The sequence below is a fragment of the Salvelinus fontinalis genome, chromosome 6 (assembly GCF_029448725.1).
Source record: "Salvelinus fontinalis isolate EN_2023a chromosome 6, ASM2944872v1, whole genome shotgun sequence".
Lineage (NCBI taxonomy): Eukaryota > Metazoa > Chordata > Actinopteri > Salmoniformes > Salmonidae > Salvelinus > Salvelinus fontinalis.
The window spans coordinates 46,932,841-47,054,736 of NC_074670.1; the positions used below are offsets into that span (position 1 = coordinate 46,932,841).

The 121,896-nt window shown below is 43.9% G+C and overlaps 9 protein-coding genes and 1 pseudogene across 19 annotated transcripts; 9 read left to right on the top strand and 1 right to left on the bottom strand.

Annotated features, from left to right (window-relative positions):
• Positions 1–2,680: 2,680 nt before the first annotated feature.
• On the top strand, positions 2,681–12,643 carry tmco6 (transmembrane and coiled-coil domains 6). The gene is made up of 13 exons (XM_055926635.1): positions 2,681–3,219; positions 3,632–3,738; positions 3,879–3,994; positions 6,543–6,729; positions 6,850–6,954; positions 7,042–7,133; positions 7,275–7,391; positions 7,671–7,785; positions 7,979–8,159; positions 10,987–11,087; positions 11,300–11,467; positions 11,690–11,815; positions 12,425–12,643. The coding sequence occupies exons 1-13, from the start codon at positions 3,129–3,131 to the stop codon at positions 12,446–12,448; spliced, it is 1,530 nt and encodes a 509-aa protein (XP_055782610.1). The 5' UTR covers positions 2,681–3,128; the 3' UTR covers positions 12,449–12,643.
• Positions 12,644–16,429: 3,786 nt separating this feature from the next.
• On the top strand, positions 16,430–31,040 carry LOC129857930 (carnosine synthase 1-like). Of its 2 annotated transcripts, XM_055926633.1 has the most exons (9): positions 16,430–19,810; positions 21,522–21,696; positions 22,316–22,405; positions 23,258–23,706; positions 23,794–24,004; positions 24,192–24,277; positions 24,675–24,906; positions 26,072–26,349; positions 26,537–31,040. In XM_055926633.1, the coding sequence occupies exons 1-9, from the start codon at positions 19,622–19,624 to the stop codon at positions 28,100–28,102; spliced, it is 3,276 nt and encodes a 1,091-aa protein (XP_055782608.1). In that variant the 5' UTR covers positions 16,430–19,621; the 3' UTR covers positions 28,103–31,040. The 2 variants fall into 2 exon arrangements, with proteins under 2 accessions (XP_055782608.1, XP_055782609.1); XM_055926634.1 differs by lacking the exon at positions 16,430–19,810 and having other exon boundaries at positions 21,604–21,942.
• A 19,103-nt stretch (positions 31,041–50,143) lies between these two features.
• LOC129857932 (fructose-bisphosphate aldolase B-like) lies at positions 50,144–57,766 on the bottom strand. The gene is made up of 9 exons (XM_055926636.1): positions 57,658–57,766; positions 55,244–55,356; positions 54,805–55,010; positions 52,246–52,300; positions 51,925–52,085; positions 51,632–51,715; positions 51,235–51,409; positions 50,833–51,032; positions 50,144–50,629 (listed from the first exon to the last, which is right to left on the bottom strand). The coding sequence occupies exons 2-9, from the start codon at positions 55,353–55,355 to the stop codon at positions 50,534–50,536; spliced, it is 1,089 nt and encodes a 362-aa protein (XP_055782611.1). The 5' UTR covers position 55,356; positions 57,658–57,766; the 3' UTR covers positions 50,144–50,533.
• A 4,403-nt stretch (positions 57,767–62,169) lies between these two features.
• On the top strand, positions 62,170–78,908 carry LOC129857933 (E3 ubiquitin-protein ligase BRE1A-like). Of its 3 annotated transcripts, none has more exons than XM_055926637.1 (22): positions 62,170–62,276; positions 62,946–63,132; positions 63,293–63,361; positions 63,473–63,571; positions 63,695–63,842; positions 69,292–69,477; positions 69,828–69,943; positions 70,073–70,219; positions 70,423–70,497; positions 70,672–70,917; positions 71,479–71,658; positions 71,805–71,940; positions 72,066–72,187; positions 72,368–72,524; positions 72,605–72,863; positions 72,975–73,092; positions 73,491–73,640; positions 73,932–74,144; positions 74,336–74,461; positions 74,619–74,759; positions 74,926–75,030; positions 77,801–78,908. In XM_055926637.1, exons 2-22 carry the CDS (start codon positions 62,956–62,958, stop codon positions 77,975–77,977), a joined length of 3,147 nt encoding a protein of 1,048 aa, XP_055782612.1. In that variant the 5' UTR covers positions 62,170–62,276; positions 62,946–62,955; the 3' UTR covers positions 77,978–78,908. The 3 variants fall into 3 exon arrangements, with proteins under 3 accessions (XP_055782612.1, XP_055782613.1, XP_055782614.1); XM_055926638.1 differs by having other exon boundaries at positions 73,935–74,144; XM_055926639.1 differs by having other exon boundaries at positions 70,672–70,791.
• Positions 78,909–80,541: 1,633 nt separating this feature from the next.
• Positions 80,542–84,378, top strand: LOC129857934 (uncharacterized). 2 transcript variants are annotated; one of them, XM_055926640.1, is made up of 4 exons: positions 80,543–81,678; positions 82,224–82,283; positions 83,451–83,553; positions 83,937–84,378. In XM_055926640.1, exons 1-4 carry the CDS (start codon positions 81,445–81,447, stop codon positions 84,293–84,295), a joined length of 756 nt encoding a protein of 251 aa, XP_055782615.1. In that variant the 5' UTR covers positions 80,543–81,444; the 3' UTR covers positions 84,296–84,378. The 2 variants fall into 2 exon arrangements, with proteins under 2 accessions (XP_055782617.1, XP_055782615.1); XM_055926642.1 differs by lacking the exon at positions 82,224–82,283 and having other exon boundaries at positions 80,542–81,678.
• Positions 84,379–89,966: 5,588 nt separating this feature from the next.
• Positions 89,967–92,289, top strand: LOC129857939 (macrophage migration inhibitory factor-like). Its single transcript, XM_055926649.1, has 3 exons — positions 89,967–90,192; positions 91,729–91,898; positions 91,990–92,289. The coding sequence occupies exons 1-3, from the start codon at positions 90,085–90,087 to the stop codon at positions 92,054–92,056; spliced, it is 345 nt and encodes a 114-aa protein (XP_055782624.1). The 5' UTR covers positions 89,967–90,084; the 3' UTR covers positions 92,057–92,289.
• A 2,069-nt stretch (positions 92,290–94,358) lies between these two features.
• LOC129857937 (zinc finger protein 629-like) lies at positions 94,359–96,821 on the top strand. 2 transcript variants are annotated; one of them, XM_055926647.1, is made up of 3 exons: positions 94,359–94,668; positions 95,233–95,680; positions 95,759–96,821. In XM_055926647.1, exons 2-3 carry the CDS (start codon positions 95,362–95,364, stop codon positions 96,688–96,690), a joined length of 1,251 nt encoding a protein of 416 aa, XP_055782622.1. In that variant the 5' UTR covers positions 94,359–94,668; positions 95,233–95,361; the 3' UTR covers positions 96,691–96,821. The 2 variants fall into 2 exon arrangements, with proteins under 2 accessions (XP_055782622.1, XP_055782623.1); XM_055926648.1 differs by lacking the exon at positions 94,359–94,668 and adding an exon at positions 94,677–94,805.
• Positions 96,822–97,074: 253 nt separating this feature from the next.
• On the top strand, positions 97,075–106,152 carry LOC129857936 (uncharacterized). 4 transcript variants are annotated; one of them, XM_055926643.1, is made up of 8 exons: positions 97,075–97,458; positions 97,548–97,988; positions 98,160–98,670; positions 98,779–98,896; positions 99,042–99,109; positions 99,538–99,632; positions 102,831–102,940; positions 105,825–106,152. In XM_055926643.1, exons 2-8 carry the CDS (start codon positions 97,736–97,738, stop codon positions 106,149–106,151), a joined length of 1,482 nt encoding a protein of 493 aa, XP_055782618.1. In that variant the 5' UTR covers positions 97,075–97,458; positions 97,548–97,735; the 3' UTR covers position 106,152. The 4 variants fall into 4 exon arrangements, with proteins under 4 accessions (XP_055782618.1, XP_055782619.1, XP_055782620.1 ...); XM_055926644.1 differs by having other exon boundaries at positions 97,552–97,988; XM_055926645.1 differs by having other exon boundaries at positions 97,075–97,251; positions 97,528–97,988.
• A 629-nt stretch (positions 106,153–106,781) lies between these two features.
• LOC129857935 (zinc finger protein 879-like) lies at positions 106,782–110,462 on the top strand (annotated as a pseudogene).
• A 4,391-nt stretch (positions 110,463–114,853) lies between these two features.
• Positions 114,854–117,780, top strand: LOC129857940 (zinc finger protein 500-like). 3 transcript variants are annotated; one of them, XM_055926652.1, is made up of 5 exons: positions 114,854–115,179; positions 115,562–115,886; positions 115,982–116,106; positions 116,289–116,409; positions 116,603–117,780. In XM_055926652.1, exons 2-5 carry the CDS (start codon positions 115,589–115,591, stop codon positions 117,391–117,393), a joined length of 1,335 nt encoding a protein of 444 aa, XP_055782627.1. In that variant the 5' UTR covers positions 114,854–115,179; positions 115,562–115,588; the 3' UTR covers positions 117,394–117,780. The 3 variants fall into 3 exon arrangements, with proteins under 3 accessions (XP_055782627.1, XP_055782626.1, XP_055782625.1); XM_055926651.1 differs by having other exon boundaries at positions 114,857–115,179; positions 115,432–115,886; positions 116,265–116,409; XM_055926650.1 differs by having other exon boundaries at positions 114,857–115,179; positions 116,265–116,409.
• The last annotated feature ends 4,116 nt before the right edge of the window (positions 117,781–121,896 follow it).

The window sequence follows — 121,896 nt, forward strand, 5'->3', positions numbered from 1 at the left end:
GGATAATGTTAGCAGCCCCAACTTTCGAAGTGAGAGAGTTCGCTATTCTGGTTAGGGCAGGTACTTTTGTGTGGTTCCAGTTGCCTCCTGGAGGAATTCAGGCATGTGAAGGCTACCTGTGTCATGCATAACTTCGTGAGGATGGATGCAAGGACCAGGAGGGGATCTGCAGCTCACCAGGGGTGCCAGAGGAGAAGTCTGGTGCTCTGCAGGATGTTTCAAGGATGGGGTCCAACAACGCAGCAAGAGAGGCAATCTATGTGCGGGAGATCTTCACCTCTTACTTCTTTGAAGAGGCTGCTGTTCCCTGGCAATACCATAGACTACACTATGCACAACCAAAGGCTCTTTTAAGAGCCATTCACATTGCAATAAGAGTATTCTTCCATTTACTTAGCTTTTTCAACTGCAGTTACTCAATTCCCAGTTTCTCTCCCTTTGATTTCTACTTCACAGGTGAGGGTGCAGTTTAGGTGTGAGAGTGCAGTTAGGGTGTGATATCTATACAAAAACAAAAAATAATATTTTAAGTCACCCATATTGAAAACATTTAGAACAATTAGACACCCTATAACCCACACCTCCACACTCATGTATCAATCTGATTGATGGATTGTGTTGTGTAAGCAGACTCAGGTGTATAACTGTGGCTCCTTCCACCTTCAAAGAATAGGCAAGAGGGCCAACCATGGAGAATAGTAAAACACTTCATTATTTATATAACTAAGCTATATTGTTTGTCATGTGTACGTTCATGTTTTTCAGCATAAAGTACTCTGCAGCCACTTAGTGTGGACACCAGGTGAGGCCACAAACACAGATTCCTCTAACTACCTTATTTTCTCAATAAATTTCTCCTTCACCTCTAAGCTATATCAGCTGTGTTGGTGAACCCCTCCCGCATCTGAACTGGCTACGTATAGGGCACAACATGATCACAGGTGAGAGTTCACTTGGTCAGGTCAAGAGGAAGTATTATTAAAGCAATAATTTACATTGAAATAGAGATGCAGTAGTCCCAGAGTTAATGATCCAAGGTCAATTTTGCATTTCACCTCCTGATGATTATGATGACTGACAGTGTTAGAATAAAAAAAGAAAACAAGGCTTAAACATGCAATCTCTCACTCTCCATCTGTCTCTCGTCTGCAGGTATGTTTTGATGTGAGAGAAGATGCCAACCCCCAGTCCCGTCATCGCCACCTCACCTGCTCTTAAGATAACCTTCGGGCCGACTGGGAGCCCAATGCTGGTTGAAAGACACCACTAGAGACACTATTATGTATTTCTGATGAACTGAGAGAATATTTGGGTTGCACTGTGATTCATTAATCATATTCTGCCTTCCCTGCTCCTATGTTCATACCTCTTTCCCTTTCTGTCTTTTACACCTCTCTCACCACCACCTCTTTCTTCCTCTGTTTTTATAATGCACAACAGATGTGCATTGAAGTACAGATTGAACTTGTATTTATAATATTAGAATCATAATATTTATAATGCATGTATTTTTAACACTTGGATAATTAACTTCTTTCAATAAAGCGTTTCAAATTCTCTACCGGTGGAAATTAATTCTCATTTGGTGAAATACTATGCCTATCCTGTGTTTATCAGATCAATGCAGATGAAGGAAATTAGATATTGAGATGAACCGGTTTGAGTATTTACATGATGCATAGGAAATGTAGTGTACTATTTTCTTAATTCTATTTCTATATATATATATGAATTACAAATCAGCCTTGAACTAGTTAAATCATGTTTCTAGTCTATTGCATAGTTACAGTGTGTAAACACTGTTGAAGTGTATAATTTTAATACATACATGCAGACACAGCATCATTCAAATACTGGAATTTGATACACCTGGTAGTGGATATGACTGAAAAATAATCTCAAAGACATTATACCTGAACTGCACCTTTATTTGCCAAGGTAGAGTACATGATCTGTGAATATATTAAATGTACAGGCTACAATGTGGGGATCTCATGCATGGTGATAACTACATGTATATACGACTTGCATCCTTGGCACAAAGTTATATTATATTCTACTCAATCCATAAGCTTCATTAATGTCATTCAGACTGTTTTGAAGTTGATACAACTGGCTATGATAGCTGAGATTTATAGCTAGGTTCTGAACTAATATGTATACCATATGTTTTAGGGACCATACACAGATCGGCTAAATAGCTAGCTACACATCCATAGGCATAAAGGTATTTTTATCCTCCACTGCACAATAAGCAAGAAAATAGTTAGCCAGCTATGTTATTTCATCTATCTACATTGCATGGCAAATATCAGCAAGGCAAGCTTACAAAAATGTACATTCACTTTGCAGTAAATGCTTCAGCTAGCTATATTCTTTACATCCACTGTTTCGTAAGACAACAGCCTGGTTTGCTGGTTGTTTCAGGAGTCCCTAAAACATTAAACAACCAGATTTACAATTTCATACTCATGTCACAACACCCATAAAGCTAGCCAACTATCTGGCTAATGTTAGCTAGCATGCTAAAAAATATATATATATTTCATAGGAACCACTCGATATGATTGGTCGCCTCTGGTGATTTGCATAAAGTTGGGAAAAGTACATTTTTCACCGCCTCTCACGCCACGTTAGTACCGCCCAATGGTTAACGCCCTCTCTGCATCGGTGTTTCACCGCGCGGCGGATTATGTCAGTGTACACGGGGCATGAGAGATGGGTGATATGGAGAACTCAAAGAAGGAAGAAGTGGGAGTTTGTTTGTTTTGGCAATGTACTATCTTGTATTAGGGTGGATTGGGTTAGTTTCATTATTACGTATGTAGTTATTTATTTGTTATTTTGGGGGGGGGTTTCAAATCGTCCACTTGGTGGCGGCAATAACATTTTTGTTGATGTAGACCGCAATAAAACTCACAGAAGAAGGAGCTTTCCTGAAGCTGGACCATACCACGCCTGTCCGATAGGTGGAAATACGCACATTGTGTAATAACATTAATGTATCCAATTTTCCGGCAAAGAAGATGATGTCAACAGTCTTGTCTGAAAATATCAAATGCTAGCTCATATGGCCTATTAACGTAGCTATTTAGCTAATTAAACGGATAATTTGGTCGATAGATGAAATGTGGAGGTTGAACGCAGTCCGCCACAAGGCTGGACGTCAGGGCAGCGACTTGGAGGAGTTCAAGTTCAAGAGACGGGCACATGAAAAAGGTGAACTAGCTGAATGTTGGCTAACGTTATCCAACTAACGTTAGCTTGCTAGCCAGCTTGCCAGCTGTGATTCGACTTGACAAACTACGCTGTCAATATATTCCATCTATAACATTGCTGTATCTTATTGTGAAATGAATACAACACTTTAGAAACACTTGTTCTCCTTAAACTGATGTAATATTTATTCATAGTACCCGGAGCCGTACAAATCGTGCATGGTGGTGGAATCTCCTGGCCTCCAAGTAGTGATGTTACGTGCGCGGGCTGCGTGTTAACGTTTTCCCATGACAAACTAACCGCTCCATTGTAGTTATTACATATGCCACACTACAGTACAATATGCCACATAAGCACTGTGCAGTTACTGTTGTCATTGCTCTATGTTGATTTGCTGGGTCTCTCACTGTAGAGTTGAGACGGGCCCGGAAAGACAGCCAGCTGGTCAGCAAGAGACTCCTGCTGAATGAGGATGATGAGGAGGAGGATGGCACCATGGACACACTGGCCAGCGATCAGGTATTGGGCCCTTGTATAACAACCACTGTCAGAGATGAAGATTCTAGTCAGCAACCCAGCAGAGAAGCACCTCAACTGTTAATTGAAGGGTACTACTGAGTATAACAGAAGTTATTTTCTGGTTTTCTTTCTCTATCTAGGTGTTAGAGTTGTTCAAGATGGTTTGCCACGGCAGGGACTTAGTGAAGAAAGAGGCTGACCTAAGAGCGCTGAGGAAAGCCCTCCGTAGCCCCTCAGCCCACCTCATCCTTATCAAGTATGAACGTCTTGTTCTCTCTCTCGCTGTCTCTCTGTCTGTGTGTACATTTCTTCACATTGTATTGTGTTACAAAGTGTAATTAAAATGTATTTAACAATTTTTTTTGGTCAACAATCTACACAAAATACTCCCTAATGTCACATTTTTAAAACCTCTACAGCATTGGTGGGTCCCCCTTGGGATGGCTGAGCTAATGTAGGCTAATGCGATTAGCATAAGGTTGTAAGTAACAAGAAAATTTCCCGGGACATAGACATATCTGATATTGGCAGAAAGCTTACATTCTTGTTAATCTAACTGTACGGTCCAATTTACAGTAGCTATTACATTGAAAGAATACCATGCTATTGTTTGAGGAGAGTGCACAATTTTGAACATGAAAAGTTATTAATAAACCAATTAGGCACATTTGGGCAGTCTTGATAGAATATGTTGAATATGAAAAAAAAGGGTCCTATCCTTCAGAGGTTTTAAAGATGAATTAAAATACAATAACTATATGGCTGCCAATTCTCACGTGTTGGCCTTGAGACACGCATTTTGCCCTCTTCTCGCGGTACACCTCTTATATCTCACGTATTGAAAAGTACTGCTTTTAATTTTCTATTTTGTCCACTGTATAGTCAGCGAGTTAACTTTTCAACTGGGCTCCAAATCGTTTTGAATTTGGAGCATCTGCAATTTAACATCACGAGCTGAACCTGTACCATTGTCCTGTCTTGCCACAGCACTGTGAACCTGTCACATTATGTAAGCGATCAAGGGGATTGGATGCATGTTTTTAAGAAACGCCCCTCAAGATTAGAGCGGAGCTGAATGGAGAGAGAGAATGTTCTCCGCTGAGTTTTTATAATACTGTAAAAAGAGTAGCGCTGTTTTATGTACAGTGTTGTCAACAAGATTAGGTTGTTTTTGCTCCCGTCCCTATTGCAGAATGCAGCCTTTTGACAGCATGTACTAAAGTCGATTTAATTCACACCTGCATTAGTCCCCCTCGTTTGGTGATTGGCATTTAGGCTGTCAAATCGAAAAGGCAGCAGACAGACCTACAGTATGTTTTAGCAGGGAAATTTGGTGACCTGATTTGTAACTATGAAAATAATTTTGTCAAACGGATTGTGAACCCAAAAGTGTAAGTTTGATTCTAGAGGCGGGATAATAAATAGAAACATAATTTTGTTAGGGTGTAGGGGCAGATTTGTCATCTTGTCTTCAGGAGATTATTAGGGTAATTACTGTGCTTGTCAGAAAGAACACTACTGTTATTCCCCACGCTTCGTTTATTAATCCACTTCTTCCCAATTTTGCCAGTGTAATCACATTTTCAATCTCATATGCCTACCTTTGTTATTTCAAAATTAATTATGAGGCTATGTGTCTTTGCAGCCATTCATGGACAGTTTTGAATAAGTCATACAAATAAGCATTGGATATTAAATGCTCCAGGAATCTAAAATAATTTGACATTTTAGTATTGTGCACATGCTAGGCAACTCATAAACGCGTCATATTTTGTCTCTGTAGAGTAAGATGATGACAAGGATCTTCAGGTAGTAGGTATAAACCACCTGAATATTGATATTCATTTTATTTTCTTGAAGGTTTGGCGACGTTTTGAGAAATTAAGTGTTATAAGAAGAACATTTTCAAACACCCGGCACTTGGGAAACATAAATCAGGGGTGGCCAACCCTCCTGGAGAGCAAGCAGTATTTTATTCCCGCCCTATTTTAAAGAGAGAGTTCACCCAAATTACAAAATGTTTCTGTCCTTACCTTGAAAGCAGTCTACAGTATGGACAAGGAGACTGCAATCTATGATTTGGTTAACCGCTGCCATCAACCATTACTATTTTCTGTGCAGAGCCTTGGTGTAGTGGTAACACTGAAAACAGGTATCAATCCCTGCTTCCAACCTTCCCACTGTTTCTAGCATTTGCTTGTCTCCCTATCTAATTGAATTAGTCTGAATAAAGTGTCAAACCACGTAAAAACAAAGTAAAAACATTACTTTTCAAAGTCATTTCTACCGATCACTGCCCTTCTTTATGAGGCTTTCCAAATACTCTCTGGTCTTTGTAGTTGAATCTGTTCTTGAAATTCAATACTTGACTGAGGGACCTTATAGATGTTGTATGTATGGGAAAGAGGAAGGGTTAGTCATTCGAAAATCATGTCAACCACCAATATTTCACACAAATTGAGTCTATGTAACTTATTATGTGATTTGTTATGCCACATTCTACCCCTGAACCAATTTAGGCTTGCTTAAACAAGGGGCCTGAATACTTTTGCAGCAATTATATTTTAGTTATCATTTTTTTTCTTTTATCTTAAAAAATATGTACTTTTTCTTCCAATTTGACATTACAGAGTATTTTGTGTAGATTGTTGACAAAAAAAGACAATTATATATCATTTTAATCCCACTTTGTAACACAATAAAAAGTGAAGGAATCCAATATATATTTTTTTTACAGACGACTGTATATATCAGTATGGGCCTTTAATTTCTCATCTCTGTCTGTCCTTCCCATCTGTTCTCAGGCAGCCGAACAGTATTGCGATCCTGGTGACTAACCTCTGTGGCCCCAACCCTCAGTGTCGTCTGGAGGCTGTTCGCTGTCTCCACGAGCTGTCCCACTCCCCCCACAGCGAGGTGGACTTGTTGAGGCTCCGACAGGCCACACCCTACCTGATCACCTTCCTCTCTGGACAGAGCCCCAAGTTCACTGTCAGTCCCACAGCTCATACACAGTACCTTACAACAGCCTTATCAAACAGCCTAGTGAAGTATTACACTATATGTTTTTTCTCACTTTTGTATGTGTTGTGCGGGTGTGTTTCTTTACAGGAGCTGTGTCTCTACACTCTGGGTAACATGTGTCCAGACAGTGAGAATGTGAGAGATATGCTTCTAGCTCAGGGCATCATACCTGCTTTGAACAACTGCATCCAGGTCAGCTACAAACCCCTTGCTGTCTGTCAATCGACCAACCTGCCATTGTCTCCTTTATAACACACTCTAATCTGTTTGTGTGTGTAGATCCACAGGACTAACCTGGCAGTGGTTGAAGCAGTGGGGTTCACCCTCTCCCAGCTCATCTCAGCGAACTGCGTCACAGGGAGAATCATCCCGTAAATTAACATCATGGTTGTAGCTAAACTGAGAGAGAATATTATACTGTACTATCGAAACTTCATCAGACACCATTCGGAGACGCCGTTGGGGGATCCCTTTGTAGTCAGGGCTATGCTCTCCTGTCTGTTTGTCTGTAGGGCAGTCTTGGCGTCTGGTTTGATCCCTCACCTCCTCTCAGTGTTGACCCTTGACTCTCAGTTTGGCCTGGGACCAGTCATTGAGTGTGCCTGGTGCCTGCACTACCTGGCCTGCAGGTCAGACACTTCACCTTAGAATCAGGGTTCATCCCAAATGCCACCCTATTCCCTATATAGTGCACTACTTTTGACCAGAGCCCTATGGTCCTGGTCAAAAGTAGTGCACTTTGTAGGGAATTTGGGATGCACACTATATCACCTTAACCTGGGTGTCACCCAGGAGGACCAGCTACTGTGTCTGTTTGTGGTTGCCATGGATATGGTACTGTTATACTGGATACAATGTGGTGGCACTGTGTGATTCTTTTGTCTGTTTTTTTGCTCTCTTGTCTAAAGCAACGTGGACAATGGGGCACTGGTGGCCCAAGGTACTCTTCTACGTTGCACTTCCCTCTTGGTGACACTTGGTGGTGTTGTTGCTAAAGGAAGTATAGAGGACGGAATGGAGCTGGTGAGTAGTTGCTGAATCCAAACTCTTTTTCGAAGTTACTCCTCCAAACAATGCAAGTACATGTGTTGTAACTGTGTGGCTGATAGACACCAACTGTACCAGAATGCAAGGAAGCAATTTGATGAGATGAATAGCAATGTAGATAACCTAGGCTCTTGTCATAATCTACATCCCCGCCCTCCCTCCTCTCCAGTTGATCTGGCCCCTGCTGCGCTGTGTGGGGAACCTGCTGTTATCTGGGCCCCTGGGGGCCCTGCAGCCCCAGCTAAACGATAGCCGTCTCCTGGCTGCTCTGTGTGCTTTTCCTCAGGCCTTCCTGCAGACCCACCCAGCCCTGGCCAGAGAGAGCGTCTGGGTCCTCAACAACCTCACAGGTGAGAGAGGGAGAGAGGGAATTGACTCATGCATCTGTTTTGTGTTATAAATCTGTATAGATAACTGCTTGTCATATAAAGTGATCATATTTTCAGCAGCGGTATTACATCACTTCCTTCACACTGGAGCTCGGCCATATTGAATGCTTGTGTTATATACATATCATAAATGTCAACTCATTCAAACATGATTTAAGTAAGTCCTTTGACGGGACACATTTATGGCCAGGGAAAGTTACAGCATTACTGTAACTGGTCACGTAGTCCGGGCAGTAGCGGTGTGTGGGTAAAATCACTGGGGATGCAAGCCAGAAAAAAAGACAAAAAAATAAAGCCATATTACAACCAATGTGTTGTGATAATTGCATTATTTGCTCTATAATCAGTTCATATGCCTTGACATTGTGATGTATAGGCCTAAGGCTGAGACAATAAGACGACACAGTGGCAGAATAAATTCCCAAAAGATTTCACAAACATTTTAGTCCAATCAACGTAAGATAAATGTCATGTGGCGGTCCATGGCACTGGTTTCTCTGTCTGCGTAAGTAGAAAAAACATGTTGACTCACCCTACTTGTAGAGAAACGCCAATGCTATCTTCCTCTCGTGTTGCTGAAACAGTCTATGATATTGTCGTACAGTACAAACTTTTAGTTGTTGTCTTCGGCCACCTGGCTAAAATGCTTGCTCGCTAGCCTAACTTCATTTTATGGGCAACAATTAGACAGCTAGTTAACATTAGCCTACTACATCTAGGTACATTTGTATTCGGGAAGTATTCAGACCCCTTGACGTTTATTTTTTATTTTTACGTTAGTCTTATTCTAAAGTTGATTAAATAGTTTTTTCCCCCTCATTAATCTACACACAATACCCAATAATGTTTTTTTAAAAATGTTTGAAAATGTACTAAATAAATAAATAAACTGAAATCACATTTATGGGGTACATTCACATTTACATATACATACAGTGGGGCAAAAAAGTATTTAGTCAGCCACCAATTGTGCAAGTTCTCCCACTTAAAAAGTTGAGAGGCCTGTAATTTTCATCATAGGTACACTTCAACTATGACAGACAAAATGAGAAAAAAGATTCCAGAAAATCACATTGTAGGATTTTTAATGAATTTATTTGCAAATTATGGTGGAAAATAAGTATTTGGTCAATAACAAAAGTATATCTCAATACTTTGTTATATACCCTTTGTTGGCAATGGCAGAGGTCAAACGTTTTCTGTAAGTCTTCACAAGGTTTTCACACACTGTTGCTGGTATTTTGGCCCATTCCTCCATGCAGATCTCCTCTAGAGCAGTGATGTTTTGGGGCTGTTGCTGGGCAACACGGACTTTCAACTCCCTCCAAAGATTTTCTATGGGGTTGAGATCTGGAGACTGGCTAGGCCACTCCAGGACCTTGAAATGCTTTTTACGAAGCCACTCCTTCGTTGCCCGGGCGGTGTGTTTGGGATCATTGTCATGCTGAAAGACCCAGCCACGTTTCATCTTCAATGCCCTTGCTGAGGGAAGGAGGTTTTCACTCAAAATCTCACGATACATGGCCCCATTCATTCTTACCTTTACACGGATCAGTCGTCCTGGTCCCTTTGCAGAAAAACAGCCCCAAAGCATGATGTTTCCACCCCCATGCTTCACAGTAGGTATGGTGTTCTTTGGATGCAACTCAGCATTCTTTGTCCTCCAAACACGACGAGTTGAGTTTTTACCACAAAGTTATATTTTGGTTTCATCTGACCATATGACATTCTCCCAATCTTCTTCTGGATCATTCAAATGCTCTCTAGGAAACTTCAGACGGGCCTAGACATGTCTGGCACTGCAGGATTTGAGTCCCTGGCGGCGTAGTGTGTTACTGATGGTAGGCTTTGTTACTTTGGTCCCAGCTCTCTGCAGGTCATTCACTAGGTCCCCCCGTGTGGTTCTGGGATTTTTGCTCACCGTTCTTGTGATAATTTTGACCCCACGGGGTGAGATCTTGCGTGGAGCCCCAGATCGAGGGAGATTATCAGTGGTCTTGTATGTCTTCCATTTCCTAATAATTGCTCCCACAGTTGATTTCTTCAAACCAAGCTGCTTACCTGTTGCAGATTCAGTCTTCCCAGCCTGGTGCAGGTCTACAATTTTGTTTCTGGTGTCCTTTGACAGCTCTTTGGTCTTGGCCATAGTGGAGTTTGGAGTGTGACTGTTTGAGGTTGTGGACAGGTGTCTTTTATACTGATAACAAGTTCAAACAGGTGCCATTAATACAGGTAACGAGTGGGGGACAGAGGAGCCTCTTAAAGAACTCTTACAGGTCTGTGAGAGCCAGAAATCTTACTTGTTTGTAGGTGACCAAATACTTATTTTCCACCATAATTTGCAAATAAATTCATAAAAAATCCTACAATGTGATTTTCTGGGGGGAAAAATTCTCATTTTGTCTGTCATAGTTGAAGTGTACCTATGATGAAAATTACAGGCCTCTCATCTTTTTAAGTGGGAGAACTTGCACAATTGGTGGCTGACTAAATACTTTTTTGCCCCACTGTACATAGCTCTGACGTACACTATCAACTGTGGGACCTTTTATATTGACAGGTGTTTGCCTTTCCAAATCATGCCCAATCTTTTGTATTTACCACAGGTGGACTCCAATCAAGTTGTAGAAACATCTCAAGGATGATGAATGGCAAAATTATGCACCTGAGCTCAATTTCGAGTCTCATAGTCAAGGGTCTGAATACTTATGTAGGGTCTGAATACTTGTTCAGCTGATAACCGGTCATGAATCTCTTTCCTTTCGTTCCCCCCCGTTCCCCCCATCAGCTGCTGCAGACTCCAGTATGTTCTGTTCTGCCCTGTTCTATCTGAATCTGGTTCCTGCTCTGATCCAGCTCCTGCCCTTCTCCCATGGCATTAACATCATGGTCAGTGCACTGATGCTTCTGTTCATAGTAGTAACATTGTTGTCAAGCCACCACTTACCTGGAAGGTGACTTACGACTTACTGTTAAAACACATTTTTAACAGTATTATTTGGCCCGTTCAACCTATAGACATCAGCAGTTTCACTCGGGTCTGGGAAAGGATGTGACATTTAGATTGAATCAAAATCTTTCTCCCCCCCCCACCCCACCAGGTGCTAAGGGTTCTGGGTAACATTGCCCATCAGGGGAGAGAGTACTGTCTCCACCTGGCCCAAGCTGGCCTGCTGCCTGCTCTCTGTGCCACACTCAAGATGGCCGACCCCGAGGTGGTGACCTTCAGTCTGGAGGTGCTGGGCCAGCTGATGGCCAGTGACCCACAGGTAGGGAAGGCTCCCAACACCCCGCCAAACTAAAGATGGCGGCTTGCCATGCAGATGTCATAGTTTGTTGTTGGCCATAAACACTGTTTAATGTGCAGTCTTGCGTTGTTTATCTGCTGTCTAATGTATGGAGAAAGTCATATCATAAATGTCATATCTGGCAGAAACAATCTAGCACAGGCAGCTAGACGATGACATTGATGAAGCGGTGCTTCTTCTCAGCTTGCAGAGGAGTTTGTGAGGCAGAGTGGGCTCCCCGTGCTGGAAGCCATCCAGTATAGCAACCAGGAGACAATCCGCCTCAGAGCAACACACCTGCTGGAACATCACCTGTCCCCACACTGCACGGTGAGGACTCTGCCCTGACACAGGCCGGGAGTGTGTACCTGGGTATACATATACACTGAATGTAGAAAACATTAAGGACAGCTTCCTAAAATTTTAATTGCACCCCCCCCCCCCTTGCCCTCAGAACAACCTCAATTCATCAGGGCATAGACTCTACAAGGTGTTGCTGGCACATGTTGACTACAATGGTTCCCACAGTTGTGTCAGGTTGGCTGAACGTCCTTTGGGTGGTGGACCATTCTTGACACACATGGGGAAACTGTTGAGCATGGAAAACCCAGTTCTTGCAGTTCTTGACACAAACCGGTGCGTCTGGTACATGCTACCATACCCCGTTCAAAGGCACTTAAGTCTTTTCTTTTGTCTTGCCCATTCACCCTCTGAAAGGCACACATGCACAATCCATGTTTCAATTGTCTCCAGGCTTAAAATATCCCCTTCATCAACACTGATTAAAGTGGATTTAACAACTGACATAAATAAGGGATCATAACTTTCTCCTGGTCATTCTATGTCATGAAAAGAGCAGGTGTCCTTAATGATTTGTATACTCAGTGTATGTGTTTTTAGGGTACAGCCATTTATTAATGCTTTGTTTTGTTGTTAAAGGTGGATACCTCTGCATCCCCGTGAGGAGCCTACAGAACGGGAGTGCCACAAAACCAAGACTTCCAAATGTTTTAAACAGGTCTACTCAGAAAACCTACTAGTACATTTCAAGTTTTTATTAAATTATGTGAAGATGCTCAAATGTAAATATGTGCTGGATATCAATAGGATGTTATTTTTTACACTGCGATAATAAAATGCCAAATTATAGCAACAGAATGGGATGTCTTTGGAGCCTCTTGTTTTCGTTCGATAACTACAGCATGTGTGCGTGTGAGTGACTCAGTAACCTCGTCCCCAAGCTAAATTGCGCATAGCGAGGAAGTATCCGGTGAACAAGGTTAGTGACTCAGCAACAGTAAACATACACACCTGTTCGCATCAATCATTAGGTTGCTAACTGTCGATTACTTCTGATAACATTTACTTTTGTTTGTGTTGTGTGTTTTCAGTGTCTTAGAGCCAGGGAGTCCGGCAGGTAGTAGTGAGACGTACTGATAGTGTCGGACTGTACCTTTCTCCGCCATCCCTATCCTACACCTCCATGGCACCTGGTACGGTAGGGAATCGTCCCTTAGTTGACACTCGCCCTGTACAGGGCTGGCAGAGGTGGAGCAGGGGTACAGCCTGGCTCCTTAGACCGCTGCCAATCAACGCCTGTCCTGGACGCCCGCAATCTCCTCCGTCTGTTTACATTGGCAAGCTTCATCCAGATTGGCTGACTTAAAGGGCAACAACAACCAGGGTTGGGCTGTTATGGCGACGTATTATCGCCACAGCGGCAGTCGCGAGTCATGACCGCAGTCAAATTCCACATCACCGCTGAGTCATGGTAACTAGTCTTCTCCAAAACTGCGCTCTGATGCCGCTGATGGTCATTAATAGCCTGCCAAACTTCCTAACAGCCAGTCGCTAATGGCCTGGTAGTCAGTGCTCTGTTTTTGAGAGCCCTGGCAATCAGAGTTTGAGTGGGGATAGGATCACCTGTTGGACAGCGAGAGCCAGCTCCTTGTAGCTGGTTGATGCAGGGCATGAAATGTGTTCCTATGAGCCCATGTTGCGCAACATTTCTATAGGCTATTCTATGCAATTGCGTGAGAAAACAGCGTTTTGATGGCCTCTATTGAAAAGAGGATCCCATCAGCTTTCTGTAGGCTAGGCCTACTATATTTATTTCTCCACTTTCCATATATTAAGCACATTGCTTCGCTTTACTACTGGAGTAGCCCACCTAGCTGGCATGAAAATGAACAGCGGGGAAAGCGTCCTCCATTCGCTATTCAAGTGCATACAGATATGTTTTTTTTCTTCCTGTTCTGACAGGTACGTGATAGTGATTCTAAATCAAAACTAATTTCACACATATTATTTAGTATATGCAAGAACGAGATTAAATTGAGAATAGTCTGATGGGTGAGAATATTCTAAGGCAAGAAACGGCATCATGTAGCCGAGCCCATAGGCCTATATGTTTTGATAAGGTTTGTATATCACAACTAAAGTGGGCAAATAACTGTAAGGGCAGCCTATAGGCCTAGTACCCCTGAGACAGGGTTGGAAAGCTCATCGCCTACAGAGTCTAGTGAAACGTGTTCTTACAAGCCCAATCATTGTTCAATCGCTCTATGGATTACATGTTGTTTTGTGGGCCATTCTAAATGAAACATTATGCCACACATACAGTGCCTTCAGACAGCATTCATAACCTTTTGACTAATTCAGTTACAGCCTGAATTCAAAATGATTAATAAAATAAAATCCTCACCCATCTACAGACAATACCCCATAATGACAAAGTGAAAACATGAAAAATTAAATATCTAATTTACATAAGTATTCACACCCCTGAATCAATACATGTTAGAATCACCTTTGGCCGTAATTACAGCTGTGAGTCATTTACATTTACATTTAAGTCATTTAGCAGACGCTCTTATCCAGAGCGACTTACAAATTGGTGCATTCACCTTATGATATCCAGTGGAACAACCACTTTACAATAGTGCATCTAACTCTTTTAAGGAGGAGGGGGGGGGTTAGAAGGATTACTTTATTCTATCCTAGGTATTCCTTAAAGAGGTGGGGTTTCAGGTGTCTCCGGAAGGTGGTGATTGACTCCGCTGACCTGGCGTCGTGAGGGAGTTTGTTCCACCATTGGGGTGCCAGAGCAGCGAACAGTTTTGACTGGGCTGAGCGGGAACTGTACTTCCTCAGAGGTAGGGAGGCGAGCAGCCCAGAGGTGGATGAACGCAGTGCCCTTGTTTGGGTGTAGGGCCTGATCAGAGCCTGAAGGTACGGAGGTGCCGTTCCCCTCACAGCTCCGTAGGCAAGCACCATGGTCTTGTAGCGGATGCGAGCTTCAACTGGAAGCCAGTGGAGAGAGCGGAGGAGCGGGGTGACGTGAGAGAACTTGGGAAAGTTGAACACCAGACGGGCTGCGGCGTTCTGGATGAGTTGTAGGGGTTTAATGGCACAGGCAGGGAGCCCAGCCAACAGCGAGTTGCAGTAATCCAGACGGGAGATGACAAGTGCCTGGATTAGGACCTGCGCCGCTTCCTGCGTGAGGCAGGGTCGTACTCTGCGAATGTTGTAGAGCATGAACCTACAGGAACGGGTCACCGCCTTGATGTTAGTTGAGAACGACAGGGTGTTGTCCAGGATCACGCCAAGGTTCTTAGCACTCTGGGAGGAGGACACAATGGAGTTGTCAACCGTGATGGCGAGATCATGGAACGGGCAGTCCTTCCCCGGGAGGAAGAGCAGCTCCGTCTTGCCGAGGTTCAGCTTGAGGTGGTGATCCGTCATCCACACTGATATGTCTGCCAGACATGCAGAGATGCGATTCACCACCTGGTTATCAGAGGGGGGAAAGGAGAAGATTAATTGTGTGTCGTCTGCATAGCAATGATAGGAGAGACCATGTGAGGATATGACAGAGCCAATTGACTTGGTGTATAGCGAGAATAGGAGAGGGCCTAGAACAGAGCCCTGGGGGACACCAGTGGTGAGAGCACGTGGTGCGGAGACAGATTCTCGCCACGCCACCTGGTAGGAGCGACCTGTCAGGTAGGACGCAATCCAAGCGTGGGCCGCGCCGGAGATGCCCAGCTCGGAGAGGGTGGAGAGGAGGATCTGATGGTTCACAGTATCAAAGGCAGCCGATAGGTCTAGAAGGATGAGAGCAGAGGAGAGAGAGTTAGCTTTAGCAGTGCGGAGCGCCTCCGTGACACAGAGAAGAGCAGTCTCAGTTGAATGACTAGTCTTGAAACCTGACTGATTTGGATCAAGAAGGTCATTCTGAGAGAGATAGCAGGAGAGCTGGACAAGGACGGCACGTTCAAGAGTTTTGGAGAGAAAAGAAAGAAGGGATACTGGTCTGTAGTTGTTGACATCGGAAGGATCGAGTGTAGGTTTTTTCAGAAGGGGTGCAACTCTCGCTCTCTTGAAGACGGAAGGGACGTAGCCAGCGGTCAAGGATGAGTTGATGAGCGAGGTGAGGTAAGGGAGAAGGTCTCCGGAAATGGTCTGGAGAAGAGAGGAGGGGATAGGGTCAAGCGGGCAGGTTGTTGGGCGGCCGGCCGTCACAAGACGCGAGATTTCATCTGGAGAGAGAGGGGAGAAAGAGGTCAAAGCACAGGGTAGGGCAGTGTGTGCAGAACCAGCGGTGTCGTTTGACTTAGCAAACGAGGATCGGATGTCGTCGACCTTCTTTTCAAAATGGTTGACGAAGTCATCAGCAGAGAGGGAGGAGGGGGGAGGAGGGGGAGGAGGATTCAGGAGGGAGGAGAAGGTGGCAAAGAGCTTCCTAGGGTTAGAGGCAGATGCTTGGAATTTAGAGTGGTAGAAATTGGCTTTAGCAGCAGAGACAGAAGAGGAGAATGTAGAGAGGAGGGAGTGAAAGGATGCCAGGTCCGCAGGGAGGCGAGTTTTCCTCCATTTCCGCTCGGCTGCCCGGAGCCCTGTTCTGTGAGCTCGCAATGAGTCGTCGAGCCACGGAGCAGGAGGGGAGGACCGAGCCGGCCTGGAGGATAGGGGACATAGAGAGTCAAAGGATGCAGAAAGGGAGGAGAGGAGGGTTGAGGAGGCAGAATCAGGAGATAGGTTGGAGAAGGTTTGAGCAGAGGGAAGAGATGATAGGATGGAAGAGGAGAGAGTAGCGGGGGAGAGAGAGCGAAGGTTGGGACGGCGCGATACCATCCGAGTAGGGGCAGTGTGGAAGTGTTGGATGAGAGCGAGAGGGAAAAGGATACAAGGTAGTGGTCGGAGACTTGGAGGGGAGTTGCAATGAGATTAGTGGAAGAACAGCATCTAGTAAAGATGAGGTCAAGCGTATTGCCTGCCTTGTGAGTAGGGGGGGAAGGTGAGAGGGTGAGGTCAAAAGAGGAGAGGAGTGGAAAGAAGGAGGCAGAGAGGAATGAGTCAAAGGTAGACGTGGGGAGGTTAAAGTCACCCAGAACTGTGAGAGGTGAGCCATCCTCAGGAAAGGAACTTATCAGGGCGTCAAGCTCATTGATGAACTCTCCAAGGGAACCTGGAGGGCGATAAATGATAAGGATGTTAAATATCTTTCTGGGTAAGTCTCTAAGAGCTTTGAACACCTGGATTGTACAATATTTGCACATAATTCCTTTTGAATATATTGCAAGCTCTGTCAAGTTTGCTTTTGATCATTGCTAGACAGCCATTTTCAAGTCTTGCCAGAGATCTTCAAGCCAATTTAAGTCAAAACTGTAACTATGCCACTCAGGAACATTCACTGTCTTCTTGGTAAGCAACTCCAGTGTATATTTGGTCTTGTGTTTTAGGTTATTGTCCTGCTGAAAGGTAAATTTGTCGCCCAGTGTCTTTTGGAAAGCAGACTGAACCAGGTTTTACTCTAGGATTTTGCCTGTGCTTAGCTCAATTCCATTTATTTTTATCCTAAAAAAAAACTCAGCAGTACTCAGTGTTGTGTTGGATTTGCCCCCAAATCATTACACTTTGTATTTTAATTTAGTGCCTTAGTGCAAACAGGATGCATATTTTGGAATATTTGAATTCTGTACAGCAAGGGTGTCAAACTCATTCCATGGAGGGCCTAGACTGCTGGTTTTCGGTTTCGCCTTTCAATTAAGCCCTAGACAACCAGGGGAAGGGAGTTCCTTACTAATTAGTGACCTTAATTCATCAATCAAGTATAAAGGAAGATCAAAAACCCGGAGACACTCAGCCCGCCGTGGAATGAGTTTGACACGTGATGTACAAACTTCCTTTTCACACTGTCGTTTACGTTAGTACTGTGGAGTAACTACAATGTTGTTGATCCATCTTCAGTTTTCTCCTATCACAGCCATTAAACTCGCTAACTGTTTTAAAGTCAACCATTGACCTCATGGTGAAATCCCTGAGCGGTTTCCTTCCTCTCCGGCAACTGAGTTAGGAAGGACGCCTGTATCTCTGTAGTGACTGGGTGTATTGATACACCATCCAAAGTGTAATTAATAACTTCACCATGCTCAAAGGGATATTCAGTGTCTTTTTTTTTACCCATCTACCAATAGGTGCCCTTTGCGAGGCATTAGGAAACATCTCTGGTCTTTGCGGTTGAATCTGTGTTTGAAATTCACTGCTCGACTGAGGGACCTTACAGATAATTTCATGTTTGGGGTGCAGAGATGAAGTAGTCATTATAAAATCACGTTAAACACTATTATTGCACATTTATCCATGCAACTTATGTGACTTGTAAAGCACATTTTTACTCCTGAAGTTATTTAGGCATCATAACAAAGGGGTTGAATACTTATTGACTCAAGACCAGTGGAGGCTTCTGAGGGCAGAACAGCTCATAATAATGTCCGGATACGGGGAAAATGGAAGGCTTCAAACAGCTGGAAACCATGTGATTGATGTATTTGATACCATTCCACTGGTTGCGCTCCAGTCATTACCACATGCCCATTCTCTCCAATTAAGGTGCCACCAACCTCCTGTGCTCAAGACATTTCAGCTTCTCATTTGTAAACATTTCTATAAACATAATTTCACTTTGACATTCTGGAGTATTGTGTGTAGGCCACGAACACGATCTTAATCGAATTCATTTTAAATTCAGGCTATAACACAACAAAATGTGGAAAAATTCAAGGGGTGTGAATTATTTTTGGAAGGCGCTGTATATTAGTAGGCTATATGTAAAGACCAGATTGAATTGAGAATAGTCTGATGGATGAGACTATTAAGTGCTTGTAAAATTGTGAATGAGAGGCTGATGAAGTGTGTGCAGCGGTCTAAGGCACTGCATCTCAGTACAAGAGGCTTCACTGCGGTCTCTGGTTCGAATCCAGGCTGCATCACATCCGGCTGTGATTGGGAGTCCCATATGGCGTCGGAATTGGCCCAGCGTCATCCGGGTTTGCCAGGGTAGGCCATCATTGTAAATAAGAATTTGTTCCTAACTGACTTGGCTAGTTAAATAAAGGTTCAATAAAATTACATAAGGACGACTCCGAATATGCTATTTTGTTCTTCTGAAATAGGCTACATTTTCTTCATATCATAATGTTTCTTCAGACCTGCCTTAAATAAATAATGGATTTATTGTGATAGTGTAGGCTATATTCAATGGTTTTATTAGACTTTTTTTTAATGTAAATGTTCCAAAGGTCTGCATCAGTGGCTTGTTGGCTATGCGTGGAAGCCCAGAGATGCTCGGCGTGTTTATGTTAATTAACAGTCAATTACCATGAGACCGACAGTTATTTTCATGACGTTTACCGGCTGACACAATGTCATGACCGCCACAGTCCTAACCAGGGTTGAAAAAGGGTAGCCTATAATTAATGTGTTTGGTGTACAAGTGATTTACCATTTGTTCTTTCAGAGATTATTGAATTGACTTTCTTCAATTACGGAAAGGGATTGAACGATGGAAAGTGAACTTGCCCATTTAGCAGACTACGCCAATAAGTATTTACATGTAATTGGGGATGTAACATCCGTAGCATCATTTGCATGGCAGGGTATCACAACAGAACAACAGGTTGTTATTCCTGTGATAACCAAGGTCTATGGAAGTGCCTTGGCTCTCACAATGTGTTTGTTTATAAATAACCTGTAGGTCACCATACTAATAATACTGCCACTTAGATTTATTAGGCTCACGTGGGCTTTTTACAATATATTACATAAGAAAAAAGACAGGTTTTATAACATGTTATGTTTTTACTTACTTACTTTGTACTCTTCTTCTCTGCTATCCGTCTGCTCCACTTTTCCTATTTCTGCCCCCTCCTCCTGGCCCTTTCCAGCTTGCTCCCTCCCTCCCTCCCTCTCTTACCTTACCCTCTCACTTTCTTTCTCTTTCTGTCATTTCCAGGTTGCCACTTGGTCACTACAGACACTATGGTGAGTTTAATCAGGAGAGTTGTTGCATGGACGTTGATGTGAGCTTATATCTGCAGGCTTTCAATGTTTCTATTTTAAGGAAGTGTTCTTTAGCTTCTCTGCAAAGTTTCTCCTATAATTGTGGGAACGTGGTAGTTGTTGTATGATAAAAGGTCTGCTTCTTCTTGCTCTGCATTTTTTTTTTTTTTTACATTTTAGAAAATGTTTGAATCGTTTTTGCGGTATTCAGCATGCAAATGCAATTGAGTGCAACATGAATGCGTTGAAATACAAGTTAGACATGTTTATGTTTGACAGTGATGTCTGTGAGGGAATCGCTGATAGAGTGAGGAAATGAAAGGGACTAAGACAGGGTGGCAGAGACTGAAGGACTAGGTGTAAATGAAGCGAGGCTGTAGAGAGGAATAGGGAGAGATTGGAGGGAAGGGCAGCTGCGACTGTTAATCTCGGGAACCTTTACAGTTCTGCCTGTTGTCTGTGTGTGAGAGAAAGTGTCAGAGGGTCTGTGCGTATCGTGTTAAATTTAGAGTACCAAGTTTGATTTACATAGGTTACAGTGCAAGTAATGCTGAGCGAGAGGTGGGGGCTGTGTTTTCTGCGGTGCCAATAAGTATTTATAGTTTCATTGAATGTCTTATACAGTATGTGAAACTGAAAACCTTGGCATTCTTTGACAAGATATTACTCGGAGGCAGCAAACTACTGGAGCTCTACAAGTATATGATGGTGGGAATTAAACAGAGTTATAACCCTTCAGGCGTCTAGGTCAATAGAAGAGAAAATAAAAAATAAAAATGTAAATAAACATGTCTGGTGATGGGCAAACAGAGAGAGAGAGAGGGGTGAAGGAGGAATGAGGACAAAGAGAGGGTGACGAGAGTTGAAGGAGAGAACAAGTGGACCGTGTGTATTGTTCTCACATGATTGCACACCAAACAATGCCGTCGCTGTGTAGGTGATCGTTTTGCATAACAATGCATGTGGTTTGTTTGTCTCGTATCTAATCTGAGCGCCCACACAACCTGGTATTGAAGTAGAGGGAGCCACGGAGAATTTTACAATGCACGTTTAAAGATTCTAAGATATCATTTTCTGTATAAAAAAAAAAAAGAATATGAACTTTAAACATAATTTTTTCCCCCCTCAAGGATACAACTGATTTGATTATCTTAATACCCATATAACCAGAAGAGAGAGATCTTAGTATTTAACAAAGTTTGCTGGTCGACATATCATATCAATCAATGCTTTGTTGGAATAAATGTGTGTTTAAAGTCAATACATCCATAACTTTGTGTGTATGTTAATGAATGGGTGTGTTTACTACATGGGTTTGATGTACACACACAGCTGCCAGTGGCATGTGTTTAACAGTATCAGTGGCACTCTGACATTCATGTTCCTCTCAGACAGTGTTTGGGCAGACATTCATGCTTTACATCGAGGGAAAACAGTTAATGGTGTGTTTGTAAATGGTTTATAAGTAGTTATTTGTAGATAGTTTATAAATCAGTAGTAAGCTATAATGGCTCATTATTCTGGCTCAGGATCACCATTTTGTCCTCTTTGCCCTCTTTTCTCCCTGAACATCCATCTGTTCCCTCATTTTACAATCCCTTTGACGACCCCTTCTCTTTCTCTGTCTCCTTCTCTCGACATGTATCCTCTTAACATTTATGTTATGTCTCGCCACACACCCTGTCTCCCACAGCTCTCTCTCAGCTCTCTCCCCACCACCGTTGTCCCCAGCCTCCCCTCCTCTCCAGGAGAATGTGCTACTGGGGGACCGAGGGTATGGTCCTCCAACCAGGAGGTAGCTCTGTTCCAGACCCTGCAAGAGGCTCTGAGGGAGATCGACCTGCCTGAAACACAGGACCTGCCACAGGGTGAGACCCGGGCTACGATCACCCGGCTGAAACGTACAGGATGACGCAGATAGAAATGTACCAGGCTAGAAAGACACTGGACGCTGTTTATTACAATCCCTATGACATGGGAATTGTGGCTGCTCTATGACCTTACCTTTCTATCTGCAACGCTCTGAATGTTTGAACCACCTGAGTTAAGCCCCCAGGCCAGGTGAACCTATCACAAACACTGGATCTTAACCTGCACAGAGTCACCCAGACCAAGTGAGTTTAGTACTATATGTCAATGGGCTACTAGGTGAACAGGTGTGTTTCCGTTTACTCTTACCTGGTCCAAAAACAACCCCTAGGCAAGACCCAAGCCCCTATCCCCTATCCCCTACCCATTTTTAGTGTTTGAAGAGGGGAAGGGCCAGAGGACTCTGGGGGTGTAAGAAATAAGGTTGTGGGTCCTTCAATGAGCTAAGATGACCTTCTGCCATATTTGCTGGCCCCTATATGGTTGTTTTTGGACCTAACTTTTGTACTGGCTAACATTCATTAACTACTTTCTATTACATAGTGAAGGGCTGCACTGATGCATGGGGAATTTGACCTTGCCACTAATGGCTGTTGTACTGTTTCCCTTCTCTTCTAGGTATGAGTCACTCTGAGCTGTGTGTCTGTGTTTTGGGATCCCCCCTCCCCTACCTCTCTCTGCTGTTGGAGGCAGGCCAACGGAGCCCAGGTACGCTAGCAGAACGCAGCCAGACAGGAAACACAACCGATGTGTACAAACAGGCTGTAAATCACTCCGTTATATTTATACTTTGGTACTTTATACCAACCTGTACCAGTTTGTGCTAACCTGTAGAAGCCTGACAGTAATTCAATGTAAAAGCCTATTTGGCCAGAGCAATAGTTAAAACATACACCCCTCCTTTCAAAGTATGTGCCAAAGTGTTTTCCAAGAGGTCTTCCAAGTGTTCCTTAGTGCCTCCCATAATGGTGTTCGCTTGAACAAGGCTTTCTTCACCATCTATGGACCTCCACTTTGTCTTGCCAGATCGCCAGGAAAATAAATGTTGGAATGGTAATCCTTTTATGGGATTCATTGGTGTCATTATCAAATAACATAATCACCCCTAGAGAGAGAAGGTCTGAGTCGAACAGTGATGGCTCTAATTTTAGACTGATGGCCAAAAGGTTGAGGGAAAAGATCACTAGTGCAGGTTGACATTTAATGAGATTGTTACTGCCCTTCATTATTCTATTTATACATAAATAGTCATTCTCCTTCCTGCTTTGTCTCTGTTATGACCAATAACAGACCAAAACACTTTACACTTTAGTTGACAGGCTTCTATGACTTTTGACCTTTTTCTATATTTTCATGGAAAGCTGTGACCGGTCAAGAATCTCTCTTCCCTCCCTTCCTCTCTCTCTCTCTCTTACCCCAATCCAATTTCTCTCTACCACACTTTCCCCATTACCCGCTCCTTCTGTCCCTCCCTCTTTCTCTCTCTTGTTTACCCCTTTCACACACCCCACCCCCCTCGGTCTCTCTCTACCCCACCCATTTCTCTCTTCTTCTGTCTAGGAGATGCTCTCCTGTGTCTTTCTCCGTCCTGGCTCTCTCACGCCTCCCCCTCCCTCCTGGTCCACAAGGCTGTCACCTTTGACTTGGGAGGCCGCACTTTCCTCTCCAACTTCAACCCCCCTCGCAAGGTCACCTACTTCCTGTCATGTGACCCTTGGGCTGAGGAGGAAGTGACCCGGGAGACAGACTGCCCAAGCGGAGGTTCTGGCGCACTGTGTCGATTCTGGGGGGATGTTCTGACCGCCAGGGTTCTGCTGCAAAAGGCCAAGATCCACTGCCCCCCGACGCTGGCCTTACTGTTGCCCCCAGGACAGATGGGGCTGGAGGAGGGCAGGACAGGAGGGGTGGAGGTGGTGCACCTGGAACAGGGGGTGGTGGGAGGGATGAACTCCATCCGAAACAAGGTGGACTCTTTCCTGGAGTCTGAGGATATGAAGGGATCTGAGAGTGTATGTCCTGTTTCTTAGAGGATATTTTAGTCAGCCTTTGTGTAAATGTACACACATCCTCAAGCTTTCCTTTCACTTTGTGTATAGGTGGTGCTCAGGCGCAGTGGTGGGACGTTCGTGGGCGAGGCAACCTCACCCCCTGTCTACCTGTCCAGGAACAACAGGGATGAGGTCTGGGCCAAGGTAGGTTATCTCCTGCCCCAGCTCCTCCCTGGAGAGGCAGTGCTGCTGGAGGCCTACTGCTCCCCACTGAAGCCTGGGCCGCGGGTAGAGGACCGCACCTGGGAACAGTACACCGGTGAGGGCTTTGAGTCTGGGACAGATGGGGGTAGTTTGAGGTTTAAGGACCTTATTTTCATGATTATTTGAATGTGATCCTCACATGACTTATAAAGGACTCTAGTACAATGTGATGTACTACGGCCATTACCACATCCTCTTGGTGTTATCATAGTGAAGAAGTAGTTGTTGTGTGTGTGTGTCAGACTGCAGGCCTCAGGTTCCAGACCTGTCCTTCAGACTGTGTGCCATCGTAAGTCGCTCACCTCTGGACCTGCCTCTCCTCTACAAGGTGAGCGAAAGAGAGAGAGAGAACGAGAGAGGACGAGGTAGGAGAGAGAAATGAAATGTTGACTATGTGCATCACAATTTGTATTGACCCTCAATACTGTAAACCTATAGCGTGTGTGTATATATATATATATGTATTTGTGTGTGTGTATAGATAGAGATATACGTGTAGATAGATATATATGTATATATAGATGTATGTATGTACGTGTGTATTTACAGAGCTATATATATATATATATATATATATATAGCTCTGTAAATGTCTAACTTGGGAATGTGGGACAAATTCCTGTAAAAGACCATTAACATTAACTGCAATGTTTGTTTGAAATCCATTACCTTTTCACTAACTTCTCTCTTCTTTCCCTCCCCCTCGCTCTCTATCCCTCCCTCAGTTGGTGTGTAGAGTGGGTGTGTCCGACACCCCTCTCTCTCACAGCCACTCCCTCTCTCAGTCCTTGGAGACCACCCTATTAGAGTGCGGTTTCACTGACCCTACCATGGCAACTTCTCTCCATCGCTTAGCAACGGACACCGCCCTGTCCTGCCTTCGTGTTGTCATGGAAACAGAGTCAAGCATGTCCGCGGAACTGCGTGGTGGAGCGGGCGCCCAGACCGACATGATAGGTGTGTGTGTGTGTGTGTGTGTGTGTGTGTTGACTCACTGCCAAAGCTTTCCCTCTAATGTAGCATGAAGCCGTCTGAGTTGATCTATGACTTGATATAGATTACTGCAGATTGATGTCGAAGCCTCTCTGAAAACATGGGTCTACTTATACCATCACAAGTCTCACTATCAACACTCCTATGTCTCTCTGAGCTGCTGTCTGACCCGTCTACTCCCCCTCTCTCTCTCTACCTCCATTCCACTCCCTCTCTCTCTCTACCTCCATTCCACTCCCTCTCTCTCTCTACCTCCATTCCACTCCCTCTCTCTCTACCTCCATTCCACTCCCTCTCTCTCTCTCTACCTCCATTCCACTCCCTCTCTCGCTCTCTACCTCCATTCCACTCCCTCTCTCTCTCTCTCTACCTCCATTCCACTCCCTCTCTCTCTCTCTCTACCTCCATTCCACTCCCTCTCTCTCTCTCTCTACCTCCATTCCACTCTCTCTCTCTCTACCTCCATTCCACTCCCTCTCTCTCTCTACCTCCATTCCACTCCCTCTGTCTCTCTCTACCTCCATTCCACTCCCTCTGTCTCTCTCTCTCTACCTCCATTCCACTCCCTCTGTCTCTCTCTCTCTACCTCCATTCCACTCCCTCTGTCTCTCTCTCTCTACCTCCATTCCACTCCCTCTGTCTCTCTCTCTCTACCTCCATTCCACTCCCTCTCACTCTCTACCTCCATTCCACTCCCTCTCACTCTCTACCTCCATTCCACTCCCTCTCACTCTCTACCTCCATTCCACTCCCTCTCACTCTCTACCTCCATTCCACTCACTCTCTACCTCCATTCCACTCACTCTCTACCTCCATTCCACTCCCTCTCTACCTCCATTCCACTCCCTCTCTACCTCCATTCCACTCCCTCTCTACCTCCATTCCACTCCCTCTCTACCTCCATTCCACTCACTCTCTACCTCCATTCCACTCCCTCTCTACCTCCATTCCACTCTCTCTCTACCTCCATTCCACTCTCTCTCTACCTCCATTCCACTCCCTCTGTCTCTCTCTCTACCTCCATTCCACTCCCTCTCACTCTCTACCTCCATTCCACTCCCTCTGTCTCTCTCTCTCTACCTCCATTCCTCTCTCTCTCTCTACCTCCATTCCACTCCCTCTCTCATAGGTGTAGACCTCCTCTTCACCATGGATGGTTACATCATCAGCCCTGTTGTCCTTGGCCTCCACCCCTCCCTCTGTCTCCGCTCCTCCTTCCCGGAGCAAGGGATGGGGCTGGAGGGACGTGACAGTGGGATAGAGGGGTGGAGTAGGGGCACCCTCCTCCTCACCCCCCTCCTCCGCTCCCAGTACTACCTGATGCAGGAGAAGACTGTGCTGGTGGTGGGAGCTGGAGGACACAGTAAGAAGTTCATTTGGGGAGCAGCCAAAAAGTACAAACTCAAGGTGAATGTCTACATGGGGAAGGAACTAGTGAAAGTGAATAGATTGCCGCAACAGACTTTTCAACTATTTTAGAAGTGCATTTTACTGCATTGCAAAGTCTGATTTAAATGACACATTAATGGTTACTGGTTAGCCAGTTATGCTAATGTGCTGAACTGAACTCACCAACTCCTTCCCCTCCAATCAGATCCTGCTGGTGGACTGTGACCCCACCCACTTCGCCTCCCAGTTGGTCGACCACTTCCTGCCCCTGCCAGACCTGCCCGACCACCGCCGTGACGACCAGCACTGCTCCCGCATTTGTGATTGGCTGTTGTCCTCTGGGCTCCGCCCTGATGGCTGCGTGTGTTTCTGGGATGACTGCGTGGTGCTGACGTCTCTGGTCTGTGATAGGCTGGGGCTCAGGGGGCCTCCCCCCGAGGCCATCCGCATTGCGAAGGAGAAGAGCCGCACCCACAGGCACCTCCTGGGCTTACTGAAGTCTACTGGGACTAACCTGACCAGTGTTGAGCAACCCTCCGGTCAGGCGGATGGCCTGGTTGAGTTTAGAGAAGGTGAGAGGAGAGGCAGACAGCAGAACGGTATGGTCAACGGCATGGTCAACATGGAAGGAGATAGCATGAGAGCTATGGCCGATTTTGACAGGGGGGATCTCTTCAATGAGGCAATGGGCAAACCCGACACTACCGCCCCTACCTCTTCATCCGCCTCAGCCTCCTCGTCCTTCTCACTGTCCTTCGGCACTTTCCGGCCCTCCGCTCCCCTCCTTTCTCCCTCCCCTTCTTCCTATGCTGTTCCCTGTATCCATGTGGAGAGCGCCCTGGATCTGGAGAAGGCAGCCAGTGGGGGGGAGCGAGGGCCTGGTGGGGCCAGTGTAGGGGTGGTGAGGTTCCCTGCCGTCATGAAGCTGGAGTATGGGGCCGGGGCGGTGGGCGTGAGGAAGGTGGGCTCTCTGGAGGAAAGCCTGGCACACTTTGAGAGGATTGGAGGGGACCTCCGCGAGGAGACAGACTACCCTGGCATTGGCCTGGGCTGGGGCAACGCCATGACCCTCATGGAGTACGTGGGAGGCACAGAGCACGACGTGGATGTGGTTCTGTTCGAGGGGCGACTGGAGGGCGCTTTCGTGTCCGACAATGGCCCCACCCGTGCCCCGGCTTTCACCGAGACGGCCTCCCAGATGCCCTCGGGGCTGGCGCCGGACAAGCGCGCTCAGCTGATTCGCGCGGCGCACCACGCCTGCATGGGCTGCGGCCTACAAGACGGCGTGTTCAACGTTGAGCTGAAGATGACAGAGGTGGGCCCGAGGCTCATCGAGATCAACGCCCGCATGGGCGGCTTCTACTTGCGCGACTGGATCCGCCAGCTGTACGGCGTGGACATCCTGATGGCCGCCTTCATGGTGTCCTGTGGGGTGCGTCCGTGCCTGCCCTCGGCCACAGCGCTCCCAGCCAGAGGCCACTTTGCTGGGGTGATGGTTGTGGTGTCCCAGCACCTCCAGGCCCTGAGAAGCACAGCCAGCCCTGAGCGCCTGCGAGGACTGCACCAGGACGGGGCGCTGTGGCTGAACGAGCTGGCTGAGGAGGATGAATTGATCTCTGGGGAGTACGAGGAGCCCTTCTGTAATGTCGGGGTGAGAGACGCCCACAACGCCGCCAACGCTCGCCAGCGCCTCCTCGCCCTCTGCCAGGGGCTAGGCCTGCACTGTCCTCCACGCTACGACCTGGGGTACTTCCTGTCCCACTTCAATTAGACAGGAAGTCAGGTGGGAGAAGCACCTGGGGTTTGTTCAGGAGGGTGCAATGTTTAAATCGATTCCCTATTCTGCATGACAGAGAAGCATATGTGTTTTAGTCCTGTCTAAATGTTTGTTCCTAACATTGGACCCTTCTGAATAGAACCCATGTTTAGCACGTGTATGCTTTGTGCAGGGTTTTTTTTTGTACTAGGGGCAAGGGTTAGTTTAGTTAGCTTAAAAGGTACATCACAGCAAGAAAAAACACTCATGTTATATCAAAACATATCTCACTACCTTTCAATTTTTCTCACTTAAATTTTAGGGACCATCTCAGGAATACAAGTTTCAAAAAGGTATCCTCTTCAGTGATTAGCCGAGAATAGGGTATGGGTGTCGTATCTATCTACCAGGGTTCAGGAAATGATTTAAATAAAACAATTGAAAAACGTTTTCAATAAATAGCTTCTACTTCTCATTTTATTGAGAAGTCATTAAAAAAAATAGAGGCCCTTGGTTAAATTATGGAATTGGTATGTTGGTTAACTTCCTGAATTGACAGCATTCAATTTGAATTGAACCCAACCCTGCTATCTATTATGTTGTTGTATCAGCAGTCTACTCAACTGGGTCGTTCCACAAAATGAGTGCCCTTTGATATTTTAAGCAGTGCACAAATATTGCATTTTAAAAGCCTGTCCTGTTAAATGAAGTGCCATTTTTAAAAGTCATTTCTGAAGATTCTTATTTATTTCATGTAATTAGTGATTTAATTTTAAGTAAAATACCTTGGCGACCAATATTTAGCGGCGATCCAAATGCTGATGACTACAACGCCCCTCATCACCACAATCGACTTCAGTGATGGCAGTCTCATACTAAAGTATGTAGGGAACGACAGAGCAGCGGAATATTTTAGTGTGGGTCGTCAAGCTACAAAAAAAACCCGTCCCTGATTTTAAAAGTCAACCCTGTTGCCTGAACTGATCTCTCGTTCAAGTTGGTGAAACTATAAAAAAATTTAATATATTAAACGGATGAGCTGGTTCTATTCTTTTTGGCCATTTTCTGGTGTTTTGTTGTGGGAAATTTAGCTGGTTGACCATAACATGTCAACCCTGTTACCCATAGATGAATCTAACGTAATAGGCTTAAAAGAAACACCTGAGTGGCGTTTTCTTTCTTTCTGGTCCTGGTGAGAAGAAAAAAACTGTCGGGGGAGGTCCTCTTTGGACTGTTGAACCAGTCCAGTAAATGTGGAGGGGTTACGATGTCTTGTCGCCGTGTTAACGTCGAAAAGTTAACGTCGAAAAGCAGAAGTCGCAACACAGGCCCTCTTTCCATTTCCCTTGAAAAACGGAACCGTCCATTTACCCGACCCCGCAAAGGGTGCCCATAGAGAGAGACAATTTAGAAGGGAAAAAATGTCATTTATTTTATTGTGAAGCTTGCATACAATTGCCCCTCCCTGTTGCACGCAACAAGCGTCCATTCCCCCTGTCACGGGGTGATTTATGGCTGATTTATAAGAGGAAGTTGTCAACCCTGTTCCTTTAATAGGCACTTACTATAGTCATTCTTTTGAGATGGATGTTTGTCAGTAAGTTGAACATGTGCTCTTTACGACAATCTTAAAATGGATGAAATAAGTTTTTTTGTTCACTAAGTTGCACTACTCAAAAGGCACCTGATTGGTGGAACGACCCTACTACATTTATAATCCAGCCATAGACGTTGATTAATAGCCTGCACACTGAACACATAGCAGTCCAGGGTTGGGGGGGGGTTGTTATATTACACATACTGTAGGTCAGTGTCGTTAGCTAAATAGTTATCTGAAGGAAGAGCAGAAGAAGATTTTGAGGAAGGGGGTTTGAGGAGAGCAGTGCAATAGCTGGAACAGGTGGACAGGGGTGCTGATTGCGGAACATTCTAAATCCTGGCTCAGAGGTGATGTCTGCGGGGTCGGCGCGTTTGAACTACTTGGAAAATGTGGAATTCTGGAACTCTGCCTCCCTCATTCTTAGTTAGAGGTTGTGTGAAAGTTCATGTCTAAATTAGCAAGGTTGAGGTGAAAGGTTGTTCCACCCCAAAATAAGTAACTTAAAGAGTACGGAAATGGAGATTTAATTACGCCACATACTCACACCCATTTTTCCCCGGCTTAGCCCATAAAAGCAGTGTGTTATTTTGTTATGGAAGTCATTTGAGGCAGTTTCACCATTGCAAATGCGTTGACCCCGGAACAAGACCTCGTCTTGGCAGTTAGTGTCTGTGGTGTGGCATTTGCGGTGTGGTGTCAGGTGTACTCAGTAGGCTTGATGAAACTGAGATGCCATCCCTCAGTACCCCCCCAGACAAGGGTTAAGGATTTCCTGCTTCTTCTGTTTCTGATTGTTTATGTATTTCTGAGGTAATATTTGGAAATTATATAGTAGCAGACACTTCTGACTTTTCTTCAAAAAGGAGGTGTGACAGGAAAGTTAAAGAATAAAACAACCGAGCCAGATTACATCACTAAAACCAAAACAAAAAATCCCCAAATCCAAACTTTTGTATTAACTTAATATGTAATGTGTTCATGTTGTCATGTTTTGTTAATTGCTTTATTTGTTAAGTTTCAATGCATCTGATTATGAATGTGTTATTGATATGTAACATCACAGATATGAATGTAATGTTTAGATTAACACATTGTTTTACAAATATATGCGTCATAAATAATTTCACCATATGCGAGCAATGGAGAACAAGGCCTTAAAGTTAACACAGATTTAAAGGGATTTTTCTGTTGCTTAGTTATATTGACAAACAATAACTGGTGTGGAAATTACTTTTTCTTTAACAAAGTTTTGAATCAAGATCAAGTGTTTTGATTCAGCTACTGTTCTGATTCAAATGTAAATGTACATTTCCTGTGTTATGTAAAATACAATAAACATTCAAATCAACAGACTCTTAACTTTTCGGTTTGATTTATTGACATTTTTTTCAATGATAAGGATGTATTCATTAAATATATCTGAAAGCAGAGCTTCAAAGCATCATACAAACCCCCTGAAGTCTCAAACCTGTTTTCTTTCTCTCTTTCATACTTTGTACAGATGGGTCAGTTATTTTACTAAGTGAAAAAGAGACTTGTTTTTGCTTGTTGTTTCTTTTCAATAGCCTGGCACAGGTTTGCCAAACCTGTTTTCCCCTCTTTCTCCCTCTTTCTCTCTCTTTGTAGTGCTTGTTTTGGGTCTTAGATGCAATCTAGTCCTGTTGCTAGTAGTGACTGTCGGAACTGGTTCAGTTACACCTCACAAATCACATCGGTGTTAAGCCTTAGAACAACAAACACAACCAGATCCACTTTTTTTTACTTTTTCTCTCACTCTCTCAGTTCTCCACTTCTCTCTGTCTTCCTCCCTATGGCCTTCCTTCTCCCCCTTTCTCTCTCTTTGTTGTGCTTGTTTTCAGTCTTATATGCAGTCCTGTTGCTAGTAGTGACTGTCGGAACTGCTTCCGTTCACAAATCACTTCAGTGCTGAACCTTAGTTTAACATTTGTTTGAGTTTTTCTCTCACACCCCCTCCCCCTTTCTTTCTTTTCAGGAAAAAAAATCTGAAGTAATTCAAGCCTTTAATGCACCCCCCACCCCCTCCCTCCCATTCCTTCTTCTGTTGTCCTCCCCCCTATTTTCCCATCTGTCACCTCCCACGCTGTCCCCCCTTTCTATTTCACACTTTGTTTATCTCGAAGCTGGAAAAGGGTGAATTACATTGTGTTTGATTTTTGATCCCCTCTTTCAAACTTTTCACTTTAGCTGTGTGTGTTATGATCTGAGCAGTACTACAGTAGTAGCAAGTTTTGTTTTTAGAAGTGTTTTTCTCGACTCAAAACAAGCCAGCCAAAATCAACTACACAGCTACATGTCATCAGTTTGGTCAGACTTAATACGAATATTTATCTGCTGTAATTATCTTTAACACTTTCCATTACAGCAGTAACCCTAAGTACAGGGTGAGTACAGTGTAACAATGCAGGAATAAGGGCACTGTAATGTAAAGTGAAACCCCATCTATCATTCCCCAAAGTCAGATGGGCCAACTCAAGATCAGCACCTTAGAGAATGGACATTCCCATGACGACAGGTGGGCGGAGGGAAGGATGGCCCATCTGGGGAGAGCCACAATGTCTTGGGTAAGAACCAACATGAGGCATATTAGTTATGAGACCATAATAACCACTAGTTTAATAGGAGGGGTGTTGGTGGTGGCTGATATATATAACAGAGGTACTCATGATGACAAAGTAAAAATGTCACTGTATTGATCTGTTCATGGTGTGCATGTAAACATGACCCTAACATAAATGTACCAAAACAGATCAATCTAGTGGTAATGGGCTACTTCTCTGCTTTCTAGTTGTGGCAGTAGTCAATTGTTAATGTCTCACAAAAACAGGGAGCAAAGAGACAACACATTTACAGTATAATTCAGAGATACTTTTCATTCATGTTTGCTCTTACGTATTCAAATCAAATGTATTTGTAAAGCCCTTCTTACATCAGCTGATATCTCAAATGCTGTACAGAAACCCAGCCTAAAACCCAAACAGCAAGCAATGCAGGTGTAGATGCACGGTGGCTAGGAAAAAATCCCTAGAAAGGCCAGAACCTAGGAAGAAACCTAGAGGAACCAGGCTATGGGAGGTGGCCAGTCCTCTTCTGGCTGTGCCAGGTGGAGATTATAACAGAACATGGCCAAGAGGTTCAAATGTTCATGGATGACCAGCATGGTCAAATAATAATAATCACAGTAGTTGTCGAGGGTGCAACAGGTCAGCACCTCAGGAGTAAATGTCAGTTGACTTTTCATAGCCGATCATTCAGAGTACCTCTACCGCTCCTGCTGTCTCTAGAGAGTTGAAAACAGCAGGTCTGGGACAGGTAGCACATCCGGTGAACAAGTCAGGGTTCCATTGCTGCAGGCAGAACAGTTGAAACTGGAGCAGCAGCACGGCCAGGTGGACTGGGGACTGCAAGGAGTCATCAGACTAGGTAGTCCTGAGGCATGGTCCTAGGGCTCAGGTCCTCCAAGAGAGAAGGAAAGAAAGCAAGGAAGAGAGAGAGCATACTTAAATTCACACAGGACACCGGATAAGACAGGAGAAATACTCCAGATATAACAGACTGACCCTAGACCCCCAGCACATAAACTACTGCAGCATAAATACTGGAGGCTGAGACGAGGGGTCGGGAGACACTGTGGCCGAGTATAGCCTACAAGCCGAGTATAGCCTACAAAGATCTCCGCCACGGCACAACCCAAGGGGGGCGGCAACCCGGACAGGAATATCACGTCAGTGACTCAACCCACTCAAGTGACGCACCCCTCCTAGGGATGGCATGGAAGAGCACCAGTAAGCCAGTGACTCGACCCCTGTAATAGGGTTAGAGGCAGAGAATCCCAGTGGAGAGATGGGAATCGGCCAGGCAGAGACAGCAAGGGCGGTTTGTTGCTCCAGAGCCTTTCCGTTCACCTTCACACTCCTGGGCCAGACTACACTCAATCATAGGACCTACTGAAGAGACGAGTCTTCAATAAAGACTTAAAGGTTGAGACCGAGTCTGCATCTCTCACATGGGTAGGCAGACCATTCCATAAAAAATTGAGCTCTATAGGAGAAAGCCCTTCCTCCAGCTGTTTGCTATGAAATTCTAGAGACAGTAAGGAGGCCTGCGTCTTGTGACCGTAGCGTACGTGTAGGTATGTACGGCAGGACCAAATCGGAAAGATAGGTAGGAGCAAGCCCATGTAGCTTTGTAGGTTAGCAGTAAAACCTTGAAATCAGCCCTTGCCTTAACAGGAAGCCAGTGTAGAGAGGGTAGCACTGGAGTAATATGATCAATTTTTTGGGTTCTAGTCAAGATCCTAGCAGCCGTGTTTAGCACTAACTGAACTTTATTTAGTGCTTTATCCGGGTAGCCGGAAAGTAGAGCATTGCAGTAGTCTAACCTAGAAGTGACAAAAGCACGGATACATTTTTCTGCATCATTTTTGGACAGAAAGTTTCTTGATTTTTTTCGTCAAAATAGAGATCAGGGTCCAGAGTAACGCCGAGGTCCTTCACAGTTTTTTTTTAGACGACTGTACAACCATCAAGATTAATTGTCAGATTCAACAGAAAATCTCTTTTATTTCTTGGGACCTAGAACAAGCATCTCTGTTTAGTCCGAGTTTAAAAGTAGAACGTTTGCAGCCATCCACTTCCTTATGTCTGAAACACATGCTTCCAGCGAGGGCAATTTTGGGGCTTCACCGTGTTTCATCGAAATGTACAGCTGTGTGTCATTCGCATAGCAGTGAAAGTTAACATTATGTTTTCGAATGACATCACCAAGAGGTCAAATATATAGTAAAAACAATAGTGGTCCTAAAACGGAACCTTGAGTAACACCGAAATTTACAGTTGATTTGTCAGAGGACAAACCATTCACAGAGACAAACTGATATCTTTCCGACAGATAAGATCTAAACCAGGCCAGAACTTGTCCATGTAGACCAATTTGGGTTTCCAATCGCTCCAAAAGAATGTGGTGATTGATGGTATCAAAGGCAGCACTAAGGTCTAGGAGCACGAAGACAGATGCAGATTCTCGGTCTGACGCCATTAAAAGGTAATTTACCACCTTCACAAGTGCAGTCTCAGTGCTATGATGGGGTCTAAAACCAGACTGAAGCATTTCGTATACATTGTTTGTCTTCAGCAAGGCAGTGAGTTGCTGCGCAACAGCCTTTTCTAATGTTTTGAGAGGAATGGGAGATTCGATATAGGCCGATTTTTTTTTAATTTTTTTAATTTTGGGGTCAAGGTTTGGCTTTTTCAAGAGAGGCTTTATTACTACCACTTTTAGTGAGATTGGTACACATCCGGTGGATAGAGAGCCATTTATTATGTTCAACATAGGAGGGCCAAGCACAGGAAGCAGCTCTTTCAATAGTTTATTTGGAATAGGGTCCAATATGCAGCTTGAAGGTTTAGAGGTCATGATTATTTTCATCATTGTGTCAAGAGATATAGTACTAAAACACTTGAGTTGTCTCCCTTGATCCTAGGTCCTGGCAGAGTTGTGCAGACTCAGGACAACTGAGCTTTGGAGGAATACGCATATTTAAAGAGGAGTCTATAATTTGCTTTCTAATGATCATGATCTTTTCCTCAAAGGAGTTAATGAATTTATCACTGCTGAAGTGAAAGCTATCCTCTCTTGGGAAAGCTGCTTTTTAGTTAGCTTTGCTACAGTATCAAAAATAAATGTTGGATTGTTCTTATTTTCCTCAATTAAGTTGGAAAAATAGGATGATCGAGCAGCAGTGAGGGCTCTTCGATACTGCACGGTACTGTCTTTCCAAGCTAGTCGGAAGACTTCCAGTCTGGTGTGGCGCCATTTCCATTCCAATTTTCTGGAAGCTTGCTTCAGAGCTCGGGTATTTTCTGTATACCAGGGAGCTAGTTTCTTATGACAAATGGGTATTGCGCAAGGTTAAATTGAGTTCCTCCATTAGGTGGTTAACAGATTTTTGTACTCTGACGTCCTTGGGTAGGCGGAGGGAGTCTGGAAGGGCATCTAGGAATCTTTGGGTTGTCCGAGAATTTATAGCACAAATTTTTATGCCCCTTGGTTGGGGTCTGAGCAGATTATTTGTTGCGATTGCGAATGTAATAAAATGGTGGTCCGATAGTCCAGGATTATGAGGAAAAATATTAAGATCCACAACATGTATTCCACAGGACAAAACTAGGTCCAGAGTATGACTGTGGCAGTGAGTAGGTCCAGAGACATGTTGGACAAAACCCACTGAGTCGATGATGGCTCCGAAAGCCTTTTGGAGTGGGTCTGTGAACTTCTCCATGTGAATATTAAAGTCACCAAAAATTTGAATATTATCTGCCATGACTACAAGGTCCGATGGGAATTCAGGGAACTTAGTGAGGAACGCTGTAAATGTCCCAGGAGGCCTGTAAACAGTAGCTATAAAAAGTGATTGAGTAAGCTCAAAAGACAAAAACGTCAGTATCATTGATTTCTAACTTAAGGGGAGGACCATCCTCATTAAATAAAATTTTTAAAACATTTTAAAAGTTAACCTTTTTAGATAAAACTATACTAAATGTCACCAAATAATTGATTAAAACACACTATTTTGCAAAGGTCTACAGTAGCCTCAACAGCACTCTGTAGGGTAGCACCATGGTTTAGCCAGAAGACAGCTAGCTTCCGTCCTCTTCTGGGTAAATTGACTTTAATACAAAACCTAGGAGGTTCATGGTTCTCACCCCCTTCCATTGACTTACACAGTAATTATGACAACTTCCAGAGGACGTCCTCCAACCTATCAGAGCTCTTGCAGCATGAACTGACATGTTGTCCATCCAATCAAAGATCAGAGGATGAATCTAGTACTGAAAGCATAAGCTAAAGCTAGCTAGCACTGCAGTGCATACAATGTGGTGAGTACTTGACTCAAAGAGAGAGAGAGACAATAGTTGAACAGTTTTGAAAAAATGTATTTCTTCCAAAATGAAGACGATGCAAAAGAGAAATAGAGAGATTTAGTAGTTTTTTTTCAGTTTCACTTAACAAGCAAATGCAGCTACAGTAGCTAGTTCAGCCTACTGGAGCACCCTGCTCAAACAGGGGGATACTATGTTAGCTAGCTGGCTATGACTATCCAACACAACACTGGAACTCTTCCAAGTCAAGGTAAGCTTCTGGTTTGACTAATTTATTGCCACCGGGACCATCTTGTGTAACTGCTTATTGACTGTATATTGTAAATGTACTGCATGATTGTAGTGTCACTGACATGTTAGTTCTATTAGCTATGCTGACTATGACCTTACTTTAGCAAATATGGTGACAACGATGTAGGTTGTGTGTTGCGGTTTGGCTTGGAAAGGTTTTTCCGTCTGGTCACATACAGCTGATGTGTTGTGCATTGAAGTCCACAAGCAAAGAGAAGAGGTGAGAGGAGAGCCAATGTGTGAAGGAATACAACGTGGCTGATATGAAAGCGAACTGTAAACTCGTGATTCATTATTCGGTTGGTAAACTTTTCTGAAACGGAAGCAAACGGATTAAAACGGGGATAAACATATCTGTGTTTACCTACTTTGTAAACTTTGATTCATAGGCTAGGTTGCAGCAACCTCATGATGGGTATAGGGAAAATGTTAGTATCATGTAGTAGCCTAAACCTATCGCTGTTACATTGAACTGGGTTAAACAGTCATCCCTCATCTTAAATGGCACTGACCACCACTGAGGGGTTCTAACAACTCTTCTCACATCCTCATTCCCTTCTGACAGGGGGCACTGATACGCTACCCATCATAACCACCGCATGGAAATGTAACGTAATTGAGCTGCAGGGCATGCTGGTTTTTGTAGTTCAGCACTTATACTCACACAGTAAGAAGATAATCATAATGTTTTGAGTAAATATGTTTTTATTCATGTAACAAATACAGCTAGTTGATTAACTAGTTGTGCAATGTCCAAAATGTGTGATTTATAAACTCAGTTTTTTTTCTACCAGTTTCTCATTGCAGGAATCCTCTCAATCTACACGGGTGTGCATCCCTCCAAGAAAATTTTATAATTACACTGGTATTAGCTATATATAAAACAACTTTAATAGCCCTCTCACCAATCGCAATGTTTCATCTCAATCTCCGTCCTTTTGCAGGTGACTGTTTTTGGCCTCCAACATAGTCTCCCTGTTGGTTGTACTGGTCTCCATTGGCTACAGAATACGGTACATTGTACATATCAGATGAGGGATGGCGCATGGAAATATATGTGAGTTCTGATCCTGTAGTTAAAATAAAGAATATATGGCAATCTGTTGTGGCGTACAGCAGGTCAGCCACCAGGGGGAGACTCGTCGAGGCCAGGTCTTGACGGGCTCTCCGGCCAGGACTAATTGGGTCTGATAGGGGATTGGTGAGTAATCAAGGGCTGATTGCTCACCAGCTGTACAACTCCCATGAAGCTGCCAGAAGGGCAGCACACAGGGGAGAGACTGGGGGAGGAAAGGACTCCCTTATAGTTGGGGACGGTACCAGAGGTAACAGGAGGGAGTTCAGTTTTTGATCCCCACAGGATACAGCAAGACCCGGAGCCCAGAAGACGGTATCCCAGAGAGGGTCTCTTGGGGGAGACCTATTCTTTTCTTTTGGACTATTATTTTAATAATCACCTTTGAAACTGAGCTAATCCTACTCTGTCCATGTCTGATCTGTGTAAACGTTTTGTCCCAACCCCCTGGTCTGCCACAAGTGGTGGAGAATGTGGACACTCTGATAACGTGGTCAGATCAGGGTTGACGTATTTTGTTTTTATATATTTTTTTATTTCACCTTTATTTAACCAGGTAGGCTAGTTGAGAACAAGTTCTCATTTGCAACTACGACCTGGCCAAGATAAAGCATAGCAGTGTGAACAGACAACAACACAGAGTTACACATGGAGTAAACAATAAACAAGTCAATAACATGGTAGAAAAAAGAGAATCTATATACAATGTGTGCAAAAGGCATGAGGTAGGCAATAAATCGAATAATTACAATTTAGCAGATTAACACTGGAGTGATAAATCATCAGATGATCATGTGCAAGAAGAGATACTGGTGTGCAAAAGAGCAGAAAAGTAAATAAATAAAAGCAGTATGGGGTTGAGGTAGGTAAATTGGGTGGGTAGTTTACAGATGGACTATGTACAGCTGCAGCGATCGGTTAGCTGCTCGGATAGCAGATTTTTAAAGTTGTTGAGGGAGATAAAAGTCTCCAACTTCAGAGATTTTTGCAATTCGTTCCAGTCGCAGGCAGCAGAGAACTGGAAGGAAAGGCGTCCAAATGAGGTTTTGGCTTTAGGGATGATCAGTGAGATACACCTGCTGGAGCGCGTGCTACGGGTGGGTGTAGCCATCGTGACCAGTGAACTGAGATAAGGCGGCACTTTACCTAGCATAGCCTTGTAGATGACCTGGAGCCAGTGGGTCTGACGACGAACATGTAGCGAGGGCCAGCCGACTAGGGCATACAGGTCGCAGTGGTGGGTCGTATAAGGTGCTTTAGTAACAAAACGGATGGCACTGTGATAAACTGCATCCAGTTTGCTGAGTAGAGTATTGGAAGCTATTTTGTAGATGACATCGCCGAAGTCGAGGATCGGTAGGATAGTCAGTTTTACTAGGGTAAGTTTGGCGGCGTGAGTGAAGGAGGCTTTGTTGCGGAATAGAAAGCCGACTCTAGATTTGATTTTGGATTGGAGATGTTTGATTTTTGATATGAGTCTGGAAGGAGAGTTTGCAGTCTAGCCAGACACCTAGGTACTTATAGATGTCCACATATTCTAGGTCGGAACCGTCCAGGGTGGTGATGCTAGTCGGGCGTGCGGGTGCAGGCAGCGAACGGTTGAAAAGCATGCATTTGGTTTTACTAGCGTTTAAGAGCAGTTGGAGGCCACGGAAGGAGTGTTGTATGGCATTGAAGCTCGTTTGGAGGTTAGATAGCACAGTGTCCAGGGAAGGGCCGGAAGTATACAGAATGGTGTCGTCTGCGTCGCCCGCAGCAAGAGCAACATCATTGATGTATACAGAGAAAAGAGTCGGCCCGAGAATTGAACCCTGTGGTACCCCCATAGAGACTACCAGAGGACCGGACAACATGCCCTCCGATTTGACACACTGAACTCTGTCTGCAAAGTAGTTGGTGAACCAGGCAAGGCAGTCATTAGAAAAACCGAGGCTATTGAGTCTGCCGATAAGAATATGGTGATTGACAGAGTCGAAAGCCTTGGCCAGGTCGATGAAGACGGCTGCACAGTAATGTCTTTTATCGATGGCGGTTATGATATCGTTTAGTACCTTGAGCGTGGCTGAGGTGCACCCGTGACCGGCTCGGAAACCGGATTGCACAGCGGAGAAGGTACGGTGGGATTCGAGATGGTCAGTGATCTGTTTGTTGACTTGGCTTTCGAAGACCTTAGCTAGGCAGGGCAGGATGGATATAGGTCTGTAACAGTTTGGGTCCAGGGTGTCTCCCCCTTTGAAGAGGGGGATGACAGCGGCAGCTTTCCAATCCTTGGGGATCTCAGATGATACAAAGGAGAGGTTGAACAGGCTGGCAATAGGGTGTGCGACAATGGCGGCGGACAATTTCAGAAATAGGGGGTCCAGATTGTCAAGCCCAGCTGATTTGTATGGGTCCAGGTTTTCCAGCTCTTTCAGAACATCTGCTATCTGGATATGGGTAAAGGAGAAGCTGGGGAGGCTTGGGCGAGTAGCAGCGGGGGGGTGGGGCTGTTGGCCAAGGTTGGAGTCGCCAGGTGGAAGGCATGGCCAGCCATTGAGAAATGTTTGTTGAAGTTTTCGATTATCACGGACTTATCAGTGGTGACCGTGTTATCTAGCCTCAGTGCAGTGGGCAGCTGGGAGGAGGTGCTCTTGTTTTCCATGGACTTTACAGTATCCCAGAACTTTTTGGAGTTAGAGCTACAGGATGCAAATTTCTGCTTGAAAAAGCTGGCCTTTGCTTTCCTGACTGACTGCGTGTATTGGTTCCTGACTTCCCTGAACAGTTGCATATCGCGGGGGCTCTTCGATGCTATTGCAGTTCGCCACAGGATGTTTTTGTGCTGGTCGAGGGCAGTCAGGTCTGGAGTGAACCAAGGGCTATATCTGTTCTTGGTTCTGCATTTTTTGAACGGAGCATGCTTGTCTAATATGGTGAGGAAGTAACTTTTAAAGAATGACCAGGCATCCTCAACTGACGGGATGAGGTCAATATCCTTCCAGGGTACCCGGGCCAGGTCGATTAGAAAGGCCTGCTCGCAGAAGTGTTTTAGGGAGCGTTTGACAGTGATGAGGGGTGGTCGTTTGACCGTGGACCCGTGGCGGATACAGGCAATGAGGCAGTGATCGCTGAGATCTTGATTGAAGACAGCAGAGGTGTATTTGGAGGGCAAGTTGGTCAGGATAATGTCTATTAGGGTGCCCATGTTTACGGATTTAGGGTTGTACCTGGTGGGTTCCTTGATGATTTGTGTGAGATTGAGGGCATCAAGCTTAGATTGTAGGACTGCCGGGGTGTTAAGCATATCCCAGTTTAGGTCACCTAACAGAACAAACTCTGAAGCTAGATGGGGAGCGATCAATTCACAGATGGTGTCCAGGGCACAGCTGGGAGCTGAGGGGGGTCGGTAGCAGGCGGCAACAGTGAGAGACTTATTTCTGGAGAGATTAATTTTTAAAATTAGAAGTTCGAACTGTTTGGGCATAGACTTGGAAAGTATGACAGAACTTTGCAGGCTATCTCTGCAGTAGATTGCAACTCCTCCCCCTTTGGCAGTTCTATCTTGACGGAAAGTGTTATAGTTGGGTATGGAAATCTCAGAGTTTTTGGTGGCCTTCCTAAGCCAGGATTCAGACACGGCAAGGACATCAGGGTTGGCAGAGTGTGCTAAAGCGGTGAGTAAGGCAAACTTAGGGAGGAGGCTTCTGATGTTGACATGCATGAGGCCAAGGCTTTTTCGATCACAGAAGTCAACAAATGAGGGTGACTGGGGACATGCAGGGCCTGGGTTTACCTCCACATCACCCGAGGAACAGAGGAGTAGTAGGATGAGGGTGCGGCTAAAGGCTATCAAAACTGGTCGCCTAGAGCGTTGGGAACAAGGAATAAAAGGAGCAGATTTATGGGCGTGGTAGAATAGATTCTGGGCATAATGTGCAGACCAGGGTATGGTGGGGCACTACCACAGCCCAAGTGATAGCGGTGGATGGACAGCTACTTCTGGGGGTGAGTGACTGGTGATACCCCCATTTCCAAACCAAGAATAACCTTTTGTATCAGGTGTCTCGCCAACAGGGGGAACTTCGAGAAGTATTGTTGCTGCCCCGACGGTACGTGGGAACCGTTCTTCAGCCAGCCCACACCTACCTGTTGGGGGCGCACCTTGGAATGGAGAAGACCCGGGAACGGATCGCCGCCCGGTTTCACTGGCCCGGGATGAGGAGGGCCGTGGAAGATTACTGTTGCAGCTGCCCGGATTGTCAAATGGTTGCCCCAAAGGCACACTTCCGAAACCCACTGGTCCCCCTACCGGTCATCGGGGTGCCCTTTGAATGCATCGCCATGGACATAGTGGGACCCCTGGTAAAAACAGCATGAGGACACCGGTACATTCTGGTAATAGTGGACTATGCCACCCGGTATCCCGAGGCCATTCCCCTACGGGCGGCGGTATCCAAGGGAATCGCCCGGGAGCTGTTCCACCTCTTTAGCCGGGTGGGCATCCCGAACGAGATCCTGACAGACCAAGGTACTGAGTTTATGTGCCGCCTAATGAAAGATGTGTGTGCTCTCCTGCAGATCAAGCAGATCCGGACCTCCGTCTTCCACCCAGACGGATGGGCTCGTCGAGAGTTTCAATAAAATGCTCAAACAAATGCTGTGGAAGGTCATTGAGCAGGACGGGAAGAACTGGGACCAGCTACTAGCTACTACTAATGTTCTCAATCCGAGAAGTACCCCAGTCCTCCACTGGGTTTTCCCCTTTCGAACTCCTCTACGGGAGGAGGCCACGAGGCCTACTGGACCTCGCCAAGGAGGTGTGGGAAGCCCAACAGCACCCCTTACGCAGCATGGTAGAGCACGTGGAAACGATGAGGGAGCGGATGACAGCCATATGGCCAGTCGTGAGGGAACATGTGGAGAAGGCCCAACGCGCCCAAGCCCAGGTCTAGAATCGGGGAGCCCATCCCCGAGAATTCCAGGTGGGAGACAGGGTGCTGGTCTTAATCCCCACAGCCAAAAGTAAGTTCCTGGCAACATGGCACGGGCCATACAAGATGATCGAAAAGCTGGGACCTGTCAATTACCGCGTACGGCAGCCGGGGAGACGGAAACCCCAACAGATTTACCACGTGAACTTGTTGAAGAAGTGGCACGAGAGGACAGCCTTGGCAGTGTTATGGTCGGGACCCAGGACGCCAACGGTACCAGTGGTGGTCCCGAGCAATGAGGACCTCGACCCAGCCCAGAAGCAAGAGCTCAGGGAGTTTGTTGATCGGAACACGGCGGTGTTCTCCGAGAAGCCGGGCCGCACGACCCTCATTGAACACCACATCCGTACCCGGCCCGGGGAAATGGTACGAAAGAGGCCATATCAGATTCCGGAGGCCTGAAGGAAGGCTGTAAAACAGGAATTGGAGGCTATGCTGAGGATGGGGGTTGTTGAAGAGTCTCACAGTGCATGGTGCAGCCCCGTTGTGTTGGTGCCCAAACCCGACGGTAGACTGCACTTCTGTAATGATTTCTGGGGTGTGAACGACATAAGCTTGGTCGACGCCTACCCCATGCCGAGGATGGACAAGCTCATCGACCGATTGGGAAAGGCCCGGTACATCAGCACCCTTGACCTGACCAAAAGATATTGTCAGGTAGCGTTGGCAGCCTCCTCCCGGGGGAAGATGGCGTTTGACACCAGACGGATTGTATCAGTACCGGGTGCTCCTGTTCGGTCTCGACGGAGCCCCGCCCACATTCCAGCAACTGATGAACAAAGTACTTTGACCCCACCAGCAGTACGCAGCGGCCTATTTGGATGATATCATCATCCACAGCCAAGGTTGGGAAGACCACCTGACGCGCCTCCAGGCGGTGCTGGACGCGCTCAGACAAGCCGGGTTGACCGCGAACCCCAAGAAATGCAAACTATCGTTCGAGGAGGTGGAGTACCTGGGGTATTTGATCGGACGGGGGAACGTCAAGCCCCAGTAGAGGAAGGTTCACGTGGTACGTGACTGGCCCGTTCCACGCACCAAGACACAGATCAAGTCCTTCCTGGGACTGGCAGGATACTATAGACGGTTTATCCCCAACTTTGCGGCTATAGCTTCCCCCCTCACTGATCTAACCAGGGCCCGCCTCCCGAAAACAGTGAAATGAACGGATGAGACAGAAGCGGCGTTCAGCCGCCTGAAGGAAGCGCTGTGCTCCCATCCGATTCTCGTATACACCCGATTTCCAGGTGCCGATGTTGGTCCAGACAGATGCATGTGATACAGGACTAGGGGCCGTTCTGTCCCAGATACACGATGGGGAGGAGCACCCCATCATGTACATCAGCCAAAAGCTGATACCTAGAGAAAAAAAGTACTCTAATGTTGAGAAAGAGTGTCTAGCGGTGAAGTGGGCGCTAGACACAAGTATTACCTGTTAGGTACCCACGGACCATGCTCCCCTGGTCTGGATGGTCAGGGGAAAGGACACAAACGATTGGGTCACCAGATGGTTCTTGTCCCTTCAACGCTTCTCTTTTTCTGTTGTGCACAGGTCAGGGGCGAAGCATGGAAACACGGATGCCCTATCGAGAAGGGAGACATTCGTCGCACTGATGACAGTCCCCTCCCCGACAGAGCTAAAGGGGGGGAGGGGGGGGGGGGTACAGCAGGTCATCCACCAGGGGGAGACTCGTCGAGGCCTGGTGACAGACGGAGTATACATCACAAGGCGATGGCTCCATCTGCTGGACGTGCCAGGTCTCGACGGGCTCTCTGGCCAGGACTATTCTTTTCTTTTGGACTATTATTTTAATAAACACCTTTGAAACTGAGCTAATCCTACTCTGTCTGTGTCTGATCTGTGTAAACGTTTTGACCCAACCCCCTGGTCTGCCACACTGTGTAAAAACCAATCTATCAACATCACCTGCTACAGAGTTGCTCTGCTCTGGGTCAATGCTTTTCTGTTTGAGTATTCTCTCTCTCACTCTCTTACAGATTGTGAGCACAGAGATCTTGATAACTTCCTCTGTGTGTCTTGGCAGTCCTTATCCTCCTGTCCACCATGGCATGTTTTGCCCTGAAGTCCACAAACACTCAGGTAACCTAGCCTACTTTCCATTAATCTTGGTTAAACTCAGAACAAAAGTCTTGCGTCATTTACTTAGTTTGTCCGTGACTCACCTGACTCACCTAGCCTACAGGCAGGCTTTTTAGCTCTTCAACAAATATATTGTTTAGCAATAGCTTCTTTCTGTGAGTGTGTCTAACTCCATCCTCATCTTTACCTGTTTTTATTTCATTATCCAGCTAATATCATCCACCCAGCCTGATATCTCGGAAACAATTGAGCCTGGGGACAAAGGCCTACTATTCAACCTACTCCTGATAATCTTCACTTCAGCAGGCCTATAATCACTAACCAATCAAACGTGTTCATTTGGCTCGTTTGTGTATACTACTCCCCATAGTGGAGGACGTATAGTTATAGTCAGAAATTGTCCTAAATCTGATCAATGGAAATGGTCAATAATAACATATCAATTATACTGTACTGCAGCAACTGTGTGGTGTGTGAGTGTTTTTGTTTAACTATCCTTGTGGGTAGCCTCATGTTGTCGTCCCCGTGAAGAAAAATGCTATTTTAGGGTTAGAGTTAAAATTAGTGTTAGGAGTAACAGTTAGATATAAATTTAGAGTTGAGGGTTTGGGGTTAAGGAAAATAGGATTTGGGATGGGAATCAATTATTTGGTCCCCACAAGGATATCAATACCAAACTGTGTGTGTGTGCCTAATGGGGTGTTTTTAATTGCACTGTATTTGTGTAGCTTGCTTTTTTTGCACCAATTGCTTTAAAAAATAGTTTTTCACTCAATACATAGCTACTCATTTGAGTATCATGTTATTGTTTAACCCTTTGACTACCAATAATTTCTAACATTGATAAGCCACTAGCTTTAGTGGTCAACCATCAAGTCTCGAGGAGCGCTCAGCCACCGCAGGTGAGTCACACTAGCAAGTGCAAGAATTAAATTTACGTCCAATTTGAGCCTAAAATGTATATTTTAGTTCTTATTATACCTAAACACTGTACATTGACAATAATCTAGCTACTTGGCTACTTAGTCTTACAAGGCTGGAAAGTGCTTTCAGAAACTATTCATACCCCTTGACTTATTGCACATTTTGTTGCATTACAGCCTGAATTAAATGTTTTTTACCCATCTATACACAATACTCCATAATGAAAGTGAAAACCTTTTCAAAAATGTTGCTAATTTATTGCAAATGAAATACAGAAATATCTAATTTACATACGTATTCACACCCCTGAGGTACATACAGGGGGGCAAAAAGTATTTAGTCAGCCACCAATTGTGCAAGTTCTCCCACTTAAAAAGATGAGAGAGGCCTGTAATTTTCATCATAGGTACACTTCAACTATGACAGACAAAATGAGAAAAAAAATCCAGAAAATCACATTGTAGGATTTTTTATTAATTTATTTGCAAATTATGGTGGAAAATAAGTATTTTAGTTCTTACTTACTCTTACACTCATTAAAAATCCTACAATGTGATTTTCTGGATTTTTTTTCTCATTTTGTCTGTCATAGTTGAAGTGTACACAGGCCTCTCTCATCTTTTTAAGTGGGAGAACTTGCACAATTGGTGGCTGACTAAATACTTTTTTGCCCCACTGTATGTATTCACACGTTAGAATTACCTTTGGTAGTGAACACAGTTGTGAGTCTTTCTGGGTAAGTCTCTAAGCGCCTTGCACACCTGGATTGTACAATATTTGCTCATTATTCTTGTAAAAAGTATTCAAGCTCTGTCAAGCAGGCTGTTGATCATTGCTGGACAGCAATTTGTCTTGCCATATATTTTCAAGCCGTTTTAAGTGTAAACTGTAACTAGGCCACTCAGGAACATTCAAAGTCGTCCCATCTATATTTGGCCTTGTGTTTTAGGTTCTTGTCCTGCTGAAAAGTGAATTTGTCTCTTTTGGAAAGTAGACTGAAACAGGTTTTCCTCTAGGATTTTGCCTGTGCTTATTAGCTCTATTCCAATAGTTAAAAAAACATTTATTTTTAGTGTTTATCTCTTGCCGATGACAAGCATATTCAACATGATGCAGCCACCACCATGCTTGAAAATATGAAGTGGTACTCAGTGATCTGTTATGTTAGATTTGCCCCAAACATAATGCTTTAATAATGGCATAGTTAATTTCTTTGCCACATATTTGTTATTCTGTACAAGCTTCCTTCTTTTCACTCTGTCATTTCGGTTAGTATTGTGAAGTAACTCCAATGTTGTTGATCCGTGTTCAGTTTTCTCCTATCACAGCCATTAAACTCCAACCGTTTTAGTCACCATTGGCCTCATGGTAAAATCCCTGAGCGGTTTGCTTCCTCTCCGGCAACTGAGTTAGGAAGCTCCCGAGTGACGCAGCGCATCTCAGTGCTAGAGGCATCACTACAGACCCTGGTTTGATTCCAGGCTGTATCACAACCGGCTGTGATTGTGAGTCCCATAGGGCGGCGGACAATTGGCCCAGCATCATCCGAGTTAGGCCGTCATTGTAAATAAGAATTTGTTCTTAACTGACTTGCCTAGTTAAAAACAAATGTAAAGAAAGGATGACTATCTTTGTAGTGACTGGGTGTAATGATACACCATCCAAAGTGTAATTAATAACTTCACCATGCTCAAAGGGACATTCAATATCTGCTTTCTTTATATTGACCCATCTTCAAATAGGTGCCCTTCTTTGCGAGGCATTGGAAAATCTCCCTGGTCTTTGTGGTTGAATCTGTGTTTGATATTCACTCCTCGACTGAGGGACCTTACAGATAATTGTATGGGTGGGGTACAGAGATGAGGTAGTCATTTGAGAGATCTTCCATAATATTTGGAACCAAGGACTGATCAAATCAAACCACAAAAGTGGAGACAAATTTGAGCCCAATAATTGTGGGATATGCATCAACAGCAACCTTGGTAAAAATCCTCTGCATTAACAGCAGACGTGTACATTTCCTCAGTGAGATTGTATTTATCAAATTACCGTACGACAGACCACGTATTCACCCTGCACACCCTAATTAACAAAAAAAGTAAAGGTCTTCTCATGCTTCGTTGCTTTTGACGGACATTGGCGTTGTAGGATAAAATTCATGTACACAAACAAATGTGGTTAAAATTGGTAAAAAAACAGACATTTCTTTCCACAAGGCAGTGATCCAGCTTAAACCCCACCCTCTTCAACATGTACAGTACCAGTCAAAAGTTGACACCACACCATATTCAAGTTTTTTTTTTTTTTTACTACATTGTTAAATAGTGAAGAAATCATGTAGTAACCACAAATGTTCAACAAATCAAATTGTATATTCTTCAAAATAGCCACCCTTGGAATTCTCAACCAGCTTCATGAGGTAGTCACCTGGAATGCATTTGAATTAACAGGTGTGCTTTAAGTTAATTTGTGGAATTTCTTTCAGTGCATTTGAGACAATGTAGGGCTATTTCGTAAAATACCAAGTACATAAATAAAAACCCTTGAGTAGGTGTCAACTTTTGACTGTGTGTGTGTGTATATATACACACTACCGTTCAAACGTTTGGGGTCACTTAGGAAAGCACATTTTTTGTCCATCAAATTGATCAGAAAGACATTGTAGCTGGAAAGGGTTGATTTATGGAATATCTACAGAGGCCCATTAACAACCACCACTGTGTTCTAATGGCAGATTAGCTAACACAACATATCATTAAAAAGCCCTTTGGCAATTGTTAGCACAACTGAAAACTGTTGTGCTGATTAAAGAAGCAATAATACTGGCCTTCTTTAGACTAGTTGAGTATCTGGAGCATCAAAATATATGGGTTCGATTACAGGCTTAATGGCCAGAAACAAAGGACTTTCTTCTGTAACTCGTCAGTCTATTCTTGTTCTGAGAAATTGCCAAGAAACTGAAGATCTCGTACAATGCTGTGTACTACTCCCTTCACAGAACAGCACAAACTGGCTCTAACTAGAATAGAATGGGAGGCCCCGGTGCACAACTGAGCAAGAGGACAAGTACATTAGTGTCTAGCGAGGTGTCTGTTTCTCAAACAAGTCCTCAACTAGCAGCTTCATTAAATAGTACCCGCAAACACCAATCTCAACAATGAAGAGGCGACTCCAGGATGCTGGCCTTTTAGGCATAACTGCAAAGAAAGCCGTATCTCAGACTGGCCAATAAAAAGAAAAGATGGGCAGAGGAACTCTGCCTAGAAGGCCAGCATCCTGGAGTCGCCTCTTCACTGTTGATGTTGAGACTGGTGTTTTGCTGGTACTATTTAATGAAGCTACCAGTTGAGGACTTGAGGCATCTGTTTCTCATACTAGACACTAATGTACTTGTCCTCTTGCTCAGTTGTGCACCGGGGCATCCCACTTTCTATTCTGGTTAGAGCCAGTTTGCGCTGTTCTGTGAAGGGAGTAGTGTTGGCAATTTCAGGCATGGAATAACCTTCATTTCTCAGAACAAGAATAGACTGACAGGTTTCAGAAGAAAATTATTTGTTTCTGGCCATTTTGAGCCTATAATCAAACCCACAAATACTGATGATCCAGATACTCAACTAGTCTAAAGGACAGTTATCACATCTTTAAATCAGGAGAACAGTTTAGCTGTGCTAACATAATTGCAAAAGGGTTTTCTAATGATCAATTAGCCTTTTAAAATGATAAACTTGGATTAGCTAACACAACGTGCCATTGGAACACAGGAGTGGTGGTTGCTGATAACGGTTCTCTGTACGCCTATGTAGATATTCCATAAAAAATCTGCCGTTTCCAGCTACAATGGTCACTTAAAACAAATGTCTAAACTGTATTTGATCAATTTGATGTTATTTTAAATGGACTAAAACAATTGATTCTTTCAAAAACATGGACATTTCTTAGTGGCCCCAAACTTTTGAATGGTAGTGTATATATATATTATTTATTTTGGTTTTAAGTACCCACCTCATGAAAGTCACCCTTTTTAATCCAGCCAACAATTGTAGCCATTACAGTTCAACATGTAGGTTCTATACATTGTTAATGTCACATTTTCAGCAAATGGCATTATTGTTTAATGTTTTGTCCATTTAATTAATTTACAGACAACCCCCTAAATGTATTCCCCCCACACACAGCATTTGACACATTTACAACAGTTAGTTTTTAAAAAAACTTTATTTAAATAAGCAAGTCAGTTAAGAACAAATTCTTATTAACAATGACAGCCTACCCCAGCCAAACCCAAACCTGAACGATGCTGGACCAATTGTGCGCCGCCCTATGGGACTCCCAATCACAGCCGATTGTGATACAGCCTAGAATCAAACCAGGGTCTGTAGTGACACCTCAAGCACCGCTGCGCCACTCTGGAGGCCCAAGTTTATACATTTATTTAATTTACTCAATCTGTTTAGTAGTAAAATAATAACTCGTACAACTGGATTGGTCATAGAGGATTGTTGTCATTGCAGGAATGAGAAGGGACGGGACGTGTACAGGTGACATTTTCTGCATTCTGTGGTCCTTGTCTGACGTGTGTTGTCTAGTTAGTAGACGTAGTTAGCCGTGTGCAGGGACTGCATGGAGGCCTGGTCAGCGCTGCTCACCGCTGTGTACTCTCCCTTGGAGGCAAGGCCATTGCTCTGAAAATTTACATTTGTGATTCAGTAATCAAGGTATGTGGTTCCAGAATGAAGCTTTGAGAGCGAGAAAGGAGACCGCAAATGGGACACTACTTCAGGATACAAGAAAACTCCGCCATACAATAGCGTCCCAATGATATCCATGTAGCCTGCACCTCTAAGCAAGGTGTCGACCCCACCCTAGCATAGCCCCTCCATCTTACCTTGGCTCTGGAGGTGAAGGCATCCTGTGCCGCTTTCTTGTTGGCGGCCTTGCCTTTCCAGGCGGCGAGGGCGGAGGCCTGGAGTGCGCGGCCGTAGGAGAAGGAGAGCTTCCAGGGCCGGTGCAGGGCCGTCTGGTTCATGGCGTTTAGGTTCTGAGTGGCCTCTTCCTCGCTCTGGCCTCCAGACAGGAAGGTGATGCCTTAGGGGGGGTAGAATGTTTAGCAATTTGGTGATGGTTTAATTTTGGCATCACCGATCAACCAAATATACGTTTTTTTACTTCAAGATTCAAGTTTACCTTTACACCTAACCCCACCTGTTTGGGACAATTATTGTGTTGATCACATCCCACTATCTACATTACCATCACCACCTCGACAAACCCCCCAAAATAGTCTCACCAGGCACGGCGGCAGGGACAGTGCGCCTCAGGGCAGTGACGGTGGCCATGCCGACCTCCTGGGGGGTGAACTTCTTGGGGCAGGAGTGTCCGGCGGTGACCATGTTAGGCTTCAGCAGGGTGCCCTCCAAGTAGACATGGTGATCATTCAGGGCCTTGTACGTGGCAGCCAGGACCTGGTGAGGGGAGGGTTGGGTTTAGAGAGGTGTTTGGTTCAGGTTCAGTGATGCGAACTTAAATTGGGGCATGACTAAGATGAGAATGAGGTATGAGTTTAATTCCATGCTGGTAAACCAGTCCAGCACTGGCTTTGTGGAAGGGAGAGACAGAAATGTGATTCACAAGTGTTTAACTGAAGACCAACAAAGTATTTGAGAGGATAACAAGGTTATGGTCACCTTCTCAGTGACGTACTGAGTGCGCAGCAGGTCATGGTCACCGTCAGGCAGAATCTCTGGCTCCACAATGGGCACCAGGCCATTCTGAGGAGAGGACAGTTATCACATGTGGACACAGTGTGTCGACAAACCTTTGAGGAATTTCTCAGCTCATTTGTTAGTTTTGTGCGTAAAGTCAGGTAGTGTATACAGTAGCAGTGCTGTGCGTCAGACAATTTCCCCCTCTGGGACATTATATTTTATCCTACCCTAAACACTAGTTTTAAAACAAAGTTCTCATGGCATGCACACACCTGTTGGCAGATACTGGCGTATCTGGCAAGTACGTTAGCGTTCTCTGCGATGGCGAGGGCTGAGGGGCAGGCGTCTGAAATCTTGAGCACACACCTCCACTTGGCGAAGTCACAACCGTCCTTCTTGTACTGAGCACAACGGCCCGAGAGTCCATCAAGACCTGATGAGAGGTTTTTAATAATACATTGCTTCCATGGTCATGCCATCATGTCAAACTGACTAAATGTGGGCTAGGGAGATTGGAGAAGCTGGTCAAGTTTAATGTATAGCTTTAATGCATTTGTAACAGAGTTGCAAAATAAATTAAGAGCTATTCTTACCCTGTGTGGTCATCTCTCCATCTGTTCCATTCAGACCAGCTGTGCCATTGTCCACCTAGAAAATAAACGGTCAAACTATAACCCCTTTCCGAGGGTTGGGCAGTGTCCAGATTTTCATAGTGATAGCGATTGTGTACCATACCGGGGTATGCATTACCGAAAGTGCACACAAGGGGCACTATTTCCCCAAACTTTTTTTTATGGGGGGCACAATACGATTAAAAAATCTGATTTTATTGGTGAAATACACATGGTTAGCAGATGTTATTGCGAGTGTAGCGAAATGCTTGTGCTTCTAGTCCCAACAGTGAAGCAACATCTAACAATTCCACATGTTGGATTCTGAGAATATGAAATATGCTTATTCAGGTCACTGAGGGAGTGCTGAGGTTTAGAGGGTCTAGTCCAGAAGTTAATGGTTATAGGAGGAAGGTATATAGTGGGTGCAATTAAGCTTGGAATGTGTTGAGTGCAGGGAAGCGATTACATGTGGCAGGCATTGATAAGGGGAGAAAGCCATGGATCAGTGATGTGGGGTTGAGGTCACCTTTAAGGGAAAAATACAAGTTTATGGCCCGTATCACTTAGTGTCCTGCCTAGCAGTAAAGAACAATGTTTGTACAGATGTGTAGGAGACACAGCCTATGAAGAACGGTTAAATATCAGTGCTTGTGTGAAAATGTCTGTCCGATGCAGCCTTATTGACCCTATGGGAGAATAAACTTGGTTAAGCTTTCACAGTGTCCGTTTAGTTTTTTACTCTGAGAATTAGAACCTCACAACTACCTAATACACACATCTAAGTTAAGGAATGGAATAAGAATATATAAATATATGGATGAGCAATGACAGAGCGGCATAGGCAAGATGCAATAGATGGTATAAAATACAGTATATATAAACATGAGATGCAAGATGTAAACATTAAAGTGGCATTATTAAAGTGACTAGTGATCCATTTTTTAAAAAGTGGCCAATGATTTCAAGTCTGTATGTAGGCAGCAGCCTCTGTGTTAGTGATGGCTGTTTAACAGTCTGATGGCCTTGATAGAAGCAGTTTTTCAATCTCTCGGTCCCAGCTTTGATGCATCTGTGCTGATCTCGCCTTGGATGGTAGCGGAGCGAACAGTGGTGGTTATTGTCCTTGATCTTTCTGGCCTTCCTGTGACATTGGGTGCTGTAGGTGTCCTGGAGGGCAGATCGTATCACTGGGGGGAAACTTTGTGCAGACCATTCCACCCTCTGGAGAGCCTTGCTGTTGTAGGCGGTGGAGTTGTCCTACAGCCCGACAGGATGCTCTCAATTGTGCATCTGTAAAAGTTGAGGGTTTTAGGTGACAAGCCAAATTTCTTCAGCCTCCTGAGGTTGAAGAGGTGCTGTTGCGCCTTCTTCACCACACTGTGTGGGAGGACCATTTCAGTTTGTCCGTGATATATATGCCAAGGAACTTAACTTTCCACCTTCACTGCTGTCTCGTCGATGTGGATGGGGGGGGGCATCACTCTCCTGTTTCCTGAAGTCCACAATCATCTTTGTTTGTTGACGTTGAGTGCGGTTGTTTTCCTGACACCACACTCCAAGGGCCCTCACCTCCTCCCTGTAGGCTGTCTCGTGGTTGTTGGTCATCAAGCCTACTACTGTTGTCTGCAAACGTGATGATTGAGTTGGAGGTGTGCATGGCCACGCAGTCATGGGTGAACAGAGAGTACAGGAGGGGGCTGAGCACAGACCCTTGTGGGGCCCCAGTGTTGAGGATCAGCGAAGTGGAGATGTTTCCTACCTCCACCACCTGGGGGCGGAACGTCAGGAACTCCAGGAAAAAAATTGCACAGGGCGGGGTTGAAACCCAGGGTACTATGGTGTTGAATGCTGAGCTATAGTCAATGAACAGCTTTCTTAGATAGGTATTCCTCTTGTCCAGATGGGATAGGGCAGTGTGATAGCAATTGCATCGTCTGTAGACCAATTGGGGCGGTAAGCAAATTGAAGCGGGTCTAGGGTGACAGGTTAAGGTGGAGGTGATATGATCATTTAGGCAACAGGGATCTTCATCGAGGAAGGGATTGAATGTCTCGGCTGTAACCAAGAAGCTTGAGCTTGACATTTAGACACTTAACAAACAAATGCATAGCTTGAGCCCTGAGCTAAAAATAATTAATTTGACACATCATAGATTTCTTAGTTATACTTAACTTATTAATAAGTGGTGGCATAGCACACACTTTCAAAATACCCTGATATATACAGTATAGAGCCCAAGCCTACCCTTTCCCAGTAGTGTTTGATCGTTATAGTGCCATTATATTACATCACACACACAATCTTGATAAGTGAAACCAGTAGATACTCCAGTAGTGAGTTGTTGGCTGGTTGGGCATATGGTTATAATTGCCTTCACCTAACCAATCTTATCAGTAGACTATGGGAAGAGTGTGGCCGTGTCCAAATACCTATACTAGCCTACTACGTACTTAAACTGCATACTAATTTCAGCGTTTGATCTAGTACAATTCACTTCCCTGATCAAGGATTGAAGGATGGTATTGCTGGTCCTCTCACCTTGATGCCGACCACAATACCCTTGTCCTTGATGACCTGGGGGAAGAGGACACCCTTGTCAGACTTCTGATACAGTGTCTCGTGAAAAAAGATGATTCCACCAATGCAGTTGGGGTCAACTGCAGAGAACAGGAGGTCGCGGAAAGTCCGACGGTTCTCCTCAGTGTTCTCCACGTTTATCTTCTGCAGGCGGTTACTCATGGTGCCTGGATGGAGAAATTGGCAGGAAAGAACATTAGTGGCATTTCAGGGGGAAGAACAATATCTAAGAATTACAGATTCCTGTAACTTCTCAAATTAAGGCTACCTCCAACTCTTACCCTTCAGATGACAAACCCATACAGGCCACCACTACTTGCTGAGAAAATGCAACAGCCATTTCCCACTTCGCCAACACCCTCTCCACCCCACTCCTCCATGGCCAGTTTGGCCTACTCACCTGTGGACTCATCTGCTGCCAGAATGCCCTTCCCTGGAGCCACGATCCTCTGGGCTATGTCAGAGAGCTCCTTCTTCTGCACCGGAGAGAGGGATGGGAACTGGGTAGTCATCCTGTGTAGGTGAGAAAGGTCAGTTAACAGAACAAAAAGGAATTTAATAAATATAATCCAGTAACCTAAAATGAGTTATGTAGGCTAGTTTGTCCTGGTGGTGGTTCAAGTGTGGTTTATTCTCAGACACTGACAGTACCCACCACCTCTGTACAGGACCTTCACCCTCCTCCCTCAGCAACTGTCAATATTTGGCTTGTAGTTTGAACTTTAGTCTGAAAGCTGGGGTGTATTAATTATGCCGATTCTGTTGCACAAACGTTTAGTTCAGTTGGGTCTGTAAGTAAGTGGCTGGATTAAGTTTGTAGGAACCGAAGACTTCACGCCACTTTAGAGCATAGAAAAATCGATCATTTATATATGTGTAGCTTGTGACAAACACGTCGCCGACTTTTCAGATTGGAATGGCAACGTGTTTTCAACATTAAATTAAAATTTCTACAACTTTGTTTAATAATGCTTGGCGATTAACCGATATTTTTTCTTCGGTTTATTAAACAACTAAATGACCGAGTTCTGTTCCAATTACTTGAATTACAGAAAAGGCACGTTGTGAGCCCAACGTGCCTTTTCTCTAGAGAGAAATCAAATAGTTCTTGACTTGATTTCTCTCGTGAATTATGTGGGACGCTGGGCTGAAGAGAGTTTTAGTTTTCATTAGGCAAATATTCAACCTAGTTCTGCGCAGAAGAGTGGTAATTAGCTACCATAATCAGCGCCGATTTCCGGCTCGGACATACACTGATCAGAGATCTATATTGAATGACGAGATGCTCATGTCTCCGCCCTAACAATGGGAGTCGTTGTCCCAAAGGCGGGAAGACAGGTGACAAGCTTTGGCCCAAAATAACCCATAAACGCATTTTGGCAAGAGTGAAACCTCTCGCTTCAGCTCTTCCCCTCTAGACATATACTTTTACGCCTGCTACGTTCGATACAGACTGCATAGACAGCATGGGAGAGGAATGTACACAACTAAATGACAGGTTGAAAGTGTACTATATCTACTTTGAATAACTAGTAAAATGATGTTGCCATTGACAGCTCTGCAGCATAGGCAGGCTAGCTACATAGGTTGGCTAAAGACAGTAAGCCTGGGGAGCACAGATAACGTTAGATTTGTCTGGTTGGCTGCCAGACATTGCCTGAGCAGAAATTAGATAACTGAGGAATTAAAAATAGTCAAATAAAAATTAATATACACAAATTACATTTTATTTAATTTCCTATTCTATTGATGTCTACCCAACGTGGACCTGACTGAGACAATGTAATATTTTCAATGTTTTGGCAGTTAAATGTTCACTATTATTTCTGTTGTTGTCTCACGTCTGTGCTTTGTCGCATTTTTTCCAAATCCTAGCCCCCCGTCCCCACATGAGGCATTTTGCCTTTTGGCAGGCCGTCATTGTAATTAAGAATTTGTTCTTAACTGGCTTGCCTAGTTATATAAAGGTTACATAAAAACATTGGCTTTGGAATTTCCAGTAAAAGCGCAAAAATCAGTTTAATGTCATTATTTTATAATGCATTTAATGTAAAAAAAATAAAAAATAAAAAATTGTAATGAAAACAGTGATTATCCTAATAGAACTGAAAACGACCTCGAAATGCATTAAATCACTCAGCACTATCGTTTATGTACCCAACAGCTTTTACGTCGCCTTTAGTGTTTGGTATAAAATGTTTTGCAACAGAATCTGCGTAATGAATACACCCCTGAAATTACCCTCTCCCTAGGACAAATAGGTTCACAGTAAACTGGGAGACAGTCGTACCATTTAAAATATAATTTAAAAAACATTCCGGAGGACCATAAAAGTATATTTTGCCAACACATTCGCGATATCAAGATTACCCTACATAATTAACACAAATTAAGCCAGTCAGAACATAAGAGCAGGTAGAACGCGGATGTAAATGTACATTTTGTGTGGAATTTCAGACTACCTAAACGCGGACAATCACGCGCTGTCGAGTTACAGAAACCACGATTTCAATTATATACGTGTATATCTACATTTGAGATAAGCAAAAAAAAGTTATAGGCTTACACTTGCATTAAAAATGGTTAGCCTACACTGTTTTGACTAGACAGAAGAGGTATCTGACGCTTGGGTTGCAGAGTTTCGCATACTTCATCGAACCCAAAAAAATGCAAACTTCCAAAGACTTTCTTGCAACATCGGGCTGAAACATTGTAATCTACTACAATTCCATTGCAACTTTTCAGAGCATCTACTTTCAGCGCTGCTGTCCACCGGCAACCTTTTCCAACGTTTTAGGAAAATGGAAAACTTACTTTAAAAATATGACAAAGTCAACACCGACAGCTGCAGAAAATGAATAGACAAGCGGTCTCCTACTTCCAAGTAACAATTATGACTAGTTGAGAAGGCCGATTTCGGCTTACAAAGCATTATTTATTGGACGGGATGACGGAGGCGGGAGGCTGCAATTGGTCGAGAAAGTCGGACGGGGGCTTGTTAGTGTATCAATGCATCTTTTGTGGACTTTGAGTTGTATTAGAAGTTGATAGTATGACTTCCAAGATAAAAGGAACACCATGTATACTCAGCAAACCCTTTGTTATACATTACAGCACGCGTTGAGTGCATGATGAGGGTGTGTGTGTGCCTTAAAATAAATCCAGATCATATTTATTATGTTGCTTTTCAGGTTTCATACTGTCTTGTCTTTCCTGCTATTGTGTGTGTGTCTCTGTCTGTAGGCTACATCTGTCTGTACGTCAAATCAAATCGAATTGGTCGCTTACACAGTTTAACAGATGATATAGCGGGTGCAGTGAAATGCGTATGTAGCTAGCTCCTTACAAAGCAGTAAAATGTCAAACAAATAACAAAAAAGAAATCAAGAAATATCTGAACGAATCCAATAAACAACCCAAATAGCACTGTAACAGTAATTCAAACGCAATAAATGCCAGTGGTGGCTGGTGGCACTTTACATGGGGAGGAGGCTCATAGTAATGGCTGGAACGGAATTTCTCCAGATCCAGTTTCTGCTGTTTTGCCTGTGGCTATGGAACCTCCCTGACCTGTTCACCAGACGTGCTACCCTGTCGTGCTGCTGCTCTAGTTTCAACTGTCCTGCCTGCAGCTATGGAACCCTGACCTGTTAACCGGATTTGCTACCTTGTCCCGGACTTGCTGTTTATGACGCTTTCTCTCTCTACCTACCGCACCTTCTGCATCGACCTCTGAATGCTCGGCTATGAAAAGACAACTGACATTTACTCCTGAGGTGCAGACCTGTTGCACCCTTTACAACCCTGGTTATTATTATTTGAGCCTACTGGTCATCTATGAACGTTTGAACACCTGGTTTCCATCACAGGAGGTTGGTGGCACCTTAATTGGGGAGGACGAGCTTGTGGTAACGTCTGGAACGGATTTGGTGGAATGGTATCAAATACATTTAAAAAATGGAATCAAATTTTGTCACATGCACCGAATACAACATGTGCAGACCTTACAGTGAAATGCTTACTTACAAGCCCTTAACCAACAATGCTTTAAGAAGTTTGAAGGGAAAAAAAGTGTTAAGTAAAAAATAAATTAAATAAATGTTTAGGGCTGTCCTCTGACATTGCCTGGTATAGAGGTCCTGGATGGCAGGAAGCTTGGCCCCAGTGATGTACTGGGCCATGGTTTTCATGTGTTTGATACCATTCCATTCACTCCATTCCAATCATTATTATGAGCCATCCTCCCCTCACAAGATATACTAAGAAGAATATGTACAGGAGTACATATATTAGAGCGAGCTATGACAAGAATCCAGTATATAATCAAATATGCGGTGTGTGTATAAACAGTGTTAACTAAAATGCAATGTACAGTAGAATGAGCTATGTCGAGAAGGCAGTATTTAAATACACAATACAAACCCCTTGGCATCTGAGACATCTGTCTCTACGTCTAGGTTTGTCGGTTTTAGAATGGAGTTATCGTCTACAATGGATTGGTGTCGAAATTACAGAATCCCCTAAAACTCAACTAATAAGTAATTTATGTCTGCATAGGTCAGCAGTATCTGATATATTGCTCTGATAAGGTTCCTTTGGAACCATGCTATATCACTTTATAACAGTTCAGGAAGACAAAGGTCAACTGATGTGTGCCAACCAAGTAAGTCATGCTTGAAAAATACTTATTTGGTGGAAATTTAATTGTGTTATGTGGTGCACACATTGTAATCATTTACTTGGAATAGATAAATATTACTTTAATGGCCATGGGCAGGGACAACCTACAGTGCCTTCAGAAAGTATTCACACCCCTTGACTTTTTCAACATTTTGTTGTGTTACAGGCTGAATTTAAAATGGTTTAAATGTAGATTATTTTTGTCACTGACCTACACACAATACCTTATAATATCAAAGTGGAATGATGTTTTTCTAAATGTTTGCAAATTATTGAAAAATTAAAAGCTGAAATGTATTGAGTCAATAAGTATTCAACCCCTTTGTTATGGCAAGCCTAAATAAGTTCAAGAGAAAAAAATGTGCTTAACAAGTCACATAATATGTTTCATGGACTCACCTTGTGGGCAATAATAATGTTAATAATATCATGATTGGTTAATGACTACCTCATCTCTGTACCTCACACATACAATTATCAGTAAGCTCCCTCTGTCGAGCAGTGCATTTCAAAAACAGATTCACCCACAAAGACCAAGGAGGTTATCCAGTGCCTCGCAAAAAGGACACCTATTGGTAGATAAAGAATTCAAATTAAAATAATAACCTGACATTGAATATCCCTATGAGCATGGTGCAGTTATTAATTACATTTACATTTAAGTCATTTAGCAGACGCTCTTATCCAGAGCCACTTTGGATGGTGTATCAATACACCCAGTCACTACAAAGATACAGGCGTCCTTCCTAACTCAGTTGCCAGAGAGGAAGGAAACCGCTCAGGGACTTCCCCATGAGGCAGAGGGTGACTTTATTGCCGGAGAGGAAGGAAACCGCTCAGGGACTTCCCCGTGAGGCCGATGGTGACTTTAAAACAGATACAGAGTTTAATGGCTGTGATAGGACAAAACTGAGGATGGATCAACAACATTGTAGTTACTCCCCTATACTAACCTAATTGGCTGTGTGAAAAAAAGGAAGAGTATACAGAGTACAAATATTCCAAAACATGCATCCTGTTTGCAACTAGGCACTAAAGTAATACTGCAAAAAAAATGAGGCAAAGCAATTTACTTTTTATCCTGAATACAAAGTGTTATGTTTGGGGCAAATACAATACAATACATTACTGAGTACCACTCTACATATTTTCAAACATAGTGGTGGTTGCATTAAGTTGTGGGTATGCTTGTAATCGTTAAGGACTGGGGTGTTTTTCAGGATAAAAAAGAAACGTAATGGAGCAAAGCGCAGGCAAAATACTAGAGAAAAACCTGGTTGTCTGCTTTCCACCAGACACTGGGAGATTAATTCACCTTTCAGCAAGACCATAACCTTAAAACACAATGCCAAATCTACACTGAGGTTGCTTACCAAGAAAACAGGGAAGATTCCTGAGTGGCCGAGTTTCAGTTTTGACTTAAATCTGATTGACAATATATGGCAAGACCTGAAAATGGTTGAATAGCAATGATCAACAACCAATTTCACAGAGCTTGAAGAATTTAAAAAATGTAATGGGCAAATAGTGTACAATCCAGGTGTGCAAAGCTCTTAAAGACTTACCCAGAAAGACTCACAGCTGTAATCGCTGCCAAAAGTGATTCTAACATGTATTGACTCAGGGTTGTGAATACTTATCAAAATGAGATATTTCAGTATTTCATTATCAATCAATTTGACATTTCTAAAAACCTGTTTTCACTTTGCCATTATGGGGTACTGTGTGTAAATGGGTGAGAAAAACAACAACTTTTGAATCCATTTTGAATTCATGCTATAACACAACAAAATGGCGTATGAATACTTTCTGAAGACACTGTAAATCCCTGTCCCACTACAGATAACATTCATGAAAGAAATGCTCAGATTGATCGAGATAACAGGCCAAAACAATAACGAGGTGTGAGAATGACATTGGGAAGGGGTGCTCTGCTACACAGCAGGGGTTGTGTGAATGACTGAATCAGACAAATGTATTTGAACCCTGGGTATGAGGTAGGCAGGGTGGGACGCTAACGCACAACCTCTTGCAAATCAAGCTTACACAAGATGGACCATGAACCCCTGAACAATGGTCTTACAAACACTCTCGGCCAGAGTACATTCCCAGCAGACTCTCATTCACTTGAGAGAGGTGTGTGCATGTGTTAGAACGAGAGAGCCACTTCACCATCCGCATAAAACCAAGACTGTCTCCAGCTGCCCTCACTGACCTGGTCACATTCCTGGTAGCAATATGATCTCTCTCTAGTTCTCCAGCTGCAGTCTGCGGTCTAGTCTAGTCTATACTACACTATCTATTGCATCTTAGCCGCTCTGTCACTGCTCAATCATATATTTTATGTTTATATATTTTTATCCCATTCCTTTACTAGATTGTGTGTATTAGGTTTTGCTGTGGAACTTGTTAGATATTAGGTTTTGGTGTGGAATTGTTAGATATTAGCCGTTAGATACTGCTGCACTGTCGGATCTGGGAGCATAAGCATTTCGCTACACTCGCAATAACATCTGCTAAGCATGTGTATGCGACAAATAAAATGTGATTTGATTTGATTAGTCTGCATGATTGCGCATTTAATTTATCCCACCACGTGGTGGCGACCTTTGAAATTAAGAGCGGTTCAGCCAGAGATTGTTATACCTGTGGTTCGGTTTTCAATGTCAGTGGCTACTTCCGTTTCTGGAAGACAGGCGAAATATCAACATTCACAGACAGAATCAGTAAATAACACTAAATAACTATATATGGTAAGGAATTGAAATCAAACCACTGAATATACATGAAATAACAGATCAAATGTATTGATTGAAAGTGCCCCAGTAAAGTTTCTGCCCAGAAAGGCTATTTTATAGCGTGTGGTTATTTGAATTAGCTAGCGTACTAACTGGCTAACATTAGCTAAACGTTACTGCTATCTAAGTTACAAAGTATTTGTGAATTAGCCAATTATCTAGCTTAACGGGTTAATTGAACATGGCCAAATAGCCGAAATGGCTTTGGCATGAATTAAAACAAATGTCTGTTCTTTTGAAGTTATATAGCTAGCTAATGACTCTAGCTAGCTAATGTACCGTTAATAACGGCGTTATGTAGCTAGCTATGTGGTGTTTCCAAAACGAATATTTGAAGGTAGACTCAGCGATATGACGTGGGTCAAATAGTAAGCAGCATAGCGGGTAAATGTCCATAATAACTAAGAGCAGTTTTAGCCTATCTTCATAGCGGACTGCCTTTGCTACCGCGCTCTAACAACTTCAAGCGGAACCCATGCGCAGATACTGTGCGTGACTATTAGAACGTCCTGCATCTCACTGTTATTGCAATATCTGCGGTGCTGCTCGTGGCAACGTAATTTCGCTGAATCAAGCCAGGATGTTAATGTACTAATATTTAATCTTTCCCTTTATCTACTGCAGTGGTGTGAGGATGTCGGGACAGAAGCGTCTGTGTGACTCCAGCATCCCCTCTTCATCCTCCAGTGCGCCCCCCGAGAAACGGAGGGAGCGAGAGGGAGGAGAGGATGGGGGTCCAGGGGTCAGCTCTACTGCAGGAGGGAGCACTGCTGTGGAAACAGTCATCAAACTCGGAGGGGTTTCCAACTCGGTGAGAGAGCTGAAAAGTGCCTAGCCTGTATTTCTCCTACTGTGTCTGTTTGTCGGTCTGTCTGTCTTTACATCTGATAGTTGTTATGACTACGGTAATCAGCGGTGTCATTGATCGTGTTGTTTCCATCATTTGATTGGTTTCTTTCTCTTGTGCTCAGGAAGAACAGGATGTCAAAGCTCTCCAGGTGAAGAACAGGAAATTGGGAGAATCCCTCGATCAGAGACAGGTATATATAGTCGGTCTGTCTCACTCACTCACTCTCTCACTCATACACACACAATCCCTGTTTTCATCCCATACATCTATAATACTCAACAAGGGGATTGATGCTTTGCAGGTGATTGAGGATGAGCTGAGAGAGAGAATCGAGAGACTGGAGACTCGTCAAGCTACTGATGACGCAAGCCTACTGATCCTGAACAGATACTGGAATCAGGTAACTATTCAAATAATGAACAATATGCAATTAAAACATTGCACATAGATCAACATTTGCAAGTACAACTATTATCTATGTTCTTAATAACATCTAGTTCCCTCTCTCTCCCCTTTCTCTTAGTTTGACGACAATGTGTGCCTGATTGGAAGGCGCTACGATGAGTCAGGGAGCGAGTCTGTGGAAACCCCGGCTGGAGAGGGGCGAAGCCTGAAGCCTGACACCCCAGAACCCGACGGCGACTCCAACCAGGAGAGAGCCAAAGACAGAGGTACAGCGGAAGAGAGAAAGATATGTAGAGATGTAGAAAGGAGGGATGGAGAAAGGAGAACACTAAAAGGAGAGGACGTGAGTTTGGTCAGGAGCAAGAGACCGAGGAAGAGGGTACTCTAATGAGTTTGTGACAAGGTACCTAACACAAGAGGTAGAGCAGAAGAGTACAATGTACAGAGATTGATTAAATAAATAATTTTTGGTTCAGAGTAGAGAGCTGTTATCTGTTGTATGCCTATTACAGGGATGCAAACTCAATACTTTTTGGTGAATATCGGCGTGTTGATTTCAAAATAAGTAATCCACTTGAATCGTGTAGATCTGAAGAAAAACTTTTTAAAAAATTGGTGAGGGGGGTATATTTCTCATGTTGAAAATGATTGACTGAGCACAGAATGCCACCCTACTTGTCCTACATTGAGAATACCAGAATGAGTGCTTCATCCAATATCACGTGTGACAGCTGATATCAGCCAGCAACATCCCTAACCAGTCATTAGCATTATCCCTACATTAGCAAATCAAATCAAGTTTATTTTATATAGCCCTTCGTACATCAGCTAATATCTCGAAGTGCTGTACAGAAACCCTGCCTAAAACCCCAAACAGCAAGCAATGCAGGTGTAGAAGCACGGTGGCTAGGAAAAACTCCCTAGAAAGGCCAAAACCTAGGAAGGAACCTAGAGAGGAACCAGGCTATGAGGGGTGGCCAGTCCTCTTCTGGCTGTGCCGGGTGGAGATTATAACAGAACATGGTCAAGATGTTCAAAATGTTCATAAGTGACAAGCATGGTCAAATAATAATCAGGAATAAATGTCAGTTGGCTTTGTCATAGCCGATCATTAAGAGTTGAAAACAGCAGGTCTGGGACAGGTAGGGGTTCCATACCGCAGGCAGAACAGTTGAAACTGGAATAGCAGCAAGGCCAGGTGGACTGGGGACAGCAAGGAGTCATCATGCCCGGTAGTCCTGACGTATGGTCCTAGGGCTCAGGTCCTCCGAGAGAGAGAAAGAAAGAGAGAAGGAGAGAATTAGAGAGAGCCAAGATTTTCAAAATGTTCATAAATGACAAGCATGGGCAAATAATAATCAGGATTAAATGTCAGTTGGCTTTTCATAACCCTGCTTAGCTTCAGAAGCAAGCCAGCAGCATACCACCCTGCATACCACTGCTGGCTTGCTTCTGAAGCTAAGCAGGGTTGGTCCTGGTCAGTCCCTGGATGGGAGACCAGATGCTGCTGGAAGTGGTGTTGGAGGGCCAGTAGGAGGCACTCTTTCCTCTGATCTAAAAAATATCCCAATGCCCCAGGGCAGTGATTGGGGACACTGCCCTGTGTAGGGTGCCGTCTTTCGGATGGGACGTTAAACGGGTGTCCTGACTCTCTGAGGTCATTAAAGATCCCATGGCACTTATCGTAAGAGTAGGGGTGTTAACCCCGGTGTCCTGGCTAAATTCCCAATCTGGCCCTCAAACCATCATGGTCACCTAATAATCCCCAGTTTACAATTGGCTCATTCATCCCCCTCCTCTCCCCTGTAACTATTCCCCAGGTCGTTGCTGCAAATGAGAACGTGTTCTCAGTCAACTTACCTGGTAAAATAACGGTAAAATAAAAAAAATAAAAAAATAAAATAGCCGATCATTAAGAGTTGAAAACAGCAGGTCTGGGACAGGTAGGGGTTCCGTAACCGCAGGCAGAACAGTTGAAACTGGAATAGCAGCAAGGCCAGGTGGACTGGGGACAGCAAGGAGTCATCATGCCCGGTAGTCCTGACGTATGGTCCTAGGGCTCAGGTCCTCCGAGAGAAGGAGAGAATTAGAGAGAGCCAAGATTTTCAAAATGTTCATAAATGACAAGCATGGTCAAATAATAATCAGGATTAAATGTCAGTTGGCTTTTCATAGCCGATCATTAAGAGTTGAAAGCAGCAGGTCTGGGACAGGTAGGGGTTCCATAACCGCAGGCAGAACAGTTGAAACTGGAACAGCAGCAAGGCCAGGTGGACTGGGGACAGCAAGGAGTCATCATGCCCGGTAGTCCTGACGTATGGTCCTAGGGCTCAGGTTCTCCGAGAGAGAGAAAGAAAGAGAGAAGGAGAGAATTAGAGAGAGCATACTTAAATTCACACAGGACACTGGATAAGACAGGAGAAGTACTCCAGATATAACCAACTGACCCTAGCCCCCCGACACATAAACTACTGCAGCATAAATACTGGAGGCTGAGACAGGAGGGGTCGGGAGACACTATGGCCCCGTCTGACAATACCCCCGGACAGGGCCAAACAGGCAGGATATAACCCCACCGACTTTGCCAAAGCACAGCCCCCGCACCACTAGAGGGATATCTTCAACCACCAACTTACAATCCTGAGACAAGGCCGAGTATAGCCCACAAAGATCTCCGCCACGGCACAACCCAAGGGTGGGGCGCCAACCCGAACAGGAAGATCACGTCAGTGACTCAACCCACTCAAGTGACGCACCCTTCCTAGGGATGGCATGGAAGAGCACAAGTAAGCCAGTGACCTGGCCCCTGTAATAGGGTTAGAGGCAGAGAATCCCAGTGGAGAGATGGGAATCGGCCAGGCAGAGACAGCAAGGGCGGTTCGTTGCTCCAGTGCCTTTCCGTTCACCTTCACACTCCTGGGTCAGACTACACTCAATCATAGGACCTACTGAAGAGATGAGTCTTCAATAAAGACTTAAAGGTTGAGACCGAGTCTGCGTCTCTCACATGGGTAGGCAGACCATTCAATTAAAAATTGAGCTCTATAGGAGAAAGCCCTGCCTCCAGTTGTTTGCTAAGAAATTCTAGGGACAGTTAAGAGGCCTGCGTCTTGTGACCGTAGCGTACGTGTAGGTATGTACGGCAAGACCAAATCGGAAAGATAGGTAGGAGCAAGCCCATGTAATGCTTTGTAGGTTAGCAGTAAAACCTTGAAATCAACCCTTGCCTTAACAGGTAGCCAGTGTAGAGAGGCTAGCACTGGAGTAATATGATCAAATTGTTTGGTTCTAGTCAAGATTCTAGCAGCCGTGTTTAGCACTAACTGAACTTTATTTAGTGCTTTGTCTGGGTAGCCGGAAAGTAGAGCATTGCAGTAGTCTAACCTAGAAGTGACAAAAGCATGGATACATTTTTCTGCATCATTTTTGGACAAAGTTTCTTGATTTTTTCCCCTCAAAAGATAGATCAGGGTCCAGAGTAACGCCAAGGTCCTTCACAGTTTTATTTGAGATGACTGTACAACCATCAAGATTAATAATCAGATTCAACAGAACATCTCTTTGTTTCTTGGGACCTAGTTAACATTATGTTTTCGAATGACATCCCCAAGAGGTAAAAAATATAAAATGATGCATTTCTATTCCTTACTACATTCCTCCTGCTAAATCACAGGTAGTCCTTTGGATATTAGAAAATCTGCAATTTTCTGCAGTAGCCTATTCTATTGAGCAGTAAGCAGTGTGAAGTTAAATTCAATGTTTTTTATTGGGTAGTGGTGTGAATATCAGGGTCAGGTTTTTGTGCAGAACGTATTGAAAACGCTATAGTGATACTTGACCTGGTATCACATTAAATGTAAATGTAATCACATCGTTAGTAAAATGTTGGTATCGTGACAACCCCACTCTGAATATAAGCACATTTTTTTTGCAATTTACTTGTGTTTGCGCCCTCGACAGTTTGCATCCCTGCTGTTAAAAGCACCTATTTGTCATACTATTCAGATAGGCTCATTCTTGCTCCTTTGAGTTCAGTAGCCTACCTCTCCTCTCTTTTGTTGAGCATGCGAGATCATGTATTTAATATGTATTTTAATATGTATCATGTATAGCTGATATGTATTTTCTCAATGAAATAGCCTGTAGGCTATATGCATGGGCGGCAAAGCACGGTGCAGTTGTCTTTCCGTGGAGAATTAACTTCCTAAATATGATAGGCTATTATACAGGACTATACAAGACTAACATTTTCCCCTGCTGGCACTAACTTTTTCAGTTGGTCGCACCAGCCCATAATTTGGTGGCATCGAGAAAGAAAAAAATGTTTTAGCAGTGTCACACAATAGAATCAATTTGAATTATCATCTTATAAAGTAGTTTACAATCTTTTGTTAAAGGGATACTTCTCATGCTAGCAGATGCCCATTGACTTCTAGTCATTGCGCTAATGCTAGTTAGCATTGGTATGCAGAACTACCTCTAACTTCCTTCATAGTGGACACAGAGACATAAAAATGGTATCCACAAGTTAGTTTGACTCTGGGGAAGTAGATAACAGTACCAGTCAAAAGTTTGGACATACATACTCATTCAAGGGTTTTTCTTTATTTTTACTAAATTCTACATTGTAGAATAATAGTGAAGACATCAAAACTATGAAATAACATATGGAATCATGTAGTAACCCAAAAAAGTGTTAAACAAATTACATTTAACAAGTTAAACATATATTTTAGATTTCAGATTCTTCAAAGTAGCCACCCTTTGCCTCGATGACAGCGTTGCACACTCTTGGCATTCTCTCAACCAGCTTCACCTGGAATACTTTTTCAGTAGTCTTGAAGGAGTTCCCACATATGCTGAGCACTTTTTTGGCTGCATTTCCTTCACTCTGCAGTTTGTGCTCTCTGTATATTTCTTCTAAGATATCATGATTGTAAAACAGTGTGCTTTGAACTCAAATACAATCCTTTCGAAATAAATATCATACTACATTTTGCATTTTGAAATGATATACAATCACAAGGGAGGAGAGAGAGTGTGAGAGGCTCGCTCATTACATCAGCTTGCCCCAGCAAAACAGGTAGGCACAGCGGCAGGGCGGACACTTTTATTACAGGAATCATGAGGATAATGCACTTTACTGTTTTAACGTATTCATGTTTTTTTCTGCCCAAAAAACATTTTTTTTTGATTGAGGCAACCAGGTAGAATGTGCAGCTCGCACCAGTGCGGTCAATCAAACATTTAACTCGCACAGCCAAGTTAAAGGGACGCAAAATGTGACTAAATGGTCAGTCTGGAGCCCTGCTATAATTTAGGCTCTGACATTGACTAGAAATAAATATTAATAACACATTTATTTTACTCTGCCTGCAAATCGTCCCAACCCTAAAAGTTATCCAAAACATATCTCAAGTGAAAGTGTCCGCTATGCTATTCTATTTTGCCTCAACTCTGCTCTTTCAAACTACGTTTAGCCTATTGGCTGATATAGCCCAATAATACCCATAGTCTAATATAATGGGCCACGTGAGAATCGCTGGTCTTTAAACCGATTTCTTAGGCAATATTATTTACATTTTGGGTGGATCTTGCCTGAGCTGCGTCACTTACACCTGAAACAACATTGTGGGACTGAAGAAATCAGTCCCATGGAGACCTCTAGTTCAGAGTAGTATTAACTCCTGTCTTCACCTTGTGGTTGTCCTCCAGGCCACCAGGGGGAGACGACCACATCCTTCCTGGCCACGCTGGCCAGCAGCAGCAGCGAGGAGATGGAGGCAGAGCTGCAAGAGAGGGTGGAGTCCAGCCAGAAGCAGGCCAACCGCGTGGTGGAGATCTACGACAGCCTGAAGACCACCGTGGAGCAGCTGAAGAAGGACCAGGACTCTGGAGCAGGTGACAGGGGAGAGAGGGGCTGGGGGGAAAGGGAGGCATGGAGGGGGGAGAGGGTAGGGGTTAGAGGAGTGAGGGAGTGAGACGTGAAGGAGTGTAAGCAGTGAGGATTGTGGGTAGGTGTGGAGGGTAGGGTTTTCGGGATGGTGAGAGCAACAAGGGTGTTGAGGGTCTTTTGTCGTTTTGGGTAGAAGGTAGTATTGTGAGTGAGTGAGTTCCTTGAGGGAGTGAGTGAGCTCCTTGAGTGAGTGAATGAGTTCCTTGAGTGAGTGAGTTCCTTGAGGCAGTTCCTTGTTGTGTGAGTAAAGTCAGGAGTAGTAGTAATGTCATGACATCGAGTCTTGTATTTCCAGAGGGCTCCGTGTGGCAGGTCGCCGCCCAGCTCAACACCCTCCTGTCCAGTGAGAATGACCGGCTGCGTCAGCTGACTGAGGACCTTCAGCAGAAGCACAGTCACATGACTAGCGAGGTGATTTGATGTCTTGCATCAAAACACGTCGGTTCTGTTTTATTTATCTCCCGCTACACTATGTACATTACTAATGGATCACCACCGCGATCATATTAACAGTGATTCTGTGTCCCTGTCCATCTGTAGTCTCGTTCTCTGGGCAGGGCAGTGGCGAGGGCAGATACGCGGGTCAGTGAGCTGCAGGGCCTCATCGAGGAGCTCCAGTGGGACATGGAGAAGATCCGACGCAGAGAGAACCGCCTCAACACACACCTGGGAGAAGTCCTGGAGAGGGTAAGACTGCGGCTGTATGTTTTTGTGAATCCACGTCAGACTGAGTCTCTCTCTCTCTTTGCAGTAATGTGTGTTTTGACATCTTCTGTGGTCTACCATATTGTAATGAAGTATTTCTGTGTCATTGTGTTCATATAACACAGAACGATATTCATGTGAATGTAACAGTGTTTATTCCATGGCCACTGTGTAATTCCTCCCAGGTGAACAGTAAAGGCTACAAGGTGTGTGGGGAGGCCAGCAGTGTGTGTGGAACCATCACCATCAACAAGAGAAAGGTACAAGAATATCCTCTTTGTTCTGCCATTTGTACTTGTCAGAAACTGCACGGACCTGGAGTTATAACTCTTTCATTCTCCTTCCCTCTTCCTCTCCTTTCCCCTTAACCCCCTCTTTCTCTGTCCCCCCCCCTCCTCCCTCGTCATCCCTCTCTTCTCCTCTCTCCCTGTCAGTTTGAGGAGATGAACAGTGAGTTGGAGGAGAACAGGGAGCTGGCGGAGAACCGTCTGAGCGAGCTGCAGCGGCGGCAGCAGGACCTGCAGACGTTTAACCAGGAGAACAACAACATGAAGGTGAGCCTGCAGAGCCTGACCCAGGGCCTAGGCCGCCAGAATCCTATGGCTCTCTCCCCCAACCCAGCCATTGGATTAGCTGAGGTCCCACGTCCTTATTCAGCCATCCAAACCAGTCAAATGAAGGTAAATAGATAGATGGATGGTATTTACTGCTTTCTCTGTTGCTTTGCTCACTACCAATCCGTGTCTCCTCTCTCTCACTTCTCTCCCTCTCTTTTATGTCTCTCACTTCTATCCCTCTCTTTGATCTATCTCTCTCTCACTTCTCTCCCTCTCTTTGATATGTCTCTCTCACTTCTCTCCCTCTCTTTTCTCTCTATCACTTCTATCCCTCTCTTTGATCTGTCTCTCTCTCACTTCTCTCCCTCTCTGATCTGTTTCTCACTTCTATCCCTCTTTGATCTGTCTCTCACTTCTCTCCCTCTCTTTTCTCTCTCTCTCATTTCTTTCTTTGATCTGTCTCTCACTTCTCTCCCGCTCTTTTCTGTCTCTCTCTCACTTCTGTTTCTCTCACTTCTCTCCCTCTTTTCTATCCCTCTCTCACTTCTATCCCTATCTTTGATCTGTCTCTCTCACTTCTCTTCCTCTCTCATGCTGTCTGTATCTTCACCTCTCTCTCACTCCATTTCATTTTTCTCTTGTCTTCCTTCTCCTTCTTTCTCTTTCTCTGCCTCTCTCTGTCAGGTGGAGTTGTTGAGTCGTGCTGAGGGGGTGGTGAGGGAGAGCTCAGAGTACCGTTGTCTCCAGTCCCAGTTCTCTGTCCTCTACAACGAGTCTGTGGGCCTCAAGTCTCAGCTGGACGAGACGCGCACACGCCTCAACACCACCAGGACGGCACGCCTCCGACAGCTAGAACACATGGAGGTGTGTTTGTGTGCATGCGTTAGTGCCTGTAAGCGCGTGTGTCTGACTTGAATGTCTTTTTAATCGAGAGTGATGTGTGTGAGTTTAGCCTCTTTATTCAACAACGACAAGGCTGTGTGTGTAACCGCCTCTTGTCTGTGTTCCAGAATGACGAGGTGTCTCTCCAGAGGAAGGTGCGTACTGAGGTGTTCCAGCTAGAGGACACTCTGGCCCAGGTCAGGAAGGAGTATGAGATGCTCCGGATCGAATTTGAACAGACCCTCGCTGCCAACGAACAAGCAGGTCAGCGTCTTCACCACAAATGAAAATAAATTTGGCCTCACGCTCACCGGCTAGTGTTTAGGCACAGTTTTGAGATACTCCTTGAAAAACGTAATCACTTTTCTCTCTCTCTATCCCTCTCTCAGGTCCTATCAACAGGGAGATGCGTCACCTGATCAGCACCCTGCAGACACACAACCAGCATATGAAGGGAGAGGTTGTGAAATACAAACTGACACTCAGAGAGGCACAGACTGACCTCAGCCAGGTAAGGGGGGAGGGAGGGAGAGAGAGAGCGAGCGAGCGAGAGAAAGAGGGAGATGGAGAGAGTGAGGGTGTAAGAGGCATGCAGGGAGGGAAGAAGAGAGACTGTAAGGGAGTGAAGACCATAAAGAGCAAGATATTGTCTATCTGCAATATTCATCTGTGCGAGTCCCTCCTCTCATAGGCTCGTACTACGAAGGGCAGTGCTATCCTTCAATCACAATCCAGTACGGAGCTGGACCTAAAGGAAGAGACCACCTCCCCCCTTACGCCCGCTGCCTCTGCTGATGTCACCATCAAGATGGAGTCTGACAATGGTTCAGCCACGCCCACCAGCACTAGTACGTGTTATTAAGTGTTAATCATTCATGGACTCTTTATTAACTCCTTATTAACTGATATTCCTCCTCTCTCTCTGTAGGTACCTCAGTGAAGACAGAGCCTGGGACAGAAACCGAGGGAGAAATCAAAGAGGAGGAGAAAGAAAAAGAGGTGAAGAAAGAGAAGGAAAAGGAACGGGAGAGAGAGAGGCCAACCCGTGGAGGGGGTGGGACCGAGGAGAAGGAGAAGGCTGGGACCAGCAACCAATTGGAGGAGGTTGCTCCGGAGCGCCCGTTTGTGATTGGAGGACCGAAGAGGAAGGAGGTGGAGCAACTGAAAATTGTCCGGGCGGAGCTAAAGTAAGTTTGATTGTGGTGACAGTCATGATTGGCGATTGATAATTGGGGTGATGATGATGATAATGAGGAGGAGGACAGTAGGCGTGGCTGACGAAGGCTATGTCCCTGTAGGAAAGCCCAGGAGTCTCAGAGGGAAATGAAGCTACTGCTGGATATGTACCGCTCCGCGCCCAAAGAGCAGAGGGACAAAGTCCAGCTCATGGCCGCTGAGAAGAAGGCCAAGTCAGAGGTACACACTTGGCTGACGCTACTTATAAAAAGAGAAGTGAAACTTCGCCAGCAAGAATTGTGTGCTGTTGATGGGTTTAATTGATTGGTTAGTTGTACGATAGTGATGATGGTAATGCTCTGTGTATTGGCTTGTTAGTATTGAATGGTAGTAATTGATTGATGGTATAACAGTGATGTAACCACTATGTGCTCGCTGCATATTGAGTTAATATTGAGTGATAATAACCCAGTGCGCACAAGATGTTGGAAGGCCATATTTTCACTGTCTTTTCAACCAAAAAGACGTATTTTCAACCAAAAAGACGTATTTTCAACCAAAAAGACGTATTTTCAACATATTTTGCTCAAGGGGAAGCGATTTATTGATGGTGATAACGGCTTTGTATTCACTGTCAGGCAGAGGAGCTGAAGCAGCGTCTAAGGGATCTGGAGGAGAGGGAGAGGAGGGAGGGGAAGAAGATGGCTGATGAGGAGGCACTCCGGAAGATCTGCTCTGTCGAGGAACAAATCAACATCCTCAACAAGAAGCTCTCCCTGGCCAAGCAGGTGTGTGTCTGGGTTGTGTGTGTGCATGTCTTTGTGTGCATTTGAGCATTATACTTTTGACTAATTTCTCTCACCGTCATTTCCCCCCCTCTTTGCTCCTCCCTCCTTCCATCGATCCATTTCTGTCAACCTACTTCACTCCCTCTTTACCACCCCTCCATCGCTCTTCTTCGCCACCCCTCCACTACCCTCTCCCTACTTCCCTATATCCTTCCACCCCTCTGCTACCCTCCCCTCGCTCTTCCTACTCTCTCTCTCTCCCTCCCCCCTGTCTCTCCCCCTTCTCCCCAGGAGGAGGATGCGTTGCTGAGTGAGATGGATGTGACGGGCCAGGCCTTTGAGGACATGCAGGAACAGAACATCCGGCTGATGCAGCAGCTCAGGGAAAAGGACGACGCCAACTTCAAACTGATGTCGGAACGCATCAAGTCCAACCAGATCCACAAGCTGCTCAAGGAAGAGAAGGAGGAGCTCGCCGACCAGCTGCTCACGCTCAAAACGCAGGTGAGAGCAGGTGATTGAAACAGTGCAGGAAAGGGATTTGAACTTCTAAATGGCAGGTGCACTGTTCAGGCTGACTTTTTGTGTTAGGGAAAGACAGTAGCTTGACACTAGCAAACAATGGAGCCTATGTCTGGCCATCTCTCATTATTTCTCTGTCGCTCTCTCTCCATCTCTCGATCTGTCTTCCACAGGTGGATGCCCAGCTGCAGGTGGTGAGGAAGCTGGAGGAGAAGGAGCGCCTCCTCCAGGGCACCATCGGTACTGCAGAGAGAGAGCTGGCTCTGAGGACACAAGCTCTGGACATGAACAAACGCAAGGTAGAAAAAACACACCTGTGGAAAATGACACCCGCATACACACACACACACCATGGGCACACACACAACGAGTATAGATAAGTACTTCACACAAAGAACACAAACTTCCTTGAAAATGCCAACGTGCAAAGTATCTGCTTTCTGCGCCCCCCTCCAGACCCAGGAGTCAACGGTGCTGTCGGAGGAGGTGCGTAGTCAGCTGGACCAGGTGCAGCAGAGACTGGGCACCGTCAGGGAGGAGGTCATTGAGAACAGCATCTCCAAAGAGAAGCAGTCCTTCAATGCACGCCGCGCACAGGTGAGGCCACAAACACATGCCACATTTTGCTAACTGTCCATGTGCACGTGTAACCACGCACACACACAGACAATTCAAATCCACTTGAACAAAATAACAATTCAGTTTATTTACTGATTGGAGCACCCTGCTGGACTATTTTCTTCGTTCCCCTGCTGTGTTTTAGGAGGACATCTCCAAACTGCGGCGGAAGATCGAGAAGGCCAAGAAACCTGCCGAGACCGTCCGCAACGGCGATGACATCCTCAACGAGGAAATCAACGATTACAAGGTAGTCTGGATGAACACACTTTTTACACCAGGTGTAATACGGGTCTTTAAAAATGCTACTATAAAGTTAAACTGGGCGAATACTACACGGTTTTAGCCTGATCTACATGTCCCGATCAAACCCGAAGTAAAACGTAACACTGCAGCCCGTAAAGTGAAGCTCATACCCGATTTGCAGTTGATGCCTGCCACACTTTTTCAAACATGTTAAATATATTTGTGTGAGGAGTGCTCAAAGCAGATAAGAGGCATGTCCCAACGTCAGCCAAAGAGCTACTCAGAAGTATAAAGTTTCCCTTCACCTACCCCACAAGTTCATCACTCTCACACACACATATACAGTGCCTTCGGGAAAGTATTCAGACCCGTTGACTTTTTCCACATTTTGTTACGTTACAGCCTTATTCTAAAATGGATTAAGTAAAACATTTTCCACAGCAATCTACACACAATACCCAATCTCTGCAGCACTCCACCAATCAGGCCTTTATGGTAGAGTGGCCAGACGGAAGCCACTCCTCAGTAAAAGGCACATGACTGCCCGCTTGGAGTTTGCCAAAAGGCACCTAAAGACTCAGACCTTTAGAAACAAGATTTTCTGGTCTGATGAAACCAAGATTGAACTCTGGCCTGAATGCCATGCATTACATCTGGAGGAAACCTGGCACCATCCCTATGGTGAAGCATGGTGGTGGCAGCATCATGTTGTGGGGGTGTTTTTCAGCAGCAGGGACTCGGAGACTAGTCAGGATCGAGGCAAAGATAAATCAATCAAATGTATTTATAAAGCCCTTCTTACATCTGCTGATATCTCAAAGTGCTGTACAGAAACCCAGCCGAAAACCCCAAACAGCAAGCGATGCAGGTGTAGAAGCACGAAGAAGAATTCTAAACTAAGGGACCAGCTATGCTAGTCATAAATGACGCTGTTTATTTTCTAAAGCATTACTTGTCCTAACCTGGGTATCTTCAACCTTGAGGTAGTCAGGGGGAAAAACTCCTGGTCTTTCGGGGTCAGAAGCTACCCCATCTCGGTAGGGTCAGAATTCGCCCCCCCTCCATCTCCCCCCCCGGGGTCAGGACCCCTCCCCGTCTCCCCCCCGGGGTCAGGACCCCTCTCCATCTCCCCCCCCGGGTCAGGATCCCTCTCCATCTCCCCGCCAGGTCAGAACCCCGCCCCGTCTTCCCCGGGTCAGAACTCATAAACTGAGCAAAGTACAGAGAGATCCTTGATGAAAACTGGCTCCAGAGCGCTCAGGACCTCAGACTGGGCCGAAGGTACAACTTTCAACAGGACACAGATCCTAAGAACACAGCCAAGACAGCTCAGAAGTGGCTTTGGGAAAAGTCTCTGAATGTTCTTGAGTGGCCCAGCCAGAGTCCGGACTTGAACCTGATTGAACATCTCTGTAGAGACCTCAAAATAGTTGTTCAGCGACTCTCCCCATCCAACCTGACAGAGCTTGAGAGGATCTGCAGAGAAGAATGGTATAAACTCCCCAAATACAGGTGGGCCAAACTTGTAGAATCATACCCAAGAAGACTCGAGGCTGGAATCGCTGCCAAGGGTGATTCAACGAAGTACTGAGTAAAGGGTCTTAATATTTATGTAAATGTAATATTTCAGTGTTTTTATCAATATTTTTAAATTATTTTTTATTATGTTTTTCTTTGGAATTATGCGGTATTGTATGTAGATTGAGGGGGGGGAACTATTTAATCAATTTTAGAATAAGGCTGTAATGTAACAAAATGTGAGAAAAGTCAAGGCTTCTGAATACTTTCCGAAGGCACTGTATACACACACGCACACGCACACACACGCATGAGTTAGCTGGTCTGCTGGGCTATGTTACAAGTTGCATTTAAGCCTGTTCTTTTCTCAAGCTCTTTTTGCAGAATCGACAATCCATATTGTCCTCTTCACCTTTTATGGGTGAAACATCCATGCAGCATCTGCATGCTAACCACTAGATCCCAATCAGTTTCATGGGAATATGCATTTGTAATCTTATTCTTCTTGAAGTATGTAGGCTAAGTAACCTAACTACTGTTTAACTACTGGATTTTAGAGCAGAGGGAGTTAAGAAGCTACACTTCCACTTATATAATAAAAATTTTAAAAATCAACTGTTGAGCTCTGGCCGCATGTGATTTTTTTTTTTTTTTACCATTTCATCACAATCATACAAATAAAATGGCGTAAGTAGCCTAATTACGTGATGTTTTTTTGTCTAACGTTTGTCTAACGTTTTGTCTAACGTTTTTATACTAATGAATCATTAAGAGATCTTGTGAGACATTGATTTGGAAAAAATCTAAACTTTTTATAAACGAGCACCATTCTGAGAAGTGGAGGAGCGTTGTGCACTAGCTGCACCAGACCCCTGATAACAATGTACATAAAGGAACGCAGCATTTTCCTCAGTTGCCATGATGTTTTCCTTACTACACATGCAAATACAGCCAATTCTGTCCCAATTGTCCAATCGTACTGCCCCGCGGCAGTGCCTTTACAGATTACTCGTTAACTAGGATTTGGCTTGACTGAGTCGTTAAACGTGATATGTTTTCTGAGCCCGTAGACCCAGCAAAAAATCATGTGGTGTATTTCAGCCCTAACTCACCTGTTCTATCAATCTCTCTCATTGCTCTCCTTATCTTTCTGGCCTCCATTTCTCTCTCTTTCCCCCTCTCTTTCTCTTTAACCCTCTCTTTCTCTCTCCCTCTCCTTCTCGTTCTCCCTCCCCCTCTCTTTCTCCCTCCCCCAGGCGCGTCTGACCTGCCCGTGCTGTAACTCCCGGGTAAAGGACGCCGTCCTGACCAAGTGTTTCCACGTCTTCTGCTTTGAGTGCGTCAAGACACGCTACGACACGCGCCAGAGGAAGTGCCCCAAGTGCAACGCCGCCTTCGGCGCCAACGACTTCCACCGCATCTACATCGAATAGAGCGGGAGGAGGGGGGAGACCTAAATGCAGGGAGCGTAGGGGGTAGGATAGTAGTGCCTGGAGGTCAGCAGTGTCCACACAGGCTTTCTTTCCAGCTGAACAAAACTGTCTTTTATCACCCCCGCTACTAGCGTGTGAGATGGAATGAGACTAGACACGTGTGGAAATTTGAGAAAATCGGCTGGGCATGTAATCAATATGGAAATAGATCCACCTTGCGCTCTGATTGGCTAGGTGGAATTTCCGTCATGTTGCTGGGGGGGGGGGGGGGGGGGCTTAGAGTTGTTTCTGGACTGGGCCTACATTACATTGTCTTATAGAGATCATGATCATGGTTATATTTGCTGGCTGTGCTCTGCCTGGCTGGAAGGAAAGCTTTTAGGAGACACTGTGCCTGTGGTTCAATACTAGGGTTACAGTACATAGGGCCTTGTGTGGGGGAAAAGTTAGGTTTGACTTGAAGGGTTTGACATGAAGCTTTTCCATAGTTGACTGTAGCTATTGGTGTTTATAAAAATAAAATAAAAATACTATCGCCCTCTCCCTTTTTTTAGATGGACTAGATCAATGCATACCTTTCACTGAATTCTAGTCCTGAAGGCCTGCAATGATGCACTGAAGACCCTGATAACCTTTTTATAATGTCTGATATTTTCAGCTTCTCTCGGCATGTCTGCTTACACGTGTGTGTTTGAGGGAGTAAGAAAAACGGACTAACTATTTGCTTAGATGGTTAGAAAATCAACAGTGAGTCCCTTGATCAGCATGCACCCTTGTGTGACCAGTCAATGTTTTCCTTGTATTTGTATGCATGTATTTTCTTTTTTAAAGCTGCCTCTTCAGGGACACACTGACGGGCTACAAATACCTTGAATTGATGCTAATGTGTAATATTGCTGCTCCACAAGTTATTAAACTACCATCAAAACTAGATACTTGTCTTGCGATTAGTTCTTTATCAGTCGAGTTTGTGCATTTTATAAGCTACATAGCCTATTCATTATCATCAAAATCATATTTCTGTTTTAACCTTTAACATGTGTTGAAGAGACCACAAATTCTAGTGTGCAAATCTCAAGTCTCCAAACCTTTATTATACAGTGCCTTCTGAAAGTAATCACACCCCTTAACTTTTTCCACATTTTGTTGTTACAAAGTGGGATTATAATTGATTTAATTGTAATTTTTGTTGGAACAATCTACACCAAATACTCTGAAATGTCAAAGAGAAGAAAAATTCTAACTTTTATGAAAGATTTATGAAAAATAAAACGAATATATCTTGATTAGATAAATATTCACCCCCTGAGACAATAGGTTAGAAACACCTTTGGCAGCGATTACGGCTGTTTGTCTTGCCATACATAGTCAAGCCGATTTAACTCAAAACAGTAACTAGGCCACTCGGGAACATTCAATGTTGTCTTGGTAAGCAACTCCAGTGTAGATTTGGCCCTGTTTTATGTTATTGTCCTGCTGAAAGGTGAATTTGTCTCCCAGTGTCTGTTGGAAAGAAGACTGAACCAGGTTTCCTTCTAGGATTTTGCTAGTGCTTAGCTGTATTTTGTTTATTTTCATCCACCCCCAAAAAACTCCTTAGTCCTTGCCGAAGACAAGCATACCCATAACATGATGCAGCCACCCCCATGCTTGAAAATAAGACATGGTACTCAATGATGTGCTTTGTATTCAGGACAAAAAGTGAATTCCTTGGCTACATTTTTGTAGTGTTACTTAAGTGTGTTGTTAGAAACAGGATGCATGTTTTAGAATATTTTTATTCAGTACAGGATTCCATCTAGGTTAGTATTGTGGAGTAGCTAATATGTTGTTGAACCATCCTCAGTTTTCTCATATCACAACCATTAAACTCAAACTGTTTTAAAATCATCATTGGCCTCATGGTAATCTCAGTTACCCAGAAGTAAAATTCTTGCGACGTTGTCACTTCACTTGCCGTTTACATGGGAATCTGTCCACGAGAGATTAGCTTCATGGTGAAATCCCTGAGCAGTTTCCTTCCTCTCCGGCAACTGAGTTAAGAAGGTCACCTGTATCTTTGTAGACTGGTTGTATTGATACTGGTTGTATTGATACACCATCCAAAGCCTAATTAATAACCACCATATTAAAGGGATATTCAGCGTATGCTTTTTTATCTACCATTTGAGGCATTGAAAAACCTCCCTGGTCTTTGTGGTTGAATCTGTACTTGAAATTCACTGCCAGATTGAGGAACCTTACAGATAATTGTAAGAGATGGGGTTAAAAAAAAATCATGTTAACCACTTATTTGTATACAAAATAAGTCCATGCAACTTGTGATTTGTTAACCACATTTTTACTCCTGAACAGAATATTAGGCTTGTCATAAAGAGGTTGAATAAATTTGACTCAAGACATTTAAGCTCATTTTTAATTCATTTGTAAATATATATTTTTTTAAATAAATCGAAAAGCATTATTCCAATTTGACATTATGGGGTGACACTAAATCAAAATGTAATCCATTTTAAATTCGGGCTGTAACAACAAAATGTGGGGGAAATCTATGGGTGTGAATACTTTCTGAAGGCACCAAAACGGCCATCACCTCTTGTCTCAGACCGGTTTGAAGGAAGAGCTGTCGCATTGTACTAAACCAGAATCGCTTTACGGAAAGGAGCGCCTATAGGGCAGCAGCAACTACGGCGTAGTATACCTACAAAAACAAGCTTTTATGCAAGACAATCCATCGTGGTATTGAACTTGATGCAAACCCTGGAACAAAGGAATATATAGCAACATCCGTGTGGAATACTGAAGCCCAAGACGAAAAATTGAGGACCTGCGCATGGTCAACACAACGTCATCGCGCCTGCAAAAACATTGCTTTTTTTTAGCGCAAACCTAAAAAGAAACTTGTAAAGTAAATCAATAACATTGACGTTAAAATATACTGTATCCACCGCAGGGAAAGAATACATTTTCAGAAATTAACGTCATTCTATTCTTAACCAGTTCAATACCAAATATAGGCATTGTGTTAATATTAAATGTCCTTGAACGGTGCCCTGGTTTGTGGTAACATTGCCAAAGTTTCTAATACATTTTTTTTTAAACGCCGAACTGATATTAAGTGATGTAATAACGTGCATGTTTGATCATACAACCAACGAGTAGCCTACTAGACTATAGGGCCCAGCTAATTATGTTTTCTCAAGAAGTTTGCAAGGCTAGTGTTTCCATATTTTATTACCCCTGCAGAGCAAGCCAATAATAGGTCTAACTCGGTCGCTTTGTTTGAATGACTGACTGTCAACAGAAGCCATTTTTAAACCTGTTTTTTAATACGCCGTTTGAAACATTTGCACATACATCGATCTGGGCTCTATAGATCAAGGCGCTGATCCTCAAGAAACCGTTTTTAAAATATAATTTCCTCTTTTATTTATCACCTGAATGAGCCTACATTTTGATTTCCCAACATGACTTCCTACAACCGTGCAGATTCATCCTCAATACCCGTTTTATTATCCACGCTTGTTTTGATGCTTGGCTTGGCAGCGCGGTGCGTCGTGCAGGCCATGCCTTCGGAGGATAGCCCTCAAGCGGCCCAGGCATCAGTCAGCCTCCCGTCCCTGGTCACGGGGACCTGCAAAGATGTCCACAAATACGTGGAGTCCGTGGTGGGAAACAATGTAATCGAATCGACTGTTGAGGTAAGGAGGATTGGAAAATAAGCCATAAAATGTACGCTACCTAATAGTAGACTATTTGAGTAAATCTAACCAGCACTTTATCCTGGGGCGTATTTATTACGCCGTTTCTTTTCCGAACGGGGAGGGACCTAGCTGAATTTGTGGAATAAAAACTCACGTTTGAACTAATGATTACACCCCTGTATCCTGTGTTATTCTATTCATTAATCAATTAACTATACTTCATTTATCTATTCTAACTATCTTCCTTTTAAGGGTGACATTTGCTAAATTTAAAAGCATTGCTTAATTGTGGTTTTCTGTCAACTAAAATTGTCTTTCTCAAATCTTACTGTATTCCTTGCTTCTTCACCTCCTCCACTCACCTCCCCTCCCTTCTCTTTTTCTTCTCTGACTCATATCTCCCTCTCTTCCTTTGCCCCACTACCCGATAATCTCTCCTCTAACCGCCCCCCCCCCCCCCCCCCCCCGCCCTAATTTCATGTATGCTTATATATCCATGCACCCTCTCCCCTGCTGCCACTACTCTGTGCACCCTACCCCAGAGTGTGCTGTTGTATCTAGAGTCAGTACTTGGTCAAGAGAACGTCTATACCATGGCCATGGTAAGAAACCACCAGGTTCCTCATCTAACTAACCCCTGCTCTGACAATAGGCCCAAAACAAAGCTCCTTATAGCTCTGTTTGCAGGGCACATGTCAGTCACTTCATACAGCATGTGTGTTATACAGATAGGCAAATGACTACATCACTCTTACATTTTATGGCAATTGTGGGTATGGTTTATGTGTTTGTGTAACTGTATATAGCCTACATTCATAGCCACATTCATGCCCATGATTTAGATTTTCAGATTGCCTTTTTAAAAGTTACATGCGGACACATTACAATGTGACAGAGATGGACAGTTGTCTCTGGCCTGCTCTGACACACTAAACAGTGCTGCTTGTGTAGGGTAGCAACAGGTGCATAGGAGTCAGGCTGTCCAACTATGACCACCCTTGACCTCAGCTAAGCTAAGCTGAGCTGTGTGGGGGGGGGTTAAGAGGGGCTGCTCCAGTATGGCAGAATGAGGGAAGTTATCAGTCCCAGCTGTCAGCTGTCTTTTTATAACAAATAACAGGACAGCTTCGATCTCACACACCACACACTCACACACGTGTTACGTCATCAACAATACCCCCATGATGCCAGCTGGGAAAGCCATTTGTGCATAGGGACTCAATCATTTCGCTCAATACAAGTGGATTGCACTTGTATGGTGACCTACTGGCTATTGTGTTTAACTACACTAACGGCATGCCTAGGTATGATCAAAGCCAACCTGTATTGTAGGAATCAAACATGCCTGCCACTCATCAAAAGATCTAGGTCAGCGTCGAGTGGGACGATTGAATCAGTGACCCACACCTGCAGACGCCACCTGTTTATACTGATTGACAGCTGACCTTGTAGCAACAGCTGTGGTCATTCTAATTCGAATTACTTGTCACTGTCAGTTGTGCTGCTCTATCACTCACTACAGGATCATGATAAGAAATACATTTTACTGTACATAAAGTAAGCTATAGGTTACAGGTAGGGGGAAATGGGCTGACTTCGTTGGCCACTTTAAAGTGAATGTATGGACCTCTACTCTAGAATAGGACTAGAATATTGTTTCACCAGAGTAACAGTTTTAATTCTCCCCTTACAGTACAAATATGTAATATGTAAGCTGTACTGTAACCCATGTCAAAATTCTTCTCACCCTTTCTCTCCCCCCCTCTTAGTTCTTTGAGATGTTGATCCGGTTTCTGGCTGAAGGAGCTGCCAGCGGCCTGAATGTCATTGCGGTTTACGTTACAGAGATCCTCAGGGTCACAGGAGTTGATGGTGGGTGACCGAGTGTGTGTGTGTGTGTGTAGGTTCATCCTTTCTACATCACATCTACTTTGGGTTTAGAGAGCTAAAATCATCATGCATTGCTCTCACTTGCACACATTAAATGCTCACTTTTAGTCCGTCAAACCTGTATCTGAGAAGAACTTGCACTCTCTCTCTGTAATATGGGAACTGGGAAGTGTGGGTTTGAATTCTTCCTCTTGTGTCTGTGATTTGATCTCTCTAATAGCATCTAGACAGCGCACAGGCTATTGGTTTTCAAAGAGATTGCTCTTTAAATTCACTCAAGTTCAAGAGTAAAGATAGTGACAAAATAATTGAATTACCCCCGGCAATATTTAAACACGCGTCCTCTCTCTCCCTCCATCTCTCAGTCCAGCTGCCGTTCCCTCACTTCACACCGGAAGGCGTGGCCTCGGTAGGTCAATGGGCTCTGCTGGCTCTGATTAGCTACTGGGTGCTGTCCATTGTCCTGCGCCTATTGGTGGGCGTGGTGAGGAGGGTGTTCTGGATGCTGAAGGCGGGCACAGCGCTGTGGCTCTTCGGCCTGATCGTCAGCGATACCAAGGCTGGTTCAGACACCACAGCTGTCCGGTTGGCAGGCCTGGTGCTCGGGTGTGCCCTTCTGGGGCTTGCCAGCTACGGATCAGAAAAGACAAGCCACGTGGAAGACCGCCTGAGCATCCTGGAGGGGAGGGTGAAGGTGGTGGAGAGGAGGAAGGGAGATGAGTGATGGGAGGATAGTTGGAAGGATGATGGTCTCTGTTTCTCAAGTGAAAATAAAGCAACCTCTGGGATTTTTTGATTGGAAATGCACGTCAGAAAGTGGTTTCTCATTTCTTATCCCATTAGGTGTGTTTGTTACATATAATAACATCTGAAATCTATGATACATGGGGAATACAGGTATTAAAAAAAAATCAAACATTTACTCCAAGATACGTCACACAGACCATTTTAAACACAAAGGTTTTAGATGGTTTATATTCTCTCTTGCAAGGCTGTCAGTGTTTGCATTTACAGTATCTTGCCTAGATTGATTCTAAATTACTCACAGAAGATATTTAAACAGTACAATACATGAAACCACAAAGCCAAGATGCATAAGAAAAAGTACATCTCTACAGTACATAGTGTTTGTTAAATGTAAGGACACTTCCACACTGGTCTGCTAATCCGTTTTAAAGCAACATGACATGTTGGTCTTTCAGCCTGCCACAGCAACCATACATACAGCGTGGTGCATTTTGCTGAGGTAATATGCAGCAGTAAGAAAGAGGAGGCTTTTGAATTAAGGCACTCGGAGAAGAGGCTGGAAAGAACAGAAACCTTTATTATATTACAACAGCAGGATCATGACGAATGCTTAGAGCTGAATTGGCATGCAACAATGTGTGGTCTACAATTGTTATCCTATTTTAGGCCATTGTAAATAAGAATTTGTTCTTAACTGACTTGCCTAGTTACATAAATAATATAATAAATTACTATTCCATCAAAGCAATATGCACATTTTTCCAAATTGTCACTTTAATTTTTTTTTAATTGTTCGGAACATTTAACATTATACAAATAGACAAAACTTTTAAAAATAGTGTATATTAAATTAATATATATATATTAAAAACCTAGTTTGTCAAAAGAAACCTGATAACAGTTTTAATTCATGTTGAAAACAGACAAGTTTGACCTGTGTTTCGCTGTGAATTTTGAGTGGTGGTGATGAGATAATTGGGGGAGGAGTTGCCCCGAACCTCAGATCTAGGATCAGTTTGATGAAGCATCTCTGTCTTGACTAGGACTTAAGAAGCACTTGTAACAATGTACAGAGTGGTAGCAGGCCTAATAAGTGTCATAGTGACATCAACTCAACCTTGCTAGTAGAGAATACACTCAGCGGGATCCAGAGGAGCATGATCTACATGGGATACAGTATAGAATGTTTAATATTTGAGATGAGCATTATTTGCAGAAGGCAGTCAAATGCTTGCAGTTGGTGGGAAAAGAGGTGTAACGTTAGTGGTTATGTTAAAAATGTATTTTTTATTCTTGAAGAAGCGCCATTTCAACTTAATAGAGAGCAAGACCGTACAAAATATGACTTGCCTCAATACAGGAGGGTTCTACAAATATATAGCTTAATTTAAAACCAATGTATACTGTACAGTTCCAAACTTTCAGGGTACAGTTGAAGTCGGAAGTTTACATACACTTAGGTTGAAGTCATTAAAACTTGTTTTTCAACCACTCCACAAATCTCTTGTTAACAAACTATAGTTTTGCCACGTCGGTTAGGACATCTATTTTGTGCATGACACAAGTAATATTTCAAACAATTGTTTACAGATTATTTCACCTATAATTCACTGTATCACAATTCCAGTGGGTCAGAAGTTCACATACACTAAGTTGACTGTGCCTTTAAACAGCAAGAAAATTATGTCATGGCTTTAGAAGCTTCTGATCGTCTAATTGACATATTTTGAGTCAATTGGAGGTGTACCTGTGGATGTATTTCAAGGCCTACCTTCAAACTCAGTGCCTCTTTGCTTGACATCATGGGAAAATCAAAAGAAAAACTATAGACCTCCACAAGTCTGGTTCATCCTTGGGAGCAATTTCCAAACGCCTGAAGGTACCACGTTCATCTGTACAAACAATAGTACGCAGGTATAAACACCATGGGACCATGCAGCCGTCATACTGCTGTTAGGTTCTTATTTTTCAAAGTAAATACCTCACGGACAATAGAGAAACTTTAACCAAGTTTAATTCTTCCCAAAGGTTCTGTACAGCTGTAGTCAGACAACACAACATTTGTCCCATTCAGATATATATATATAACCCACTTAAGACTCTCCCCCTTCTCTCCAATGGTTACATCTTATGGTTTCACAGGAAGAGAATAAAGAGGGTAACAGGATACCAAACCTTTATTACTCCCAGATGAGAATCTGTCCTCACCTCCTGACCTCAACCCCTCCTTCATCTAATCCACAGATGTCCATCTGTCTCCCCTGTATCAACACGTTGCTCTCCTCTTGTCATCCAACACATTCCACAGCTATCTGTCTTTCTACAGAGACCCAGTCTCTTTCACTCCTTAATATACTATGCTTCTGATCTATCATGTCTTTAATATCTCAATGTTCAAAATGTCGAATCCAACACCGCTCAGGAAGGAGACGCGTTCTGTCTCCTAGAGACGAACGTACTTTGGTGCGAAAAGTGCAAATCAATCCCAGAACACCAGCAAAGGACTATGTGAAGATGCTGGAGGAAACAGGTACAAAAGTATCTATAAATCCACAGTAAAACAAGTCCTTTATCATATAACCTGAAAGGCCACTCAGCAAGGAAGAAGCCACTGCTCCAAAACCGCCATAAAAAAGCCAGACTACGGTTTGCAACTGCACATGGGGACAAAGATCGTACTTTTTGGAGAAATGTACTCTGGTCTGATGAAACAAAAATAGAACTGTTTGGCCATAATGACTATCGTTATGTTTGGAGGAAAAAGGGGGAGGCTTGCTAGCCGAAGAACACCATCCCAACCGTGAAGCACGGGGGTGGCATCATCATGTTGTGGGGGTGCTTTGCTGCAGGAGGCATTTGTGTGCTTCACAAAACAGATGGCATCATGAGGAAAGAAAATTATGTGAATATATTGAAGCAACATCTCAAGACATCAGTCAGGAAGTTAAAGCTTGGTCGCAAATGGGTCTTCCAAATGGACAATGACCACAAGCATACTTCCAAAGTTGTGGCAAAATGGCTTATGGACAACAAAGTCAAGGTTTTGGAGCGGCCATGACAAAGCCCTTACCTCAATCCTATAGACAATTTGTGGGCAGAACTGAAAAAGAATGAGGAGGCATACAAACCTGACTCAGTTACACCAGCTCTGTCAGGAGGAATGGGCCAAAACTCACCCAACTTATTGTGGGAAGCTTGTGGAAGGCTACCCGAAACGTTTGACCCAAGTTAAACAATTTAAAGGCAATGCTAGCAAATACTAATTGAGTGTATGTAAACTTCTGACCCACTGGGAATGACCCAGAAATAAATGTTTTCCGTTTTTAATATGATAGCTGACTAACCCCAGGACGGTAATTCAACCATGATATCAAGATTATATAGCTGGCCGATAAACTCATTTAGCTATCTAAAAAAATGTTAGCTAACAAAGGCTAATTGACCGACTTTCTGTGACTGATATAACAAGAAAACTGCTAATGCACTATCCTAACTCGCAACAGTAAGTTAAAACCTAGAATGATCCGAGGGCCTCATCCCTCCGTAGACAATGTTCTATATGGCACTATAATGACAGCCTCTCTTCGCTCACCAACTACTCTAAAAGCAAGTCACAATATTGTAACGTGTGGACTAGAATAGCCGAGTTATGCATACATCTTTGATTTTCAGAGTACCTAGCTAGTTACCTAATCATTCTCTTGCAGTTCTTGGTCATTACTCAACACCTGAGAAGAAAAAAAAAGTGGTTTTGAACAGTGTCTCTACTCTCTTCATTTTTTGTTGTTGTCGGATAGCCCAATGCTTGTTGTTTGGAGTCAGTCGGTTAAATGTAACTTTGTGTCGTTTGGAGTCTGATCGGGAGTACGGTAGACAACAATAAAGCTAACATGTATGCAATCTAAGCGTACTTCAGTGCAACATCAAAAACATTTTGGATCGTTTTTGATTGACACTAGTGATCGCCACTTCGCGGTTCACTTATCGCGGATTCGCTATTTCGCGGATTTTCATAATGCATTTTTTTTTTTTTTTGGTGCATTGTGCTCTGCATTCTGATTCGCTAAAAACTCACTCCCGCTTCTTGTATCAAAACATGCTACGAATTGGACACGAGAGATGAGGAGGAAGGACTAACGCTTGGTCGCTTAGCAACCATGGTGCGAATGGCCACTGAACTTAAGCGAGTAGCTGAGGAATGGGACCCTTTGATGAGCCGTTCATTACAGTTCTCCAACGTAATCGATGGTGGCATGTCGGTGTACAAGGATCTTTTTGCAAAGAAGAAAAAAGAGCGACAACAGCTGCCTATCACTATGTTCTTCTCCCGAACAAACACACCTGCACCGCGGGCTTCAGAAGAAGAGAACACTGCAGAGCGCAGTCAGGATGCAGCGGCCCAGTCTGAAGAGCAGTGAAACGGCCTACACGTGAGTCACTGTATTTGTATACATGTAATAGTTGCAAATTGTAAAAAAAAAAAAAAAGTTTTCTATTTCGCGGATTTCACTTATCGCGGGTCATTTTCGGAACGTAACCCCCGCGATAAACGAGGGATTACCTGTATATCTGTCGGACTTCAGCCCATTTCTTCATGTTGTATTGAAGACAGCTCAGGACCCCTTGAGAAAGATGTTTTATTTAGCTCTCTGTATCTAGGAAATGTGGGTTATTTCCCGCTTAGGAGAAGGAATGCATACTGGGGTTGGTTAAGTGAATCCTATTGTATGTGCTCAGCTGTATGTGAGCCCTGGGAGGCACATAGATCGGGGAACTGCTGAACATAAACACAGAGCACGTGGATCACCATTGTTTGGTTTGGACCAATTACATTTCCCATCATTACTGCATCACACTAATATCCTGATTGCATCAACTTCCTCTTTGTCAACAATAGACCTCCTTGTTCCTCCTCCGGATGCAGAGCTGATCAACAACGTCACATAAAAGGTGGGAAATGAGTAGTGGATGGACAGAGACCTGGTGAAGAATGTGGATTTAAAACTTTTAAAAACTTTTTTTTGTTGATTGACTTGAGTTTCATGTCTTTGTAAAGTTATTGTTGTGTATTTGATTATCGGAGTTATTGAGTGTCCTATGTTTACATTTTTATTTTATGATGTTATGTATATAGTTGCTTTGAAGTGGATCCAATTGTATGATAACAAATACTTCTTCTCAGAGGCTACCAAAGCATTTATCCACAGCAATTATGTAAAAATGTACATCAACCAAAATGCTTCTGTTTTTCGATCAATTATTTTTATTTAAAAAAACAAAAACAATCATGCATGGAAACATGTCATCCGGTCTAACTGTCGTCTAACTACGCATGTGCATGCGGTCAAATCAAAGGCATGCCTTCAGTTTGTCACCTTCACGAGGCTGAATGAATAACATGTTCAACTACTTAAGACATTGGCTAGGTTGTGCCTTTAGACTTGGAGAAAATTCAGAACTAAGGAAGAATATTTCACTTCTCATTGACTTCTCGAACAGCAAACCACGGACTGGTCTGATTCGCAAGCGCTCTTGGAGGTCCTGCTATGTTGCGCCTCTGGGTTTAGAAACTGGTCGGACGTTTTCACCCTTCCTTAAAGTTTCTCCGTTTTCACCCCACCCAGTAGGTGGCGGCACACATTTTTTGTTGTTGTAGTTAGTAAATACAAAGTTGCAGAATAAGAAGCTGCACTCAAGCTTGCTCCAGAGCTGTGTTGATCACGGTTATTTCCCTGCGACAGAGAGAACGTTAGCGAAGCAATCATCATGCCTATGTTTTTGGTGAATACTAATGTTGCCAAAAGTGACATTCCTCCTGCTCTGCTGTCTGAGGCAACAGATGAACTGGCCAAGGCGATGGGCAAACCTGTGCAGGTGAGTCTTCCAAAGTTGGCACAGTCTAGCCCACCCACCCCTGTTGTAGATAGCTAATTATCGTTCATTTGATGCTTATGCGTTTTTCTGCGGTGAAGATTAAATTGTAGGGACCCTTTGTTGCAGTTGAGAGATCCATTTGGCATCCCATAACAAAACTGTTACAAAATCGGCCATGCGCAGATCTTATTCCTTAATGGAACACGAGATTCGTGCTGCAGGTCAAATCAAATGTTATTGGTCACGTACATGGTTAGCAGATGTAATTGCGAGTGTAGCGAAATGCTTGTGCTTCTTGTTCCGACAGTGCAGCAATATCTAACATGTAATCTAACAATTACACAACAACTACCGAATGCACACAAATCTAAGTAAAATAATGGAATAAGAATATATACATTTATGGTTGAACAATGACAGAGCGGCAAAGGCAAGATGCAATGATATAACATACAGTATATACATTTGAGATGAGTGATGCAAGATATGTAAACATTATTAAAGTGGCATTATTAAAGTGACTAGTGATCCATTTATTAAAGTGGCCAATGATTTCAAATCTGTATGTAGGCAGCAGCCTCTCTGTGTTAGTGATGGCTGTTTAACAGTATAATGGCCTTGATAGAAGCTGTTTTCAGTCTCTAGGGCCATGCTTTGATGCACCTGTACTGACCTCGCCTTCTGGCGTGAACAGACAGTGGCTCAGGTGGTTGTTGTCCTTGATGATCTTTTTGGCCTTCCTGTGCTATTGGTGTCCTGGAGGGCAGGTCAATTGCCCCCGATGATTCGTTGTACAAACCGCACCACCCTCTGGAGAGCCTTGCGGTTGTGGGCGGTTGCAGTTGCCGTACCAGGCGATGATACAACCTGACAGGATGCTCTCAATTGTGGTGTTGATGTACTATGGTGTTGAATGCTGAGCTATAGTCAATGAACAGCATTCTTACATAGGTATTCCTCTTGTCCAGATGGGATAGGGCAGTGTGCAGTGCGATGGCGATTGCATCGTCTGTGGACCTATTGGGGCGGTAAGCAAATTGAAGTGGGTCTAGGGTGACAGGTAAGGTAGAGGTGATATGATCCTTGACTAGTCTCTCAAAGCACTTCATGATGACAGAAGTGATAGTCATTTAGTTCAATTACCTTTTCCTTCTTGAGTACAGGAACAATGGTGGCCATCTTGAAGCATGTGGAGACAGCAGACTGGGATAGGGAGAGATTGAATATGTCCGTAAATACACAAGCCAGCTGGTCTGCGCATGCTCTGATGGCACGGCTAGTGATGCCGCCTGGGCCGGCAGCCTTGCGAGGGTTAACACGTTTTAAATGTCTTACTCACTGTACTTGTAATAGGTCCAGGACAGGAATACTGTAAATCAAACAACTAGTTCTTATTTATTAAAGGTTTACTTGTGCAATTTCAATGTCACGTTTTAGAATTTTTATTGTGCCTGAATCACGTGATTTTTCACATGATTGTTCCAGCTCCCACTCATTGTATGCTCTGTTTTCTCTTTGCGTGTGTCTCTCTCTCAGTACCTCGCTGTGCACATCGTCCCAGACCAGTTGATGATGTTTGGGGGGAAAGGAGACCCTTGTGCCCTCTGCTCCCTTCACAGCATTGGGAAGATTGAAGGAGCTCAGAAACACTACTCTAAACTACTGTGTGGACTGCTCAACAAACACCTGGGCATCTCCCCTGACAGGTAATGGACACACACACACACACACACACACACACACAGAGTAAAATCCACACGAAATGTTCATACACTAAACACTCCTCTTGTGTCTCAGGATTTACGTGAACTTCTTTGACATGGAGGCAGCGAACGTGGCGTGGAACAACTCTACCTTTGGTTGAGCAAGGGATCTAAATTTCAATGGGAGCTGACCCCTCCTTTCCCCTACACCTTAATGGTATTACAGCACTATTGTAGGCTGTGGAGAGATGAGCAGAGATGCCTTGTTGCTGGGCTGATGTAGAGCGGTATTGATAAATGCACTTAAAATGGATCCTTGCTTTATAACAGACCCTTGATTTGCACTGGACCCTTGGCTATGATATTACAATAAAGTGATTCCACTTGATCACAATTTGTTATGTTACCCCTGTGTTTTTGACATGTTTTACAGACCGGATGCTTTGCACTGCCATTAATTGAGAGCATGCCATAAACAGTCCAATTTGACCTCACACAGACAATCTATTGTGTTCAATTGTTAGGTAAAGATGTATTCACACTCCCAAGTGCACTATACAAACAACCATGAACAGGCGAAGACCGCTAGCTGGGCATTTACTTTTGACACGTTTTGTCATATCTGTGATGCCATGCATCTGTTATGGGGTTCAATCAGAGTCAATAGATAGGTATAAAAATACATTGGATACTGTTCTGAATTGAGAAGCTAGTACTGATATTACATGAATAACTCCCGCTCTTGTGGTAGGAAGTATGTTGCCATTGGTGGATAAAAATCACTTCAGCAGCCACACGCAATTCTAATGGCCACAGTTGTCTATCGTCGAGTATCATTGTGAAGGTAAACCGCCTGTGCTGAAGACCAATCGTATACCTCAGTGGGACCAATACGTCTTGCTTCAAGTAAACTTACAACCATACCGGTTTTCATGATGAACACAAATTGTGCCAAAGCTTCCGTACTAGCTGCACTTCTATCTGAAGCTACGGTGGAACTGTCCTAAGCTATGGGAAATCCAGGACCTCAGGTGAGTTTCAAAATCCATTGGCGATAATTGTTAATGTGAAGAACCCATTTCAAGTACAGGGTTGCATACTGTGTCTCAACTTTTCCATAACTCACAAACATGTAATAGGAATGAATAAATTAAATGAAACTAAAATATATAGGTATAATCTGTACCTAAAACATGCAGGACCAACGCCGGCTCTTAGAATTAAGGGACATTTGAGAAAAATGGTGTGACTGAGGCCACACCCCACTCACATGCACACATAATCAAAACTTATAAGTGTAGCACAATAAAGCTACATTTCCTGTTTTAAGGAGTCAAATTGAAGTAACCATCCATGCCTATTTTCTTGGTGAACACAGATGTAGCCAAGACTGCTGTCCCAGCGGCACTTCTTCCAGAAGCAACAGAAGAACTGGCCAAAGCCATGGGGGAAAATGGCAGAGTTAACTTTGAAACATATAGAGAAATTACATTATAATACAACATTGCAGGGTTATACTCACAATTATCATATTAAATTACTAATATATTATTCTATGGTTATATTGTTTTATCTTCTGCAGTTCTTTGTTCCCATCGTGCTAGATCAGCTGATGACATTCGGGCGAAAGACCGACCCCTGTGCATACTGCTCCCTCCACAGTATTGGAGCTATACGTGAGGAACAGAACCTGCAGTACTCCACACTACTCTGTGGACTACTCAACGAACACCTTGGAATTTCCCCCCTGTACAGAACCAACACACCCACTCTACAGAAGTCAGCCTCTCGCTCGCTCGCTCTCTCACACACACACACACAAACACACACACACACACACACACACACACACAAGCTGATCCATCTCTCTGTTTCAGGATCTACATTAACTTCTTTGAAATGGTGGTACAAAACCTGGCCTGGTTATCATGCCAAGAAATGAAAGAAGAACTGAAGACGTCTGGTCAATGAATGACATAACAAAACTGCTCACCTTTGCTTTAATGTTACAATAAATAGTAGAACTTCTATCTGAAGCTACAGAATAACTGTCCAAGGCTGTGGAAGTACCAGCTAAGGTGAGTTTGAGAATCTCTATTTCGATTGTATGTTGAGAATCTAGAAGGTCTTTGCTACATTAAAGGCCTGTTTTATACTGTCTTAGTTCTCTGTCTCTCATAGCTCTTCAGCATAGGTAGTTCATTGAAATTTTTACTTTGTTGGAGCTCATGAACTAGAGGGAATGATCTTTCATGGAACAATCTAGATAATAGGTCATCTATTGATTATAGATGCTGCATCCAATAAAAAATGGTGTAGCTATTTGTTTTATTGCCCTACGTTATGCGTCATCACGGGTTGATAATGATCATTTTAGGAACAAAGACATAATATATGATTGATATAGTGACAAGTCTCCCATTTTTTCTGCAAACAGTTCTGCGCAATCACCTAAGCAGGATGATCCTCTTAACGGCATGTGCTTGGGGACCGCCCATTTTTACAATTTATCTTCTTAAAATGTGATTTTAAACTTAACCATAAAAACACAGCTAAATGTATGGCTAACCCTAACCTTAAACAAAGACAAAAGCTAATTTTTGTTTTCATACATTTTTACGATATAGCCATTTGTAATTTGTGGCAACTAGTGGAAACCAATGTAAACACTAGCTAGCTGCTACTTTGAAGACAGCCAGCAAATATTACACAATTTGGGGCCTGGGATGAGAGATTGAACGTTTCCGGTTAGCAGATTGACAACGTTTGGCAAGTAATAAAATCATTTTTTCTTCGAGTCAAATTAAGACGCTACCTGTGTTATAGCTATGTAGCTAGCTAGCCAAGTTAGTTCAACATTAGTTAATGCTAGCAAGGCAAGCTGGACAAAATTCACAATTTGTGGCACTGGTATGAGAGATTGAACGTTTCCGACTAGCCGATTGACAACGTTTGGCAAATAATAAGATTATCGTTCGAGTCAAATTAAGATGCTATCGTTATACCCATGTGTTATAGCTATGTAGCTAGCTAGCTAAATTCGTTCAACATTAGCTAATGCTAGCAAGGCAAGCTGGACAAGAGTCTGCTATCTAGCTAGTTAAGTACCTATCTTCAGTATCTCTGGTAGTACTGTTGGTCTACATGAAATAGTAAAAGCTAACAATTACACCAATAATTTCCGAAATATCTAGCTAGCTATTACTAATAGCTAAGCATTTTGCTGGCCTGAATGGCTATTCGTCGCTGATATTCCCTGTTTCACTGGCAAGATGACACTCCACAATGCAGGGTCACCCTTATCATCATGTATTTGACAGTTTGTCCCTATTTCCAGGTGTACTCCATGGGTACTGGTGTAATCTGGAAGCTACGTGCCAGTTTCCCAGCTTGTTGAACTCACTGGGAGGCAAGGCAACTGTGACGTTTGGAAGAGAAGTGGGGTTTATTTTCCAGTGTTGCAGCTATGTCAGAAGCCATCCTCACCTTCCAGTACCAACTCAGTGGCGTTATGGAAACAGTCCTCAAAACCGCCATGCATGAGATCACTCGGCTGGTGAAGGAAGGCTTCCTGGAGGAAGTGACACGGAGCAAGCAGGAAGCGGACGTTTTGAGGATGAAGCTGCAGCAGTGGGAGCAGAAATGGAGGGACAGAGAGGAGGAGAGGAAGAGGAGGGAAGTTGAAGAGAAAGAGCAGAGAAAGAAGAGGGAAGCGAGAGAGCAGATGGGGATGTGTGTGAGCTGCAGTTGTGCTGGAGACACTGAGAAAGGAGAGGCTCTGTCAGGTAAGTGAGGAGCGATGCACGCACACACACTAACACCCCTGATATAGGATCTCTGACTTTGTTCTGTTCAATCCTCAGGAGCAGAGGAAGGTTGTGTTATCAAACAGGAGGAGATGTTCCAGTCAGAGGGACCCAACACTCTCCCAGAGAGAGAGGGTCCACAGGAAACGGACATGTCCAGCTCTTCCTGTGTCTCTGAAAGGATGGAAGAGAGGGAAGCCCATGTGGTCCACATCAAACAGGAGCCCGATGACTGGGGGGATCTAGTATCCCAGATGGTTACATCCACAGATACTACCATAATGAGCCTGAGTCATCTGCAGAGATTGAGCTCCCATTCTGGGGCATGGACCAGTGAGCCTCAACCTCCACTTCCAGCACCATGGGCCAGAGAGCCTCTACCTCCAGCACCATGGGCCAGGGAGCCACCACCGCTACCTCCAGAACCAACACCATGGACCAGGGAGAAGCAGCACCTACTCCCAGGGTCAGGTATACCCACCCAGGCAACAGAGTGTGCTGTGGGAGCCCTGGAGTCCAATCCCTATGGTCTCAGCAACAACACAACGGCACAGCTGGGGGTCAAACCCTACAGGTGCCCACACTGTGAAAAGAGCTTCCCTCAGCTCCGAAACCTGAAAGACCACCAGAAGTACCACCACACAGGGAAAAAGGCCTTCACCTGCTCCCAGTGCGGTAAGGGCTTTGTGTACATGTGCCACCTCAGGGTACACATGCAGTGCCACACAGGGGAGAGGCCGTTCAGCTGCTCTCAGTGTGGTAAAAGCTTTGTCTACCTGTGCAACCTGAAGTCCCACCAGCAGTACCACACAGGAGAGAAACCGTACAGCTGCTCTCAATGTGGGAAGAGCTTCAGCCTTCAGAGTGGCTTGAAGAAACACAGGGTCATTCACTCAGCAGAGAGGCCTTACCACTGCACAAACTGTGGGAATAGATTCTATTCTAGAGCAGACCTGAAAAGACATGAACAGATTCATGCAGCAAGGTAGAACTTTGAGATGAAGCTGGTTGATTTAGAAAATCTGAGTGGAAAAATAACAGCACACGTGTACTATGTTCAATGTATTTGTAGTTGCTGATGCATTTCATGGTGAGAGGAATAAAACCCTTAATGAAGAAATGATTGTCATCCTTAAATGATTTGTCAAACGGTGTCCTTAACTGTTACATACAAAAACAGATATATTAAAAGTAAAGTAGCCATGTCTGACCCAGAACGGCCCATAGATATCATACTCAGGCAAATAAATACATTTGGTACAGCGCTTCAGATAGTTGTCTCAAAGAATATGTTGAATTCCAAAGATTCTAGACGACATTACAACAAAAATATTTAGGCGTTTTGCGCAATTGTATTGGCAGTATGATCACCTCGATGCCACAGATCAGGGGGGTGGAGCCGCAGGACCTCTCCTCAGCTAGTTAGCTGTTAGCTTATTATGTTAGCTAGTACCTGGCTTTGTTACGTCTGTACTACAAGCTATGAGAGATTTGACGTTTGTGACTAGCTGATTTGTTGACGCACAACAACAACCAACGTCTAGGAAGTGGTAATAATATTTTAGATTTGAGTCAAATGGTTGGAAAGCTGTTACTACACTGTTGTTCATATACAGTCATTGGTTATTAAGTTAGCTTAGGTAAGCAGCTAGCAAGCTTGTGAAATGCATTATTTGGTACGCCTAATCACAGGCAAAAAGGGATGTATGGGTTCATGAATTTGTTAGTTACACGCATGTTGCTGGGCTAAATCAATGGTAAGTGAGCTTCCTATTACTGGCAAGATATTTGGGGCATATCAAGACCACATTTGGTGTATTTGACAGCTTGCCCTTGTTTCCTGGAGGAAGATTCCTGACTCTGGGCAGTGGTGTGATCTGGAGGAGGCTAAATCCAAGTCTTTCCAGTATAGTGACCCAAACTGGGAAACAACGGTAGGAAGCTCAGCCAACGAAGACTGTCTGCACTCTGGGACTGGTACCAATAAGGGAAGTGGGATTGATTTGCCAGTGTTGAGTTGATATTGTTGCAGCTATGTCAGAGGCCATCCTCAACTTCCAGTACCAGCTCAGTGGCGTCATGGAAACAGTCCTCAAAACCGCCATGCATGAAATCACTCTGTTGGTGAAGGATGGCTTCCTGGAGGAAGTGACACGGAGCAAACAGGAAGTGGACATCTTGAAGGAGAGGCTGCAGAGATGGAGGGACAGAGAGGAGGAGTGGAGGGGGATGTGTGTGAGATGTGGTTGTGCTGGAGACACTGAGGAGAAAGTAGAGGCTTTGTCAGGTGAGTGTTTTTTCACCACTGAATTTCCCCTCTGGGATTGATTAGGTATTCATCTGTCTAATTACCATGGTTATACCATGTTGATAGTTTAGACAGAGGTAACAGAGCTGTAACCTGTATAGTCTGACACACACATCATGAATACTATCACTGGTTCTGGTATTTCCTCAGCAGCAGAGGGTTATGGTATTAAACAAGAGGAGATTCTCCAGTCAGAGGGGCTCGTTGCTCTGAGGGAGGCCCATGAGGTCCATGTCAAAGAGGAGGCCGATGCACAGGGAGACTGGGGGGATATGGTAACCCTGACAATCCCATACACCGATGCCCCCCATAGTGACCTTGGTTTGTCTGCACCATGTGCCAGTGAGCCCCAGCCTCTATCAACACCATGGACCAGTGAGGAGCAGCCTTCACACCCAGGGTCAGCAGTAATACCAGCCCAGGGGATAGAGAGCTCTATGGGGCCCCCTGAGTCCATGTGCCACCTGAGAATCCATATGCAGTGCCACACGAGGGAGAGGCCGTACAGCTGCTCTCAGTGTGGGAAGAGCTTCAGCCATCAGAGCGTCTTGAAGAGACACAGGGCCTATCACACCGGAGAGAGGCCTTACCAGTGCACGGACTGTGGGAAAAGATTTATCGCTAGAGCGGACCTGAAAAAACATGAACAAATCCATTCAAGGTAACATTGGGCAAAATGTTTTGGAGTACTCGTGTACCAGGGAGAATTAGCTTGCTTGCTAGTTAGCAAAGTTTAAATCGCACTGTTCCTGTTTTTTATATTTTCCAGGGGCATCTGTACCATTTCCAAGGCAAAACTGACAAAGGGAGTCCAAGATAATGAAGATTACGCTGCGCCAGTTCATGTTACATCAAGAACTGGAAGGATTATACCCCTGGCATTATTAGTGAGTTTGAAATGAGATGAAACTTCTTACTCGTCGACCAGGGTTTGTTGTGAAGCAAAGTAGCTAGCTATACTCTTAGGTTTGTTAGCCTCTCCAATCTCCACTTGGTCAGTTAACTTACTGTGTATTTCTTTATTCCTAATAGGCATCAGTAAGACAGGCCCATAAGCAGCTTGGGGAGGACCTCAAATGGAGATTCGGCCCAAATGACTGGTATGCACTTTATTAACAAGGCTGTAGTGATACTGCTCTTTGAAAAGTTGCTTGGTTTCTTAGTTTGATTTATACTTACAGGGATATTTCACCCAAATTACAAAATTACATTGGTTTAAACTTAACAAAAGCATGGATTGCTGTCATACCTTGTCCATAGACTGCTTACAGGGTAAGGAAACCAATATGTCATTTTGTATTTTGGGTGAACTATCCCCTTAAATATTCCATTAGTTGTTTTCAGTTGGTTGCACCATTGCAGACGTGGGTTCAAATTATATTTGAAACTTTGCTTATCCTGCCTAGAGTGTCAAGTGGGTGAGGTTTGCACTTTTGGGATGTTTTGATTTCATATAGTATAGTCAAGTTTATTACATGATCATCACACTCGTATTTCTTTCAATAATCATAACATTATGGTTTTTCAGCTTCAGGTCCCCTCACAACGAGGAGGTGACCAAAGCAGTGATGCAGATTGTAAAGGATGGAGGCAAAAACTGGGGTCCCGACAGCCTCATCAGAAGTGAGTCTTAGCTTTAGTAGCTACCGTATAGTATACATTTACAGGATGTAACAATGTAAAGAATCCATATCTCTTCAAAAATATATTGTTAGTATGTAATGTTGTCTCCTGCTGCAGCAGCCTTCCGTGTATTTCATGATTTGAAACTGAATTAATTGAATATTGCATTCCGTTTAAAATGTCAATTTAATTCAATATTCAAATTCAATAATTACACTGAACAAAAAAATATACGCAACAATTTCTAATATTTTACTGAGTTACAGTTCATATAAGGAAATCAGTCAATTGAAATAAATTCATTAGGCCCTCATCTATGGATCTCACATGACTGGGGTGCAGCCATGGGTGGGCCTGGGAGGGCAAAGGCCCACTCACTTGGCAGGGGAGCCTGGCCCAGCCAATCAGAATTACTTTTTCCCCACAAAGGGGCTTTATTACAGACAGAAATACTCCCTAGCACCCCCCCTCAGACGATCCCACAGGTGAAAAAGCCGAATGTTGAGGTCATGGGCTGGCGTGGTTACACGTGGTCTGTGGTTGTGAGGCCGGTTGGACGTATTGCCAAATTCTCTAAAACGACGTTGGAGGCCGCTTATGGTAGATACATTAACATGCAATTCTCTGGCAACAGCTCTGGTGGACATTCCTGTAGTTAGCATGCCAATTACACGCTCTATGAAAACTTGAGACATCTGTGACATTGTGTTGTGTGACAAAACTGCACATTTTAAAGTGGCCTTTTTGTTGTCCCCAGCGCAAGGTGCACCTGTGTAATGATCATGCTGTTTAATCAGTTTCGGGTGGATGGATTGTATTGGCAAAGGAGAAATGCTCACTAACAGGGATATAAACAAATTTGTGCCCAACATTTTTGAGAAATACACTTTTTGTTCGTATGGAACATTTCTGGTATTTTCTTTATTTCAGCTTATGAAACATGGGACAAACACTTTACATGTTGCGTTTATATTTCTGTTCAGTGTATATTCAGTTTCAATATGGTAGATTTGTAAACTTGATACACAGACAACGATTGCAAACTATCATTTCAAGTTTATCAAAGTTTCATATATTCAACTTGGATGTATCCAAATTCAGGACAACATCCTGGTTCTTTGCAAGGCAGGAAAAGTAGAGGAGAAAAGATAGAATTAAACGCTCACTGTGGTAAACAGAAGAGTGTCAGTTTCTGAAGTCAATGTGGCATGTTGAATTTATTTTCTTCCTATGAATTTGGCTCTAGCATTTGAACCTTTTTGACCTTAATTTAAACTATTATGACCCCATTCCTGAAAGTTAAGACTCTGAAATATGGATGTGCCTTCTGTTCCCATCTATGATGATCACAGACCGCGTTAGAAGCGAGTGCCACAAAAACCACAATTTGGTCCACATAAAAATACAGTTGATTTGCCCTGTCATAGCCCTTCTAAGGATAGCCGTTCCATTCCCTATTTAATCTTGCTCTTGTGACTGACTGGGATCGAACCAGATCTCCTTCATGTCACAAGACTGTTAGCCCACTTAGCTAAAGCCTATAGGGATAAGTTCAGGAAGTTTATGTAAAGGACGACATGGTGCTTAACGAGTACCGCTCCCCCCCCGGTTCAACTCATATGAAACTCGAACTCAGGACTTCTGCCTTGCAAGCACACGTGACTTCCTTCCTGATGTGTTCCAACCCACCATGCTATTGTAGAGGTCCTGAGTCAATGGATGCCACCTTTCCAACGAGTCAGTTCGTCAAATTTCTTCCCCGCTAGAACTGCCCCGGTCAAGTCAAGTGCTGTTATTGTGAAATGGAAACATCTAGGAGAAACAACGGCTAGGCCGTGAAGTGGTAGACCACACAAGCTCACAGAACGGGGCCGCCGAGTGCTGAAGCGCGTAGCGCTTAAATATTGTCTGGCCTCAGTTGCAACACTCATTACCGAGTTCCAAACTGCCTCTGGATGCAAGGTCAGCACAAAAACTGTTTGTTGGAGCTTCAAGAAATGGGTTTCCATGGCTGACCAGCCGCACACAAGCCTAACATCACCATGCACAATGCTAAGCATCGGCTGGAGTGGTGTAAAGCTTGCCGCCAGTGGAAACGCATTCTCTGGGTTGATCACGTTTCACCATCTGGCAGTCCAACGGACGAATCTGGGTTTGGCGGATGCCAGGAGAACACCACCTGCCGACTGCCTAGTGCTAACTGTAAAGTTTGGTGGAGGAGGAGGAATAATGGTCTGGGGCTGTTTTTCATAGATCTAGTGAAGGGAAATCTTAACGCTACAGCATACAATGACATTCTAGACGATTCTGTGCTTCTAACTTTGTGGCAACAGTTTGGGGAAGGCCCTTTCCTGTTTCAGCATGACAATGTCCCCGTGCAGAAAGCGAGGTCCATACAGAAATGGTTTGTCGAAATCGGTGTGGAAGAACTTGACTACCCTGCACAGAGCTCTGACCTCAACCCCATCAAACACCTTTGGGATAAATTGGAACGCTAACTGCAATGTGTTCCAACATCTAGTGGAAAGCTTTCCCAGAAGAGTGGAGGCTGTTATAGCAGCAAAGGGGGGGACTAACTCCATATTAATGCCCATGATTTTGGAATGAGATATTTGACGAGCAGATATCCACATACATTTGATCATGTAGTATATATCCAAAACGATTTGAGCGCTAGAGCCAAATTCATAGGATGAAAATAAATGCAACATGCCACATTGGCTTCAGAAACCGCCAGAAGCTTCCGTTTACCACAGTGAGTGTTAAATTCTGTGTTCTCCTCTGCTTTTCCTGGCTGGCAAAGTACCAGGATGTTGTCTCTGGTTTTGAATCTGAATTAAAGAACCGAATTTGAAAACTGAATCTGAATGCATCTGTGAAGTTGAAAATATGAAACTTTGAAATGATAGTACCATATTGAAACAAATATAAATAGAGAATTTGAATATTGAATTAAGTTGAAATTGAATTTGAAAACTTAACGTAATATTCACTCAATTCAGTTTCAAATCAGGAGGAAATACAAGTTCGATTTATGAATAAAATTATTGAATTTGTGCATTACAAATATTAAATTCAAATGTATGCAATTCGAATACAATTTATGGTGGCACTGAAATCGCTCCATAACAAACAACAACTTATCACGTTGTATCACATCCACAGTATTTTAATATAATCATTTTTTCCTTTCCATAGAGGCGTGCAACAGGGCTTATGAGTATTGGAAGGCTCAAGGGAAGATTGAACTGGAGGGCAGTGTGGAGGTCATCAAGAAGAAGAAAATCCTCACCAGCAGGCGGAGCAGGGTATGCTATCAGTAACACACAACACCACTCAATATAATCCCACATCACTCAGACATAAGAACATGTTATTGTGCATTTAACTTGTAGGATATTATTCACGTTGAAAGCTTATATATATACACAATGTCGGTACTCACAATTTCACCAATAAGTTATGTATTGCTAGTCTGAGTACCAGTCTCTTTAGCTAACTGTTGCCGGAAGCTCAGTTACAGTCACTAACGCTCTAGATAACATAAAAACATCCTAAGCAGCTCTGCCAGGGTGAGTCAAATGGTCAGAGTGTTCTCTCATTTGTGTCTGGAAGTAGCTAGCAAACTTTAGCCAGTTAGCTTGGGTGCTTGAATGCCATTGTGAGGGCAGGTCGCTCGGCTCAACCCTACTCCTCGGCCAGAGAGTCCGGTGTGCGCTCTAAATGCTCCAAGATGTAAACATTCAGAATTTAGGACAATCTGACAACACTCTGAATTTCCAATCTGGCCCTGAAACCATCATGGTCAGCTAATAATCCCCAGTTTACAATTGGCTCATTCATCCCCCTCCTCTCCCCTGTAACTATTCCCCAGGTCGTTGCTGCAAATGAGAACGTGTTCTCAGTCAACTTACCTGGTAAAATAACGGTAAAAAAAAAAAAAAAAAAAAAAACATTTAGAAATGACCCAGAGCACACTGACACACTTGAGGCAATTTATGAACGCACCCTAAATATGCGCTGGAGTTGCTCATTGGTGGTTGTAAATAACATTAAAAGGAAAAAGCCACTCATTCCTTTTTTAAATTTTGTATTTATTTTACCTTTATTTAAATTAGGCAAGTCAGTTAAGAAATTCTTATTTTCAATGAAGGCCTAGGAACAGTGGGTTAACTGCCTTGTTCAGGGGCAGAACGACAGATTTTTACCTTGTCAGCTCGGGCCACCTTTCCTTCCAGTTCTCTGCTGCCAGTGACTGGAACGAATTGCAAAAATCGTTGAAGCTGGAGACTTACATTTCCCTCACTAACTTTAAACATCAGCTTTCTGAGCAGCTAACCGATCGCTGCAGCTGTACATAGCTATCTGTAAATAGCCTACCCAATCTACCTACCTCATCCCCATATTGTTTTTATTTACTTTGCTGCTCTTTTGCACACCAGTATCACTACTTACACACCATCATCTGCTCATCTATCACTCCAGTGTTAATCTGCTAAATTGTAATTACTTTGCTACTATGGCCTATTTATTGCCATACCTCCTCATGCCATTTGCACACACTGTATATAGACTTTATTTCTTTTTCCTATTGTGTTGACTGTACGCTTGTTTATTCCATGTAACACTGTGTGGTTGTTTCTATCGCACTGCTTTGCTTTATCTTGGCCAGGTCGCAGTTGTAAATGAGAACTTGTTCTCAACTAGCTTACCTGGTTAAATAAAGGTGAAAAAAAAGAGGCAGACAAATAGGAAACATGTGGTAGACCCTCTGTTAAATTCCAAATTTCTCTTGGTATTAATATTGCAAAAATATGATCAATGCCTCATTCGAGAGAAGACATAATCCCAAGTTATGACCAGTGCATGCGGAGGAGTATTTCTGTGGGGGAAAAACTCATTCTGATTGGCTAGGCCTGGCTCCACTGTGGGTCGGCCTGCCTCCCATGGCTGCACCCCTACCCAGTCATGTAAAATCCATAGATTAGGGCCTAATTAATTTATTTTAATTGACTGATTTCCTTATATGAACTGTAACTCAGCAAAATCATTTAAATTGTTGCGTTTATATTTTTGTTCAGTATAGTTTGAGAATTTAGAGTGAGCTAGCAAACTGGTTTCATCTGGACAAATAACGTAAACTCATACATCGCCTTGGTCCGTACAATTGCCCTTATTTTAGCGCCACAAAAACGTAATACTTCCAGATCAACTGTAATGTCAATACCATTGTAAAGCACAATTTCTCCCCTTTCCACCAGAATCAATTACATGACCTAAATGCTGCCCATTTCTGCATAATTCAAGCAGGCAATGAGCCCCGTCGGGTCTTTTTGAAAATGGCAGGAGAGATGTGTGGGAAAATTGTTTTTTTTCACTCGATCTGTCCAACTTATCACCTTATCGCCTCTAAAATGTTAGTAAAACACTATAAAGAGTTTATATAATGTGTGATTACATACCTATTTGAAGGTTTGTGTCGAATTTGAATCAGGTTTTTAGGGTGGTGCTAAAGTGATCTTAGGAGTAAACAGCAGCTTTGAGAATGATGATCGCATGCAATGATGACGCAAAAAATGACAAGGTATCCCCCCTTACCCCCGTCACTGTCCAATTCTTGTTTTTAAACTACGAGAGAAGTGCTACACTTGGTGGAGAGAGATTGTAAGACAGAAATAGTTGCTTTATGCGTGCTGACATGACACGTCACAATGTAACTGAGGGTCCGTTTTTTCAACTTTTCTCCAATACTATAGAGCCATTACCATGTCGATCAACGCTTGAATAGAAACCTAGTTCACACCTCTGATTTCGAAGTCAACACAGTCGCATTAGTTTTCTTTGTAGCCTCGTTTGAATGTTGCGGTTGCGCACATTTGTACGGAATGGGGTGAGTTTATGTTAACTGTTGCTTCTCAACCGGATACTAAAGTGTTCTTTGAAGAAAAAAGTTTTAGTTCCAAAATTTGTATAGACGTTGTGATTGGAGGATAGCTGTGAGGGTACTTGAGTCAGGATCAAATCCTATGTTCTTTTAGAGCTCATTAATGATAGAATGTTCATATTTGAAGATGGTGGAAAGGCCAGGCACTTTGGCACATGACATGGAGTACAGGGAGTGGGTTATCTAAAGAGACTGGTACCCAGGCTAATGTATTGCTGCTTATTCGTCCTTTCTCTGTAAAATTTCAGCTCTTCCAGAAGAGAGTAAAGGTGGGAGGAGAGCTCCTCGCCACAGAAGATCTGGACTTCCTGGTTGGAGCAGACCCCAACTTCATGTCGGACGAGGAAAGTGATGCTGAAGACAAGTTCACCTATCATGTGCTCCCTCCCAGGTGGCGTTGCTCGAGGTTGACCCAGATCGTACGACTCTGTCAGATAACCTTAGATGACAATCGCCTTAAGGGCATTGAGCCAAAGTCGGCTCGCTCCAGAAAATTACAGGGGGGTAGATTTACCTCCCGCCACCCCCCAAAAGGAGAGGCTAAACAAGTGTATGTGAATAAAAATGATAAATGAACTGAATTGTTGTCATTATTTCTTAAATGGGTTAAGTGAATGGTCAAACAGTGTTGTTGACTATTACAAACACACTATGAATCAAGACTTCTTACTGTTCACATTCTGGTAAATACATTTTGAAATTTCCTTCCGTTCATTTTTTAAGTGGCGAGTCTCTTGATTTAAATTGCCTCTAACCAGTGATTTATGATAAACTAAACCTAACCCCATCCTGGGCAGTGATTATAGGAAGTGAAAACTAAAACTGACTCTAGATCTGTGTCACAGAGGTAAAGGGCTGTCCATTTTTTGGTTGTGCCAGAGCTAGGACCAATTTAGCAGGAATAATGGTTTAATAATGGTTTAATGCAGACCACAATGTTGATACCTGCCATTGGACAGTTCTGGTGTTATGAGACTGATGGTTTCTTGACACAGATGATTTGTTTACATAACAGGTTAGGATGATTCACAAGGCAGGTTAGGAAAATGGTTAGGCGTAGATACAACGCTACAGTTGTCAACAACCATTGTCCCCAGCGAACAAGCCACGGACCAATGGCGAGCATCAATGGGTGTCAACTTGATATCAAGAAACGCCTATATCAGAAAACGCCCCTAATTGCGGTCTGCCAAAGCAACATCGAAATCCCTAGGTAAAATCGCGAGGAAAGGTCGCCAACGAGAGGAAGTCCACATGGAAAAATGGTGGCTACTCGAGAAGCGTTTGCATTACAACGGACAGTTAAACAACAGTAAATGTTGTTATTGCGTTCTACATACGTTGAAGATATACACAACGACAAAGTCAACGGAGTCCGTTGTTTTAGGGACCGCTGTTTTTGCAGGTGTGTGTTTCTCCGTTATAGCCATCAATGTGATGAATTCTTCGCTGCCATGTTTACTTTTCGCGCGCGGATCCTCCTCTAGCTGTGCATATTCCAGCGTGTTGTGTTGAACTTGCTCGTCTGTAAGCAATGCATAAAGCTTTGTGAATGATGACAACCGTCTAAACAGTATACCATGCAAGTATGGACGCATTTTATACTGTTAACTAGATAGCTAGCTATTGTGACATGGCATCTTACATCGTTTATGCTAGTTATCCCACAATGTCTTCATCGTAGTCGAGTAAATTACTTGAATGTTACATAAAAAGTATTTGACGTTTGTAGCTAGATGACAAAAACATCCCATTACTAGCACCTGCTGCAAGACCGCTTTGATCACTAGTCAACTATTACTCGGTATCTGTCTTTTTAGTTTGAAACAGCTTTATCTACCGACTTTATTTTGTTAAAAATGAACACCCCAAATACTTTACCTTACCTTGGATACATTACAGCGTTGGTCTACTGTATGTAACTAACTATACCACCTTGCCTGTGGCCTTGACATGATTCTTCTTTATTGATAGTTGAGCTTCCATCTGGCTTCACACAGACCTGAGTCAGGTGGAGGCGGAGCCACTTAAACCAGAAATGTCGGAGAAGGTGCAGAAGGCCTTCAGGGTGCAGCTGTCCTCTGTCATGGACTCCCTGCTCACAGCTGCCGTGTGTGAGATCGCCAAGATCTTTGAGGGCAGTCTGAATGAGCAGCAGGAGGAGTTGACACAGAAAGGAGACGAGATCTGTGCCTTGATGGAGAAGCTGAAGCAGGCGGAGAGGAGGTTGAGGGAGGGAGCAAAAGGAGGAGAGGACCCGGACAATACCTCTGGACGAACAGTCTTTTCCATGACGGCAAGTTCTGAGATGGAAGGTAAGTTGATAACGCATAGACAAATAGCAACATCATTTCAGGGCTTGTGGACTGTGTAGATATGCATGTTCTCCCTCCCAGTTGGTGTCAGCGCTGCTCTATTATGTTTCTCATTAAATTTGTATCTTTGGGTTTCTATGCAGTACCCGATTGGTGTGAGCCCCTTCAGTCAGAAGATTCCTTAATACCGCCCTCAAAGATCAAAAGGGAAAATGAGTGGTCATGTGTGGACCTGCGACCACTGAGTGTGTCTCTATGGCGCATCCCTAACATCAAAATAGAGGTCAGTCACCGGTCCGGTGTAGGAAACCTGAATCAATAAACAGACAGTCATTATGCACACCTGAATGTAGCCAATGGGCTGAACAAAATAAGTGGCTTCTGTTTAGAATTAGGTTAAATGTCTGCTTTATTATTAGTACTTTGGTGGTGTATTTGGTTGCGATCAGAGGCTGATGATACTCTTATCATATTCATTATGAGTGTGTTTTAGCAGGCTGAAGATTTTGATAACCACCTGCTGACGGCCCTAGCCAGGAGTCCTCCACGAAAAGGTAAGAGTGAATCATCCTTGGCCCTCGTAATTATAATTCAGCTCCTGGTGCAGGACATCACTGACTCCATCCTTTTTGCTCCTATTTTGCAGGGTTGGCTGCGGAGTGGTTGTTAAACAGACAGTTAAGAGACTTACCTGATCTGAGTGCGACCGGGTCAGGGTACAGTCATGTTTCAGTGGGACGCGGTCGGGGCCAGGGGCTGAGGAAGACCCATGGTCGTCTGCTGCCCATGTTCGAACAAGAAAACCCGGAACCCCAGAGCAACCCGGAACCCCAGAGCAACGACCTATCAAACAAGAATGTCTTAAGTCACCACAGAAGACAAGGAAAAGATAGTGACTTACAAAACAAACACATTGAGGGGAGTCATGGGAACATGAGTGACGTAGTGAAGAAGGTAGGGAGGAGAAGAAAGCATTTCAAAATGCAACCTGATGCGGTAATCAGTGGAACTGACAAGAGTTTCAGCTGCAACTACTGTGGGAAGGGCTTTGGCCGTGAGTTTGGTCTTTCTGTGCACATGAGGTCTCATAAAAAGGTGAAAATCAAGGGGACATACAAATGTCCTAAGTGTCCCAAAAAGTTTCAGTACCCAAGTGCTCTTAGTGTGCACACGCGGGACAACCACGAGAAGAGCGAACCTTGCTCCAGCGTCAAAGAAATTTTAGACTCAGTCAAGCACGAAGTGAAACCCCTCTCCCCCAGCAGAGCCAAGCCTACTTCCTGCGACAACAAACCTCTCTCTGCCAGCAAGGCTAAACCTCTCTCCCCGAAAGACAAACCTGTGTCCCCAAACAATAAAGCTGGCACACCCAAAGAAAGCAGCACACATCCAAAAGGGTATTCTTGTTACATTTGCCACAAGAAATACACTTCTGCATATTCCCTGCGGGACCATGGGCGTATTCACACAGGTGAGAGGCCATACCCTTGTAACCAGTGTGGGCAGAGGTTCCGTGTAAAGCAGTTCCTGATATTACACTTGCGTAAAGCCCATGCGGATGTGTATGGGGGTGAGGAGAGCAGTGGAGACCTCTCCTGGACTGCACCAGTGGAGGAACCCATGGCAAACGGTGCGGAGCAGCAACCTGCCATCAAGACAAGAGGCAAAGATGATCGACGAGCAGACGGCCTGTTCCAATGCACAGTGTGTAAAATTCTGCTAAGTTCACAGATTAGCCTCGTTCAACACTTTTGCATCCATACAGGTGAGAAAGCACTGAGCTGCGAAGTGTGGCAAGGAATTCCGCTGCCATCCCGTCTTGATCAGCCACTGGAGGTCCGCCCACCCGGGAAAGAAGCACTGGTGCCTGAAGTGTGTGAAGCAATTAGAGACAATGGCAGAACTTAATAGACATTTGCTACAAGTTCACCAGTTCAAGAAACAGATCCCGCTGTCCTCGCTGTAGCAGGACTTTCCACAACAGTAATTACCTTAGGATCCAGTATGAAACTGTCCATGCCTGAGTCCACATGGCTCCACCCAGTCAAATTGGAGTATTCAGTAGGGCCGGGGGTCAACTCCAATTACATTCAGGAGATACGTTTGTTACGTCTATTTGCAGTTACATTTGGGATTTGAAAAGGGCTGTTCATTTTCAACGAAGGTTTTTGTAATCATTGACTGATGAAAAAGGAATTGACCCCAACCCTAGTGCCCCATGAACTAACATGATGCTGAGAGAGGATGACGAAAGAGAACTCAACTTGATATGGTGATCAATCAGTTGTCTTGTGGGTAGCAGGTTCTCAGCTGATCACTTTTTTAAAAGTCAGTGCCAGACTGGTTTATGATGATTTTAAAAGTCTTGGGAGCATGGTTTTTGTTTGATGTTTTTGTTCCATGTAAATGTGTCTATTCTGTATTATGACAAATGTAACATTAATTGTACTGTATATTCCCCCTGTTAGGAAAGTCACAGGGCAGAGAAGACCCATGTTTTAGTCTCTTCTGATAATATTCGTTTGCTCCAACTGCTTTTTTTAAAACAAATTAAAATCAGACATTACTGGAGGTTGTCATTTTTTTAATAAGGCATACTACAATCATGATTACCAAGATTCTTAGTGACCTTTTTATGAATTACAATGATTTAAAAAATGTTGATTTACTTTATTTAACTTGGCAAGTCAGTTAAGAACAAATTCTTATTGACGGCTTGGCAAAAGGCCTACGGGGATGGAGGCTGGGATTCAAAATATAAATATAGGATAAAACACATCACGACAGGAGTGTCCACAGTGGGCTTCATCACCTTCAGAGCATCTCTTACAATCAGGTTGATTGTGTGGGCAGATAAAGCCGGTTCAGATAAAATGGATGATGGGTCCATTTTAACATTTTCCTTGATTTGGTTATATTAGCTGCATTGTCGCTAACACAACAGACCACTTTTCCATCTACTTGCCGCTCTCAAAAGTTCCTCTGCCAAGTTCTCTGAGGTGTGTCTGTCGCTGAACTCAAAGCAGTCCAGAAGACAGCTAGAAAAATCTTTAATGAAGTGACATGTAAGAAGTGGTTACCCTCGATGTCCAGTAGTCAGTGGTAAGGCAAACTGCAGTAGCTTTTTGGACTCTTTCCCGCACTGAAGCCTGTGTGCTCTCGTACAGTTGTGGAATAAGTGATTTTGAAAGGGTTTTCCTGCTTGGAATTGTGTACATTGGGTTTAGACTATTGCTATAATTTCTAAAACCTCTGTCCTCCACGATCGAAATGGCTGGAGATTGGTGGCAATCATTTTAGCCAATGTAATATCAATTTGGCCTTGTTTTTCTATAGACATAGACTTTGGCATAAACTGGTCCATAGAAGACTGCGTTGCTGTTGTTCGCAGAGTAGGCCTACTTGACTGAGTGGATACATCTCCACGCGTGGAGGTGCTGGCTCCACCACTATCACTAGCAGGCCCGCTAGTTTCTCCAAGCTCCGCTACAGCTAACTTTACAGTCGGGTGCACAGTTCGCATATGCCGGTGTAGGTTGTGCGTAGAACCGGCTTTATCTGAGATTTTGTTTTGGCAAATTCTACACTGTGCTCTAATAACATAGTCTACATTATTAAAATGCATCCAAATACTACTGTGCTTCTGACTCATTTTCCAGCTGTTGTTTTCACAGCTGTCCTTCCTCTCTCCTCGGATGCTAAGTGTGTGACTGTGAGTGAGTTGGCTCGGCCCTCCCTCACGCATCTTTGGTTCATTGGTTGACACTGCGTGTCTGATTGACAGGAACAACAGGTGAGGCTGTTAGTCTGAGCAGACAGAACGATTGTGTGTGCGCTTGAGCATTTAGGCATATATTATTTTATTTCTTTTTTCGTTCTTTGAATTAGTTAATTCTATACATTTAAATCTTTTGATTATTCATATCTTCATTTTAAAAATATTTTAATAAATAGATTAGGCTCTTCTGATATGCGAGCCGGCTCCTAACATTCACCTACAAGAGCCGGCTCTTAGAGCTGACCCATCACTAGGACAGACTATGTTTGCTCCCACACTCTCTATTGGTTACACAGACTTTTGCACTCCATCCTATTCTAACCACCTCTCGCTGGCTTTGTATTCATGTTACCTGATGAAATTGCTGTATCATACGATCTTGTTGCCATCTAATGCACATTCAAGTGTCATTCCTTGATTGTATTACTGTTGATGATATCTGGAAATGTGCATGTACACCCTGGCCCATCTACTGTAGATTCTGACCAATTCTGACTTGTGCTCTGATATCTGGTTCACTTATTTCTGCTCTTGTAAAAGCCTGGGTTTTCTGCACGTTAACACTAGAAGCTTATTACCTCAAATGGATCAATTGAAAGTGTGGGTTCACAGCTTCAATCCGGGTGTGTTGGTCATTACTGAGACGTGGTTAAGAAAGATTGTTTTGAATACTGATGTTAAACTTTCTGGTTATAACCTTTTTCGGCAAGACAGCTCTTCCAAAGGTGGGGGAGTGGCAGTCTTTACCAAGGATCACCTTTAGTGCTCGGTTGTCTCCACAAAGTCTGTCCCCAAACAATTTGATTTGCTGGTTTTAAGCTTTAAACGTTCAAATAGCTCTTCGTTGACTATTGCTGGGTGTTATCAGCCTCCATCAGCACCAGCCTGTACCCTACCTGCCCTACGCTCTCTCCTGGCCCCTTACACTAAGTCTGACTTTGTCCTGCTAGGTGACCTAAAATGGGACATGCGTAAACCACCTGGCCAAGTCCTAAAGCAATGGGACTCCCTAAATCTTTCTCAGATTACTACCAATCCCACAAGTTATGACTCCAAACCCCCAGAAAAAGGCTACTCTCCTTGATATTATCCTCAAGGAAATAATCCTGATAGGTATCAGACTGGTGTTTTCTGTAATGACCTTAGTGATCACTGTTTTACAACTTGTGTTCGTAATTGCTGCTCAATGAAATTACTTGTCCTGATTTGTCATAGACACTTGCTAACAAACACTTTAATGAGCAAGCCTTCCCTCTTGACCTGGCCTCTGTAAATTGGTACAGAATCAGCTTGTTCCCATCTGTCGAAGACGTTTGAACCTTCTTTTTGATATTTTCTGTGGTATTGTTAACATGCCCCCGTAAAGAACCTTTTTATTAAACAGGTTCAGCCCCTGGTTCGACCGTGATCTTGCAGAGTTACTCCACCTCAGAATTGCATTTGGCGAAATGCTCAGCACATGCATACTCAGGCTGACTGGCTCTCGTTCAGGCAAATGAGAAATAAGTGCACTCAGGCTATCCGGAAGGCCAAAGTTAGTTACTTTAAGGAGCAGTTCTCTCTCTGTGGGTGTAAATGTTGAAGCGGTTTCTTGAGTCAAAGGATGCCATCATCTCTACCCTGGCCATTGTCAATGCACCTGTTGATGCTCTGAGCCAAGAGGAATGGGAGGTGGTGGAGGAGGTGTGTGCCTCAAAAATGATACTCCTGTGTAAGGGTCTGCAGCGAATCACAGCCAGCCGCCAGAGAAAAGCAAACGTAACCACAGGACATGTGACAGAGTTGATGGACACCCTATGTTCATCAATGCTGCACTTGACCCCAGGTTCAAGAAGTTAGCCTTCAGTGATGCTAGAGCGATTGATGAGGCTCTTCAAAGAATAACCTCGGCAGCAGGGAGGGACAGCCCCAGCAGTCAGCTGGCTTGGGCACCAGGGCAACAGGGAGAAGAGGGAGCAGATGGAGCAGAAGCACCAGCAGTAGTGCCACAAATGTCTGCTGTTTGGATGCTGTTTGACAAGAAACTGGGGATGCAGCACGAAGGAATCCCTCAGCAGATGCCATAATGGAGGGTGGAAGAGATGGTGGAAGAACAAGGCCTCTATTTGCCCACGGCTTACTAAAGTCATGACAGGGAGACTGCATAGTGGCCACATCTGTTCCCTCTGAGAGGGTCTTCTCGAAAATGAGACAAATAATTACTGAGAGAAGAAACCGCATCAGCCCCTGGAAAGTGAGGCAGCTTGCATTTCTGAATGCAAATCTCTCATAAAAGCAAAATATGGTCAGCATTATTGTGTGCTGCTGGTTATAACATGGCAATAAAGAATAGAGAGAAAAGAGGGACCAGTTTAATGTTTTAAGTGAGATACTGCAGTTTTGCACATTATTTATTTTTATTTGATAGGGTGGAATATTCTATTATTGTTGTTCAGATTGTATTCGTTTTCAGTTGTTACATTTATATGCACTTTGTTTATATACATTAAAAAAGTTATACTTTAAATGCACATGTGTAATAGCATCCTTCTTTTTTTACATGTATTTCAATTTGTGGGATGCTGCAGTTTTGCTAATTGTTATTTATTTTTCTTTGATATGGTGCAATATTCTATTCTGCTGTTCAGATTGTATTCGTTTTGAATGGTTAGATTTATATGCACGTTGTTTATATACATTAAAAAGTTATACTTTTATAATTTTAATAGCATTCTTTTTCATAACACACCAATACATTTTTAAATACATTGTGGTTAAGGTAGAGTATGATTTAATTTAATAATTTAATAATAATTCTTTTAACACCAATCATAGTCAAACTAACGCAAACTGTTTGACTTGAAAAAATACAAAACATATTTTTTTTAAAGAGCCGTTTGGGAGCCAAAAGAGCCGGTTCTTTTTGGTGAGCTGAGCCGAAACCAGCCGACTCACTGAAAAGAGCTGGAATGCGCATCACTAGTCCCACGGTTGGGTAAACAAGAAGGTTTGTGATTGCACAAACATTGACAGTAAAAACCTCAATAACAAATATGAAATGTTCCCCGTTTGCTTGGTCATTAATTATTATTTCAAGCCATTGGATCTTCAGGTTGATGTGTCGTTTCTGTTTTGTCAATGTGCAGTATAGCTCCATACTCTGGTCACCTTTGGTTCCACTGCTATCCATCTCCCATCACCCGTTTAGGGAACTAGGAGAAACTGAAGTCACGCTATCGCGAGACTGAGAATCAACATGGCTTGCTTCCATAGATTTCGCTAGCCATTTTAGTCAATAGAAAAATTCTAAATTCTGCAAATTTGAGTTGTCCACTCAAATTCCAAATGACTCGGCTACTACAGCAAGTATTGTAGCTACATGCAGACGTTGCTCTTACAGGTTTCTTGCATCTCTGTTAACGAGCTAGCTAGATAACGTTAGCTGAGCCTGCCATCTAGAGCTAACCTTGTTTAGCCATCCTACGTTAGCTTGATTCGCCTGGTTGCAGTCTTCATAGTGCTTGTTTTGTGGTAAGTGTAATCTTTTATTATTAGCATGTAGACTGGATGTTAGTGATCTAAGTTAGCTATCTAACGAGAAGAGATTCTGGACGGGTGTTGGCTACTTGGCTATGTAGCTAACGTTGGCAAGGTAGTTATGCTTCAGACTGGCTCAGAACGAGATTATTGTGGTGGAGAAGAGACAGACGCAGGTTGACTCCCACATCACTGTATGTCAGAGGGTCACATCTTTCTAAAATACTGCTGCGTCTTCTACCTTAGTGACCACCTCTTCTTAACCACCCACCTGGGTAACACACCCCACCTGATTGACAGCACAGAAGTCCTCTTCTCCTTGAGTCTCGGTGTAATCATCTGCCCTATTTATCTACCCCTGGTTCCTCCCGAGCAGGGGGTAAGGGACGCCACTATCGCCACGATGCTGGACTCTGTGAGGAATGCTTTCCACGCCCAGCTAGCCACTGTCATGGACTCTCTTCTGGCGGCGGCGGTGTGTGAGATAGCCAAGGTCTTCGAGAGCAGTCTGTGTGAGCAGCAGGAAGAGCTGATGCAGAGAGGAGAGGAGATCACAGCCCTGAGGGGAAGGCTGGAGCGGGCAGAGAGGAGGCTGAAGAAGGGAGGAGATGGAGGAGATGGTCTACTGGATGTGATAGAAGGACCAGCAAGGAAAATAGGAGGAGATGACAGCCCAAGGCAGCAGTCTGAACCTAGACCTGGTAAGAGAATCAGATGTGTCTCTTGTACTGATTTTTAGGAACATTTCTTTTGAAACTAACACTAAACTACTGTCTGTCCTGCTCCGTCTGTGTAGGTTCAAGCTGGGAGTCGGATGCCGCCTCTGAGACCCCCCCACTGGTCCAAGACAGGGGGTGTAAGGAGCCCCCCAGGATGAAAAAGGAAGAGACAGAGCTGGAGGGGACTTCCGTCAAAGAAGAGGTCAGTCACAGTCATTCTCTAACATGATAAGAATGTCTGTCTTTCAGTCTTGTTACTAAGATTGTTGAGTTGTATTTTCAAAGATTAACTAAAACAAATGCTTTTAACACTGCAATGATGCTAGCCCCCACATTAACTTTTTTATTTTCTTCCTTCAGCTTAAACATTGCCCTCTTCCACAGTTTGGGGAGTCCCACCCTGCCCCTGTGGAGGGGAAGGGACACGGGCCAGGGGGGAGCTGTGCTGCTGGGAGCCAGAGGCTGGGAGACCCCCTGTCTGACACACCAGGGACCAAGGCAAAGTGTAAGGACTTTTAACCTTTAACCAATAAATCTGCACATTTGTGCTTTAGATCAAGTGAACCTCTGTTGCATTGGGCTTGTGTCTGCAAACATAGAGTAATTATAGATGTAATTATTGTGGAGTTGTTGGTTTGTATGTTTTGTCTTCCGTTTTTGATGTTTCTTTAAATAACTCTGTTCCTATCTCTTGCTAGTATCCCATTGGGATGGAGACCATAGACCTCTTCAAAGCCAGAGCTCCACTTCCTTCTTTCAAGAACCCCGGGTTGGACATTTTTCCCCCAGACCTGACCACAGGTCTCCTGGGCTTGACCCCTGGGCGAGTGGGGTTCCTCTAGACCTTCAGGATCCTAGCTTCCTGGATCAGAGCCCAGACCAGGTACTAGAACAGAGAGAGCCCCGACAGTCACAGGACCAAACCAACCAATCCCAGAGAGGCCTGAGACCAAGAGACGACAGAGGGAGGGGCGTAGTTCATCAGAACCGCTGGTCATTGGCTTCCAAGGACCCAATCAGACCACACCCCAACACACACACACACGCTCACAAACATGCACACGGTCACGCACACACACTTGGCGGGGCAAGACCCTACACCTGCCCGTACTGCGGCAAGAGCTTCAGCTACCCATCCCACCAGCGCAGGCACCTGCTGCGCCACACAGGTGTGCGGATGTACCCCTGCTTAGTATGCGACAAGAGCTTCCTGACTCCGTCGGAGCTCACAGTGCACACCCGCGTCCACACAGGGGAGAGGCCATTTGGCTGCACCCAGTGTGGGAAGCGTTTTGCCCGCAGCGGGAATCTCCGGGCCCACCAGAGAGATGTCCACCTGGGGAAGAGACCCTTCGTCTGCCAGGAGTGTGGCAAGCGGTTCGCCCACAGGGGCAACCTGAGGGTGCACCACCAGAGGGTACACCCGGGCCTGCCATACCATGAGGATGAGTATGACCAGGATGGCATCGCTCTCCCCTCTACTGAGTAAAGGGTCAGGATAACAGGGTCAAATTCAGTAGGAGTTAATGGGAGAATATATTTTAAGATTGAAAATGAGTGTTCCTATTTAGCGTTTTTTTGTCTTACGTGAATTAAGCCTGCCCTGTAACTCTCTTTGTATTTTGAGCGGATGTGCCGTAGGAATGACTTTACCTGTCGAGAGACAATGTTGAAGAGACAGGAAATTGAGAGGCAGAGAAAGAAAAGCAGCACTCCCTACAAAGAGGAAGAGGGGGTATTTCTAAGTGTTACGATGACAGCATAACGTTCCCTATTTTGTCTCAATGCTGTTCATCCTCCGTGTACTGTTCATATAAAGCTAATTAACCATAATAAAAGGTGTATTTATGGTCAATCTTAAAATGATGATACAGTATCTTGTGTCTGAATATGCTTTCTTTGGTCCTTAAGGTCAGGATTTTTGTCAAAGGGAGAGAGGAAAAGCAGGAAGAAGATACTGTATTGTTTTCTGGGTCCGTGCAGTAACATTGATTGCCACCAGAGAGCATTCTTACTGCTTTATTCTCCATTGTAAATGCATAGAAATCGAATCAAAATGAATTTGTCACAAGCGCTGAATACAACAGGTGTAGTAGACCTTACCATGAAAAGCTTACTTACGAGCCCCCAACAATGTGTTAAAAAAAAGTAAGAACAATTTGCTCAACTAAAGGAAAAATAGTAACAATAAAAGAACAACAATAAGGCTTTAGTACAAGGTGTACTGGTACCGAGTCAATGGGCAGGGGTACCGGTTAAGTCAAGGCAATATGTCATATGTATGTAGGTAAGGGTAAAGTTACTATACACAAATAATGATCAGAGTGTAGCAGCAGCGTGTGTGAATGTACAGTAAAAGTCAAAAGTTTGGACACGCCTTTTCATTACAGGGTTTTTCTTTATTTTTACTTTTGTCTATGTTGTAGAATAAAAGGGAAGACATCAAAACTATGAAATGACACATGGAATCATGTAGTAACCAAAAAAGTTAAACAAATCAAAGTAGATTTTCAATTTTAGATTCTTCTGTGCTTTGCACAGTCTTGGCATTCTCTCAACCAGCTTCACGAGGAATGCATTTCAATTAACATGTGTGCCTTGTTAAAAGTTAATTTGTGGAATTTCTTTCCTTCTTAATGTGTTTGAGCCAATCAGTTGTGTTGTGACCAGGTACGGTAGGTATACAGAAGATAGCCCTATTTGGTAAAAGACCAAGTCCATATTATGGCAAGAACAGCTCAAATAAGCAAAGAGAAACGACAGTCCATCATTACCTTCAGACATGGTCAGTCAATACGAAAGATGTCAGGAACTTTGAAAGTTTCTTCAAGTGCAGTTGCAAAAACTATCAAGCGCTGTGATAAAACTGGCTGTCATGAGGACCGCCACAGGAAAGGAAGACCCAGAGTTACCTCTGCTGTAGAGGATAAGTTCATTAGAGTTACCAGCCTCAGAAATTGCAGCCCAAATAAATGCGTCACAGAGTTCAAGTAACAGACACATCTCAACATCAACTGTTCAGAGGAGACAGTGTGAATCAGGCCTTCATGGTCGAATTGCTGCAAAGAAACCACTACCAAAGGACACCAATAAGAAAAAGAGACTTGCTTGGGCCAAGAAACACGAGCAATGGACTTTAGACCGGTGGAAATCTGTCCTTTGGTCTGATGAGTCCAAATGTACGATTTTTTGTTCCAACCGGCATGTCTTTGTGAGACAGAGTAGGTGAATGGATGATCTCTGCATGTGTGATTCCCACCAGTGGTGGAAAAAGTACCCAATTTTCACACTTCAGTAAAAGTAAAGATACCTTAAAAGAAAATGAATCAAGTAAAAGTCACCCAGTGAAATACTACTTGAGTAAAAGTATTTGGTTTTAAATGTACTTAAGGATCAAAAGTTAAAGTATAAATAATTTAAAATGTATTATATTAAGCAAACCAGACAACACCATTTTCCAGTTTTTTTTTACGGATAGCCAGGGGCACAACATTCCCAAACGAAGCATTTGTGTTTAGAGAGGTAGTAAGGATGACCAGGGATGTTCTCTTGATAAGTGCGTCAATTAGACAATTAGACAATTTTCCTGTCTTGCTAAGCATTCAAAATGTAAAGAGTACTTTTGAGTGTCAGGGAAAATGTAAGGAGTAAAAAGTACATTATTTTCTTTAGGAATGTAGTGAAGTCAAAGTAGTCAAAAATATAAATAGTAAAATACAGATACACCAAAAAACGACTTAAGTAGTACTTCAAAGTATTTTTACTTAAGTACTTTACACCACTGGTTCCCACCGTGAAGCATGGAGCAGGAGGTGTGATGGGATTGGGGTGCTTTGCTGCTGACACTATCTGTGATGTATTTAGGCCTTCATTTGTTCATTGCATAGAGATCGAGGACTCTAGTGCCCAAAATACCGTTTTAGCATGGGCAGCACCATTGAGCACTTTCACCATTTGAAGTAGTCAACTAAGTGGGACTTCCTATGGGTTAGGTAGGATCACATAATTCTATCCAGTTCACCAGGAGGGATCCGCCAATTAATTATACTCATGAGCAAACATTCCATATCTACAGGCGGCAGTAAATTGCCAACCTTGACTTTATACCGTTTCAAGCAACACACTTCAGGTGGCAGTATGCACCCTTTCAGTTTGTTTGCCAACTTATAAAAAAATTAGAAGAAAATGTACTACTTTAAAATGGAGATGGCCTCAATGGTGCTGTCCGTGCTCCCACAGATGCCGTAATGTCACAGATACAATGATGCAATGTCTATCTAAGTCTGTGGTTCATTGAAACATTACATTATCTGACCCCCCCCCCCCCCCCCCAATGGAGCTCTCCCCTCCCCCAAGGTCACCAGGCTCTCTCTGGGGTTGAACTTTTCCATTACAGACCTCCGACCCACTGCATTGTGTTCCATTAAAGACCACTGACCCAAGCCTTTAGTGTTATACTGTTATACCAATCTCTCAGCCCACAAATAGACCACATAGAGAGAAAGGGAGAGGGAACATGTACAGGAAGCACTATCTATGGTGTGTGTATCAGTGGAACACTATCAATCAGTGTTGGATATATGTGTACACTGGGTGTGAGTTAGGTCCACGGGTGATGTGTGTGTACACTGAGAGGGAGGATCATCTTGCCATCCGTGTTTGTGTTTGTGGGGACTAGAAAGAGTGGAATCAGACAGAGACACAGATAGATTTAGGGCGTAAAATAGCTTTGCTCTGTGTGCGTATATGACTATGAGTGTATGTGTTAAGGGAAGGGTCACAAAGGCTTTGCTGTGTTTTCTGTTTATATATTTTGGTGTATTTAATCCCCTTTCAGCCCCTGTGAGCATAAGCAGCTTTGCACCCAGGGAGAGGAAACAAATTAACATTTAATCAGACAGATTGTGTGGTTGTGTGTGTGTTGGGAATGACATCACCCAAGTATTATCAGACATTTGTATGACCTAAATGGGGTGGCTTTCAGTGTCAATGAACTTCAGAATGTGGGAATGTCCTTAATTGTAAATGTAATGTCAATTTCCGTTGTTATTGATATACACTGCTCAAAAAAATAAAGGGAACACTTAAACAACACAATGTAACTCCAAGTCAATCACACTTCTGTGAAATCAAACTGTCCACTTAGGAAGCAACACTGATTGACAATAAATTTAACATGCTGTTGTGCAAATGGAATAGACAAAAGGTGGAAATTATAGGCAATTAGTAAGACACCCCCAAAAAAGGAATGGTTCTGCAGGTGGTGACCACACACCACTTCTCAGTTCCTATGCTTCCTGGCTAATGTTTTGGTCACTTTTGAATGGTGGCGGTGCTTTCACTCTAGTGGTAGCATGAGACGGAGTCTACAACCCACACAAGGGGCTCAGGTAGTGCAGTTCATCCAGGATGGCACATCAATGCGAGCTGTTGCAAAAAGGTTTGCTGTGTCTGTCAGCGTAGTGTCCAGAGCATGGAGGCGCTACCAGGAGACAGGCCAGTACATCAGGAGATGTGGAGGAGGCCGTAGGAGGGCAACAACCCAGCAGTAGGACCGCTACCTCCGCCTTTGAGCAGGAGGAGCACTGCCAGAGCCCTGCAAAATGACCTCCAGCAGGCCACAAATGTGCATGTGTCTGCTCAAACGGTCAGAAACAGACTCCATGAGGGTGGTATGAGGGCCCGACGTCCACAGGTGGGGGTTGTGCTTACAGCCCAACACCGTGCAGGACGTTTGGCATTTGCCAGAGAACACCAAGATTGGCAAATTCGCCACTGGCGCCCTGTGCTCTTCACAGATGAAAGCAGGTTCACACTGAGCACATGAGCACATGTGACAGACGTGACAGAGTCTGGAGACGCCGTGGAGAACGTTCTGCTACCTGCAACATCCTCCAGCATGACCGGTTTGGCGGTGGGTCAGTCATGATGTGGGGTGGCATTTCTTTGTGGGGCCGCACAGCTCTCCATGTGCTCGCCAGAGGTAGCCTGA

Bases quoted from the DNA above. Each gene is read 5' to 3' on its own strand.
- LOC129857940 (XM_055926651.1), top strand. From the start codon at position 115,589: ATGCTGGACTCTGTGAGGAATGCTTTCCACGCCCAGCTAGCCACTGTC. The intron at 115,887-115,981 runs GTAAGAGAATCA...CCGTCTGTGTAG, and splicing joins GCAGTCTGAACCTAGACCTG to GTTCAAGCTGGGAGTCGGAT. The intron at 116,107-116,264 runs GTCAGTCACAGT...TTCTTCCTTCAG, and splicing joins GGACTTCCGTCAAAGAAGAG to CTTAAACATTGCCCTCTTCC.
- LOC129857932 (XM_055926636.1), bottom strand. From the start codon at position 55,355: ATGACTACCCAGTTCCCATCCCTCTCTCCGGTGCAGAAGAAGGAGCTC. The intron at 52,086-52,245 runs GTAAGAATAGCT...ACCTCTCATCAG, and splicing joins TGGAGAGATGACCACACAGG to GTCTTGATGGACTCTCGGGC. The intron at 51,410-51,631 runs GTGACCATAACC...TCCCCTCACCAG, and splicing joins CTCAGTACGTCACTGAGAAG to GTCCTGGCTGCCACGTACAA.
- LOC129857937 (XM_055926647.1), top strand. From the start codon at position 95,362: ATGTCAGAAGCCATCCTCACCTTCCAGTACCAACTCAGTGGCGTTATG. The intron at 95,681-95,758 runs GTAAGTGAGGAG...TTCAATCCTCAG, and splicing joins GAAAGGAGAGGCTCTGTCAG to GAGCAGAGGAAGGTTGTGTT.
- LOC129857930 (XM_055926633.1), top strand. From the start codon at position 19,622: ATGTTTTTACTTACTTACTTTGTACTCTTCTTCTCTGCTATCCGTCTG. The intron at 23,707-23,793 runs GTATGTCCTGTT...CTTTGTGTATAG, and splicing joins ATATGAAGGGATCTGAGAGT to GTGGTGCTCAGGCGCAGTGG. The intron at 24,907-26,071 runs GTGTGTGTGTGT...CCTCTCTCATAG, and splicing joins CGCCCAGACCGACATGATAG to GTGTAGACCTCCTCTTCACC.
- tmco6 (XM_055926635.1), top strand. From the start codon at position 3,129: ATGTGGAGGTTGAACGCAGTCCGCCACAAGGCTGGACGTCAGGGCAGC. The intron at 7,786-7,978 runs GTGAGTAGTTGC...CCTCCTCTCCAG, and splicing joins TAGAGGACGGAATGGAGCTG to TTGATCTGGCCCCTGCTGCG. The intron at 8,160-10,986 runs GTGAGAGAGGGA...TCCCCCCATCAG, and splicing joins GGTCCTCAACAACCTCACAG to CTGCTGCAGACTCCAGTATG.
- LOC129857936 (XM_055926643.1), top strand. From the start codon at position 97,736: ATGTCAGAGGCCATCCTCAACTTCCAGTACCAGCTCAGTGGCGTCATG. The intron at 97,989-98,159 runs GTGAGTGTTTTT...GTATTTCCTCAG, and splicing joins GAAAGTAGAGGCTTTGTCAG to CAGCAGAGGGTTATGGTATT. The intron at 98,671-98,778 runs GTAACATTGGGC...TATATTTTCCAG, and splicing joins CATGAACAAATCCATTCAAG to GGGCATCTGTACCATTTCCA.
- LOC129857933 (XM_055926637.1), top strand. From the start codon at position 62,956: ATGTCGGGACAGAAGCGTCTGTGTGACTCCAGCATCCCCTCTTCATCC. The intron at 63,572-63,694 runs GTAACTATTCAA...CCTTTCTCTTAG, and splicing joins TGAACAGATACTGGAATCAG to TTTGACGACAATGTGTGCCT. The intron at 72,864-72,974 runs GTAAGTTTGATT...ATGTCCCTGTAG, and splicing joins ATTGTCCGGGCGGAGCTAAA to GAAAGCCCAGGAGTCTCAGA.
- LOC129857939 (XM_055926649.1), top strand. From the start codon at position 90,085: ATGCCTATGTTTTTGGTGAATACTAATGTTGCCAAAAGTGACATTCCT. The intron at 90,193-91,728 runs GTGAGTCTTCCA...TCTCTCTCTCAG, and splicing joins CGATGGGCAAACCTGTGCAG to TACCTCGCTGTGCACATCGT. The intron at 91,899-91,989 runs GTAATGGACACA...CTTGTGTCTCAG, and splicing joins CTGGGCATCTCCCCTGACAG to GATTTACGTGAACTTCTTTG.
- LOC129857934 (XM_055926640.1), top strand. From the start codon at position 81,445: ATGACTTCCTACAACCGTGCAGATTCATCCTCAATACCCGTTTTATTA. The intron at 81,679-82,223 runs GTAAGGAGGATT...ACCCTACCCCAG, and splicing joins TAATCGAATCGACTGTTGAG to AGTGTGCTGTTGTATCTAGA. The intron at 83,554-83,936 runs GTGGGTGACCGA...TCCATCTCTCAG, and splicing joins CAGGGTCACAGGAGTTGATG to TCCAGCTGCCGTTCCCTCAC.